Here is a 135999-nt window from a genome sequence, read left to right as displayed (position 1 = left end):
CTCAGCAGAGTGGGGCACTCAGCCGCCTTCCACCTGGGAAAAGTGCTTGCTTCCGGGAGGAAGCCTCAGCAGGTTCGAGTCCTTTAACTCCCCTCAGCCTCCCGGGTTTTACTCCCCCCTTTCTGTGCATTTTCAGGGGATGTGCTGGCCACGCCTCTGATCCAAGCTCTGTGGAACATAAGCACCCCAGAGTTGTACCTGCACCCTGAATCCTCAGCATGCGCCTGTTTGATCTCACCTATTACATGAACAGGGTACCAGAAACGGGGGACTGCGGGGTCCCCATCCTGATCAGGACATTCATATTGCTCTGGGACATGAGATGGGGATCCCGTTACAGAAGCCAGGGCCTTTGGGGGGGAGGGCGGACGTGACGGCTCCTGGGGAACAGCGGGGCAGCGCCGGCGTCCGGTGGGTGGGGCAGGGAAGGGGGCTCCGGGGGGCTGTGTTGGTTCTGGGGAGCACGCCCTGCGTTCTGGCCGTGTCGCGGGAACCCGCAGCACTGCTGCTGCGGCCTTATCCACAGGCGCTGGTGCGGGAAGTGTCTTAGAGGGTCGCCAGCATAGCAGGAAGCTGTGAATTACTTTTACTTAATAATGCTTACTGTTCAGTGCACCCCGAATTAGGCTGGCGTTGGGGTGCTTGAGCACCCGAACCTCTTCGCTGTTGGGTTTTATTGCTGTGTGATTCGGACTTCAGAATTCTTCTGTTGTCGGGGCCTTTGCCTCTCAGTGCTTCCCCGCAGTTCTGCGGGCAGCCTTGCGACCAGTCCCATCGGGTCACCCCTCTGGCGGCGTAGAGCCGTTCTTTGTAGATGACTCTAACTTTCAGGTGCCTGAGCTTCGCACTGGTCACTCATGGCCTTTTCCCTCCACCCCTGCTTGGCGGCCTCCAGCTTTCCCCGGGTCCCCCTCTCTCCCCTCGAAGGAAGGCTGCCCGCCTCTCCTCCTCGTCATCCGCTCCCAGTCAGTGGGGGGTCCGGGACGTGTCAGCACCGTGGGCAGCTGGTCGCTCACGGTGCTTTACCAAAGGTCAGTGGGGTGTTGTCCAGCCTGTCGGTACCAGCTGCACTGGTGGTCATTATGTGACATCGTCGATGCTGCACAGGTGGACCAGCGTGGGGAGCGAGAGTTGGTCTGTGAACGCCAGGGTAAGTGCTTTGGAGAAGCAAGTTCCTTTAAAAAGGAAATGCGCTTGAGCTAGGTTTGGGCAGAATGACTCCCAAAGACTAGGCTGGAGGAATCCTAGAAACCCAGGCACCCGCCCTTCCTGCTTCAGAGCGGTGCAGGTTCTCTCTCTTCCTCAGAGAGACTGGACATTGTCGGTGCACCATGGTGAATTATTTTAATGGTATTTTTTTAAGATTGATTTTTATTGATGCACACAAGAGCTGGGGTGCAGGACAGAGGTGTGGGGGGTGAGAGGATTCACCAGAGACAGAGCAGGGGACAGAACAGGCAATGGACCAAAACACACTGCTGAGGGGAGCAGCGGGCGAGTCAGGAGAGGTCTGCAGCGCCATGTGAGTAGCTCCCTGGCCTGGGATCAAACTTGTGCGTGCCACAGTGGCTGGCGATAGCGTGATAGTGCTGAGAATTTAACCCCTGGGCCACCGGGGAGGCCCCACATTGTGGTGAATTTTAAGCAAGAAGCACTAACCCGGGCCTCCCTGGTGGCGCAGCGGTTGAGCGCTGGGTTGCGAAGCTGCCCGCGGCCTCAGCAGCTCCGGTTCGATCCCCGGCTGCTCCCCGGCCACCGGAGGAGGGTCCCATATGGCGCGCAGACCTCTCCTGCCGCCCGCTGCTCCCCTCAGCAGTGTCCTTGGTCCTTCTGCCTGCTCTGCTCCCCCGCTCTGACTCTGGTGAATTCTCTCACCCTCCCACGTGCTTCTGACTGTACCCAGTGCTTGTGTAAATAGATAGATAGATAGATAGATAGATAGATAGATAGATAGATAGATAGATAAAATGAGCAAAGTCTATTTAAAAAAAAAAAAAAAGCACTAACCCGTTGGGAAGACCTTATTGGCCTTACATCCAACGTTTGGGGGCTTGCAACTGTTATTTAACAAATGATACTGGGGGGGAGTCACCGTGCTCGCCTGGTACGTGAATTGTCGGTTTTATTTTTTTTTTTTTATAGAGGCATGCTTTTTTTTATTTATTTATTTGTTTGTTTGTTTGTTTTGTTTATACAAGCACTGGGTACAGTCAGAAGCGCGGGAGGGTGAGAGAATTCACCAGAGCCAGAGCGGGGAGCAGAGCAGGCAGAAGGACCGAAGGACACTGCTGAGGGGAGCAGCGGGCGGCAGGAGAGGTCTGCGCGCCATGGGGGACCCTCGCCCGGCGGCCGGGGAGCAGCCGGGGATCGAACCGGCGCCGCAGAGGCCGCGGGCAGCTTCGCCACCCAGCGCTCAACTGCTGCGCCACCGGGGAGGCCCGAATTGTCGGTTTTAAGTGGTTTCCACGGACTCTGTTAGTGATGGAGAGGAAACCAGTGTTCTCCTCTGCACCACTCCCTTCCCCACCGCGTTCTCGTCCTGCCGCCTGTGGGGCCTGCAGCCTGGACTGCGCTTGTCGCTCTGACCCACTTCCGCCCACAGCCTGCGCTCGCCGCCTCGGTGCTCGTGGCCGGCCATCGTGGTCGTTCCCGCCGCCCTGGGTTGGCGTAAGAGTGTCCTTCGGGAGCTCCCTCCGGAAGACCCGCGGGCCCAGGCTCCTGTCCTGGTGTCCTTGAGTGACAGTCGACTGGGCACAGAATTCCGGGGCCGCTCTTTCTCTCCTTGGTCTGCTAGCACTGAATTTTACTGAGAACATTTTCAAGATTTTGTCTCTTTTGAGCAGTTTGATCTTTTCGCCTAGTTGCAGAAATCTAGAAACCTTCCTAGAAGGTCCGTCTTGGCGCCAGTGGCTGGCCCTGGCCACCACATGCCGTCAGCCTGGTGGACGCAGTGTGGACTGTACCTGCCTGTGGCCTTGTGGGCCGGTCTGTGTGTCCACGTTCGTTCCCTGCCACTTCATCTGCTCCACGCAGCGTCGCCTGGTCTTTGCCTTCGGTTTTCTTCTTTCTTTCCAAATCTTTCATATTTTGTTTATCTGTTTTCCCGGGGCAGCTTTCCTTTTACAACATGTCTTTATTGGTAAATTTGGGCCTCCCCCGGTGGCGCAGCGGTTGAGCGCTGGGTTGCGAAGCTGCCCGCAGCCTCTGCAGCGCCGGTTCGATCCCTGGCCGCCGGGCGAGGGTCCCACACGGCGCGCAGACCTCTCCTGCCGCCCGCTGTTCCCCTCAGCAGTGTGCTTCCCTCTGCCTGCTCTGCTCCCCGCTCTGGCTCCGGTGAATCCTCTCACCCTCCTGTGCTTCTGACTGTACCCAGTGCTTGTATAAGTAAATAAGTCTTTAAAAAAAAAAATAGGTAAGTTTTCCATGGCCCAGCTGTTTGCAGGATGCCGGCTTGGGGAGGTGCCAGGCCGCTGTTCCGGGTTGGCTGCACGCTTCCGTGCTTGGGGTCCAGGCTGTCCCTCCGCAGCCCAGGCATGGGGCTCTGTGAGGGCAGGGCAGTGCTCTCCCGGCCGCAGGCGCGCTCTGGGAGGTGAAGAGCTTGTTTGCGCGTTGATTGGCCCTAACTCTTGGCCCACACAAGTTCCTGCTTTGCCAGGCAAAGAATGTCTGGTCCCAGAGGGTGTGTCCTTTGCCTGTAGGAAGTATGTTTTTACAGGTCCCTGATTTTGGCAGCTGTTGCACCTACTTTGGGGGCCAGAGTTTTGGTATCTTCTAGTTTTATAGAAAACAGACCGTGCAGGGCCTCCCCGGTGGCGCAGCGGGTGAGCGCTGGGCTGCGAAGCTGCCCGCAGCCTCTGCAGCGCCAGTTCGATCCCCGGCTGCTCCCCGGCCACCAGAGGAGGATCCCGCACGGCACGCAGACCTCTCCTGCCGCCCGCTGCTCCCCTCAGCGTCTGCCTGTTCTGTTCCCCGCTCTGGTGAATTCTCTCACCCTCCCGCGCTTCTGACTATACCCAGTGCTTGTATAAATACATAAATAAATAAATCTTTAAAAAAAAAAAAAAGAAAACAGTGTACATTTTTAATTTACTTTTTTTTTTGCACTTGGAACACATTTTGAACAGCATGAAGAGTTCTCACTTTGCGCTGTGGTGCTCAGATCCAGCCTTAACGCACGTTTTCCCCTAATGATCGACTGCTGGTCCCCAGGGCCTGTGTCGGGCATTTTCCTGCACCTTCTCCCTCAAGCCTCCCCTCATACTGCCACCCGCCTCCCGAGTACCCAGAACCCGGGGCGTGTGTGCCTTTCATTCCTCCGTCGTGCCTGCTCCCCGCGAGGGGTGTTCCAGGCCTCGGGGATAAAGCCTGAGGAATGTGCTTGACACACCGGGGCCCAGATCTTAACACGCTGCCCTCTGAGCCAGGGGCGAGCGGTGATCTGGGGGAAGATAGTTTGGGGCTTGGAGGAAGTGTGGCGGAGAGGGCGGCGTGGGAACCTGGCGTCCGCCAGCGCTGCGGGCTGCTGTGGGGCTGCTGGACACCGCGCCAGGCGCCACGGCATCAGCGGTGAAGCTGCCGCGACTGTCTCAGAACCCAGCGTGGACCGCACGCCAGCTCAGCGCTTCACACGCGGTGTCGCGTTTAGTTCTCGGCACCCAGCTCGCAAAGAGCAGAGCCGAAACTCAGCCAAGGTGGGGCTCAAGGGCCTGTGCACTCGCCACCTCCCCTGGCCGGGAGCAGCCGAGCGGTTGGGGTATGATGCCCCGTGGGCAGGCCCAGTGGTCTCGCCTGGCAGCGGAGAAGCTGGGACCTCGGGAGTCTCGTCTGACCGGGGCCCCGCCGCGCGGGAGGGCCCCCGAGGCTGCCGCCTGGCCCGCCCCGGCGGCCGCACTGCCCTGACCCTTCTTCTTGCTTCCTCCTCAGGTGCACTACATCCTCCAGGAGGTGGTGATGGGCGGGATGGTGCTGGAAACAAACATGAATGAAATCGTGGCTCAGATGGAAGCTCAGAACAGGCTGGAGAAATCCGAGGTGAGTTGTAGCGGCTCTTCCGCCCCGGGCGAGGGTAGAGCGGGCGCTTGTGGGGGTTCGTGTCGTGGTGCAACTGCCGGAGCGCCCCGAGCCTGTCTCCTTTCCTCCTTGGGCCACCCAAACACACTGACCGGAAGGCCGGCCTTGAGAAGTCAGCAGGTCAGAACGATGCTTGAAATCTCAGCCTCGGGCCGGCGGCGTGGCTGGGAAAGCCGGTGGCTGCGGGAAGCAGCTCCCGGTGGGGGCTGTGGTGGGGGCTGTGGTCGGTGGCCGCGGTTGTGATTTCTCCTCCAAGCTGCACGTCCCTGGAGGGAGCCAGAGGCCCCTCGGCTCCCAGTGTGGCTTCCTCACTTGTGTGTGGGGTGGGAGTCTGCGCTCCCAGCCGCCCTTTCTCTCGGTGTCTTTCAGACCGCAGGGTTCCCAGTTCCCGTATTTCCAGTTAACCTTATAGAAAGCTGCAGTAGAGTTTGGGTTGGTCTGGAAATGACATGCCCCAGCGCAGGCCCGGTGGTCTCTGGGTTTGACCAAGATGCTCCTGGTACCTGTGCCGAGGCCTCCGTCCCCTTCATCGGCCTGCCCGGGGAGCCAGAGGTCACGGCACGCACCTCCACCCGTGCCAGCAGGCAGAACAGGCCGCTCTGTAGTTACTGAGCATCTTCAAGGGCTTCATCGCTCGTTGTAACTGAAGTAGATCTTCCAAAAGAAGAAACTGGAATTCTTTCCCGTGAGGACTGCCAGTCCCGCTGAAGCAGCTTTTCCAGGCCACATGTTTTGTGGCAACTACGGTTGTTTCAGAAATGCAGGCTGGGAAGCTTCCAGGAACAGTGAGTGAGTCAGAGGCAAGGGGACTGGAGACCAGAAGAAACAGAGGCCTGGGTGAGGCTGGAATTGCATCGTGGAGAGGCAGCTGGGAGAGAGCCCTCGTCTCCTCCCCTTCTCCTTACCGGGGGGCCGGGGACAGCGAGGGCTGGCACAGGCGCCTCCCTCCTGGGGCCACGTGACGTCCCACGGCCAGCTCACATGGCCCGGGGCTGGGACTGCCTTTTCCTTTTAAGAACTTCCCTGTGACCACTTGCCTCTCTTGAGAGAGGGTTTTACTTTGCTTCATAACCAGAGAAGTGCCCCAGGGGCTGAGTACAACTTGGGTAAACCATACTGAGCGCCTCCTGTATGCCAGGTGCCGCTGTGTGCTGGGGCTACAAAACTGCATTCGACACAGCCCCTAAAGGCCCACAGAATTCGGGCCCCCGGACCCTAACCCCCCTGTAACCTAAACATCACACCTTGCATTGTGTGTGTGCTCAGTCTCAACGTTGTAGGCCTCGTCCGCATTTTTTTTTTTTTTTTTTTAAAGCACGAAGCAGACACAGGTTGGCCTCACACCCACCTCTTTTCTCCTCAGGGTGGTCTCTCGGCAGCCCCCGCCAGGGCTGTGTCTGCTGTGAAGAACATCAATCTCCCGGAGATCCCTCGGAACATCAACATCGGCGATCTCAACATCAAAGTCCCCAACCTGTCCCAGTTTGTCTGAGGGCCAGGACCTGAACAGACTGGGGTGCGGGGGCCGGGCCGAGCCAGTCCCGCAGCAGCGCCTGCGCCCGGAGAGTCATACCAGCAGGGCGGGGCTCCCTTCTCACATTTGCGGTCCTGCGGCCTCCTCTGCACGTGGCCACTGCCCACGTGGGGGCCTGCCTTCCTCGGAGGGGCAGCACGGACAAGCCTCGCCCCGTCCCCCCGATCCCCAGCGGCGGGGCCTGTATCGAGAGGCCATCTGCTTCTCAACCCCCACCCCCAGTGCTGTCCCTTCTCTGACAAGAGTCTCCTCAGCCCTCGAGGCTCTGAGGGCTGTCTCCTCTGCAGGCGAGGTAGCCGGAAATTGGCTGATGCTCAAGTTTGGGGGATGAGGAGCGTAACAGGCAGGATTTTACCAGAACCAGAGTTGCCTACCGGCTGCATCAGGGTTGTCCGAGTTGGAGCCCCTTTGTGTGGTCGGCTCTCAGTGGCCCCCTCTGCAGAGCACGTCACCCCCTTGGTCCAGCCCTCGCGCTGCTCTGGAAGGGTTTATGTGCCGGACGCAGTCCACACTCAAACCTGGTGTTTGTCCCCACACCGCACGGGGCGAGTGTGTCTCTAGAAGGTAAAACTGACTGTAAAACGGAATAGTCCGGAGTCCGCTCTTGCAGGCTGGAAATACATTCTGCTCACGAGGAAGAGGCGCTCGGTCGCTGTGTTGTGAATGCAGGAAGCCAGGGCCACTGTCCAGCTCTGGGGCCCGGGGGGGGGGGGGGGCGGGGATGTGTCTTTCCCCGGGGTGTGCGCGGCCCCGCCTGGGTGCCGTTCAGGGCTCGGCCTGTTCTCAGGTGACACCCTCCCGAGCTTTGGGAACCCGTGAGGTGGTGTGCAGTGGAGTCTACCTGCCTGTGCTCCGTGAGGGGAGGTGCGGCGTCTCACCTGTGACTGCTGCCCGGCCCCGGGCTGTTCTCAGGCCTCCTGAGGGGCCTGCGGGGGGTGCCTGGCAGGACCGCACCCCTTCCTCAGTGAGCGCTTCCCGAGCTGGGCCCCATCCTTCCTCTCTGAGCCTCTGAGAGCTTCAGAGCTGGGCGGCGCTGAGGAGGAGATGGGTCGGCCTCTTCCTCCAGAAGAGGGAAATGGATGCACGTCTGTCCGTTGTCCAAGCCCCTGCCTCCTGGTGAAGGCCTCGCTTCTCTAGCAGACACTCGAGCACATCACATGTTTCTCTCGCGTGTGCTGCACGCGGGAGAGGAGTAAAGAGGGACCCGTGTTCGTTTCGCACTGCTGTCGGCAGCGTGGCTGGCTTCCCCCGGCGTCCCTGCAGCATTGGCCACTCCGCTTTGTGGATGAAGGGAGACTCGGCGCTCGGTCCTGCGGCCTCATGTCACTGCTCGAGATGGTGCCCAGTTGTGTTTTCATTACATAGAAGGAAACGGAGGCTGAAGCGTTGGAGAAGCTTCTCAGGAGCTGTGGTGGGGGCTGGCGTGGTTTCCCCGTCACAGGGCAGCGGCGAGTGTGAGGGAGCCCCCTCCACGCCCCTCTTAAACGAGCCTGTGTTGAGCGCTGCGGGGGCCACGAGGCCGCGCCAGCTGGTCTTCCTGGAGGTTGTCTGTGCACGTCCCCACGCGACCCTCAGGTGGCCACGTGTCCTGCGTTTCTCTAGCCTGCCGGGAACCAGTGGTTCCCCTAAACCAAACCATGGATCGCCCCACAGACCCCAGCATGGGCACCCCGACAGCATCCTCCCGGCCTTTTAAATGGCTTAAAGCTTTAGCCTGGGTTTTGTTTGAAAAAGTGTTACCCAGACAAGCCTGGGTCAGCGCTCACCACCTGCCCGGGGCTGCTGCAGGCCTGGCGTCTGCTGGGGGGTCTGCACAGACGTGGGGCTGGGCTAGCTTGCTAGCCCAGTGGTTGGTGCTGGCGTTTCCTGGGGGTGCGGACCCCAGGTGGAAGCCTCAGATCCCCCAACTCAGTGCTGAACGCCAGGCTCCGGTGGGGGAGACGCCGAGGCTCTGTGTATTTAGAGGACATTAACCCTCCCCACCGCCAGCTGGCCCCCGGGAGCCCTGCCGGCCGTGCTCGCCACCGCTTGTCCTGGTTCTGGCGGCTGTAACAGGTCGTGTAGGCTGGAGCGGAAGCAGCAGCTGCCGAGCCTCCCAGTGCCAGAGGCAGCAGCGCCCGTCTCCTGGGCCACGTCCCCTGCCATCGGCTCTGGGCTCTCCGTCCACCCCCTGACCTCACGAAGGCCCCACTGCCAGGTGCTCCATCGAGGACCAGGCCCTTGACACCCGCACATGCTCCGAGCTGCCCGCTTCTCCTCTGCCCGTGGGCCAGGGTCAGGTGGGCTCGAGGCCCCGCAGTCTCCTCCCTCCTGGGAGCCCCTCGCAAGGCCCTGCCTGGCCCAGCCGGCTTTCCTGACAGCGCGTGGCAGAGCCGTGCCTGGAGGGCAGCCCAGGAGGAGGAGGAGGCCCCCCCTCTTCAGCCTCCTGGAGCCTCCCCCCCACTGTCTCATTGTTACCCTCCACCCACCGGGGTCAGGCCGTGCAGGCCGTGCCCTGCCCGGGCCAGCGGACTCTTGATCTCCAAAGGCCCCTGTAGCTTTTTCCCGTCGGGTGAATTTGTGTTTTAAAAAGGAAACACGCTGAAGCCATTCCAAACGCGTCAGACTCCCCGGCCTGCTGCCCGCAGCCTGGGCCTGAAGGAAACAGCCGTTTGAATGTGACCTAGTAAAAGAGACCCTGGATTTTCACCGAAACGGAGTGTCTTCCTCGGGTGTGGGCTCCACTTGGCCTTGGTGCTTGACCTCTGCCCTCCCTCAGCCTCGCCTGTCTCCATGGTGCTGAGCTGTGGATGGGAGCCCCCCCAGGGCAGGGGCACCCCTCCTCCAGGCCTGTCTCCAGGCGCTCGATGAACACCAGTGGGTGGCGGGAGCGAGGTGGCCAGGGAGTGTCCTCAGCCCATTCCCTGCCGCCCGCGGCCCTGTCAGGTGAGGGCTGTGAGGCAGAGGGACAGGAGAAGGGCCCAGCTGGTGGCCCCTGGGCCGGCAAGGAGTGGGGGCAAGGCGTTGGGGGCAGGAAGCCCGGTGCGGGAGGAGGCAGAGGCGCGGCCCGCACCGGGAGGGGGGTGGCAGGGGGTGGCGGGCGATGGGAGCAGGCAGCAGAGGAAGTGAGTGTCCTTTCAGGAGGCGATGGTCAAAGCTCGGGGAGTGAGGTGGCGGGGCTGCGAGCAGGGTGAGGACGCAGGCCTGGGCGGGGCAGGGGGAGAGTGGTCAGTGGGGGGTCTTCTAGAAAGGGCAGGCTTTCTGTGGGGAGGCCCTGCTGAGGCGCCGGGACTGGAAGAGGTGACCCGGGCTTGCCGGGCCTCGCCCCTCCTCCCCGTAGGGAGGCAGAGAAGTGAGACCTGAGGAGGCTCTTCCTGAGGGCAGGGTGTGTCCAGGCACAGCAGGGTCGGGGGCACTGCCAGAGTCTCGGTGGGGTTGGGCCTGAAGGGGTGACTCCTGCCGGGGGTGGGGGTGGTCCTGCGGGCGAGAGCACGGATGGGCACCAGAAGGGCTCCACACGGCTGCTGTCGCCACTCTGGGGAAGGATGCAGAAAGGGGGGTTGGTGGACGGTGAGCGCCGGCCCCGCCCCGGCTGTGCCCCGTGCTGGCTAGAGACAGCTCCTCCCCCGCCCAGGTCCTGCTGGAGAAGCTGGTGGGGTCTCTGGAAAGTGACGCTCCCCCCCCCCAGGAGCTTGGTGACAGGAGCACACCAGTGACTGCAAGGACCCCAAGAGTGGGACACACAGCCTGGAGCCAGCCCTGGAGGGAGGGGATGGAGGGGCGCTGGGCAGGCCAGGGCTCAGCTTCAGCTGGACTGGGGCAGGGCCTTGTGGGGATGCCACGCTTCCCCGGGCAAACCTCAGGTTTTGTCAGCTGTGACATCAGCTGGCCCCTCCGAGCGCGTGAGCGCAGGGCTGCCCCTGCTGACGGTGGCCTGTACCCCGGCGGGAGTCCCCTTGGCGACCCAAGAGCATAGCACGGGGTGCCAGTCAGTGACTCAAAGATGGGTCCATCGGTGCCCAGCTGTGGTGATATTCAAAATCTTGAGCCGCCAGGACCCCTCAGGCATGGATGCACCAGAACGGAGGTGCCAGCTGGCGAGGGGTGTCCCTAGGGGTCCGTGATGGTTCTGCCACCTGGGCCTTCTCTCCTGTGGCCCCAGCATCCAGGAGGTGCCCTGTTTGGGGTGCAAATGACCCCTCAAGGCGTGCGTGTGTGGCCTGGGGAGTCAACGGACCCCTGCCCCGGCACTGCAGTGGGAGGGTCTGGGCCATGCCCTCAGGAATCCCTGCGGAGCACCACCTGGGCAGCCTGGAGGATGCTCTCCTCTGGCCTCAGTTCTGTGCACTTGGCCCTGGACACCCTTCCCTTGACCCTCCCCAGGCCTCCCAGATGCTCCCTAGCTGGCCCCAGGCCACCCCATCTCACTGGCCGGCGTGAGACAGCTCAGGCCAAGGTGGCACACAGGGCCTGGCGAGCCCTCCTGTCCCTTATCTGGGAAGGCCAGCGGGATTTGAAGCACCAACTGCTATAAAGCAGCTTGTAGGCTGGAGGGTCCCCCCTGCTGGACTACCTGGGGCTGGCCCCTCCCTGCCTGCACCCTCCAGTGTGCCAGCCACCTGGCCAGCTGTTTAAAGTGCAGGCGGCAGGGACAAGATTAGAAGGAAATGCCCGGGTCAGACAGACAAGCAGGCGCCACGGTGGCCCTGCTTGGCACCGTGCTGTGCCGGGTACAGGTGGCAGTCTGAGTGCCCTCCCTCCCCACCCCCAGGTCAGCCTCCGAGCACAGCCTTGGAGTCAGATCAGGTCACGGCACTCCCTGCAGGCCCAGCCCTGCTCCGCTGCCCTGGCTGCTCTGGCTCCCACAGTCGTCTGCTCTGGGCCAACCTTCCGGCTTTGTGATTGGGGTACAGGGTCCCCCGTCCCTGCTTCCTCTTTCCTAATGGCCCCAAGCTTCAGTCTCTCCTTGGGGGCCCACTAGCCTCCAGTCCCAGCCTGACAGCCAACATCTCCCCCGGTGCCCCCACCCCAACCCCTGCCGGACACCAGCACCCCCTAAACGGTCTCACGGCCTCTCCCGCCGCCCCTTCTCCTTAAGGCCCATGCCGTTGCTCAGCTGCCAGAATGAACCTTCGAAAGCTCTAAGCAGACCACACTGCGACTGGCAGTGCTTAGAACTTTCCAGAGACTTCTCACCAGCCTCAGAAAACACAGCGGCCCTGCGGAGCCAGCGGTAGCTGCCTCTGACCTCGGGGCCACCCGCCCTGCCTGCCCCTTCCTGTATCTTGAGGGCGCAGGTCCCTGGCCTGAGCGCCTGCCCTGCCACCCCTCTGCCTCTGCCCTCCCTGCTGGGATGTCACCTCAGGGAGGCCCCTGTCCCGCCCGCCTGAGAGAGCCAGCCCTCACCCCAGCCGTCTCCCCATCAGGCGTGGGAGGGGGCTCGCATGCTTTCTTGCCGCTATTGACTGAGCCCAGCGCGCACTGGTCCACGTTTAGCTTCAGGAGATAAATGATGATCAGGTGGGAATGACTAAGCACCCCTGTTGCGTCGGGCAACACCACACTGACAGAGACACGGGCATCGTGGAGCAGGCTGCACGGAGCAGGCTGTTCAAGGCAGGAGGCTGCCGAGACAAGCTCCTGGCCGTGTTTACGGATAGAATAATCACAGAGCACCAGCTACGTGGGGCAGGAGGACAAGGAGAAAAGGGTGGGGGACGCGCAGGAACGCCATCGAGGGCTCGGGGGCCACGAGTCTGCTGACCGTGTTACCAGCTTGATGACCAAGGGCTGTCATCGAAACCAGCCCCCAGCCCTGGCCATGGTCCTAATCTTGTCAACACAGCGTCCACGGATGAGCTTCTGGGGTCCCTTGTCATGCACCGGTCCTCGGCCCGGGCGCTCCCGGTCACACCTCGTGCTGTCTGAGTGGGGAGTAAGTGTACCCTCCGGCCTCGGCCCGGGCGCTCCCGGTCACACCTCGCGATGCTCGCCCGCCCCAGCGTGACCCATCGAGGGTTTCTTGAGATATTTGCCTTTTAAACTGGTCCAACTGGATTGACAATCATTCCTGCAGATCATCCACAGAGGAAGCCCATGGAGAGCTGAAAGCTCATAACAAATCCTTTTCATGAAAATCCCAGGAATGTGAAGTTAAATGTTCAGCAGTGTAATTAGTGACACACAGCCGGCTACGTCCGGGATCACATCTCAGAAGAGAACGAGCCCGGAAGGCTGCCGACTCGAGCATCTAAGCGAGTTCAAATCTGCTGCTCCATGTGCGCCTGTTCCAGCAAGTCCTCAGCGGTGTTGGTCATATATTGATGCCCCTCATTGGCAGTTTGTAATGATTTGGCCAATGTAGTAGATGCCATTGCTGCAGTAGCAGCCAAGGAAGACTAAGAACATGATCCCAGCAATTAATGTGCCTAAAAAGCGGCGCACAGGCAGACTCGGTCTAAAGCCTGAACTAATTGATTTATTTTTTTTTTTAATAGAGGCATGTTTTTATTTATTTGTTTGTTTGTTTTTGTTTTTGTTTATACATGCACTGGGTACAGTCAGAAGCGCGGGAGGGTGAGAGGATTCCCCAGAGCCAGAGCGGGGAGCAGAGCAGGCAGAGGGACCGAAGCACACTGCTGAGGGGAGCAGCGGGCGGCAGGAGAGGTCTGCGCGCCATGCGGGACCCTCCTCCGGTGGCCGGGGAGCAGCCGGGGATTGAACCGGCGCTGCAGAGGCCGCGGGCAGCTTCGCAACCCAGCGCTCAACCGCTGCGCCACCGGGGAGGCCCCTGAACTAATTGATTTAAAGGGGAGCCGCCGTCCCATGGACGAGTCAGATTGACTGGGATCCCTGCATACATATGTCGTTTAATAACGAAAATTGAGTGTTTAGATAAAACTGAAGAATCAATACAAGACGTGACTGTGGTACCTTTTGGAAAAGTAATATTATCCCGTGGATGTAAGAGGAGAGTAGGAGATAAGAGAAGCAAATAGGGGTGGGAGCTGCAAACTTTAGAAAAGTTGCGTTTGACATCTCCCCATGTAAGGGCCGGAGAATCAGGATTTTTGTGCTTCCTTTTCGAAGATTGGTTCTCCATCGATGGAAAGGTGAGTCTCAGGCTCTGCATCATTGGGATCAGATTGTTCATGGGGCTGTGTTGACTCATGGTGGGGTTTAACACACCGGGCGGGAATCCACTGAACACCCTGTGGAGACATACCCTCTTCCCCAGGAGAGAAGAGGAGCTGGGCCTAACCACTTAGGATTAGGCAATTGTTTGTATAACACTAAAGGTTTATGATCATTTTCCTTAGGTGGAGAAATGGAGCGTAACTGGAGTGACTAGGTTCCGATCTGTGCCTCTATATTGCAGATGATTTTATGTGACTGGAGCTTTAAAAAGTTGAGCACGCGGGGAGGAGCAGTCCCCCTTTTGTTTTGTAAGGATAAGTTTAAGAAGTCCATTAGCACGTTCCACACTATCTTGACCTGTGGGGTTATAAGGAATCCCGGGAGTGTGCTGAATGCCCCACTGAGATCAAAAGGTAGTAAGAGATTTAGAAGTATAAGCTGGGCCATTATCAGTTTGAATACCGGGAGGCCAGCCCGTATTCTGCAAATGCGGAGTAGAGATGACAAATAACATGAGAAGAACGTTCGCGGGCTGAGCCGTGGCCCATAGAAATCCTGAAAAGGTATCTACTGTGGCGTGGAGACAAGGTAAACGACCAAAAGAAGGGAAGGGGGTGACATCCACCTGCCATAAGTCATTGGCTTGAGTGCCCCGCGGGTTAACACCTGAGGGAAAAGTAGGGCCAGAGCGTTGACAAACAGCACAAGCTCGAACAATGTCCCGTGCCTGTGTGAGGGGAATGTTCAATGTTTTTGCTAGACTGCGAGCTCCTTGGAGAAAGAAGGAATGACAAGTTCCAGGATCTGCAAACATGTTAAACACCCTGAGGGCTGTATCAGCGTCTCATTCCCTTCGGATAGTGCACCTGGGAGGCCGGAATGACTGCAAACGTGAGCAATAAAAATGGGATGAACACGTAGACGAAGCCAAGTTTGTAAAAAGATAAAAGCCGATGATAGGGCGTCATCAATATTTGTATTAAGAAGAGCAGGGGAGATGTCTTGTACTAGGGCGGTAGACTATGATGAGTCAGGATGATATTAAGTGACCATGAAGGAAATGAGGAAATGAGGAAAGAGCCAAAATAACAGCTGTTCGTTCAGCGCGTTGGGCCGAAGGAAAAGGTGCAGTGCAGGCAGTTTGCCATGTAGCACCCAAGTTTGGGCGCCAGACCATGACTCCGCGGCCTGTAGCCGAGGAACCATCTACGAAGATGTAAGAGCCTGGGGATGGGAGAACTGACCACAACATTGAAGGAATGACGAGGGAGAAGCTGTAGGGATTGAATGCGTTTATGGGGGTATGGGGGGGGGTAGAATAAAAGAAAGATCCAACAAAATCCTGGAAAACAATTGGAAATTGCTCTGATTGAGCGAGGAGCCATTCTGTGTCCTGCTTGCAGAGGCCTGTGGTAATAGAGCCAGGATCATGACTGTGTTAATCGAGCTGGATAAGGACTGACAACGAAAACGGCCTTTTTGTAATAAGGAACATCTTTGAGAAAAATAAGTAGATAGACGATTTTTTGGCTGGGAGGGAAGGAAAAGCCATTCAGTAATGCGAAAAGGTGAGGTTCATTGTCCAATAATTTCTGCAGGAGAATGGGGTGTGTTTAAAATAAGCAAAGAGAGAGAGAGATTTTAGGATCACATCTATCTAGACAAGAGGAGCGAAGACATTCGTTAAGGAATGTTAATTGTTGTTTTGCCTCATGAGTAAGTAGGCAAAGAGAGGCAGGGGCCGGATCACCTTTTAAGGACGCAAATAGTTCAGATAGTGCATGGGTTGGAATTCCAAGAGCTGGACGAAGCCAACTGATGTGTCCTAAAAATTGTTGTAAAGTCGTTAATGTGACAGAATCAGATAAATGTAAAGTGGGAATTTTAGGAATTACTTGGGAATAAAGCATCTTGAAACCTAAATAAGAATAAGGATTAGTAGACCGAATCTTGTCAGGTGCTACCACTAATCCTGCAAGTTTTAAATGGGTCATTAAAACTTCTGAACAAACCTGTAGGAGGTTAGAAGATGGTGCTGCTAGCAAAATGCCATCCATGCAACGGTAATAAGACAAGAGGGAAATGGAGCATGAACTGGATGTGAAGCATTGTCCACAAATAGCTGACACATGATGGGACTATTCTTCATCCCTTGAGGTAAAAAACACCATTGAAAATGTTGTAAGGGGGCCTCCCCGGGGGCGCAGCGGTTGAGCGCTGGGTTGCGAAGCTGCCCGCGGCCTCTGCAGCGCTGGCTCGATCCCCGGCTGCTCCCCGGCCACCGGAGGAGGGTCCCGCAGGGCGTGCAGACCTCTCCTGCCGCCCGCTGCTCCCCTCAGCAGTGTGCTTCGGTCCTTCTGCCTGCTCTGCTCCCCGCTCTGGCTCTGGGGGATCCTCGCGCCCTCCCGCGCTTCTGACTGTACCCAGTGCTTGTATAAATAAATAAATAAATATTAAAAAAAAAAATGTTGTAAGGGTCGACCCTTATTAATTTCAGGAACTGAGAAAGCAAATTTTTCTTTATCATCTGGGTGTAAAGGGATTCTGAGAAAAAATCTTTTAAGTCCACAACCAGGAGATGAAAAGTTGAGGGGCTCATGGCTGGGTGAGGGAGGCCTGGTGGAAGTGCCCCCATCGGTTGCATTTGAGCATTAACTGCCCTTAAATCCTGAATAAGTCGTCATGTTCCCGATTTTTTGGGAACACAGAATATAGGGGTGTTCCATGGACCGGTTGAGGTTTCAATATGACCTAAATGTAATTGTTCATTGACTAATAAACGGACTTGAGCCAATTTGTCCCCCTTTAGGGGCCACTGTTCCACCCAAACTGGGGGACCTGATTTCCATTTCATTTTGAGTGGAGAAGCGACAGTGGCCATAGCTAAAGATGGGACGTAACAGAGACGAGCCATTGAGATAATAAATGTCGTCCCCGGCGAGTAGTAGGAATGGGAAGACTAAATGGGCGAAAGTTAGCCTCTCTTCCATCTGGATCAAAGCACTGTAATGAGTGGGAGCTCTGGACCGGAGAGGTGGAGACACCTACTCCTGGTAGGGAGTCAGCTGATGAACAGGTTTGCCAAGTAGGAGGGGGCCAGTCTTTTTTTGCTATTATTGAGACATCGGCTGCGTGTCAATGAGACCGGGAAAAGATTTGCCTGAGATAGAAACAGTTAAAGAAGGTCACTTGTAATAGCAGTTGCCCAGAAGGCTTGATTTCCAGAGCTGCCGAACCCTTGAGGGCCTCTTTGTTGAGATTGTGAGGTTGGGTCCCAGTATGGTAAAAGTAACAGCTGTGCAATGCGAGTATGAGGTGCGATAACAACAAATTTATGGGCCATAAGCTTAATCTTAATCTTAATCTCAATCTTAATCTCGAGTAATCTTAATTTCTCCACCACACCTGGGAGGACAAATCTTCCATCTAAAGTAATGCTTGAACGCCCTAGGATCAATATAACCTTGAGGGAATGGCCTGAAAATCCCCGTGTTACCAAGGCGTACTTCTCCTGAGACATTAAGAATTAATTCATGAGGGCCTCCCGGGGGCACAGTGGGTTGAGCACAGCGCTGTGAAGCTGTCTACAGCCTCTGCAGTGCGGGTTCAATTCCCGGCCGGCCAGGGAGAACCCCACATGGTGCAGCAGACCCCTCCTGCCGCCCGCTGCTCCCCTCAGCAGTGTCTTCCCTCCGTCTGCCTGCTCTGCTCCCCGCTCTGTCTCTGGTGAATCCTCTCACCCTCCCACGCCTCTGGTCTGTACCCCAGCTCTTATATAAATAAATAAATAAATAAAAAATAATTAAAAAAAAGAATTAATTTGTGAGTAAGAGATAAATCCAATCCTGCACTACTTTTAAAAGCTGCCTTTAGGGCCTCCCCGGTGGCGCAGCAGTTGAGCGCTGGGTTGCGAAGCTGCCCGCGGCCTCTGCGGCGCCGGTTCGATCCCCGGCTGCTCCCCGGCCACCGGAGGAGGGTCCCACAGGGCGCGCAGACCTCTCCTGCCGCCCGCTGCTCCCCTCAGCAGTGTACCTTGGTCCTTCTGCCTGCTCTGCTCCCCGCTCTGGCTCTGGTGAATTCTCTCACCCTCCCGGGCTTCTGACTGTACCCAGTGCATGTATAAACAAATAAATAAATCTTTAAAAAAAAAAAAAAAGCTTCTCTATCACTGTCAGGTAGGGGAGGGCCACTCGCATCCTCTGAGCTATAGCTTGGCTCTTTAGGATTCATCAAGGCTTCTTTATCTAGCAACTGAAGAGCCGATTTACATAAATTCCATATTTTAAAATGAGAGACAGGGGTTGTTTCTAAGTCTCTCTGTAAGTGGTTTCCTAGACTTTCACAAATGTTTAAGTTTAAGGTTCCTTCTTGAGGAGTTTTATGATGATAGTGTTTAATTGCCTTTAGAAATTGAGGGCTCTCCTTATCGGACACGTCACATCCTTGAGTTAGCAGAGGAGCCCGAAGTTGTTCTTTGTGTTGCTCTGAGGGGGAGTGGGGTTCTCACCCATGTTTCTAAGAGAGAAAGGAAAGCTTCAACTGAAAAGCGTCGCAGATTCTGGGTCGGGGGCCTATTGCCAAGCTGACTATCGTCACAGATGCTGTCTGTGGACCTATCACCAGGCTGATTTTGAAGAAAAAGAAGATAGGAAACACACGAATGAAAACACCTTCTTACCGCTTTGTCGCAGACTCTGGGGCTGTGAAGCCTTTTGGCCAGGCTTGGGAGGACGTCCAGTTCCCTTCTCCCGGCTTGAGAAGCGGGGTGCGGGGTCCCTGTCGGGTGCCACTTGTTGCGTCGGGCAACACCACACTGACGAAGACACGGGCATCGTGGAGCGGGCTGCACAGGCAGGAGGCTGCCGAGACAAGCTCCTGGCCGTGTTTACGGATAGAATAATCACAGAGCACCAGCTACGTGGGGCAGGAGGACAAGGAGAAAAGGGTGGGGGACGCGCAGGAACGCCATCGAGGGCTCGGGGGCCACGAGTCTGCTGACCGTGTTACCAGCTTGATGACCAAGGGCTGTCATCGAAACCAGCCCCCAGCCCTGGCCATGGTCCTAATCTTGTCAACACAGCGTCCACGGATGAGCTTCTGGGGTCCCTTGTCATGCACCGGTCCTCGGCCCGGGCGCTCCCGGTCACACCTCGTGCTGTCTGAGTGGGGAGTAAGTGTACCCTCCGGCTCGGCCCGGGCGCTCCCGGTCACACCTCGCGATGCTCGCCCGCCCCAGCGTGACCCGGCCTTCTGCTCTGGATTGATGTGAAGGCGCCTTGCAAGGTTTGGCTCCTGTGACCGTGGCTGGGCGCTTCTGACCTCCGGCAGGAACGCAGACGGCAGGTGACCGCCCTGGTGGCTGAGCAGGCCGCTCAAGTCTAGCAGACCCACACACCCCCTTCTCCGCTCCATGAGCCAAGGCCCACTCGCTTAGCCTGGGGGGCAGCAGCGCTCGGTGGGCTCGCCCCCGCCCGCCTCCCGCGCTGGGATGTTCAGGAAAGCTCCTCCACGGATCTTGGTCGAGCCTGGTCCCCACCCTCTGCCTGTGTGACCCTGGGCGACCCGCCCAGCCTCTCTGTGCTTGTTTCCTCGTCAGTGATGTGGGGCCCAAACCGCTCCCCGGATCAGTCCGGATCCTCAGTGGCAAACAGAACCGCCAGGACCCTTTCCACAGGGCCCTGGGGGAGCCCTGGCCACACTGGGGGGCCACGAGGAAAGCCAGCACGGAACACAGGACCGGGGCCTCCCCCAGAGACACAGACCAGGCAGGGCCCGCGCAGAGGAGGGCGGAGTCGCTGGACCTGGCCTGCAGTCTCGGCCCAGAGCCCTCCTCGCAGTGGCAGGATCCCTGAGGCTGGTGTCAGCGGATGTCCATCCTGACCTGGCTGGGGGCGGGGCTCGTGCCCTCCTCGTTGGGTGGGTACTGCTCAGACCCTTTAATAAAGCCACCTGGAGGGGCCTCCCTGGTGGCACAAGGGGTTAAGCAAAGCACATGAAGCTACCGGCAGCCACTGCTGCACGAGTTCGATACCCGGTGAGGGAGCTACCCCCACGGAGCAGCAGACCTCTCCTGTCTCCCCGCTGCTCCCCTCTGCAGTGGGTTTCAGTCAGTCTGCCTGTTCTGCTCCCCACTCTCTCTGGGGAATCCTCTCACCCTCCCGCGAATCTGGTCTGTACCCCGGTTCTTGAATAAATAAATAAAATGTTTTTAAAAAAATTTAAAAAAGGAAAAGGAAGAGGGGGAAAAAAAGAAAATTCTGGAAACTGAACTAATTCACAGTGACAGAAAGCAGGCCTGCGGCTGCCAGGGACCAGTGAGGAAGAGAGGGCAGGTGGGAGCAATGACAGGGGCCCCAGCAGACTTTTGGGGAGACCGGTATGTTTGTTGCCAGCGTTGGAGAAATGCCTGAAGCCAAAAGCCGCCTGTGCACAGACCTGGCACTGCCCAGGGGCAGCAGGCGACTCGACAGGCTGTCTTTGAAGGACGCCGGACTCTGCTGGCAGGGACTCTAGCAGGGCCCCTACCCTGTCCCCGGGCTCAGCAGGAGGCCTTGGGCTCACAAGCTGCTGACGGCCATGGCTGTTAACAGTAGTGCAGGACCTGAGCCCAAACCTGTGCTTCTTAACCTTGAAGGTGCCTGGACAGTGGCCGAGGGTCCAGGTGAGCGTTCCCCAGGGTGGACATGAATCCCAGGAACCACCCTGCTTGAACGTGGTGCCCCCAAGAGTCACCTCGGGTGCAGGGCGGGCAGGTGCCAGGCCTGCAGTGTCCAGAGCAGCCCCTCGTCTGGAAGGGGCTCAGCAGCCATGGGGGGCTGGGCAGCCAGGGGGGCTGAAGCCAGCACATAGAGGCCCAGAACGGACAATTTTGGGACTACAGCAATCTCTCCAGTCAGTTCAACATAACCATTGTTAAAATGTAAATGATACGAGCTTGCAAGTAAAGAAAGTACACTAGAAAGAAGGTGATGCTAGAACCTGCTGGCCTGTCCCCACGTCCGCTGGGGTTGTGCCCCTGAGGCCTGCGCTTGGCCTTGTCGGTCAGCGTCGCGCGATCAAAAACGCCCGTGCCCTCGGCTGCCAAACTGTCTAGGGTGGCACCCCTCAGCCCTGGGGTGCTGGACCAGAGGCTCAGCGGGGGATGGAGGGGGCAGCTGTGGCCAGAGGCTGGTGAGAAATGCCCCCCCCCCCCCCGCAGGCCTCCTGCCCCGTCCCTTTCCTGTGTCATCCCCCCTAGTGCTCACCACCACCCCAGAGGCAAAGCGCCCTTACCAGCTGCTGATGTGATGCGGGAACTGAGGCGGAGGGAAGTTCCTTTTTCAGTCCCTCAGCTCATAGATGTCTCAGCCGGGAACAGAGCCCGGGCCTTGGCCGCCGCTCTCTACCCCGGTATTGGCCGGGCGTCGGGACTAACCCTTCCTGAGACCTCTGGCCCGTCTCCCTGGAGTGGCTTCAGGGACCACCAGGCCCCTGGCCCCACTTCTGCTGGGTCAGCCAGGCTGTGCTGGTCTGAGTGTCTCCCTGGCCAAGGCCAGGCTGGCCAGGTGGGCCTCCTCCACACGCAGTCCCTGGAGCACCAGCGCCTGTCTGCAGCCCTGGAAGGACGGCCTGTGGGCGCAGGGCTCCGGGGCGTGGGGTGAAAGGAGCAGCTCCCCAAGAGTCAGGGTTTGGGGTGGGGTGTGGGTGTGCTTTGCAGCCCTGTGGGGGAGGGTGTGGGCTGCTCTGGACCAGGTTGGGGGCCGAGGAGGGCCCCACGGCCGTGCCGGCACTACTGGGTTGAATAATGGGCCCCCAAACCATGTCCCATGCTAATCCCGACGCATGGAGGAGCGCCTGATGTCATGAAGTTAGAGATGAGGCCTCCTTGGGATGAGTCCAAACCCCAGAGCAAGTATCCAGGTAAGAGGCTCGGGGAGAAGCCACGAGGCCACAGAGGCGGAGCTGGAGGGACCTGCCACCAGCCAGGAGCCCCCAGCCCCGAAGCGGGCAGAGGTACTTTGGCGAGCGAGCGAGCGAGCGAGGCCTGCCACATTTTGATTTAGATTTCTGGCCTCTGGAACCGTGAGAGAAAACATTCCTGTTGTTTTAATTCGTTTTCTTTGTGGAACTTGCTTACTGGAGTGCTAGGAAGCCAGATGCTGGGGTGACGGCGGGCTTGTTCCAGAGTCTCCCCTGTGCAGGGCGGCTCCTGGCGGGGACCAGGGTCCCACGTGGGCCAGCTGACCACGGAGGGACGGGACGGCCAAGCCCTGCTGGGCGTCAGCGATCCGGTAGGGACTGTCCACAGGGCCTGGGAGGGGTGTGGGAGGAGCCTGCAGAGGAGCCAGCCAGACAGCACCCTGGGGCGTCATTCCTGGCGCCTGGACCGGGAGGGACCGCGCCCACTTCACAGATGAGAAGCTGAAGGTTCTGGAGTGAGTACCCCACCCGAGGGTCAGTTACCCCCCTTGTGTCAGACCCTGACGGGAAGCTCAGGTGCCTGAGCGCAGGTGGGGGAGCCGAGGGGGCCCGAGCCCGGCGCCCAGGGGCTGCTCTCCTCCCTCCCGCGGCCCTGCCCCTCCCACGTGGTCCTCCGGGCCCAGCCGCACCCCAGCGCTTCCTTGCGCACTGCCGCGCCGGTCTGCTCTAAAAGCTGCTTTGTCCTTTTTTTTCCAAAAATGTGTTTTTAATCAATTTTGTAATAAAACCCAAACTGAATTCTGAAAACAACAGCAACGAGAAATTAAAAAGAAAAAAGCAACCTCAGCTCCAGGAAGGACTGGCTCCAGGCCGCCCTGTCCCGTCTTGGCGGGGGCCCCGGCCCCCTGAGCTCTCCCCCCTCCCCCCTCTCCACCCCGTCCCGGCCAGCACCAAGCTCCCCAATCTCCCTGGCCACCGGCCTCACCCACCCCTCGGCAGAATCTGGGTCCCTTTGGTCTGGGGAGCTCTGCCCCTCCTTCCTGCTTGCCCCCCATCCGATCCCGTCTAAGCTGGCCCCCAAACTGTCCCCAGGGGCTCGCTCTGAAGGGCAAACCTGACCCCGCTGGTGTGCTTTCCTCGCGGTTCCCTTGGGACACAGGATCCCTAAGGGTCAAGCCGAAATTCCCCCAGTGCCCGGAGCTGCCCTCCCAGCTCAAGCCCACGCGCCCGGATCACCTGCCTTTGCTCATGCTGGTCCCTCGGCTCGGACGCCCTTCCTGCTGCCCGTCAGGCTAATGCCAGTCCATCTCCAAGACGTGGCCCAAAGAGCTGCTCCGCGCTGCCCTCGCGCCCCCAGCGCAGAGCGCCCTCCGCCCATCTCAGGGGGACTTGGCCCTCGAGCCGCGGGCCAGACGCCCACATAGGGCGCAGGGAAGATGGTAGTTCAAGGCGGGGTGCTCCTTCGGTGTTTGTGGCCGCCCCAGGGAGGGAGGGAGTGGCCATAACCCTTCCTTCTGCCGGCCCCACTCCAGCGCTGGCCCGAGGCAGGTGGCCAGTTCCCAGCAGGCGCTCAGCTCCTGGACTCCCTGCTTCTCGGGAGAGGGGAGGCACATGGGGGTGCAGACTGCGTGTGCACCCTGGGTCTGCAGGCCTCAAGGCCGGGCGAGCCCCTGGAGTCTGCCCTACTCCTGCCGCGCCGAGGAGTGGGAAGTGTCTCCTGGTCCCAACCAGGGGCTCCAGCCGGGAGGAGGGGACTGCGGGGCAGGTCCGAGCTGGCTGACCGCGCCTGCTCCCCATCTGTCCCCCCTCCCTCTGCTCAACTTCCCCAACTTGCTCTTCTCCCCTTTTCTTTATGAAGTAGTCGTTAATGTTTTGATGGTGGTGGGCGCAGCATCGTTCTAACTCGTCCAGGATGCGCAGGAGAACAAAGGGAACATCGGGGATCTCCACCCCCCTTCCTGAGCCAGCGGGTCCCTGTTTCTTGCAGCCCTGGTTCCCGGGAGCGGGCACGCCCGCAGGGAGAGCAACCTCTGCCCCTGGGAGGACGGTCAGGCCAGCACTTTGACTTGCTTTTTGAACTTGCTTGTCCCGCCGTGGCGCCGCCGGTGCTGGCCTGTTGCTTCGTTGGCACTCCACAGGCCCTCGGGCGGTTCCCTCCGCCCCCGCCACACCCCCAGCTTCTGCTGGGCCCCCAGGCCTGCTGCCCGGGTCTCGGCCGCTGGGTCTCGGCCGCATCGCGGCCGGGCCTGACCCTGGCTGTTGTGAACGCGTTTCCTGAGCGCGCGAGTGGAGCAGCTTCTGCGGGACGGCTGCCACCTCCTTCCCGCCTCGGGGAATGTTGGGTGTGCCCTTGGCCCAGTTTTCCAGGGTGGCAGCTCTGAAACATCACCTCCTAATGATGCAGTTTTTGAAGCTTATGGGCTCGGGGAGCAGGGTCCTTGGGTTCCCCTGGGAGAGGTTGCCCCGGAGCTCCCCCTCCAGCGGCACCTGCGAGGTTCCCAGGCGAGATTGTCCACGAGACGGAGACGTTCGTTGTATTTAAAGAGCCGGTTTATTAGGAAAGGGGGCGGAAGAATGAAGGACACTTGCCCGGGCCCAGCGGGCAGCAAGGGCTGCTCTTTGTGGGGGCAGCGTTAAGTGGCTGCATCTTCCTTGGGTCGGGAGGGGCCCGTCTCTGGGAGCTGTCTGTTCGCTGCTGACTTTGGAGAACGAAGCAGAATCCGAAAGGGACCGGAGATCCCACAACAGGCCCAGTCTCGGGGTCACGTGAACCCTGTCTCCCCCCACCTCCGGCGGGAGTCAGGGTTTAGTCCTGTGATGATGATGCGTCCTGGGGGTTTTCTGCTCTGTCCTCCATCACTAAGACGTTCGAGCATGGTTGATAGGACTCATATGTCCCCTTGTTATAGGACAGGGAGAGGGTCAGCCCAAGCCCCGCAAACCTGCCTATTCTACATGGGTTCTGCCATCCGCCGCATCAACACAAAACATAGGAGACTTTAACGGGAAGGAACTTTAATAAAACTAGGAAACAACACAGGAAAGGCAGAGAATCTAGTTTCTAAGTCAAGCACCCAGAGTGACCCGTCCCCTCGTGGGTAAAAGTCCATCCAAATGGGATCGGCTCAGAGCAAGGCCCCAAAGCCTGCCACAAGTCTAAAGCACCTTCCAGTGGGGACCCACAGAAAAGGGCCAGAAACAACCGGACAAGCCCAGAAGGAAAAGAGCAAAATCAACATCAAGATAAAAGCCACCATGGTCACCTCCCCACGGGTCTCCCCCACATCTGTGTCCCCCCGTCCACGACCAAAAGACAAGCGCAGTTTCTTCACGTGTCTCTAGGCTCCACGCGCCTCCTCCAGGTCTCCTGGCTCCATCCTGCTTCCTTCCTTCCTTAGTCTCCTCTGCAGCTTCTTCTCTTCTCTTCCTGCTCAGCTCCACCCTCCCTTGGGTGGGGCAGGGAACCTCCCCCTTTCCTGGGGACCACCCTGTTACACCCTGAGCGCATCGCCAGTGCTTTCGTCCAGGGTCATGCAGAGCTTTGCCTACTTTTTAATGATTACGTTTCACTTTTTATCCCCAAAAGTTGGAGACATTGCAGGGCAGTGAGAACAGGACAGGGCTCCCCAGGACCCCGCCTCCCGGCAGTGGTGGAGGGCGGCTGACTCCCGCCCCAGCCACGGTGTCCTTTGGCTCAGCCCGGGAGCTCTCTGCCCCTCAGCCACGTGTTCCCGCTCCGCGAGACGCCGAGAAAGCCGTGATTATGAACAAGGCAGAACAGAGTCCCCTCCCACGGCAGGACGCGAGTGCTTTGTCCCCGCAGGACACACAGCCTTCACGCTCTGCCCGGCCGCCCGCTCTTGGCGGGTTTTCCGCTGTGTCCACCCTCCGCCCGACCCCCAGTCCCGCCGTCCACCACCAACCATGCGTAAAATCTAGGAACCCTCTGGCCTTTTTGTTATAGGACAGGGAGAGGGGCAGCCCAAGCCCCGCAAACCTGCCTATTCTACATGGGTTCTGCCATCCGCCGCATCAACACAAAACATAGGAGACTTTAATGGGAAGGAACTTTAATAAAACTAGGAAACAATACAGGTAAGGCAAAGAGTCTAGTTTCTAAATGAAGCACCCAAAGTTACCCGTCCCCTCGTGGGTAAAAGTCCATCCATATGGGATTGGCCCAGAACAAGGCCCCAAGGCCTGCCACAAGTCTAAAGCATCTTCCAGTGGGGACCCACAGAAAAGGGTCACAAACAACCAGACAAGCCCGGAAGGAAAAGAGCAAAATCAACATCAAGATAAAAGCTGCCATGGTCCCCTCCCCACGGGTCTCCCCCACATCTGTGTCACCCCGTCCACGACCAAAAGACAAGCGCAGTTTCTTCACGTGTCTCTAGGCTCCATGCGCCTCCTCCAGGTCTCCTGGCTCCATCCTGCTTCCTTCCTTCCTCAGTCTCTTCTGCAGCTTCTTCTCTCCCTGCTCAGCTCCACCCTTCCTTGGGTGGGGCAGGGAAGCTGGAACCTCCCCCTTTCCTGGGGACCACCCTGTTACATTTTGGTCTTGAAATTTTCTTTTGATGAGAGTTAAAAGCAGCAGGGCCTCCCCGGTGGCGCAGAGCTTGAGCGCAGCGCCGTGAAGCTGTCCGCAGCCTCTGCAGCGCGAGTTCGATTCCCAGCTGGCCAGGGAGATCCCCACATGGCGCGCAGACCTCCCCGGTCTCCCTGCTGCTTCCTCAGCAGTGTACTTAGGGTCCTTCTGCCTGTTCTGTTCCCCACTCTTGTCTCTGGTGAATCCTCTCACCCTCCTGCGCTTCTGTACCCCAGCTCTTGTATAAAAATAAATAAATCTTTTTTAAAAATTTGTAAAAAAAAAAAGCAGTTAAGTTCTGTGACTGCACGTCTGATGTGGGGGCGCCTCGTGGAACGGAGGGACTCTGCGAATTGGCCAAGTCACTTTCTTAAACTTCAGTTCGAGACAAAACTTGCTGGGGGAGGCGTGGTCAGGCCCGGGAGGCACCGGCAGCTTCCTCAAACAAGTGGGGTGCTTTGTGCAGACTCAAGTCGCTCACCCAGCACCACCTGCCCAGGGCCACCCTACTCAAATGGAGATTTTCCTTCAGGAATGTAAATGTTTCTCACCAAAGGGCAACCCCCACCAGTCTTCAGAGCACCCCGGGTGACACCCAGAGACGGATGGGGGCAGGTTATGCTTCCGGGGCTTTTAAGACTTCCTGAGACGCTTCGCTGAGTGCCTGGCTTGGTTCCTGAAACAACTCAGTCCTGAGAGCAGAGATGCCAGCTCAACAGAGATGCCCCTGCAAGTGAGCCCCAGGTGAGCCCCCCAAGGAACCCCTCTCCTGGCAGGCATTCATGAGGGGGTGTCGATGGAGACCAAAGACAGACAAAGGCAAGGGCTGGTGCCAGGCACAGACCCAGCCAGCAGTCCTGAGGGCAGCCAGTGGGGCGAGGCGCTGGGTACTCGGGTAAACCTGCTGGACGCCTCGCTTCACTTTCTCTGTCCATAAGGCTGTGTCCTCGGGAGTTCTGGTTCAGAGGAAACAGATCCTCGTGGTGCTGTGTGTGCAGGGGCGGACCGCGCTGGGGGCCCGGGGCCCTTGCTCCTGCCTGCCCCGTCAGTTCTACTTGAATAGAAGCCAGGGAGGCCTTGGGAGCCGTGCCCAGCGCTCCAGGTGGCCGGGGCCTGGAGACACCCAGGGTGAGAGGGTCATGTGTCTTTGGCATCGTCACAGGTAACTGAGAAAGGGAACTGGCCTCTCTGCTCTCCCTTTCACAAGACAGCTGATAAGCTGCTTGAACACTGGCCAGCTTCCCGCTCGCCGTAGCTGACAGCCAGTTTGGAGATTGTTCTCGGAGCACCGCCTTGCTTCTACTTTTCAGTGACGTGCACCCTGCCGGTGGGCAGACTGGGTCTTTCCTGCCGTGACGTGGCAGTGAGAAGCCTCAGGCCGCTCAGTGTGTGTGAGGGTATCTGTGGAAGTGCTGAGTCAAAGGGACATGAGTCTGCAGGTTTGATAATGCATCCAAATTGCCTCTGTGGAGGTTGACTCCGTGTGTACCCCAACAGCAAAGCAGGAGCGTGCCCGCTCCCCTCTGTAGTGGGAGAAACATCAGGGCGAGGCCGGAGGTGTGGGGGTGAGAGAGTTCACCAGAGACAGGGAGAGCAGAACAGGTGGACTTGCTGCAACACTCTGCTGGGAGAAGCCGCGGGCCAGATCGGAGAGGCCTGACCCGCTAAAGGGGATTGAGGCGCTGGCTTACCCTCGTTTTCACAGGCTTTCTAAGTTGGGGCGCCAGTTTGCACTAGTTATCTGCTGGGATGTTGAGTCCCTGGGGCTGGCCTTGGCCATTGGCTGGCGCTGGGCTGGTTTTTCTGGTCAAGGTGATTGCTCTGTGGCCTGTAAGCCCTGAAGCCCTGGCCGCCAGGCAGCCTTGTCCAAACATGGCGCTTTATCAAACATTTTTATCTTTGATGATGGCTAAGTGTCAAGGCACAAAGAAAAATCAGCCCTACCCTATCTGGATTTGATTATGACTGATTTCAGAAATCGAGACAAGTATTAAATCATTGAGGAAAAAAAGCAAAGCTTGAGTGAAAAGGTCTGGGATGGAAAGTTCCCGTATCACCACGGTGATCTCAAAACTCCCCCCCCTCCCCGCAGCGGGCCTGAAGGGCAGCTAAAGGGAATGGGTTAAATGGAAGCCCCCAAGATGCGGTCTGCCAGAGCCCTGGTATATTCCATGCACAGAAATCGTTCCTTTCAGAACCGTGAAAGGGGGCACCTAAGGATTCGGGTCACTAGGGTCACGGCAAAATGCGGGTCAGCCAAAGCAACTGTAAGGACCCCGTCCACTCCTCTGACAGAGTCCAAGAAACTGGGTCAATTATCTCAGTGAGTGCAAAGCAGAGCTTGAGGATGGCAGCCATCCCACCACCTGCTCAGAGATTAGTCTGCTGGCACCCCAGGGTGCGCGCCCACTCCCATAAGCGGGCATCCTGGGGCGCAGGTGGCACAGAGCCCGGCTTCCAGCGGCAAAGCCGGTGGCTGCACAGTGGAGGCTTTGAGGCACTGCCCTTTTTCCTTCTGTCAGTCCTTTTCTTTTTAAGATTTATTTATCTATGCATACAAGAACTGGGTACAGGCCAGAGGTGTGGGGGGTGAGAGGATTCACCAGAGACAGAGTGGGGAGCAGAGCAGGCAGACTGGCTGAAACCCACTGCTGAGGGGAGAAGCGGGGAGCCAGGAGAGGTCTGCTGTGCCCTGGGGGTCACCTCCCTGGTCGGGGATTCTTTTCACTTGCAGAGAAGGAGCCCAAACAGCTCACAACTTCCTGATCAAAGCCTTCCTCTGGGAGTGGCAAATTCCAGGGTGCTTGTCTTCCACATATCCCAGGGGAAGATTTCGAGATACAATGAAGTTGATGTCTCCACCTAAGGAAAGCCAGAAATTCCAGGGACAAGGGCTCCCGAGAACCCAAAATGTCTGTTCATTTTAAAATGATTTGTGGGGCTCTGTCTATAGTAGAGGAATAAGGTTTTGAGGGACCTCTAGAAAGGATGTACCCATTGTGGGATTTTTTTTCATTCTCTATGGTTTCATTCAGGAAATGTAAAAATAATTTGTGGTGTAGTATTTCATCTACGGGAGGGCCATAATTTATTTAACTAGTCACCTGTGACTGGGCATCCAGGCTATTTCTGATTTTCCTGGATTATAAATAATGCCAAAATGACAAGCCTTGTACGCTCTGGTTCACGAGGTTACATTCCTGAACGTGACCTTCATTGCTGTCCTCAAGCTGCTCACCAGAAAGTGGCCACAACAGCGTGTTTACTCTTCCAAAAATGCCCTCGGAGTGGGAGCAGCGGAGGCAGGCGCATCCCGTGCCCCGGGTGGCAGAGCCCCTTCCTGCCTGCCTGTGGCCACTGAGGATGGACCAGCCATGCTGGAGGAGGGGCCGGGCAGGCCAGGACAGGGGGAGGGAGGGAGGGAAACCCAAAATAGCTTCCAGGGGGCCCACGCAGAGCCTGCCTACTCCTGCTTTGCACACAATTCTATACTCCAGTAACTGTGTCACCTGGTTTTTAAGATCAACAAGGGTAACCAAGCCCAACAGCCCCAGGCAAACAGGCTGGACTGTGCAGGGCGGGGCGCAGGGCAGGGCACAGCTGACCTGCCTGGCAGGTGCCAGTAAGGTGGGAGGATGAACCAAGGAGAGCGGCCATCTCTACTGGAGCCCCTAAACCAGAGGTTCTGAAAGTCACTTCAAATATCTTGTAGGCAGAACTATGCCCCCCTCAGCAGACACCCCAGCCCCCGAATCTGTGACTGTGTTATGCTACCCTAACCCACCCGCCGAGGTGGGCTGGTTGTCCTATTGGGTGCCTGGGTGAGCAAAGACCTCCAAGACGCAGGCGCCAAGGACAAGTACTTTCTTGTGACAAGAAAAGGGGACAGCGAAACTAGCATTTCCAGAGAAACCAGCTGCTGGAGGGGACGGTGAGATGAGCTTTGTGCTTTGTGGCGGTGTCAGTGTGGGAGGGGACTTCAGGAATCTTCTGTCCTCCTGGGCAGCCTGGGAGGCAAACCCTCAGGAAGTGTGACGTTTGTCCACCATAGAGTCCTTATCACATTCCGGTTTTATTTATGGTGAGGAAGCTTGTGTAAAGGTGACCTATGCCCGGTGACCGGGGCCAGCAGGGAGACTTTCCTAACTGTTCATGCTCTGTGCTCACAGTTTGGGGGAACAGGGGGATAAAAGTTGCAGACAAATTAAAGTTGCTAATCAGATTGTTAGAGGGCAGGGAGAGGGGCAGCCCAAACCCCGCAAACCTGCCTGCTCTAAGTGGGTTCTGCCATCCGCCGCAGCCACACAAAACACAGGAGACTTTAATGAAAAGGAACTTTAATACAATTAGGAAACAACACAGGAAAGGCAGAGAATCTAGTTTCTAAATCCAGCACCCAGAGTGACCCGTCCCCTCGTGGGTAAAACTCCATCCATATGGGATCGGCCCAGAGCAAGGCCCCAAAGCCTGCCACAAGCCTAAAGCATCTTCCAGCGGGGACCCACAGAAAAGGGTCAGAAACCACCAGGCAGGTCCGGAAGGAAAAGAGCAAAATCAAAATCAAGATACAAGCTGCCACGGTCCCCTCCCCATGGGTCTCACCTGAATCTGTGTCACCCCATCCACGACCAAAAGACATGTCTCTCCCCATGTCTCTCGGCTCCATGTGCCTCCTCCAGGTCTCCTTCTGGCTCCATCCTGCTTCCTTCCATCCTCAGTCTCCTTTGCAGCAGCTTCTCTCTCTGCTCAGCTCCACCCTCCTTTTGCGTGGGGCAGGGAGCCTGGAACCTTCCCCTTTCCTGGGGACCCCCTGTCACAATCCCCCCTTTTAATTTTTATTCCGCCATGTCCAGGGTGGCACAGATCTCGGTGCGGGCTTGGGAGACAGGCCTTTTTCAGGGTTCCCCTGTGTGTAAGAGAAGCCACAGCTGTCAGCAGCAGGGGACCTGGAGCGGGGAGCCGGCCTCTGCGGGCGCAGGGGCAGGGGCTGCGGCCGGGCTCCGCAGGTGGCCGCGCCGGCGCCCGCTGGGAGTGCCAGGAAGGCCGCGTGGGCGCTGCTGGCTGGCGCGGGTGGCAGGACGGGCGCCGAGGCGCGGGGCTGCTCCGCGAGCTGGAAGGGGAGCGAGACCCGGGCGGCGGCCGACGCCCTGGACCCACCTGGGTTTGGCCTGCGGAGCTCCGGGCCGACCCGAGCTTGTTCGGAGTTACTGGGGAGCGGGTTGTGCCGGGGGGTGCGGTCTCCGCAGCTTCCACCCGGCCTGGAGGCCCCACTTTTCCTCGGGGCAGTGGGGCGCCCTCCCCCGCCCCAGCCGGCCCGCTGCGCCCCTGCCCCGCCAGCTGCCGCCCAGATGCGCGCGGGCCGGGCCGGGCCGGGCCGGGCCGGGCCGGGCCCCCGGGGCGCGGGGCCGAGAGGGTTAACCGCGGGGAGCGGGGTCGGGTCGGGTTACTCCCCTCGCGGGAGGGAGGGAGGAGCCGGGTCCTGGCGGGCCCGGGGCGGCGGCCCGGCTGGGCTGTCGTCGCGGCGGAGCGGGAGCGCGGGGGGCGCCGGCGGCCGCAGGCAAGTGGGGCGCGGCGGGGGGCCTGGGGGCGGCGGGCGGTTGGGGGCGCCGCCCGGGTGACCAGAGAGCCCGACGGGGCGCGCGCGGAGAGCCCGACGTCTGCGCCCCGCGCCTCCGCGGACCGGTACCCCGATGTCCCGAGGCCCGAGGGGCGCCTTGGCCGAGATCCGGCTTCCGAGCGTGGTCGAGGCCGGGCCCGGGGCTCCCCGGGGCCCCAGCGGCGGCCGCCAGGCGGGGCGCGGGCTGGGCGGGAGGGGACCCGGCCTCGGCCCCCGGCGGGGGAGCCCGGGGGGCGCGGGCGCGGGGCGCGTCTCTGCGGGTGGGGTGCGTCCAAGCGCAGAGGAAATCCCGGGCAGCCCTGGGGTGCATCAGCCGCCACCCGGGGTCCTGCTCAAGGCCCCAGCAGGAGGCCAACTGGCCCACCTGAGCCGCCTCCCGCCCCCTCGGTGAGGAGAAAGGGAACCCCCGCGGCGAGCGTTCCCTTGAAATTAGGGGCTCTCTTGTTAGAATGCGCCCCAGGCCCCAGCAGTGGCCACGTCTCCCCACTTAGATCCCAGGCCCCGGGACTGTGACGCTTTCCGCACCCCAAGGGAGCCACTGGGGTCCTCACCCTGCCTCTCCAGACCCCGTGGCCCCGTGCAGCAGACGGGAGGGCCCAGCCTGGGGTTTTGCGTGAACCCCCCTCACCTACATGGGGCGCAGGGGCCTCCCCGAGGGAGGCAGTGTGGTGGGGGTGCTCAGAGCGCTGGGGTCGCTTGTGGCTGAGGCCCAGGCTCTGAACGCCCGGACCCCTCCGGCCTCAGCTTACGCACCTGTGAAAGGGGCAGCTTGGACGGGAGGCTCATTTGGTTTCGGCTCATTTGGTTTCGAGGGGGGTGGTCGCCACGTGGGGGGTGTGGGAGGAGCCGGGCATGGTGAAGGGAAGGGGGTGGCTGACTGTCCCTTCTCCGCCCAGTGGGCAGGCATCTGGGCCCCTCATCCACGGAGCCCGCCCACTCCACGCTTGGAAGCAGGTTGGGGGTTCTCCCTGATGACAGATGCTCCCAGCCCTGGCCCAGGGGCAGGGAGTTAGTGGTCCATTTGCGGAGCCCCAAAGTTGGCTCCACCTTGGAGGGCCACCCCCCTCCATGCCCCTACGGTGCATATCAAATGCAGGCAGGACATCCACGGTCCCTTTGAGCCCAGTCTGCCTCTGTAACCACTGCGTCTGCTGTTCTGCTAAAAGACGTGGGTCTCCTCCTGCGGTCTCTTAAGGGGACGCTGCAAAGTTGAAAATGTGGGGGGCTGCCTGGGAGGATGCTTCGGCAGACATGTGTAGTTCAGCCTCTAGACCCTGCCGCTCACTGCTGTGTGGCCTTGGGATGTCACCTGACCTCTCTGTGCCTTGGCTTCTGCATCACTCAAATGGTGGTGATTTTCCGGGTGGGGTCCGCAGAGAGTGCTCGGGCTCAGCACAGCCCAGCACGCGTTCTCCATGACTGGTGAGCCTCAGCCCTCCCCACAGGCTCCCTTTGGCTTCCCTTCTGAGCATCCTGCCCTGGGCTGGAGAGGCTGAGAGGCAGCTGCCTTCCCATCTGGCCTCCTGAGGTTCTCACAGAACAGACACTGTCCGATCTCCCAGAGGAAGCACCCTGGGGCCTGGCCCAGGCCCAGCCTCCTGCAGCTGTGGGCCGAGGCCCCAGAAACCTGGGGGAAGGCAGCGGTCAGGGCCCAGCGTGTGTCTGGTGCTGGGGCCTCAGCCTTATCCTTACCCCACCCTCTGCTCTTTCAGAGAAGACCGGTGGGTGGCAACCTGCACCCATACTCCGAGCAAAGCCCCCCTTTTCCAGTCAGCGGAGCCGCCTTTGTGTGTGGCTGTGCCTCGACTACTCTCCAGCGGGCTCACCGCCAGCCTTAGCTTTTCTTGCGAGAACTGTTCACTGGACAGAACGGGGGAGGACAGACATAGGCGAGCCATGGAAGCAGCTTGGTGGGTGCGGTTTGGAGGCCCAGGGATCTCACAGTAGGAGGAACTCACACATTTGCTCTCCTGTCGAAAAGCCCACAGGTACACGCCCCGCGGACCACACAGGGTGGACCAGTGAACCCCAAAGTGGGGGGCAGTGACACAGGTGATTTCGGGGCTTCCCAAAGGAATAGCTTTGAAATCAACAGTCCCAAGTTGAGAGTTGAGCTGTGGATTGGAAGAAAAGTAACTCGTCCAGGGCCTCCCTGGTGGCCTAGGGGCTGAGTCTCAGGCTGTCACCACTACGGCCTGAGTTCGAGTTCGATCCCTGCCAGGGAGCTACCCACAGGGCACAGCCGGCCTCTCTTGCCTCCCCGCTGCTCCCTCGGCAGTGGATTTCAGTGGATCCGCCTGTTCTGCTCCCCGCTCTGTCTCTGGGGAGTCCTCTCTGTCCTGCACCCCAGTTCTATGCAAAAATAAATAAATAGATGATTGAAAAGTAACTCATCCAATCGTGACCTCCTGGTCGGGATTGCTTGGTGGAAGCCAAATTGTGAATTGAGGTAAAGAAAAATATGGAGAAAGCACGTTCTCCATATGGAGAAATATGGAGAAAGCTTCACGGGGTGAAGCTCCGGAGGTGGGGTGTGCAGGACCCGGAGACAGGGAGCATGCGTGTGGAGGGCAGCCCGTGCTGGGGAGCTGGCCCTGTCTCCACCTGTCTCGCTGCTGTGCAAGCACCTGGCCCACCTATGCGACCGGCCTGCTGTGTCCAAGGTGCCTGCCTGGTGTGAGGGCCTCAGTCCCTGGGGGTTCAGTCCTGGGGTTCTGGGAGCCTGTCCTGGGACGGGACCCTGAAGCGAGCCCCCAGGCCCAGTGAGTGAGCGGGGAAGGAAAGACGCAAGCTGTCCAGGCCCAAAGAGCAGACAGGGGCCGGAGGCTGGAGAGGGAAGACCAAGGAGAGTTTGAGGAGCTCCAGGAGGCCGAGCCCCGCGGGGTACAGGAGGGCCTGAGGTGAGAGCGGAGCATCTCGGGGCTGGATTGCGCGGTACCTGCACACCACGGCAAGGATTGTGGGTGCTGCCGTGTATCTAGCCAGCCAGCGCCGTCGTGCTCCTGCCCTGCTAGGCCTGGAGGGGTCACGGAATCTCCCCCGCAGCCTTTTGAACACACATCGGAGCTGGGAGAGAGGCATAAGCTGGGGGTCAGGGAAGCACAGAAGGGAGAGGGGCTGCTACGCATGAGGCAGTGACCCTGGAGCTGGGTTGTGGGGGATGCAGAGGACTTTGACAGGAGGGAGAGAAAAGACAGCAGAGCGAGAGGAGCAGAGAAAAAGCCCAGAGGATCTGGGGAAATGCTGTCAGCTGGAGGCCAGAGGGTCAAGTTCACAGGTCTTGAGACTCAGTCCTGAGCTGAGGTTTCGTCATCCCACAGGCGGTGAGGAGCTGGAGTCCAAGACTGAGAGGAGGGAGGGTCCTTAGCCGGGATGTGGGGGGCAGGGTTGGGGTCCGAAGGCGGGAGGGTCTCACTGCTCCCTGCCCCTCCCCCGTGCCCACCCATGGTGGGTATAGGGATGGCCGGGCCGGGGCTGGGGCTGGAAGAGGGGGCCCTTTGGGGGGCTGTGGAGCTTGCCCCCCTGGGTGCCCCCAGTCTGTTGTTGTGGTGCCTGGCACAGGGCCCCTCTTGTTACAGGGCAGTGGGCTGCCTGCTGTGCCACCTCTGAGGACCAGAGCTTCTTTCCGAAGAGTGCAGATCCCAGCCAGCTGGGCGCACTGTCCGTGTCCAAAGCAAACAGGAAGAGACCGAGGAGGGACAGGCAGGGCCTCTTTCTTTGTTTGAAGAAGGGATTAAGCCAGGCTCACTCGTGGGTCTTTCTGCTGCAGGGGCCAGAGGGGGCCGTGGGCCCTGTAGGGGGCAGAGGCAGACTCAGTTTGGGGCTACGTGGTCCCTGGGTGCCAGCCTTCGGGGCACGAGCAAGACGGTCTTCCCTGGCCAGGTCCTGCTGATGGAGGGAGGGTGGCCGCACACGCTGCGTCCCTCTGAGGGCTGCTGTCTCCTCCTTCTCCATGTCCCAGCCGCCCAGCCCTGCCTGCTTGGTTCCTTGGCCGCCACTGGGGTGGTGCTGGCCAGTGCGGTGGGTGACCCACTGGCCTGGACAGGACCCCGGCGGGTCTCTAGTAGGAGGGGCGTGCCCACGGCCCCCGGGTTCCCCTGAAGGCCCCGCGCTCAGGTCTGGGCCTGCACCGCCCAGGTGACAGGGTCACTCCTGCCCACGGGCATCTGTCCGTTCTCTTCCCTCGGGCCGGCGGGGCTGACAGGCTCAGCTGGGCTGGGGCAGACGGAGGAGGCCTCCTGGAGCGGATGGCGGATGGCGTGGACGTCCGTTTGTCTGCGCATGGTTGCCATGGGTGGGGGGTCCCGAGGGGGTAGGCCGTCCTCCCCCGGCCAGGTGGACGGGGACCGCAGAGGATGTGGGCCCGAAAGACCGAGGGAAGAGCAGCCCTGCCCCGAGCCGCCCTCCAGCAGCCGTCCCCGCATGCCCCCTGCTCGCCCGGCCGGCCAGCGGCGGTGGCGGGCGCAGCCCAGGCCCCGCTCTCCGGGGCCTGCGGTGTGGGGGAGGCGGGCGCCACCCTCGTCACCCACACGGTCACCCGGGAAGCCGCGTGGAGGGCGAGGGCCTCTTGAGGAGAGGCGAGGCGCTAGCGGAGCTCCGGGAGCCGGCGGCAGCTCAGAGCGGCTCCCGAGGAAGGCGGAGGGTGGCGGGGCTCACGGGGCTGGCGGGGAGATGGGCCTGGCGGCGGGCAGCACGGGCCCCGCCGGGGCACCCCTAGGTGACCCGAGGACCTGCGGGGCGCGGCATGGCCTGGGTTGTGTGGGCAGCAGGGATGGGGTTGGGAGGCTGAGGCACCGGCCGCCGAGCAGCGCCTTCGCCCAAGGGCGGGGAGGTTGGGAGCAGAAAAAAAAAGCAAAACAGCTTATTTCATTCTAATCAGTGAGCTAATAATCGAAGACGTTTTTGGCACGAGAGGAAGGGAGGGGGCCCTGCGGGTCTCCCTGCTCGGGAGGAAATCAAGGGAGGCCGGGGTCGTCCTGAGGAGCCCGGGCAGCCTGCCAGGGACCCGGCCACTGTGTCCTTGACCCCAGCCAGGAAGAGGCCCTCCCTTCGCCGCACCGCCCCCTCCTGCTCCTGGGAGGCCTAAGGTGGTCCCTCCTGTCCTGGTGGCAGTGGGGACGTCCACGCCATCCGCCATCCGCTCCAGGAGGCCTCCTCCGTCTGCCCCAGCCCAGCTGAGCCTGTCAGCCCCGCCGGCCCGAGGGAAGAGAGCGGACAGATGCCCGTGGGCAGGAGTGACCCTGTCACCTGGGCGGTGCAGGCCCAGACCTGAGCGCGGGGCCTTCAGGGGAACCCGGGGCCCAGCCCCCCCAGCTGCTCCTGTTCCCCGGGGGCCTGCAGCCTGTGACCAGATGCTCCTTGCTCCCAGCAGGCGCCACTGAGCTGCACTCTGCCCTCTGCACGCCTTCCTGGATCCTCCGAGGCCTGGGTGGAGAAAGCCCCTTCCTCTGCCCAGCCCCACGACCTTCGCCTGTCTGAGCTCTGGTTAATTTTTGCCCAGCGTGCGGACTTCGCGCCCCTCCCTCTCTGGGATATAAGTCTGGCCCTGGGCTGCCTGGCTCCCGGCCTGGCCTGATCCTTTCCGAGCTGCCCCCCACCCTCACCATGGCCAATGGCTTCTTCATTTCCAAGACCGTGGGCATCTTGGGCATCCTCCTAGCCGTGGCGGCTATGAGCACCATCATCGCCCTGTCCGTGGTGTACGCCCAGGAGAAGAACAGGAATGACCAGGCTTCCTCAGGAAACTCCCCGTCAGTGATCCCCCCGACATCGACCCCCCCGAAAGTGACCTCCCCGACAGGCTCCACGAGCTCCTCGGCCACCACTTTGGACCAAAGCAAGCCATGGAACCGATACCGCCTGCCCACAGCGCTGATACCCGACTCCTACAGCGTGACGCTGAAGCCCCACCTCACCCCCAACAGCAACGGCCTGTACATCTTTGAGGGCAACAGCACCGTCCGCTTCACCTGCAAGGACGCCACCGACGTCATCATCATCCACAGCAAGAAGCTCAACTACACCTCAGAAGGGAAGGAAAGGGTGGTCCTGCGGGCCGTGGACGGCTCCCAGCCCCCTAACATCAGAGACACTTTTCTGGTGGAGGTCACCGAGTACCTGGTGGTGCAACTCGAGGGCTCCCTGGAGGTCAACAAGATGTACGAGATGGACAGCAGTTTTGTGGGGGAGCTGGCTGATGACCTGGCGGGCTTCTACCGCAGCGAGTACGTGGAAGATGGCATCAAAAAGTAAGTTGGGGGCCTCCCTGGTGGTGCGGGGGTTAAGTCTCAGCACTATCAAGCTATTGTGGCCTGAGTTAGGTCCCCGATACTGGCCAGGGAGCTGCCCACAGGGCGCAGCAGACCTCTCCTGTCTCCCTGCGGCTCCCCTCGGCAGTGGATTTCAGTGGGTCCACCTGTTCTGCTCCCCGCTCTGTCTCTGGTGAATCCTCTCACCCTCCACACCCCTGGCCTGCGCCCAGCTCTTATATGACTAAATACATAAAATAAATCTTAAAAAAAATAGTAAGTCGGGTCTGTGGTGGGGGCAGTCTAGATGCCAGGCAGAGCTGCATCCTGGGGCCCGGGAGGGGCATAGGTTCGAGGACTTAGAAACTTCCGGAGCCTCCATACACCTGCAGCTGCTGATGGGGCAGCCATGGAGGGCTCCCCTACCCCCACCAAGCAGGCTGCAGTGGTGAAAGTCCCCTTGGACAGCTGGGGAAACGGAGCGAGATTAGCCAGACCAGCTTCCAGGCACCTTTTCCGCTGCACGCCCAGCAGTGCACGCCCTAAAGCCCTTGCCTGCCCACCACCATGGGGCCCTGGCATTCTGTTGGCACCGCCTCTGACACCCCGGTTTGGGTAGGGTGGTGGCCACGACTCAGATGCAGGCAGCGGATGCCCGGAAATCCTTCCCGTGCTTTGATGAGCCGGCTATGAAGGCCCACTTCAACATCACCCTCATCCATCCCAAGAGCCTCACGGCCCTGTCCAACATGCTGCCCATAGGTGAGTGGGCTGTCCTGGGGCCGGGGGGCCAGGCCCCGGGCCGGGCCCGAGCACGGCCTCACAGGCCCGAGTGCTCCCTGCCTAGAGAGCCGCCCCGACGAGGCCGACCCTGAATGCAATATCACCTCCTTCGCGACCACGCCCAAGATGTCCACGTACCTGTTGGCCTACATCGTCAGCGAGTTCAAGAGTGTGGCAGGCGTGTCTCCCCATAATGTCATGGTATGCGCTGGCCGTCCTTCCCTGGTTGGCCCGGCCCGCGGGAGATCCCTGCTGATCCTCACCCTGTCCCAGCCCCGAGGGCTTGGAGTGACCATGGGAAGGGGCTTCAGTTCGCTGACCCTCGTCTGAAATGTGGGTCCCTGTTCATGGAGGGAGTGCTTCGCCCTTGGGTGCCGGGCAAGTGGCAGCTGTGACCATTACTGTCCTCCAAGGCTCCTCCCTGGGACTCAACCCCTGGGGGCTCCCAGCGCTCTCCTGCTGGCCAGGCCTTGAGTTAACCTGGGCAGTGTCCCCCGACCCTCGCCAGCCCCCTCAGGTCCTGTGGACCCCTGACCCGTCTGCATCCTCTTTGCAGATCCGGATCTGGGCTCGGCCCAAGGCCATCGACGCAGGTCATGGCGCCTATGCCCTGAACGTCACAGGCCCCATCCTCAGCTTCTTTCACAAGCATTACAATACCTCCTACCCACTCAGCAAATCTGGTAAGTGAGGGCCTTGCTGTAGTGCTGGGGGGCAACCACGTGGGGCTCCCTGCCTGGAGGTCCCTCCTGCTGACGGCCTGGCCTCCCCAGACCAGATCGGCCTGCCCGACTTCAACGCCGGCGCCATGGAGAACTGGGGGCTGGTCACCTACCGGGAGAACTCGCTGCTCTACGACCCGGACTCCTCCTCCATCGGCAACAAGGAGCGGGTGGTCACCGTGATCGGCCACGAGCTGGCCCACCAGGTACCCCGCCACTGGGAGGCCTGCAGCGAAGGGACGGGGAGAGGAGGGCCCTGGCCGGGCGGCAGGACGGTGTGGTCAGCAGGCGGCGGCACTAAGTGAAGGGCAGCTGGGGTTTGGGGGCCATGAGGCCAGGGCGGGGCTGGCTGACTCCCTGCCCCACAGTGGTTCGGGAACCTGGTGACGGTGGCCTGGTGGAACGACCTGTGGCTGAACGAGGGCTTCGCCTCCTACGTGGAGTACCTGGGAGCCGATTCCGCGGAGCCAGACTGGAACCTGGTGAGCCCGCTGCCCGGAGCGCCTGGCGTCCGGGGTGGGGGCAGGGGGACCTGGTCACCCTCCCCTGGGCCAGTTTCCTGATGGCCATCGGGGGTTTGCAGAAAGACCTCATGGTGCTGAACGAAGTGTACCGCGTGATGGCCGTGGACGCGCTGGCCTCCTCGCACCCGCTGTCCACCCCCGCCAACGAGGTCAACACGCCCGCCCAGATCAGCGAGCTGTTCGACTCCATCTCCTACAGCAAGGTGCGGCCCCCGCCTCCGCGGCGGGGGTCCTCAGATGGCGGGGACACAGGGCGGGGGTGGGGCCTCCTCACCTTGGGGCGCCTCCCCTGACCCTGACGGGCACAGGGTCCCGCTGGCCGCACAGCCTCTGAGCGCCCTCTTCCCCCAGGGAGCCTCGGTGCTCAGGATGCTCTCCAACTTTCTGTCGGAGCCCGTGTTCCAGAAAGGCCTGTCGGTGAGTACCCTTGGCCCGCCTTGGGGCCTCCTCCACCCCCTGCCTCCTGTCCCCAAGCCCCGACCTGCTACCCCGGGTGAGTGGCAGAGCCTGGGGGCCCTCACCGTGCCCATCTTTCCACAGTCCTATCTCCACACCTTTAAATACGGGAACACCAACTACTCGGACCTGTGGACGCACCTGCAGCAGGTTGGTAACTCCCAGCCCCCCTGAAAATGCTCTGTTGGGGCCCCAAGCAGGTGCTGAAAGCCCTGCGGGCAGCACCTGTGTAAGGAACGCTCCCAGCTCTCGGCTGGCCCGGGCAGGTGACCTGGGCCTTAGTCACTCTCTGGAAAACGGGGCGAGGGCTCCATGAAGGGGGTGTCAGGAGATACTGCTCCATGAGCTCAGTGGTAGGAGGGGGTGCTGTGGCTCCCAGGAGCTTTGGAGCCGTTCAGCCCCTCACACGCGCCTCCCCGGCTCCTCCCTGTGCTGGCCCAGAGCGCGGACATGACCCTCGGCCTCCGCCAGCGCAGCTCCTGTCCCTCAGACCCCGGCAGCCCCACCGTGGGGCAGGGCTTCTGATGCCCCCGCTCCCCTTCCCGCGGCCTCGCCCGGGCTGGCAGCGCACTCCCCGCCCTCCAGAGCCTGCGCCTCCCCCACTGCCCCGCCCCAGTGCCCGGGCTCCGGGGCCTCCATGCAGGGAGGAAGAGCCCGGCCTGTGACCGACGCAGCCGGCTCCCCTGGCAGCTGGTGCCTTGCGGCCTTCACGTCTGCCCGGCCTGCCTCAGTTTCCGCTCCTTCCTCCACTCCCAGGCCAGGCTCCGGCTCCACCCCCGCACCCCTCCCCGAGCTCTGACAGCCACTTCTGTCCTCCCTGCCCTGTTCCGAGGAGGGCCGTTGTCTCTCAGCAAGGGCAGGTGGCTCTTTGTTGTTACAAAGCGATGCCCAGGCACGAGAAAGGGGACAAGGACCTCAGAAGACAGTGACCGCCCCTTAAGCCCGGCCCAGCCCCCGTGTGGACGTGGCCCTCCACCCGCTCCGCTCCGGCTGTGGGTTTTCCCTCCTCAGAGCCCAGTGCTGTCCGGGCTGGGCCAGGGCGTCTGGGCGCCCCTTCCCCCACCCCCCACCTCAGGTGGGGGCGCTGGATCGATTTGCTTCATTGCTATCGCAGCCAGGCGGTTCTTGGCTGGCCCAGCTGGACAGCAAGGGTTGGCAGAGCCAGTCCAGCTGCCCCCCGCAGAGAGGGAGGGGCTGCCCGACGGGTGGGGAGGGGCTGGTGGTCGCTGAGACTCTCCGTTCCGCCCTAGGCTGTTGTCGAGAGTAACGTCCAGCTGCCTAACACGGTGAGCGACATCATGGACCGCTGGATCCTGCAGATGGGCTTCCCGGTCATCACGGTGGACACCAGGACAGGGGACATCAGCCAGAAGCACTTCCTCCTTGACCCCGAGTCCAACGTCACCCGACCCTCGCAGTTCAAGTAGGCGGATGGCAGGGTCCCGGCCGGGGAGGGGCTGCTGGCAGGGCCCCCTCTCGGGGGTGCTGGGAGCCCTGGCAGGGCCGCTCTGGTCACCAGGGGCCTGTCTCACCCTGGCCTCCCTGTCTGATTTGCAGCTACCTGTGGATCGCGTACATCACATCTATGAAAAATGGCCAGGAGCAGAAGCCCTACTGGATGCCGGGCCAAAGCTCAGGTAATCCAGCCCCTAGAGAGCCGCCGCCTGCTCCTGGCGCACGCCTGTGCTCCCGGGGTCTCCCAGGGCTTCCGCATCCGTTCATTCAGCCAGTGGAGCAGACTCCACGCTGCTGCCTCCAGCTGTGTGGCCCTGGGCGAGTCACCATCCTTCTCTGGTCCTCCAATTCCTCGTCTGTAAAATCTGTAAAGCAGGGCTAGAGCCCGCCTCTGCTCCCTCGGGCTGTGCGAGGGCGGAGAGAGAATGCAGTGGCTGTTTGAAGCAGCGCTGGGCACTCAGTGTGGGTGGCCCTGCTCTGCCAGACGCTGCGGGAGCCGAGGACGAGGCGCAGGTGAAGGGAAGGAGAAGGCAGGTACCCAGAGGTGTGCCGGCTGCTGAACAGGCGTGTGTGGCTGGGCTGCCGGGACCTGGGAGTAGGGAGCTGAGAAGAAGGAAGACTGACTTTACGTCAGGGAAGGCTTCCTGGAGGAGGTGACGGAGTTCTAGAAGAGTAAGAGTTAGCCAGGTAAAGGCAGCAGAGAAAAGCATTTCAAGTAGAGGGAACAGAAAGAGCAAGTGCAGAGACAGGAAAGCTGGGGGACAGGGTGCGGATCCCTCCCCGAGGCTGCAGGAGACAAAGGCTGCTCCTCAGGACAGGGGGAGCCAGGCCAGGTGGGAAGGGGTGGCCTGCAGGTGGGAAGGGGTCCTGGAGCTGCCAGGATGGAAGGAGAGCTGTGAGGTGGGGGACTCAGAGCCCCAGGAAGAATGAGCCCCATGGGGTGTGCCTGGGCTGCGTGGGAGGCAGCTCTTGCTGGCTCCCGAACGGAGGAGGGCCGGGGGTCCGCCTGTGGCCTTCCGAGAGCCCCGCCCCAGCCCCATCTCCCCCTCAGCCCAGAACAATGAGTTCAAAACCGTGGGTAACGACTGGCTCCTGCTGAATATCAATGCGACGGGCTATTTCGTGGTGAACTACGACGCAGACAACTGGAAAAAGATTCAGCAGCAGCTGCAGGATGATCATTCGGTGGGTGTCCACCCCGCTTGCCTCGTGCTCACCTGCCTGCTCAGGCCCAGCCGGTGCCCCCGCCTGCAGGCCCGAGGTCACACGCTCTGTTGCCCCTTCTAGGTCATCCCTGTCATCAATCGGGCCCAGGTCATCCACGATTCCTTCAACCTGGCCAGGTAAGCGCCCCCATCCCTCTCTGGCTCAGGTAGATTGGAGGTTGGGCAGGTGGGTTCCATAGTGAGAGTCAGTACCCCCTAGTGCGTGCCCAGCACAGACCGTGGCTCCGGGGCCCCGGCATCGTGAGCCTCACTGCCCACTTTTCCGGAAAAGGTGTCTGAGACTCGGACTCTGAGTACCTGGCCCGAGGTCACCCAGGCCGTGACAGCCAACACGGGCCTGTCGAGCTCCACGAGCTGGCTGCACAGACCCCGCCCTCTGGGAACATGGCATGATTTTTTTTTTAAGATTTATTTATTTATGCATGAAAGAGCTGGGGTACAGGCCAGAGGTGCGGGGAATGAGAGGATTCACCAGAGACAGAGTGGGGAACAGAACAGGCAGACGGACCGAAATCCACTGCTGAGGGGAGCAGCGGGCGAGTCAGGAGAGGTCGGCAGCGCCATGTGGGTAGCTCCCTGGCCAGGGATCGAACTCGGCTGTGGATAGCGTCACAGTGCTGTGCTTAACCCTTTGCGCCACCAGGGAGGCCCAACATCGCATAACTTACGTGGAAAAAATTTGAGCATTCCCGGACCTATAAAATAGCCGATCAAAGCAGAGCAAATGGGAATATTTGTCTTTGGGGTAGCAGAGGAGCCCGTGCCTCTGACAGGCACCTTTCCTGAGGGCTGACTGTGTGCCAGGCGCTGTGCCAGGCGATTAGAGACCCTGGGGAGGACAGGGCAGGGGAGGGGCGGCCTGGATGAGCAGGTGTTTATAAAGCACGGCCGAGCTCCCGGCAGGTGCTAAGCGGGGGTGACACCCTCAGACCCGGTGTCTCTAGACCAAGTGGGTGTGTCTGACCCACGGCCTGAGCAGCAGGGCAGGGAGGCCCAGAGGGCCAGCAAGGCAGAGGCAGAGCAAAGAGCTCCGATTTTTGTCGGTTGAATCTCAGCTATCTCCTTTGGGCCGTGTGGCCTCCGGCAAGTCACTTCACCTCTTTGAGCCTCAGTTTCCCCATCCGCACAGTGGGGACCATAAGCAGGAGTAGGTGGCTAGCCAGGCAAGGGCAGTGCCTGGCCGCCTGGCCCCATTCAGCACCCACGTCCCCGGCCTGGTGAAGGCTGGCGCTGGCTCTGTTGGGGCCCTGCAGCCCCAGGGCTCCAGGAGGGACACTGGCTGGACTGAGTGGGTGCTTATTTGGGCTCCTCTGTTTGTCCCCAGTGCCGAAATTGTCCCTGTCACCCTGGCACTGGACACCACCAACTTCCTGAATGCTGAGACCGAGTACATGCCCTGGCAGGCGGCCCTGGACAGCCTGAGCTACTTCAAGCTCATGTTCGAAACCTCCGAGGTCTATGGCCCCATGAAGGTATGGACGGCGCGGTCAAGCTGCGGGGGCTCAGCTGGAGGCCCATCTTTCTCCAGCTGTGTGGCTTTGGGCAACCCTCAGGCCCCGGGGGGCCCCTCTGCCATGAGGCTCCCCCTAGGGAAACCCAGACTTGATCTGGATGGAGCTGGCGCCCTCAGCAGGCTGTTTATAAAAGAGCAAAGAAAGCCCACCGCACGCGCGTGGCCTCAGGCTCGGATAATAAACTGGACCCCCCACCTGATGGATTCCTGGGTAGCCACTAGGTCACACCTGGAGAGGCCCTCCCCACAGTTTCCTGCATCCGTGACCTCAGGGAGACGGGGTCACAGTAGGTGGACTGGGTGTCACCCATCACCTCCCGGGCTGTGTTCAGCACCTGCTGCCTCAGAGCCGAGTCAGTGCTCAGCGTCCCCGCAGCGCGCTGAGGGGTCTCTGGCCCGTCGAGGGCCTGTGCCAGCGTCCTTTCTCCCGTGCCACAAAACATCAGGGGGCGCTCGCTGTGCTTCCTCTGGGGCTGCCGCTCAGCCCCGCTTTCCCGAAGCTGTGGCCCCTGCCGAGGTCTCCCTCTTGTCGGGGAGCTTAACTCCCAGGAGTTCTGGAAAGGGTTTGTGGGAGGTGAGCTTGTGAGGGTGCAGGCCAGATGTGCGGGGGGTGAGAGGACTCACCAGAGACAGAGTGGGGAGCAGAACAGGCAGACTGACTGGAACACACTGCTGAGGGGAGCAGCAGGCGAGACAGGAGGGGTCTGCCGTGCCATGTGGGTAGCTCCCTGGCCGGGGATCGAACTTGTGATGCAGAGGCTGCAGACGCTTCATAGGTTGCGTCTTAACCCCTTGCGCCACCAGGGAGGCCCCAGGTGGATTTTTTGGGACAGATTTTCTGAAGTCTTCGGTGCATCTTCACGTTGGTGTCGAAGACTCTAGGTTGGAACTTATTCCTTGCAAGTGTTGGGTCTGGCTTCACCCAGGCGGGTCTGTGGTGTCGCTCTCGAGACCTCGGGGCCATCCTCGACGCGGGTTCCCTGACGGTGGCCACTCCCCACTCCGGGAGCTGTGCCCCTCCGCCCCAGGGGCCTCCGTGTGGGGTCCAGGTTCTCTCTGTGAAGCTGCTCATGGTCTCTTCTTCCTAGCACTACCTGGCGAAGCAGGTCAAGCCCCTCTACGATCATTTCCAAAATATCACCAATAACTGGACCAACCGTCCAGCAACGCTGATGGACCAGTGAGTATGACCCCTCAAGGATCAAGCCACAACCCCTCCCCCTCTGGAGCTCCCAACTCCTGGCCAGGCTGGAGGCTCGGGCAGGGGGGGTCCCCACCCCACCCATGCGTAGGAGGCCCTGCTCGAGCTTGTGGGACCTGTGGGCCCCTTTGGCTTCCTTGTCCAAAGGACCGAGCTCAGACTCCCAGGTCGTCTCACCAACGTGCGGTCACTTCCACGCCTGGGCTGGAGCCTGTGCTGGCCCCTCGGGGTCCCCAGGAGCCTGAGGGTCAAGGAGTGTCAGGCTCCAGGCCCAAAGCGCTGGAGACACCCCAGAGGGCTGGGGGGTGCTGGCTTGGAGTCAGGCCTGGCCCCTTGCCTGTCTACAGGGGACTCCTCAGGGTCCTGGGCTCAGGGTCCAGGCGTGCTGACCGCGTGTCCCCCGGGCAGGTACAACGAGGTGAACGCCATCAGCACCGCCTGCTCCAATGGGCTGACTGAGTGTCACATGCTGGTCAAGAAGCTTTTTGAAGATTGGATGAATAAGCCTGATGCTAAAAACCCGTGAGTGTATCCCCTCCCCCGACCCCCGCCCTCACCCGTCCCCAGCCCCAGCCCCAGCCCCCCGCGTTTCTGCCCCTGACGCCCGGCTCTGCGCCAGGATCCACCCCAACCTGCGGTCGGCCGTCTACTGCAACGCCATTGCCCTGGGGGGCGAGAGGGAGTGGGACTTCGCCTGGGCGCAGTTCCGGAACGCCACCCTGGTCAATGAGGCCGACAAGCTCCGCTCGGCCCTGGCCTGCAGCAGAGAGCCCTGGATTCTGAGCAGGTGGGGAGCCCCGGGACTCCGAGGCTCGGCGCCGGGGAGCAGCTCGCCCCGCGGAGGCTCCCGCACGCCAGGGAGCCACTTGCCAATGCCCGACAGCCCTGCCTCCCTGCCTTGAGGGTACCTCGGTTTCCCGCTCTGTCAAGGGCTCTGGCACAGCCAGACCTCAGCCCTTCCAGCGTCCAGCAGAGCACCCCCAGCCCTGCGTGCCTCGGGTGCCCTCCCCTGGACCCCAGGAAAGAGTGGCCCCCGCATCTGGAGCCGGGCACCACCCCGGGGCCCCTCCTTCCTCTGCTCATCGTCACGTGGCTTGTAGCCGCGACCCTGCTCGAGGCTCAGCGTCCCGTCTGCAAGGGGGCGGGAGGGTCCAGGGGTGTCCCGCCCTCATGCACCGGGAGGGAGGTGCAGGGGGGGTCCGGCGTCTGCGCCCTCTCATGGAACCCCGCCCTTGCAGGTACCTGCGCTACGCCCTGGACCCCAGCCTCATCCGGAGGCAGGACGCCACCTCCACCATCAGCAGCATCGCTGGCAACGTCATCGGGCAGGAGCTGGCCTGGGAGTTCGTGCAGAACAACTGGAAGAAGCTGTTTGAGGAGTGAGTCTGGGGGGGCTGCGCGGGGAAGGGCGCGCCGAGGCAGGGTGTGGGGGCTGCGGCGCCCCGAGCCCAGGGGCGATCTTGGTGCCCCGGATGCTGCAGCGGGGTGGGCAAAATGAACCAGGCTTAGGGGTGGCAGGAATTGGGACCGGGCGGGTGTGGGGTGCCCACGCGCGCTCTCAAGAAGGAGGCGGACGCAGCAGCCACCCCTGCCTCCAGCCCCTCGCACCGTCTCCTGAGCAGTCGTCTCACTGGGGACCCCTCTGGGGGCCACCCAAAGGGTGGGGGGCAGCGGCACCTGCCGCCCGAGCGCTGCTTTCTGGCACCCTCACGGCCCTTTCTCCTGCTGCAGTTTCGGCGGCGGCTCCTTCTCCTTTGCCAACCTCATCCAGGCGGTGACCCGGCGATTCTCCACTGAGAACAAGCTGGAGCAGGTAGGGAGCCGGGCCCCGGCCCTGGGCCACAGGGCGGCCACCCCCGGGCCAGCCAGCACCCCGCGCGCTGGGCAGACCCCGGCCCAGCGACGGGGAAGCCTGGTGCCCGGACTAAGATGGTGACCGTTCAGGAGCACGGGTCTCCTCGGGATGTTTGCAGACACGAGCGTGAAGAAAATAAAATGAAAATAATGAAGAAATGAAACAATAATAAAACATACCCAGCACCCCGATTGAACACTTACCAACATTTCCCCCACGATTTTTGGGGGTGAACATTTTTCAAGAAAACACTGATAGATAATTTCATCTATAAATACGTGAATCACTCTCTCGCCTGGCTGCCCGGCCTCGGCCTCCGCCCTGACCGCCCCGGAGCACCTCTTACTGGGCAACGCTCGTTTGAAAGCAATGTCTTCCCAATGGAAAGCAATGTCTTCCCAGTGCCTTCCGGCCACTGCGGCCGAGCGTTAGTCCTGTAGAAACGCCCCCTCTGGGCTCGGCTGGCTGCTGCTTGCGGCGTCTCCCTCCCTTGGGCTAGACTGAGACTAGTTTGATTAAAAACGGAGGCTGCGCTCCGGGCCACGCCGTGAGGATCCGAACCCTTCAGGAGCGGGTGAAGCCGGGCTGCCGGGCTCCGCAGAGGTGCCCACCGGCCCTAGAGAAGGACGTGGCCCCAGGGGTGGGGCTGGCTGTCCTGGGGAGCAGGCCGTGGTGCCCAGCCCCTCGAGGGAGGCCTGAGGGCTGGTAGAGCCGGCCTGGGGCTCAGGCTCTTTGCTTTCCCGGCAGCTGGAGTGGTTCAAGGAGAAAAACAAGGACACGGGCTTCGGCTCGGCCACCCGGGCTCTGGAGCAAGCCCTGGAGCGGACGAAAGCCAACATCAAGTGGGTGCAGAAGAACAAGGCGGCCGTGCTGGAATGGTTCACCACCCACAGCAATTAGTCCCCGGCGCTCCACCCGCCTGGCCCCGTGTGCACCTGCGCCGTGGCCCAGGCCAGGCCCCTCCTGCAGCTCGAGGCCCCAGCGTCTCCCCTCAAGGACGAAGTCTTGGGTCCAGGTTCTCTCCGCACTTCCCCCGGGGTCAGCCCTGTTCCCGATGTCCAGGCTCCTGGCCCCTCCCAGCCCCTGCCCCTCGAGCTGCCCCACCCCAGGCCTGGCATGTGCCCGGCACCCAGAGCCCGGGGCCTGATCTCAGGGAAACACAGCTCTAGGCCCAGGTGACCAGGTGGACAATGAATGGCCCTGGGGTCTGCCCCGTGCCCGCTCTCGCGTCCCATGAAACCCTGAACCGGAGGAAGCAACAGAGCACCAGATCTGTATATTTTTATCTAAGAGAAAATGTAAATAAAGGTAACTAGCTGAGCTTCTGTCTCTTCAAGCGAGAGTGAGGGTGAGTTGCAAGCAGCGAGGAGACTGGGATGGAGGACCCTGGATGGATGGGATGTACTTGGGGGCCCAGGACCCTCGGGGAGCACCAAGGGAGCACTCACTTTTCGTCAGTCCTACATAATGCCCGTTGACCAAGTTCATTCCATCCCAATTGCCGTGCAGGCTGAAGAAGCTGAGTGTTGGGGAGTCCTGGGGAAGCTGGGGCACCCGGGATGGCAACCGGATACTGGTTTCCTGGGTGGAGGGGGCCAGCTGGGCCTGGTACCCGGCAGAGGGCTGGTCTGTTCACTGTTCCCTAGTTCCAGAAGCTAGCTAGGGTGTGCACCCACCCGGAGGTGAGGCCAGGCAGCAGGGTGGGGTGCTGGTGGATGCCTCCGCACTCCACCCAGCCCACCTGGGGCCCTGGAGGAGGGGTCTGTAGTGAGGGCTGCCTGCCTGGGGCCCTGGCCTGGGGCCACGCCTCCTGGGCCTCTCTGACCGTGTGGATCAGTTTGTACCCTAGCTGTTTCAAGAGGAGCTCACAAAAAGCCGCTGAGTGTTAGGGGAGGCCACCGTGGGCCAGCCAGCACCCCACGCACTGGGCAGACTCCACCAACCTTTTATGAGCCCATAAAAGGGGGTTGTGCAACCCGGGTCACCTGAGGGGGTCGGTGGAGCAGGCCTGGCTCATGGGCGTGTGGCTCACCTTGTCCTTGGCGGAGTTTCCTGGCAAAGAGCCAGGTTGGAGGAGCAGCTGGGCCTTGGCCTTGGCCTTGGCCTTGGCGTGCGACACCCCGCTGAGCTTTCAAGGCTGGTGGAGGCGCCGCTGGAAGGCAAGCCCTGGTGATGACCAAAATGAGGCCTCAAACCCGGAAGCCGGCAGGTTGACTCTGCGGCGTTTCAGCCATGACCAGTTTGCCTTCAGCGGCCACTCGCTGCAGAGCAGCCTGCGTGAGGGCGGCAGGACCCGCTGTTTCTTGTGATTATCCTGCCCGGGACTCCCGGTTTCCTTTATAGGGTCAGGCCTTCCCGCGGCCCTGACCTAAAGAGATGTTGCCCGCAGAGAAGGACACAGATGGGGCCGGGAAGGCTGGGCCCCGGTGCGGGAATCTAGCCGGTTGCCTGGTCCTCACGGAGGCTGGAGTCTGTCCCACGGGTGCAGGCGCTTCCCTTTCCCACGTCAGGCCTCGCAGAGGGCTATGCTCTCCCGCCTGCTGGACCAGGGGCCCAGGATGTCAGGGTGTTGACAGAGGGCGGAGGGAGGTCACAGACAGCCCCGGGTGCCCTGGGGTCACCTCCATGGGATGCTATAGCAGGGAGCTGAGGGCTGGATTCCCGGGGTCCTTGGGGCTGGTTTAGAACTCAGCTCTGCCCCTGGCTGGGCTCCCATCATGGTGGGAGCTGTGTGGCTATCGGGTAGGTGGGTGGGGTCTCTTGGCTCTGCAGCCCTCTTCCTTCACAGCCTCTGCTCCTGAGAGAAGCTGGGGTGCCTGGGGCCTGTTGAGAGGTTCCCCCTCTCCAGTGTCATCTGCACGTCAAAGGGTGGGTGGGCCAAAGGATGGGGACTATCCCTGGTCATGATGGTTCCAGGAAGAGTCAGCAGGGACCCCAGTTCTGGAGCCCACTCTGGCTCTGTGCTTATGCACATGATGTAGCTTCGTTCTGAGGTCCTGCTGGTTCTCAGGGTCCTGCTGATGTCAATTCATCTTGGCTTTGCAGACAAGGGGTCATTAGCAGGGATCGAGAAGGCAAGCCCAGCACAGGCCTGCGCTGGGTGGATGGCGTTCCTCCAGGGCAGCTGCAGCCAGGTAGCAATGCCCCCAGCTCACGTGTTCCTGGGGTCACCCGACAGCTACAACCAGGCATTCCTAAAGCCCCATGGCTGGGGACCATCCATGCCAGGCCTGCCAAAGGACAGGCAGAGCCAGAAGCCCGCCAGGTGGCAGTGGTAGGGTTCATGCTCAGGCCTGGGGGGGCAGGATCAGCAGAGGGTGGGGGAGGACTTGCCTGGCTGTGCCAACCTCCAGCCAGCCTGGCCTGATCCCGCTCTTCTCCAGGACTCAGTGCCCACAGCGGGAACTGGCATGTCGGCCACGCTGCCGGGCACCGAGAGGGCTGAGTGAGGTCATCAGGAAGTGTCTAGTCTCTTAGAGACAGTGACTGGGGCCCCTGGTCACCCCACCGACCTTCCCTCCTTGGTCAGGCATTTAGGAGAGGGGTGAGTCCAGAGAGCAGCCTGGGAGGGACCCGTGGCCCCAGGGAGGAGACAGGCTGAGGCTTCTCTCCCAGAGGGTAGGGACTGAAGGTGGGGTTCTGCAAGCCCCTGGGCCTGGCCCCCATCACTCCGAGCTCATGCAGGATCTCTGAGCTGGGGGACAAGGCCATCAGTGCCGATTGGAGCAGGGACACCTCCACTGTCTCTGTAGGGACTCACCCCAGATCCAGGGGATCCCGAGGAGCTGGGGCAGCTGTTGGGTTTCACCTTTGGTGCAGTCAAGAAGTCAAGGCCTTGGGTCTTCTTGGGAAGGGGGAAGCACTGGGCCAGGAGTGAGGGGGCAGCTGCCACATGGGTGCATGCCAGGCTAAGCAGAGGCCTGGGGTTCTCCTGGGCCTGTCCCTCAACTGTAAAGTGAAGGGTGAAGAGGCCGGGCTTCAACACCCCCAGGGAGGCCACCACACTGACATTTGTGCTTGGGGCCAGGCCCTGACCCGATGGCTCCGCACGCAGCCAGAGAGGGGGCCGGCCTGGGTCGTCTCAGGTCACGAGAGCAAGGAGATGGCTCGCTGCCCACAGCCACACAAGCAAGAGCTGGATGGGGTGACCCTGGAGCTGTTGCTTCGCCCCCCCATCTGTGTGTTTTGCTATGGCGGCCCCGGGCAAAGGAGTCACGGAATGGGGGAGCCACCCACAGCATCCCTTGAAAACTCTTTTGCGCCGTCGTGATCCCAGATGGCAGGCTCCGGGCTCCCCCCCACCCCCCCGCAAGGCCCTGACAGCTGTCCGTAGCTGTGCGCTCCCTACGGGGCAGCCGGGAATGGAAAAGGGCTGTGGGCTGGGCTGGGGCAAGGGACAGGCCTGAGCTCACCCAGCGGTGCCCCCACCCCAGGGCAGAAGTCCTGTCACCCCTGGGAGGCCTGGATCCCACGTGGGATGGGAGCATTTTCCCTCTCCTAGGGGCAGTAAAGACCCAGGCTGGCACGGAAAACAGACCAAACCAAACACCGTCTCGCCTATTTTTCTTTTTTTATAAAGGTACAAAAATCTAAGCACACAGGCTTCCGGTCAAGTGTCACCAAGAGCGGCGTGTGGGGCCTGCACCCCTGCTCCCGGGGCCACTCCCTCACCAATCCCTGCCCAGCTTCCTTTGTGGGGAGGCATCCTGATGTTACTGAAGCTCAGACCAAGCAGCAGCTGCTTAGGGGTGCCCCAGCCCCCACTTCGGCCAGGGGCCCACCCTATTTGCATCAAACACTCCCAAACAACATTTGGAAAGGCAGGGCCGGGAAGGGGCCCAGCCCCCAGGCCTGGGTCCTGCGGAGAGGGGCGCTAGTAGAAGAGGTGCAGGTGGGGCCCCTCCACATCTTCTGGCCAAAGTTCAGGGTCACCACTGAGCCGCAGGCCTGCGCTCTGGGGAGGGCTGTCATCACCCAGCTGCAAGGCAGGGCCAGGGGGCTGGTCCCCTGGGCTCCAGAGCACCAGGGCGCTGGGGTCCCAGCAGCCCCACTGCGGCTGCGGCTGCGGCTGCGGCTGGAGCCTCCCGCATGCTGGGCGGGACAGGAGGGCCGGCGTTTCTGGCAGGAGGCAGGACTCCGGAGACACAGCCATCCCCTGCAAGGCAAACAAGGGCGCAGGTGAGTGGCCGCGGCCGATGCCCAGGTCTGGCGCCTGGACCTCCGGGAGTGTGGCGGCCGCCGCCTGCCCCAGCAGCGGCGGGAAGCCTCGGGAGGGCGCCCGGCCCAGCTCTGCCCTCCCCAGCTGCCCCCGCGCACGTCGCCTTCGGGCTGTTCTGGCAGCATCCCTAACGGGGTGACCCGCCGACTCCCCGCTGCTGGCGGCCGAGGGGCGGTGGCCCAGGCGCCGGGGTGGGTGGGCACCGAGGGCGGCCCCCGCGTGCAGTTGCGAATGCGCGTTCCGCGGCCGTGATTCGCGCCTCTGAGGGCGGCCGGGGGACCCCGAGGTCACGCGTCCAGCCATCTCCTCAGGAGACCCCTGCCCCCGGGTCCCGGGGACCTCCCAGGGCCCCGACGCTCACGAGAGCCCCGCGACCCGGCCCGTGCGCAAGGCGGTGCGCTGCGCAGACGGGGCTGCCAGGGGAGGCCTCAGCCCGCCGCCCCGGCTCTCCGCGCCCCCAGCCAGGGACTGACGCGGGGACCCCGGCGCCAAGAGGGCAGGGCTCGGCGCGGGCCTACCTGGCGCGGGGCGGCCGGCTCCGGGGGCGCTGGGGGCGGCGTCCAGGGCGCGGCCTGACCCCCGAGCTCCGGGGCGGTCCGCGCCGCGGGGCAGGCTTGGGGCGGCCAGAGCCGCGCGCCGGGGGCTCCCGCTCGGGCCGGCGGGGCGCCGTCGGGGGGAGCCCCCCAGGGGCCGGGCGCGGGGGCGCCGCGGGCGGGGCAGAGCGGGCAGGCGCGGGGGGCGCCGCGGCCCAGCAGCGCGGACAGGTGGCCGATGTAGCGCACGGCCAGGCGCAGCGTCTCCACCTTGGTGAGGCTCTGGCCGGCGGGCGCCAGCGACGGCGGCAGGAAGCGGCGCAGCTCGAGCAGCGCGCGCGCCAGGGTGCGCATCCGCAGCTTCTCGCGCTCGCTCGCGCTCTGGCGGGGCCCGGCGCGGGGCGCGGGGCGCGGGGCGCGGGGGGCGCGGGGCGCGGGCGCGGCGCGGGCCGGGCGGGCGGCGGGCGAGGGGCCGCGGGCCGCGTCGCAGGGGCAGGAGCCCGAGGAGTCGGAGGAGGAGGCCGGGGACGCGGAGTCCGCGTGGCCGCCCCAGCCCCAGCCCGGGGGCAGCGTCCAGGGCTCGGCGGGGCCCGGCGCGCCGGGCGGCGGGGGCGACGGGGGCGACGGGGCCATGCCGGGGCGGGCTGCGCGCCGGCCGCCGCGCCGGCCTTTATGCGGCCGAGGTGCGAGGGGCGCCCCGCGGGCTCCCGGGAGGTGTGGAAACCCCCAGGGCCGCGGCCGGGCGGGGCCTGGGAAAGCGCGCCCGTTGGCGGAGGTGTGCATTCTGGCTCCTCGCGGCCCTCATGGGGGCCCCGCAGCCCGGCAAGTGTGGGGGGACCATTCGCACCTGGACGGAGCCGCCAAGCTTCTCACCCCGCGCCCCCCCGCGCCCGCGGGTGCGCGCCCGGGAGCCCGCGCTGTGGCAGCGCCCTGGTCTGCGGGGCCTCCGGCGGCTTGTGGGCCCCCGCGAAGCGCGGCCGCCCCCCTCATCGCCAGCGGGGGGCTGTGTCCGGTTACCTCCGCGAGGGGCCCGCAAGCGTGTGGACGGGGCTGCCCGACGGGCCCAGGGACGGGCCCACAGCGGTTTGAGCGGGGGGAGTGGACCCTCCCCAGTTTTCCAAGGAAGCCACACTCACTGAGCGATGCCCCAACAGCCACCTCACCGCCCACGCAGGAGTTTCAGCCCTGAAGCAAGCAGAGCTGCGTCTGGAGAGGAGAAACAGGGTCCCGCGGGTGTTGAAATGGGGAGAGCTGGGCCCCCTCACCAGGCCCGGGTCAGGCCCTCTTTATTATTGCCCACCTGAACTTGGGGGCGGGTTCCTTCACGCCTCTGAAGCTCAAGTTTGTGCATCCTCATAGTAACAGTACAAACACCACCAGGTGGGGGCTGCGGAGCCCCCCGGGACCTGAGCTGGGCCTGGGCGCGGGCCGAAGGCGTGCCACTGTCCTTGCGTGGAGAGGCACTTACGCTTGCAGACGCTCACGGCCTTATCCATTTAACTTGCTTTTATTTATCGACTGGCAGAGGCCAGGCACACCAGCGTGAACCAGCAGGTGGTGGTCTCTGCGCTCGTGAGATTTCAGTCTTGTGGGAGAGACGGGTGGACGGGCCTCCTGTCCTCGTAGCTCCCCACTACCAGCTGCGCCCTTGGGCAGTGCCCTGGGCAGCTGAACCCGCACTTCCCGCCGTGGAGTACCCACTTACAGCGCTGCCGCTGGCACCAAGAGCAACGCGGAGATGGTCAAGCTTGTGAAGCCAAACCCTCTCTCCTCAGCAGCAATTATAGCTTAAAAGCAGGTCCTGTCCTTCATGAGCTCCAGGCTGTGCCAGGCTCAGGGCCACGCTAGGGCCTGTTGCCCCGGCCACAATGGCGGACGGTCCTTGCTGGGCCTTGAACCGTGAGTCACCAGGACTTGATGGGGATGGAGGTAGGATGTGGGGATCCCCAAGGAGCTTGAGGACAGGGTACAGGGTGGAGTGGAAGGTGTGGGGCTAGGCCAAGGAGTTGGCTTTTATTCCCAAGGGCGGCAGATGGACTTTGGAGCCGAAATGTGACATAATTTGAAAATAATCAGCAATAAATAACTAAGGGTCAATGTGATTGACCCCACCAGCCCAAAGCAGTAAATGACCTTTTAGTGTTATTGTGGCTGTTTTTAAAAATTAACTCTTAGTTATGTAAACTATATAACTAATATGTTCTCTGTCAGAAATGGGGGCCTCACAGATAAACCGAGTCCTGGTGACCCTGCCCAAAGGTGACAGCGTTGTTGACTTGCCGTGTGTCCCTCCACGCCCGTCCGTGCACACGCGGAGACACACGTGGCCTTAGAGACACGTTGACAAGGGAGTCTGGCCTGTCCCCACACCCGCCTGCCACTTGCCTTTTTTCCAAGTCAGGACGTAGCTGGTGGGCTCTGTGGGTTGGGGCTGATTGAAATGTCCCTCCATGGAAACCACAGCAGACAATTTTAATTGGAAAAAGCCAAGATGGCAGGATGTGCAGATAAACCTTGAATGATGAAATGTCCTCAACTCCCCTCGGAACTTTAAAACACATTAGTGGGGCCTCCCTGGTGGCGCGAGGGCTTAAGCGTCAGCACTGTGAAGCTATCCAGGCCTCTGCAGCACGAGTTCAATTCCCAGCCAGGGAGCTACCCACATGGCGCAGCAGACCTCTCCTGACTCCGCGCTGCTCCCCTCAGCCGTGGATTTCAGTGGATCCACCTGTTCTGCTCCCCACTCTGTCTCTGGTGAATCCTATCACCCACCCCCCACATCTGTCCTGTAACCCAGTTCTTGTATGCATAAATCAATAAATCTTAAATAAAAACACATTAGGGACACGTGCCAGGTCTCATTCCACCCTCATGATGAAGGAAAATGGACACTGAGTCAAGCTGGTTTAATTGTGGTGACATCAGAGAATCAATCCTATACTTTTTAGGTTGAAATAATGGCAGCTCTTGTGTGTCATCCATCATTTACTTGTCCAAGGCTGTACAACCTGGAAAGCGCCTGACCCGGCTCCCTGTCGAGGGATGTACATTGTGTAGCTGTCGGTGGTGAACAGGGTTCACTAGGCCTTGCATCTGTTTCCGACCTGAATACAGAGGTTTCAGATCAACGTGTTGCTTGATTTTGTGCTTTCTCACTCTTCTTCAACTGCTGTATAATATTCCAGACAGACCTGGGGGTAGAGTCCCAGTTCTACCCCTCATGCGCTGGAAGAACAGCAGCAGCATCCTCAACCTCAAGTTTTCTTGCCTATAAAGTGGGGGTTCTGATCTCCAGGAGACTTTCTGCCCCGGGATTTCTTTCGTGTGGACAAAATTAAATCACCGTCCCTTTGGATACGTGAGCCGCCCAACGCAAGCCCTCTCTGTGCAATAAGGACGGATCTAGTGTCTTTGTCAACAAATGAGGCCATAGTAGCTGGCTGACGGCTGGGCGAAATGAACTCACAGTAACATCAGTGTCCCCGGGTGAATGACTGCTCCCCTGGAAAGATCTCTAGTGATGTAACCCTGACTCTAGCCCCAGGCCCGTCACGGGCGGTGTTGTGAAGATATGGACTCACCCAACTTGGGATAAGTTGCAAAGGCAGGACGTGAGCCGGCCGACAGCCCGATCTAAAGTGGTCCTGCCCTGTGACTTCCCCGAGTTGGGGTCAGGGGGATGCCTGTCCCCTGCAGCCCAGGGGGAAAGGCCAGGAGCCTCATTGCCTTTCAGGCATGAAAAACAAAGCAAGTCCATTTGCAAGAAACTGGTCCAAGGAGAGCCGAGCTGGTCTCTTATTCCCCAAGCGGGGTGAGCCGGACCCCAGTAGGCAACCAACTCTGGGGTCATGACTTACGAGGATGGGATGAGCCCCAGTTCCAGGCAGGGAGGCCCACAAGCAGCTGGAAGCCAGTCTCCTGGGAAATAACTGAAGGACTTGGGGTTGTTTTGTCCCCAAAGAAAAAACTTAGGGAAGTTGGGGGTTGTCTCCAGATGCCTGAGGGGTGGGGGTGGGGGACCCTGCAGGGATTGTTCTAAGAGCTTTGTAAGATCGGGATCAGAGGTCTCAGGGGGGAATGAGCGGGCTGTTCCCGGAAGGGACTAGGAAGAGGTCAACCAAGTGTGGCACGGACCTCTGGCCAGGTCTCTGACTCACCTGCCAGCCGGACCTGGTGATCTGGTGATCCCTGAGGCACTTCCAGGGCTGAGACTAAGACCCTGCGCCATGTGGGTTGCTCCCTGGCCGGCCGGGGGATTGAACTCGTGCTGCAGAGGTGCGCATTGCTTCACAGTGCAGTGCTTAACCCCTTGCGCCACCAGGGAGGCCCCCATTTTTAGCTTTTTAAGGTAAATTGTGATCCATTCCATAGTGGCGCCCCGGTTGACATTCCCACCCGCACTGTGATCGGCTCCCTTTTCCCGGTGTCCTCTCCAACAGTTGTTGTTTCACCCTCTTCTTTCACCCATTTGTTGTTTCACCCACTGTCTCTCGGGACTCTGGCAGTGCAGGGTGAGGGACACTCCGGGGTGTCCTGGGCTGGGGGGAGGGCGGAATGGGGTTGCACCGGCACTTCAGGCTGCCGACTCCACCGCCTGCTCTCCTTGATGCCGTGGCCCTGCATGCTCTGGGCTGGACCGCGGCGCCGAGACTGGCTCAGCTGGCTGTGTGGCACCAGCTAGCTTGGGGCCAGGAGACAGGCAGTGTCCCTGTCAATGTTCCTTCTATACAGTGAGGAAACTGAGGCTCCACCCCTGTCAGGACACCTGTCAGGAGGGGCAGGGGCCCGGCCTGGGCCCCGAGCAGCTTTTTCAGCTCTGTCCCCACCAGGCCCAGAGAGGCAGCGGCTGTGGTCGGGCCCACTCGTGGGTGGGTGAGCTCCCCGCTCTGCTCCCCCGGCCCAGCTCCCACTCTCTTCCAGGGCAGGCAGTGCCACCCGGAGCAGGAAGGCCTTGGAGCCAGGGTCCCTTCGGGCCCCGGGCGGCCAGGCTGTGGGACCTCAGGGGCAGGTGGAAGCAGGCTGGGCTGCCGGGTGGTATTCTCATTACCAGCGGGAGTGCGGCTAGCCCAGCAACCCCTTGGCCACTGCGGAGCCTTCACACCTCCTGTCTGCCTGTTGACACGAGTCAGCCTCCCAGGCGGAAGGTGTCGGAAGGTGTCAACTTGGGAACCAGGGTGCGGAGGGGACTCCAGCCCCTCAGAAACCCCAGAAAGCACTTGGGGGGAGGGCGGGAGGAGGCCCAGGGGAAGGCAGTGCCTGCGAGGAGGGGAGGGAGGGAGCCAAGGACAGGGCCTGGACGGCCCTCCGTGGGCAGGAGCCCTGGGTGAGTCGCGCAGACACTCCCCTGATCCAGGGGACCCGGCCCTGCCATGCCGGGCGCCCTCGGCGTCGCAAGGAGGCCCAGAGACTGGCAGCTGCCGGAGCCGGGCCTCAGAGCAGCCGCAGGAACGGAAGCTCGCCCACCCAGCCCCGTCCTCCCATCCCGGTGCCCGCTGGGCCCTCTGGCCTCCGCGACCGTCCTCCTGTTATAGGGCAGCCCCAATATTGAACGGGTTGCCTGGCTGTGGGTCCTTGGAGTCCCCAGTGTCTTTGGCTTTGGCCTGGGGTGGGGGTGGAGTCCACAAAGGCTGTATGGGATCAGCTTTAGGACAGCCCTTTCCCCCTAACGATTCCGCTGCGTCCTTGCTCAGGGGAAAACTGGCCAGAGAGGCCGCTTTATTTGCAGTCTCTGGAGGCAGGATCTGAACCCACAAAGGCCACGGAGGCCACCGGGGCACCCCGTCCTGGGCCGGCAAGGGTGGGGCGGGCTGCTGCTGCCTCTGGGGCCCACTGAGCTGGAGAGAGAAAGAACAAGTGGGCTGGAGCCCACAGAGCCAGGTGGTCCTGGCTGGGCTGCCAGGGTGTCCGGGAGGAAGGGAGGAGCCTGAGCAGGGGTGGGGGGCCCTGTGCACGCAGAGCACGGCTCCAGGCAGGGGCCGGCGTGAGCCCACGTCTGGATGGGACGTCCTGGGCTAGTTTGGGCGGTGGCCGGTGGACTGGGGGTGAGGGGACGTGAGAACTGGGTGGGCTGGGCGGTCCTGCTGAGGGGAGGTTGGGCTCTTAAGGGGGACGTGAGATGCACTGAAGTCTCAGGAAGGAGAGGGGCTGGAAGGGAAGGGCCGGAGGCCAGGACCTGGAGCAGGGCAGGGGCTCTGCAGAGAGGGTGGGAGGTGTGGCCCGTTGGCTGGGGGTGGGGTGGTGGTGGTGTTGGCCTCAGGCTCTGGGAAGCTGTGCAGCAGGCCTGGGGAGGGAGGAGGACCCACGGACCTGGAAGAGTCTGCAGAGGCCCCGGGGATGTCCAGCTTCCAGCCTGGCTCAATCTCCTCATCTGAGACAGGGGTGTGCTTTCTGGGAGGACTAGGTTGAGCCATACGCCTGGCTGCCTCGCGCAGCTGGGGGAGGCCACCAGCCACCGTCCTGCTGCTCCTGGGAAGGCGGGACTCCTGCGCCCTGACCCCCTGGGAGGGGGCACCAGGCTGGTGCCCACCTGCTGGGATGCAAATGAGCTCTGTGGGGTGGGGGTGGGGTCTGCAAAGTCTTTCCTTCCTCCCTCCCTTTCTCTAAAATTACCAAAGCAAGTTATAGAATATCACGACTACACAATCAAAACGAAGGGAATTTTCAAAAAGCCCCCAGGGCCGTGCCCCCGGAGGACCCGGCTGGCATGTCAGCTGGCACCTCCGTGCCCGTACCATCTCTCGGTGCCCCAGGCCACGTGCAGAGACAGAGCTCTCCAGAGAAGCAAGTCAAGTTCCCAGTGTTCTGAAGCTTCTGGCATATGTGCATCTTCCCTTCAGAAGCAGGCTTCATTGAGATATAAATCACGTACATGCATTTTCCTGTTATTTTTTTCTTTTTAAAGGTTTATTTATTTTTGCATAGACAAACTGGGGTGCAGGCCAGAGGTGTGGGGAGTGAGAGGATTCACCAGAGACAGAGTGGGGAACAGAACAGGTGGATCTGCTGAAATCCACTGCTGAGGGGAGACAGGAGAGGTCTGCGGCGCCGTGTGGGTAGCTCCCTGACCGGCCGGGGGATTGAACTCGTGCTGCAGAGGTGCGCATTGCTTCACAGTGCAGTGCTTAACCCCTTGCGCCACCAGGGAGGCCCCCATTTTTAGTTTTTTAAGGTAAATTGTGATCCATTCCATAGTGGCGCCCCGGTTGACATTCCCACCCGCAGTGTGGTCGGGCTCCCTTTTCCCTGTGTCCTCTCCAACAGTTGTTGTTTCACCCTCTTCTTAAGCCAGATCTGCCCACCGTCTGCCCACCGCCCCCACCCACGCTGGCCTCCCCCGGAAAAGGCTCTGCCTGGTGCAATGTCTCAGCCGGGTCAGATCCCAAGATCGGGGTGTTGGGACAGCACCCTCTGCTGGCCACGGCCTGAAATGCACGCACGCCGGACCCGCGCGGGGCCTGCGTCCACCCGAGGAGCTGGTCTCCTGGGACGTCTGCAAGCGGTGAAGGTCCTCGCTTCATCTCACATGTGGAGAAACAGAAGTTCCTTGCCACGAGATCCCCGCTTTCATGTCTGCGTCTTTGGGCTGACTCAGCCCCTTAGCCCCTTTATGCCTCAGTTTCCCCCACTGCACTATATACTCAGTCCCTCTTCCACTTGCTCAAATGGAGTGAAGGAGCGTGAAGTGACCATCCCTAGGAGAGAGGCCCTCGGTCCTCACCCTGTGTCCCCAGCCTGGCTCCAGACCCACAGGGTGTCTGGCCCTTCCTCCCATCCTTCCCCCCTGGCTCTGACAAATCTGTCTCCTTCCTCTAGCCCCTCCCTCCTCGGCACCCCTCTGCCTCCTGAGACTGCCACTGGCTGTGCATCCAGCTGATCTGTGGCCAAGATAATCAGATTATCGTGGGTCCAGAATAATCTATTCCATATGGTTTGCCATCTCGGTGGCTCCAGAGCTAAAGGTGTGAGGAGAGGGGTGATCCGGTTGCTGGGGGGGGGGGGCTCCCTGGGAGCCTCCCTGGTGTGGGGCTCTCTTCTCTCCAGCCCAGGCAGCCTCAGTCTGGTCCAACTGAGACCCCGGGGGGCTTTGGCTCCATGGTGGGGGGCTAGGCACGCCCCCGTGCCCTGTCTACTCTTTGGATTGGGGGCTCACTCTTGAGCATCTCAGAGGTGGCCCGTAGCTGCTGGAGGACTCAGGGAGAAGGGGGTGGGGACACAGGCGCTTGCTCTGCCCCACTGGCCCTGTGCAGGGACAGGCTCTCTGCGCCCCACTGCCTCATGTACAAAAAGTGGGGCCTGGCGCCATGGTGGTCGGCCTGACAGGCCAGCAGCTGCCCTGCCCGTGGAGCTACAGGGAGAGGAGCTGTCAGGCAGGGACCTCTGGCGCTCGGGGGCCTTCGCTGGCCAGGTCAAGCAGGCAGCCCCGGCAGGACAGGGGTCCTCACCCACCTCGGCTACCGCAGAGAGGTGCTCCAGGGATCATAAACACCAAACGATCCCTGCAAGGGCTTGCCTCTTGGGCTGGTGGGTGCTGCCCAGTGGGGGACGTCCAAATGAAAGCCCCCTGCCCCAGACGGCTGCTGCCTGCGCAGGCTGGCGGGAGAAGGCCTCTTCCTTCTCCTGGGGTCTCTGGCTCCAGTAGGGAGGGGATTAGGGCTGCTGGGGAGTGTTGACATAGCACCTTTGATTAGCACCCCATGTCAGAGGGGCTGGCAGGGAAATGAGGGGTGGCGGCTGGGGGCTGCGAGGGTGCTATGCCCAGGACTGGCTTGGCCTGAGGCTGCGGCCGTGGCTGGTTCTGGGAGGGTGCAGGGGGTCCTGCCTGCCCCCCCCCCCCCCCCCCCCCCCCGCTGGAGGACCCCCACTGAACTCTCACCTTGGCCCAGTGGGGCTGCCCCTAGGCTCTGTTTCCCAGCCTTACACGTTGGCAGGGAAGGCAGGCTGGGCCAGGGGAGCAGGAGCCACTGGCTCGGCACTTGTCAAAACACAGGCCTGGAGGTGTGAAGTCCTCACCCCCAGGGAGGCGTGTGGGCTGCTGCCCGGAGAACTCATTAACTTGGCCAGCTCCCAAACCACCCTGGACAGGCTGTGATAAGGAGATCAAAGGGAGGAGGAGGCCTGGGGAGGGGGAGGAGGGGGGCTGTGGGAGGGGGTGGGTGGGGGGGAGGCAGAGGGACCTCAAGCTGCAAGCTGGGGTTCCTCCTCTGCCTGCCCCCCCTTCTGGGCTCCCTCAGGCCCACCTCCAGCAGTCCTTGTCCAAACTGGGCCCGGCGGCCCCATGGCAACAGGAGAGGACCAGCTCTCGCTTGGCACCTCCAGTCTGTCAGCCTTTAGGTCTGGAGTCTCCACCTCTCGCGTGCCATTTTGAGGGGTTCTTTGCCCCACCCTTCTGCTGGGCGTGTGTACCCCTCCTTGGCCTGACATGGCCACCCCCTCCACTCCAGACCTCTTGGGCTCTTGTGCCAACGTCCACGTGTGTTAACCATTAGGTCCTGTAGCCGAGCATCCTCGGGGGCCAGAAGTACATTTCCAGAATCCACAGTGAGCCCCCCAACACGCGGCCACTTGTCCAAATACCTCGAGTTGATTTTCTACTTAATAAAATAGAAATTCATTCCAGCAGCCTGTTGCCCAAGGGGCCGGGGCCTGGGGGCCTGGCGGGTGGGCTGGAGGGGTCTGTCGAGCCCTCTGAGCGTGGGGCCTTTCGACCGTTTAACCACGGGCATGTGCTGTAGTTTCAAAGAGATAAAGATGTCATAATAAAGCAAAAGGGTGACTGGCTCTCTAGGACTGTCTGGTCAGTCAGAGTCTTCTTGATTATTAGCAACAGAGGAAAGCCCAGTGCTATGGGAACCGGAGGGAGTTGCTGACATTTAGAAGGTTGCAGCAGTGTCCAGGCCTCCGGGATCCCAGTTATCCTGCCTGTGCAGCCTTTACACATCCTGCCTGTGCAGTCTTTACACTGCACCCCTCCTGCCCTGCCTGCACTGGCCAATTGACGGCTGCTGTCCCCTCCTGGGTCCTACAGCCAGTAGGACCAAAAGGGCTCGGGCGCCGGGCTCCAGGGCCAGGTTCTTGGCTGGGAGCTGGAGGGAGCCTGAGGAAGGCAGCATCAGCCATGGTCCAGAAGGGCTGCTGGCAGCGCCAGGAGGAGGAGGGCCTGCCCTGGCCAGGCTGTCCTTGGGAGTAGCCGGGTCTCAGGCCTTGCCAGGGAGCAGGCTTCTCCCCTCCCCCCCCCCAGCAATGGGTTGGCACTACCTCCCCTGGATGTGACCATGGGGAGAAGCTGGGCCAGACTGGGAAGAAGGGTACAGAGGGAGGCCAGGGCAGGAGACCATGAGATAGAGGTGGGCTCGTGGTGGACAGAAATGGCCAGGGAGAAGGGGTCAAACCACTTGGCTTTCTTTGCTACAAACCTGCTCAGCCCTCAGTCTCGTGGTGGGCTGCCCCCAGGGATGCAGACCTGCCCGCCCCTGGCTCCTGGACCCTGGACCCACTCCCCCTGGAGAAGAAACAGTAATGACTCTGTGCTTCCGGCAGCTGGGGTTGGCAGCCATGCAGCCTCCATGACAAGGCCAAACTCCCCCACCCCCCCCACCAGGTGGGTCAGGGATTCCCTTGGGGACAGTCATTTCTGGGGGTAGAGTCAGCTCTACTCTCCCTTCCCGTCCCTCTGCCTCCTGCCCGGTACCAGGTTGCCTCAGGGTGGGAGCAGATGGCTTCCCCTTTCAATTTCACTGGGAAGCTCGCAGTCTCGTCATCCCGCACACATCGGCTGGTCCTCCTTTGCCGTGTCTCTTACCAGGCTGAGAAAACGGCTCTATTCCTGACTAGCTGACAAGTTTTATCCCCAAGGTGTTTTGATTTTGTCAAACGCCTTTTCTGTGTCATTTCCACTCCTATTTCACTAACAAAGCCCTTTGAGCCACAGAAAACCGGCCAGAGGCAGGGCTGCTGGCTGTGGCACCCCACCAAGCCTGGTCCTGCACGCCCAGCATCCTGCGGGTCGGCAGGCTCACCCTCCGCTCAGTTGGTCCAGCAACATGACCAGATTCTGCCAGCTTGTGGGGTTTGCCCAGGAAAGCTTCCCCTCGCTGGCCCCAGCCCCAGCCCGCCTGAGGATTACGTGTTCCTTTCACCTCCAATGGGAATGGGACTCCTAAGTCCTACCTGGTTCTACAGACCCCAGGATCCTATTAAATAAATCAGATACAAAGGGGCAAGGAAATTTAAGAAGGTGCGTAAGGTCCCCAACATGTGAGGGCAGCCCTAAACCCAAGTCCTGGACTTGGAGTTCTCTGACATCCCCCCCTTAAGCTTCCCAGTCTCCTCGACATCCCCAGGCCACCCGGGCCTCTGGCGCAATCAAGCCACCAGCCCCTGGGGCTGGGACCTTGGAGGACCCAGGTGGGGCCAACCTGGAGCACAACTGCTGGGCCCCCAGGCCCCCCAGGCCCCCAGCCGGCTGAAAGGGTCAGCCCTGCCCTCCACCCCACCCCCCTTTGATGTGCTGATGCTGACTGCCTTAGCACCCCACCAGGGATAAAGGGCCTCCGTTCCCAGCCCTCCCCCATGGCCATGGCCCAGCTCCTGCACCCACAGCTCTCCCAGTCCTGGGCTGGGACCTCCCTCGGCCTCGGCCTCGGCCCGCTGCCCCAGCTCCCGGGAAGGCTCGTGGCTCCCAGCTCCCGGGGTGGTGCGTGGCTCCGGGAAGGCGTGGGGTGGCCCACGGGGTTGGGGCGGCAGCCTGTGCGAGAAGCTGCGCACCCTGGCGCACCCTGGTGCGCGCTGCTCGAGCTGCGCCGCTTCCTACCGCCGTCCGTGGCGCCCGCCGGCCAGAGCCTGGCCAGGGTGGAGACGCTGCGCCTGGCCGTCCGCTACATCGGCCACTGACGGCCGTGCTGGGCCTGGGCGGGGACGGCCGGCGCTCGGGGCTGCCCCCTGTACCTGGACGGCGGCCGGGCGCTGGGCCCCCACTGCGCCCGCCTAGGGTCCCCCCACACCTGGGTGTCGGCAGCGGCCGGGAAGGGCAGGCTGTGGCGCTGAGCTCCTTGTCCCGGGTTACTGCCTCCTGCCCAGCTGCTCGCTGCTCGCTGTCCTGCGCCTGACACTCAGCCCCGGAGGGCAGGGACCACCCCAGCACCCTGCCAGCCAGCCCTCCAGGGCGACAGAAAAAGGGGCCCAGGCCACGTTGCCGAGGGAGGGAGAGAAGATTTGGGGCACAGGGGTCTTCCCCTGCCACCGTCCCCTGGGAGTAGTGCCCCCTCAGGCCAGGACACACCCCTACCCCCAACACCCAGCAGCCAGCACTGAGTGCTGCATTCCCCCCTGTCTCCCCACAGCGCTGTCAGGGCTGCCTGCTGGTCCTGCTGGCCCCTTGGATGCCCCTGTTGCTGGAGTCGCTGTCGGCTTGAGGACTCTGAGCCACAAGGGGCACCTGGCACCCCGTTTGTGGGCACTGAGGCCTGAGCACCTTGGCAATGGCCCCTCTGCAGATCCCCTCCCTGGAAGAGGCATGGAGCCTGTCGTGGAGCTTGCTGAGGGCCAGGGCCAGACTCTGCCGGCCCACCTGGCCCTGCCTGGCCCTGCCCAGCCCAGCCCTGCCCCGCCCTGCCCTGCCGTGGGGCGGCACCCGGGGTAACGTGTTGGGCCAGGCTCTGCCTGGTGTCTGCTTATTTATTCGTGAATAAACCGTGCTGGTGTCAGTTGAGCAATGTCTTCTTCCTGCATGTGGACACAGCTCCCTGTTTGCCTCCAAAACACACAGGCAGGGGAGCGGTTCTTGCCAAACTAGCGTTTCTTGTTCAGCCCCCAAAGTGCCAGGCAGGCTCAGGACCTTCCCACCGCGCCCAGCCCCGGCTTCCGGCTCCTATTTTAGGTGCTCCCCCCTGGAAATTGGTGTGTGGGGGCCGCTTCCTATCCCGAAGCAGGGCCAGCAAGGAGCTCCGTCCATCTTTTCTTTGAAAGACAGAAGGCTGGATCAAAGTGACGTTATCTCTGCAATCTCCGCTGCCAGGGTTATGCGCAGCTCCCCCACCTCCCGTACCAGATAACCCCTGTGCAGAAGCCAAGGTGAAGGCTGAAGGGTCCTCAGGTCACGTGGCACTTCAGAGCTGGGTTGGCTCATGGGCCAGAGGGGCCGCTCCCAGGGGCCATGACTACCCCGCACTTATTCCCTTTGCTCCGGAGCCGCCTGGCCTGGACTCTGGGATTTCCCCATCTCCCTTTGCCCAGCTCCCCCCACGTGCTTCAAGAATGGAAAAGTCAGTGGGGGAAGGGGGTGTGGGCGGGTGGGGGAACCTCCCAGAGGCCATCGAGGGAGGTGGCAGGAGGAGAGGCCTGGTACTGGTCCAGTTCTTCAGGCCGCAGGAACCGGTAGGTCGGCCTCAGCCTGGATGGGCATCCGGCTCTCCCCTCCACCCCCTCATGTGTCTTTGGGGCATTTGCTTTTCTTAAGAGCCCTGTTGAGCTTTTAGCTCCTACCCTATGCCATTGAAAGAGCACAGCTCAATGGGCTTAGTGTGTTCACAGGGTTGTGCAACTGTCCCCACTGTCCTTAGGACAAACATGTTCGTCACCCCCTAGAGAAACCCGTACCCCTTAGCAGGACTCTCCGTCATCGGCACACGCCCCACGCCCTCCCCAGCTCCCTCTTCCGTGTCCTGCCTCCGTGTTAGCCGGGTCTGGGCACTTCACGTGGTGGAGTCGCACTTTCGTGTTTTCGTGTACTGGGGTTCCTTGGCTTCCCCACAGCACCCCACTGTGCAGCAGCTGCGGCTGATCTGGCTTCCCCTGGTGTTGATGGGTTTGTTTTGAGATCACCTCAGAGCTCATTTCCAGTGCTCAGCCAGGCCAGACAGGGAATAATTCGTGTTGGGGGGCCTCTGCTTTGCATTTGAGGAGTTGGGGAACCCTGGTCAGCATTTGGTTGCAGAGAGTGGGGCTCCCTGCAGGGGGCGGGACCTCACATCTTCACTGATCACCCTCTTTCCTGCACCTCCACCCCCAGTCCCCCTCAGGGCCCTAAGTGGGGTCGCGCTGTCTCCAGGAGTCTGCTCCATTTAGACAATCTATTTGCATGGCAAAGACCCCGCGGCCCAGGACAGGGAATTAAAGTTATTAGCAAGTCTTTTCACAGATAAGTGGGCGCAGAGCCAGCCCCTCTCCTGCGGAGCCTCCCTCCTCTTCAGCCCCAGCGCCTGCTGTTTATTAGCACCTGGGTGTGAATTTTCATTAACATGTCCCCGCTAATAAGGCAAGGTCGGAGACGGGAAGGGGTCCCGAGCCCCTCCCGGGCCAGCCCACTGCACCGCACCGGAGGAAACCCACCACGGGCAGGGATGGGGCCTGTGTTCAGCTGGGTGGGCCACGCGCTCTTAGTTCTCAGTGCACCTGAGAGGCCCCCAAAGATGGCCATAAGGATGAGGCTCATGTGCCTGCAAGGCTGTCCAATGGCAGTGTTGGAACTGGGGTGCAGATGCACCCCAGAGCCCATGTGCTCACTCCCAGGGCACTGCCTTCACCCTCCAGCCTGTCTCCCCTCCATGGCAGGGTGCCCTGGTCTGGTGTGCCCTGGGCACACACCTGCGAGGAGGAGGCAGTGAGGATGGCGCCTGCCCGCTGCCCAGGGTCCGCTCCCGGTGCTGCCGGCAACGCCCTGCGCTACAGGAGCAGGGGCCCATGGAGGCCGGCCGGGCGGGCTCCGGCGCGGGCGGATTCCTGCATTTTACCTGTGGGCTGCAGGCCAGCTGGGCAGCTGTGCGTGCACCTGCCCTGCTGACCAGGACACAGAAGCCCGGGAAAAGGCCAAGGCGTCGTGGGGGCAGGGACAGTCCTGGCAGGTTAGCATGTGTGTGCAGGTGAGTCCTGGGCACGCCGGCCCCCAGGGCCCCCGCTGCTGGCCACACGTGTTTCTCCTTGGGAGATGCCGTGCTGTGGTGCTGCCGCTGGACAGGCCTTCAGCTGGTGCTGATTCCAGGAGTGGTGGCTAAGCTGATGGCTCAGGAGGCGCCAAGGGCACACAGTGTGAACCCAGGGGCTGGAGGTGGTGTAACAGGGTGGTCCCCAGGAAAGGGGGAGGTTCCCTGCCCCACCCAAGGGAGGGTGGAGCTGAGCAGGAAGAAGAGAAGCTGCAGAAGAGACTGAGGAAGGAAGGAAGCAGGATGGAACCAGGAGACCTGGAGGAGGCGCATGGAGCCGAGAGACACGTGAAGAAACTGCGCTTGTCTTTTGGTCGTGGACGGGGGGACACAGATGTGGGGGAGACCCGTGGGGAGGTGACCATGGCAGCTTTTATCTTGATGTTGATTTTGCTCTTTTCCTTCCGGGCTTGTCTGGTTGTTTCTGACCCTTTTCTGTGGGTCCCCACTGGAAGGTGCTTTAGACTTGTGGCAGGCCTTGGGGCCTTGCTCTGGGCCAATCCCATTTGGATGGACTTTTACCCACGAGGGGACGGGTCACTTTGGGTGCTTGACTTAGAAACTAGATTCTCTGCCTTTCCTGTATTGTTTCCTAGTTTTATTAAAGTTCCTTCCCCTTAAAGTCTCCTATGTTTTCTGTGGATACGGCGGATGGCGGAACCCATGTAGAATAGGCAGGTTTGCGGGGTTTGGGCTGCCCCTCTCCCTGTCCTATAACAGATTTGTCGTCCAACGTGATTTAGGATAGAGCCATCCGTGGTTTGGGCTGCCCCTCTCCCTGTCCTATAACAGTGGCAGTTGGCCATGGCAGACTGTTCTGGAAGGAGGGGGGATGACATGGCTCGGCCTTGGGAGCACCTGGGGGAGGACTGCGTCCAGAAGTTGCTGGGGTCACGTTGCTAATGAGCAGGTCCATCTGAGGGGTGCACGGGGACCCAGGGCTCTGAAACCTCCCTGCTGGGACTTGGGTAGCCCCGGGCTGGTGGGGTGGGGGCATGTTCATCACCTGCAGCTCTCACGGGAACCACACGGTGTCCCCAGAGGGCAGGCAGGGCCTTCCAGGCCTGGACGCGCCACCCATTGTCCCTCACCCGGGGTCCCCGACCTGCACCTAGTGTTCCCGGCACCCGCGGTCTCCAGAGGACAGATGGGTGCCTCTCTGACCCGCTCCTGTGCCCCTAGTTCCCTCAGCCTGGCCGAGGGTCCCAGGCTAGCCAGCAAGGGGCAGCAGTGGCCCGGCTCCAGCCACCTTACCTGGCCCCACGTGTCTTCTCTCACTGTGTGGCCTCAGGGGTCACCCAACCACCTGAGCCTGCCCCTCCAAAGCCAGTCTGTGAACGTCATGACCAGAACAGAGGACAAAAATGTGGGGGAGGGAGGGGGGCCCCACAGCCGCTAGGGTGGGCCTGGCGTCATGTGAATCGAGGGGCTCTCCTGGTCTAGAAGGTTTCACACGAGGTCTGGGCTCCTGGTGCAAATCACTGCAGGGCACTGCTGGGTGGAGAGCCGGCAGGAGCACAGGGTTACACACCACAGCCACGTGGAGTCCGCAAACAGGGCCGTTTAATGCGGGGGACAGGCAGGTTAGAGGTCGAAAGCTCCCCGATGATACCTGTGCCCTTGGCCCTGTGGCAGACCCGGAGGGCAAGCCCAGGCCCAGGGCCTCTGGAGCTGCAGCCGTTGTCACTGGGTGTCTCGCGACAGGGCGTCTAGGGCTGAGCCTGCCGTGCCTGAGCCTTTTCCCAAGAGTCCAGGGCAGTGGCTTGGTCACTTCTTGAAGTTTTCTCTTTGGAGGAAGATGGAGAACTTCCGAAGCCGTGACCAGTGCACCTGCTCTTCCGCCTTGTTCTTCTCCAGCTGCTCAAACCTGTAGGCCACACAACTAGAGGTGAGCGGAAACTGCTCTGTGCCCCGGCCTCCACACCCCAGCATCCCGGCCTCCACACCCCAGGACCCCGGGCTCCTGGGCCAATGTGAGAAGCCCCCAGAGGACGCGTTGGCTTTCTCTCTCAGTCCCAGGACCCAGCCCTGTGCACAGCAGGTGATGGAAGCACCAAGGAGCCACAGGCCTTGCTTTCACCTAGGGTGCGTGGAGAGGGGCAGGGAGATACTGGGGCTCATCTCTTTGCAAACCCAGCCTTACTGCAGCCAAGGAACAACCCCACTTAAAACACATCCGAGCACCCACTAGTGACAGGCACCGGTGCACGCTGGGGGCCCTTCCCCATCCCCAGTTTGGTAAGGGCGGCAGGAGCAAAGTGCCCGTGTTATAGGCTGCATTTAAGGCGGAGGGGCTGGTGCAGGGGGAGGAAGAGCAGAGCCTGCCTGGTGCTCGCAGAGAGAGTCGAAATGGCTTTTTAAAAATAAGAAGTTTTAAAAATATATAACAAAAACCCCACACGTTCAGTACAGGGAAACCAGCACACGCAGGTCCTGGGGGGCCAGCCGGCCGCGGCTCTGCCTGGGGGGCAATACGGCTCGCTTAGGACAAGCAGGAGGGAGGCTTTGGGGGAGAAGGACAGCGGTTGCAGTGTTGGGTCTGTTTGGGGCTCTGCCGAGGGACAGAGTGGGGCGCATCCTGCCTGTCGTAAACGTCATCTGACTTCCAAAGGGTCCTGAGGTTGCTTAAAACAGCCCACCGGCCGGAGAGGGGTGCGGCCCAGCAAGCCTCCCTCTCGCTCAGCTTCTTATCTTCACCCCAAAGCCTCGCAGCTGGAGGAGCCGGCTGGCTCGTGCAGAGCCCTGCGGTCTCTTCGGAAGATGGAGGGGGCAGCACCCCGCGGTGCCCCCGCTTTTCACTGAACCATTTCCCCAGAGTCACGTCTGGGGGGCTCCAGCAGCAAGCCTGGGAGCTTGGCGGTGGGTGGAGCCGAGGCCCCTCACGGCCGAGGCCCCCTGCCCAGCCCTGGCCATTGCAAGGAGCTTGGGCCTGAGCCCCAGGCCTCAGCGGGGCCTGAGGGAAGACGGGAGGTTCTTTCTCGCCAACACCTGAGGCTTCCTGCTGAACAACCAAAATGGCGCCTTCCCAAGACAGGCCAGGAAAACGCTGCTGAGCAGAGTAAGAGGACTCTTGAAATCAAAAGAAAGGGAATCCCCCCAGCGCGAGAGACTGCAGGCCTCTCTCCAGGGAAGGAGGGAGACTGTGGGGGGCACCGACAGCGGCTCCCCCTCCTTCATCCCCGATGAAAATGGCGTCAGCTACCAAGTGTCGACCCTCACTTCTTGGCCAGTGAGGGAGGTGAGGACAGGGTGACCCCAGCGCTGGGGGAGCAGGGGTGTGGGCTTGAGGGGCACAGAGTGGCCGTGGTGAGTCTGGGGGGCACGTGGAGGACGGTGAGGGCTGGGGTCGCGAGCAGGTGTGGACACGGCCCTGGGGCGGCCCCTGCAGACCCTGAAGGGTCTGGTTGCTGCCTCCCAGGGGAGCACGGGAATGGGACCAGGGGGGCGGGGGCGGGGGTGGCAGATGCCGCCACCGCGGCCGGCCGGGAGCCCAGTGGGGACCCGCCTGTGGCTGAGCTGGTGGGGCCGCGGCCGCCCCTGGACCCCTGGGCCGGCTGCCCGCACACTGGCGCACGGAAGTCCCCGCGGGTTTCGTCAAAACAACTTGGACGATTGCAAGCTCGAAACTCTGAATCTATTGCCACATGAATCCTCTGCCTCCAGGTTTCACCCAGCTTCTGGGCCAATGAAACCGCTCCAGACACAAGGAGTCAACCTTTTTTAAAAAAGGGGGAAGTAAATCTCTGGGGTGGAGATGGGCGCGAGCGACAAACTGACGACCGCGAAGCGCCAGATCAGACCTCACTGTGGTCTCGGGGTGCGCCCGGCTGCTTCAAGTCTGCCGCATGTCTGAACATTTTCATGAATATTGGGGGAGTCTCGGGAAAGCCCCAGCTACGGGCCTCCGGCCTGGGTAACGCCCCACAGCGTGACCGTGTCCAAGTGGCTGCTCCTTCCTGCGAGGCCCTGGAGAGGGCAGGGGCCACTTCTCCCAGCTCTCCCATCCCCCAGCTCCCGTGGCTCCTTCAGCCCCCGTGTACCCGGCCCCCAGAACCCCCAAGCTCAGTACCTCTCCACCCCACCAGAGTGGAGCCCCCCGAGTGCTGGGCTGTGGGGCTTGGAGCTGCTGGGGTGACCGGAGGAAAAGCAGCCGGGAAGGGGCAGGCGGAAGAGTCTCCCATTCTGTGGGGTCCTGGGGTTCCAGAGATGGGAGGAGACCCGGGCGGGGGGCGTCTAAAGGCTCATCAGAGCAGGGGAGAAGTGGCCGTGAGATGCGAGCTCTGCTCAGCAAAAACGCCAGGAAAGACCAGGAGGGAGACAGACTTTCCACGGCGCTGGGGTCTCTGGTGATGGGTCACTGGTAGTTGAAAAAGTTTTTGGTATCATCCCGTTTCTCGAACTCCTGCCCACGCAGCTGTAACGTGCCAGAAATGGCACGTCTCGGAGTCTGCGGCGGGCAGCGTGCTGCGCTGCAGGCCGCCCAGAGCCACCGGCAGTCCCCAGGGGAGGGTGGCTCCTGGGGGGGCAGGCTCACCCCCACCCGGCAGCAGGAGGAGGTGGACAGAAGGACAAGGTCTTCCACACAGGAGGGCTCTGGCCCCCAGCAGGAGTCCAGAAGGTTCCACGCTGTGACCCCACCCCGAGAGAATGGACTGGAGCCAGTCACGGCCTGACCTCCTACTTGCGACTTTTTTTTTTTTTGCCAGTTTTTGAAGTTTACCAAAATGATGTTTCTCTTCTGTTGAAAGTCACAAAAAAGGAAAACAGAAAAAAACACACCTCGAATCCCCCAGTACAACTGCTGCTGCGCCCACATCTGGCCCGCTCCCCGCCAGGATACACTACGAGCAACTATCTTATCACCACGCGGTAGATTTTTATTTAAAAAAGTTTCAAACCTCCAGAAAATTCAAAGCTGTGCAGTGACCCTGCGCCGTGGTGAGCGCCAGCCCCCTCTGTCCCCTGCCCCTCTCCACCTTCCCCTGGACCCCCGAGTCAGCTGTAGCATGACGCATCATGGTACTGCACCCCTAAATTCTCCAGCTGCGCCTCCTAAGAACAAGTAGCCAACGAGGGTCCAGACCAACCTGCACGCGAGAAATGACCCAGCGTCTGGGGGATCTTTAATCACTGGATTAAACGGCGCCCCCTTCATGTCTTCCTCCCCGAGACCTCAAGTCTGCTCTGGTGAACCGCTCGCTCCCTGTAGGACACCTGGGGGCCTCCCCGGCCCCACGGCAGCCTGGAGCCTAGGGGGGGCCCTCTCCCAGCCCAGCGGGGGCCGAGTGGCGCCCAGGTCTCAGTATGGGAGACCTTGGCCTAAAGGAGATGGTTAAGGCCGCCGGGGTCTCCCCGAAACGCGCTGCCCCCACCTGTGGCTGCGCTACCTCTGCTGGAGGAAACTCTCACACCTCTTCTCCAAGGACAGGACCGGGGGGAAGGCCGCGTCGGTCTCAGCCTGAGACATGGTGCAATATCTTGTGTTTTCCAGGAGTGGGTAGGCCTCGAAATTAAAATAGAAAAGAGAATTTTGGAAGTTGCTGGCCTCGACGGTCTTGATTTCATCCGGATGGTGGCCTGAGATGGAACAAGAACAGCATGTCCTGGGTGGCCACTTTCTGGCACATGGAGTCGGGGTGGCGGGGCGGGGCGGGGGCTGCTGTCTTCTAAGGGCCGGCACTCAGGGGCTCAGGGGTGCTCCTGGTCTGAGCAGCAGGGCTCCCGAGAGAAGGCCCCAGCACAGGGCGCCAAGAGTGGGCGCGGAGAGCGGGTGGGTCACGCTGTGCTTTGTGAGTGGCCGAGAAGGGCGGGGCACCGTCAGCAGGCCACAGGACAGCGCGGGCAGGCCCCGCCGGCCCCGCCGGCCCCGCCCGTACCTCGGAGCAGGAAGCATGGGTGGTGTGAAGACACGACGAACACCGGCTTCCAGGGGGTCGCCAGCGGGCAGGGCCTGGGGAGACCAAAGGCACAGACCACCTGGGACCTGGCCACGTCCAGGAGCTGCAGGGAGCCGTTCTTGGAAAAGGTCAGCACCTGGAGCACAGAGGTGGGGAGAGGGGACCGTCCCTAGACTTCTCTGCCACTCACCCCCCCACCCCCAAAGAAAAGGAGCAGCAGAGCACCAGGCACCCGGCCCCGCCCAGGGCTGCTGGGGATGCAGCCGCTGTGTGAGCTCGCTGCCCCCTCGGCCGCCCCACAGGACAGAGCTCAGCTCTGCATCAGGGCTCCCGACACCCTTTCCCCACTCCGCGGGGACCCGGCTGGGTCCAGCCACCCCTCCTGAGATGCGAGAGGCCGGTTCCTGCTGGGGCTTCCTCTTTCTGGATGATCAGAACAAACTCGCCCCCACCCCCGCCCCCCAGACCCTGCTGGCCCAGCCCACCGCCCCTGCAGCCTCCACACGCATGCTGGCCTTCATAGCCCCCAAGCTTCCTGGACACCCTCGCGGCTTTCCTGGGCCCCCTCAGTCACTTGGCAGCTCATTTCCCTGTCCTGGGGTGCTGCTGGCTCCTGCGTTCTCTGACCTGTGGCTTCACCCCCTCACTCCGTTCCCGCCGAGGTCGGCCTCACAGCCTCCCTTGGGCGCAGTCTCGACAAGGCTGAAGGGGAGTCGTTGCCTCTCTAGGCCCTCGCCAGGCTCACCCCGTGAGCAACTTCCCCTAGGTGCCCTCCAGGCTACAAAGCGCGGACCTCCCCAGTGCCCCAGTGCCGTGGGCCTCTAGCTCTCTGCCTGTCCCTGGTGCCCTCCCTCCCCGCCCTCTGGGAATCCAGCCCTTGCTTGAAGTCTTGAACTTCCCCCGGGTCTGGGGCACACCTGTCCCCACCCCCCCAGGCGCTGCCCTCTTAGCCTCCCTGGCTCAGCTCCTTCCTTCCTTCTTCCAGAGCCGCCCCTCGCCCCTTCCTATCTGCAGGCTGAGCCAGGCGCCCGCCCTCGGCTCCACAGCAGCCACGGCCTAAGGCCCTGCGGCCTTGTCCTCAGTCTAGGCAGCTGCAGGGCAACCTGTCTTCTCAGTCGACTGGGCACTCCTTGAGGGCAGGGACCTCCCCTCTCATGTCTGGGTTCTCCAAAGCTAGTCCGGTGCCCAGCACATAGTAGGCCTTCAACAAACATTTCCTGGAGGAAAAGGGGCACAATCCTGAGGAGGCCCAAGGGCGGGAACCTACCATGCCGGGCAGGGCTGGGACTGGGGCGACGGCGCAGATGGCATCATCGGGGTGCCTCTCGGGCCTGCAGGGAGAGAGACCAGACATTCGCGCCTGCAGAGGCTGAGGCTGCCCTCCCCAGGCAGGCCCGGAGCGGCTCTTGTACAGAATCATTGGATGTGCACAGACTGTTCATGGCAGCAAAGACCCGGTGCCGCCAGATCTCCACGGAGGGACACGCAGCCACGAGGCTGGGGCCACGCTCTGCGCATCACTCGAGCAGCAGCAGACAGTGAGTAAAGCGGCCACTTTTGGGGAGTGGAGAGATGGGGAGAGGAGCTGACGGTCTAACTGAGCGGGAGGTGATCGGAAGCTGGGGGGCATGCATGGGGTGGGGTACACCTCGTTGTGCTTCACAACGCAGCTAACAGAGCTTTTGGTGTGTGTGAAATATTTCACAACTAAGAGAGACACCCTCCAGGAAACTGAGGAAAGTCTATTTTGGCAGAAACGACCCTCTTCCTGGTCACATGGGATATGTGCCCTTGACAGTTTTGTCAGAAAAATGACCCCTCTGGACCTCCCCGGTGGCGCAGCGGTTGAGCACTGGGTTGCAAAGCTGCCCGCAGCCTCTGCAATCCGTGGCGCGCAGACCTCTCCTGCCGCCCGCTGCTCCCCTCAGCAGTGTGCTTCGTCAGTCTGCCTGCTCTGCCCCCCGCTCTGGCTCGGTGAATTCTCTCGCCCTCCCACGTGAGTGCTTGTATAAATAAATACAAGTGCTTGTATAAATAAATAAATAAATCTTAAAAAAAAAAAGACCCCTCTGCACGTCATGGGACACGGTGATGGCGACCGGGGGTGCGTGGGGAGCGGGCCTGGCCCGGAGAGCTCGCCAACCTGCACCGTGACCCGAGCCCCCGCCCAGCAGGCCCTCCAGCCTCCAGTCCGAGCCACCCACCTGTGCACCAGCCTGTGGATGGTGGGCCCCTGGGCCCCCTGGGCCGCCACCAGGTGGAGGGAGGCGTCTGTGCCCAGCACCACACACTTCATCCGGGACGTCACTGGCCTGTCGGGGTATGTGTTGCGTCCTTTGTGCACCAAGAAGTATCTCATGAAGTGAATGCTCTGGCAGAAACACCCCTCTGGCAGCGCGACGACCCCGAGAGGTGATCCTGGAGGGGCCACGGGCGGGTCAGGCAGGCGGCGGCCCTAAGGGGAAGCCCAGGCCCAAGGCCGGGCTCTGGAGGCCCCACATCCCCCCACCCCCCTGCTTACCTTTGGCCAGGTCCCACAGCGTGAGCACCCCGTCTTCGCAGGCCAGCACCAGGTAGGTGCAACAGGGGCTGAGCTGGGAGGTGGCGATGGGCGCGGCGCAGGGCCACACGCCCTCCGGTTCTGGGGAGGACAGCAGCGCCGGCTCCCAGGCCGCCCGCGCCCACCCTCGCCCCGCACCCCTGAGACTGGTGGGAGCGCATCTGGACTCCGCACCTCACTCGCCCCCGGGCAACCCTCCTTCCCGGAGAATCGCGCTGCAGGCACCTGTTCTTACCCCCAGACACCTGGGGCCCAGCAGGGACTAGCCATCACCCTCCCCAGGGCCTAGAGGCAGCACCTCGGGGCCCCCACTCCGAGGCAGGAGCCCGCACGGGCCTGCCCATGGCTGAGCTGGGACGTGGGGCCGCGGGTCCAAGGGAAGCTGGACCTTTGTGGGTTTTTAGACATGACCTCGGAGGCTGGTGCTGAGGACCCCGTGGAGTGAGCCTGAGCCCACAGCACCCCGCGGCCAGGGAAACCCGGAAGTGAGTGGCCGCCGCTGAGCAGTGGGCTGGGCTGGGCTGGGCTGGCCTCGGGCCTCAGCTGCCCCGGCGCTGGGCTCTGGGCTTGGGCTCTAGTGAGCTGCGGTCCTTAGGAAACATGACCCTTTGGGGGCGGCCCACGCTGCCCGCTCTGCTCCCGTCCCCAAGCCGAGGGGCACACCCATGGGCGGGAAGTACCGACTTTATCCTTGAGTGTGCGGTTCAGAGGGTAGAGGAAGAAGTTGTGGCTTCTGGTCCAGTGCACGCCCAGGGTGCAGGCTACCCCTGGCAGGGAAGAAAGGAAAGGGTGTCACTAAGCAGCCCGGGGGCCCTCGGGGGTGTGCAAGGGGCCTGCCCACGAGAAACCAGTCTGAAGTCTGAGGGGTTGATGCTCATGGGCAAACTCCCGTTCTGGGAGGGGGGCTGGGCACCAGGGGGCTGTCCCTGGGCCCATGCCTCCCTCCCAGCAAGGGGTCACTCTGGCTTGCACGCCTTCTAGATGACTTGCATCCACCTGCCGTCAGCGTTGGAGTAACACCTTCTCCCGAGCGAACAGACGTGACTCACCCCCCTCCATGGCGGCCGCACCCTGAAGCTGGCGGGGGTCCCCCACCTGGGCCATGGGTCCCCACGGGACCTGTTGCACTGTAGCTGGCACCCGCCTGCCCCTCCCACCCAGGGGTGCTGGGGTACTCTTCTGGGTGGGCGTGCTGCAGTGCGTCCCAGGGACACACGCCCAGGACAGCCCCTGTATCCTGCCCACTTACCTGCGGGGCTCTGGGCGTCCGCCAGCACCGCAGTCAGGCAGCTGGGGAGGAGGAAGTGGACGGTGGCCACGCTGCAAAGGGAGAGGCACAGTCAGGGCCGGGCGGGCGGCGCAGAGACACTGGCTGGTCTGGGCCACGGACAGACACTGGACCTTCCTGGGCGCGGGGCCGCAGGCAAAGCACAGTCGATGTGCAGGTCCTGTGGGCCCAGACCTCGGAGGCCAGTGAGGGCAGAGTGGGCGAGGCTGAGGAGCACAGCCACCGGGGGTCTGTCCTTGGGGATGACCCCTTCAAAACTAGTTGGGTGAGGGGCCACGCCCCCCCTCCCGAGGCCCCCCAACCAGCGGTGTGCAAATGTCATCTCCCGAGTCCCAGGGCCGCGGCCTGCTGCTGTGTGGTCACGCCCGCATGGACAGCCGTCGGTGGCCCAGTACAACCCTCCGGCTTGCTCGCTCGCTCAGCGTCCACACCGCGCCGGGTTCCGATTCCGGCCCCGGGTGGGTCCCCCGGGCTGAGCCCAGGGCTGTGTGCGTTGAAGCAGGACAGCGAGCTGAGAGGCTCCCCTTCCGCAGTGGAGAGCACCCCGAGCCCCAGCCAGGGGCTGGCTCCCAGCGGCGCGGCTCCGTTCCCGCAGTGCGGGGGGAGCGGGCAGACGACGAGGTTCGTGATGCCCGTGCCCGGGACACCGGAGCCCCGGCCGACCCCAGGTGTTAGGACAGCCTCCCTCGCAGGAGCTTCCGTGACCTCCAGGTAATCAGCCGTGCGGAGGCCCGGGGAGCTCAGGCTGGGGCTGGCCCCGCGGCTCACCTGAGCGGCTCCTCCTCCCACTCGCCTTCCAGGTGCTTCTTGTAGGTGGCGTTGAAGACGTTGGCCCGCCGCTCCCACTGGCTGTCCTTGATGAAGTGGTTCTGCCCGGAGCCCAGCCCACAGCAGTCCTCCACCTTCGCGAAGACCTCCAGGGGGCTTTTAAACGTGGTGCCTAGGTCGAGACTTTCCAGCATTGGGGAGACTGTCTGGCTCCCCCCTACCTCCTGCGTACTCCCCTGTTTCCTGCAGAATCCCACCTTCTCAGCCATCCCTCCCTGCCCTGCAGCGGCCTGTCAGCCCAGGGGTTCATGCTTCTTGGGGCCTCTCCCCTGCCCGCTGCCCATGGAGCTCCCATGGGGCAGCTGCTCTCCTTTTCCCAGTTCCACCCCTCCTTCCTGCATCATCGCCCCAATTTCTGGATTACAGGTCTCCAACGGAGGCCAAGGAAATATTCCTGATGTCCCCGGAGACCTTAGATGATGGCCGTTGTCTCCCCAGCTCAACGGGCCCCCAAGTCTGCCTGCCTCTGTGCAGTCCACCTGCTGGGCCTTCACGGTCAGGGAGCTGGTCACCCCGACCCCCATTTAGCTACCCAACTACCAGTTTCCTTTCTCTGCCACTTTTCTTATCACCCCCTTTCCTATAATTTCCTTCTTTTTCATCTGTTCCTAAATCCACAGTAAACCTGGGTGATTTGTTTTCTGGGTTCACACCCCAATTTTGAGAACATCTCTTTTTGGAACGTGCCTGCGGTGCCCCTTCCCCAGAAGCAAAATTGTTATCAGTTTCTTGCACACTTTTATAGAAGGAAGCCGCGTTCTTTTGGATAAACTGAGGGTAGCCTCTTATGCTCTAGTGCTGCTTTGTTCCCAGGTCAGCAGGTCTGCCAGGAACTTGCTAGAATTGCAGACTCTCAGGCCCCACAGAGACACGAAACTCTGGGGTGGGTGGGGCGCAGCAATCTGGGCTCTAACAAGCCTTCCAATGAGTCTGAGCCTCCGAGGTTTGAGTGTTGCTGTCACACACGCGTGTTTTCATTCCACTACCTGGAGAGCCCCCATGTCAATACGACACGGGGTCTCCTCATTGTCCACTGTTTGTTTTTATTGTTAAATCTCTTCTTTATTGGGAAACATAATACACATCATATCTTAGTACGTTGCTGTAGAGCAAACACCTGTCTCTCATTGCCTGCTCTCTAGGAGCTTTTGGGTAGCCACTACAGACCATGCCTGGAATTGAGATGTCGCTTCTATCAAATAGAGTAGATCAGGGGGCTGGGGGTGGTGGAGAAAGGCAGCAAAGGAAGAAACTGAGAAGCAAACAGCCAGAGGAAGAGCTGAGTCCTACTGACCTGTGATTGGTTTGGGGGGTTTGATCTTCATGATGTGAACCGGCAGAGTCAACTTACTGTCACCTCGAAAATAAATGTCTGCTTCCTACAGCAAGGAAAAGGCACAGCTAATAAGCCAACGGTGGAGAAGCAACAGAATCATTAAACACGCTCGCCCCGAAGGAAGGCTGAAGAAGAGGGAAAAGGAAGAAAAACAGATGGACACTAGAAAGGAAAAGGCCGTGTGGCTGTAAGGGGCAGAGATGGGGTGGTGGCGGGCACGACTTGAAAGTGCTGCCACCTGCCTCCCGGGAGCCGGCTCTGCCCGGTTTGCGGGGGCCCTGATAAGCAGCGTTGAAAGAACTACCAGTTCTGAGAGAAAAACTTCTTGAAAAGCAGCTTCAACTCCTCATTCTCTCCCTCCCTCCAAGGCCAGACCCCGCCCTATGAAAGCTTGCCCTCATCCCCCAGGGCGCGACTTCCCAGACCCCCAGCGCAATGAATTTCCTGCCTCTCCAGGGTTTGGACACCAAAAACATGCTTTTAAATAATCCACTGGTCAAAAAAGAAATAAAGTAAATGTGAAAGTATTTTGAAGTATTTTTGGAAATGAAAACATGACTCAAGGAATGAAGGGTGCAGTGGCAGCGACGCCGACAGCCTCCATCAGCCGGCAAACCCGCAGGACGATGACAGAGTTCAGTGAGGAGGCCAGCAGTCCCGGAGGAGGGCAAAAACCAGGGCGGTGCCCACCGGCAGCTGCATGGCCCGAGAGCGTCTTCTTAGAGCCGGCCTCAAGGCCTCCCCTGGCCCTAGCACTGCTCATGCGTGTGGCGGGCTCGCCGTTCGGCTGCCTGGACCCAGGGGCCTTTTCTGCTTTGAGGGGCGCCTGAGTGTGAATCCTAAAGAACTGGCCTCCCTCTGGGGAACCGAAGGGGCAGGGCACGCGACAGAGGCTCGACCACGCGCCCTCCTGGCCCAGGCCTGTGAGAGGGACCCAGTGATGGTGGAGCCACGATTCAGGGGAGCCGCCAGGCTGGGAGGCGCGTGGCAGGGCCATGGCGGGAGCCCCCAGGGGGTGCTAAACACGCCTGCATTTGAGTCCTGGCTTTGGCGTTTTCACTGCCCATCCGCGTGGCTCCTGCCAAAGTTCTGAACTTGATGTGCTTCCAGTTTCTTTGTCGCAACTAAGGATCTGGTGGGCACAGGCAGAGCCGTGGACCAGCAGTCACCAGTCAGAAAATGTGGGTGGTGGAGTGAACAGTGCATTTAACCCCTCTCCCTGCTGGCGCCCCATTAAGGTGACAGGAATTTTAATTTTTCATTTAAGTAATAAATTCAAAAGGATTAAAGAGGAGACCGAAAAACAAGAAAATTTCAGAGCTGGAAGCAGTGGCTCAGTGACTTAGCAGACCCAGGGAAGTTAGATGGGAACCCAGGGAGGGACACCGCCTCGGAGTCACCTGCTTTATGCCTCAGGCCCCGTCCACTCAAGGAAATGGCCGCTCCAGGCAGCTGGTCTCTGGAAGCTGAAGTGGTGGGGCTGGCAATGGGAGGGGTAGCTGGAAATCTCTTTATGAGGCAATGAAAGTGTTGGACTCCCTCTTTAACTCCACGTAGCCAACAGGATAAAGTTGAAGTTGACACACTGGAGGTTGAGGCCTTGGCCCAGCCCAGCCACCTTCCCCAGTTGGCCGGAGAGCAGAAGAACCGCCCCGGCAAATGATCAGCCAGAAAAGAAAGAGTCCGAGACACAGCTTGGGGGACAGAGCCCATGCAAGACAACAGCGAACAGTTATCACAAGTGTTTTCAGAGGAGCCACTGTATGCAAACATTAAATGAGTAAGAGGGAGGAGGGCAACGAAAACCCGGGGCCTCCCTGGTGGCGCAAAGGGTTAAGCACAGTACTATGAAGCAATCAGCAGCTACTGCAGCACGATTTCGATTTCGATCCCTGGCCAGGGAGGTGACCCACAGAGTGCAGCAGACCTCTCCTGTCTCCCCGCTGCTCCCCTCAGTGATGTATTTCAGTCAATCCACCTGTTCTGCTCCCCACTCTGTCTCTGGTGAACCCTCTCACCCCCCACACCTCTGGCCTATGCCCCAGCTCTGGTGTGCATAAATACATAAATCTTTAAAAAAAACCCAACAAAACAAAAACCTCAGTGAGGGGGGTGCAGAGCCGATGAGCTCTCCCCAAAGGTAGAACAGCAACAACAAACATCTGTAAAATAGACCGGAAAATATACAATAAGATCAAAGCTCCAAAGTTCATACAGTCTGGGTGTGGCAGGAAAGTATTTGGATGGTACAGGCTAAAGCATACAGGACACATATCGAGGAATGACAAAGATGACAATTCAGAAGCACTGGGAAAAGATGGAGTACTCAAAAATACTGGTGTGCCAGCTGGCTACTTGAAAAAAATACATAAATAACTTGTTCCCTTCTTAGTACCATTCACCAAAGACGCTCCCTTATGAATTAAAGATTAAAATGTCAAAAAAAGAAAAATCTACGAAAGTATAAGAAGAAAGCACAGGAGCATTTATGATGTTGAGATAGAGAAAGCCTTTTAAGTGCAATGGCGATAAAGATTAAAAATTCTGACTATATCAAAACCTTCTTTCCAACAACAAAAACTACAGAAAGTAAAAAGGGGAACAACTGATTGGAAAAAATGTCACGTGCACAGGCTACAGCCTGGCAATTAGCAAAAGAGAGAGCCTCAGTGACCAGTAAACTATGATGAGATTAATGAAAATTAACTAACGCAAAATGCCATTCTTTCCCGTCAGTTTGGGGAAAAAAACACGACACCAGGAAGGTCAGCAAGGCTGTGGAGAAATATTGATTCAATGTAAACCTTCATGCCGTTTGGGGGCACAATTTAGTGGCATCGACATTAAAACTAAAATTGCACGGCCCTCCGGGAGCGCTGGCTCGCGCGGGAGGGGAACTTAGGGGTCTCCTCACGCTGCGTAAGAGCCGCAAACAGGACAGGCTCAGCATTGTCACAGGCCAGGCCGGGCACGCCGAGGCACGTCCAGAAGGGGCAGGACAGCCACGGAAGACTAAAGAACAACACAGTTCATTTGGCATTAAAAAAACCTCACCAACAAATGGTCTAAAAACAAAAAATGCAGATTTGTAAGGACATATACATCTAGCAGAGGTCACATACGCAGACAAAAATTCCCACGGAAAAGCGATATTTTTCAAAATGAACTGACACCAGAATGTGTCCACCAGAGATCTGGAAGACACAACCAAGCCAGTCACGATGGTTCCCTGCGGAGAGGGTGGCTCGTCTGAAGGACCAGCTTCTCCTAGACGAGTGCGTTCACATACTATTGACATACATCCGAACAGCGCAGCTGGGAAGGCGGTGAAGGGGGGCTCTGGGGCAGACCTCGGTCGGCTGCTGGTGGAGGTCTGAGCCCCCAAGCTGTGTCTCGGGCTCTTTCTTCCCCGGCTGATCCTTTCCTGGGCCTGGTTCTTCCCATCTGGGCCAAGTGGGGAAGGCGGCTGGGCGTGGGGGTGGGCAATGGTCTAAACCGCCAGGACGTAGGAGCTGCAGGAGGCTTCTCCCTCTCTGTGTCCTTGACAAAAAGGGGAGCCCCCAGAGAGTTCAGCCGGTGGCCTGGCTGGTGTTTTGGCAGAGGCGGACTGGGTTTCACGGGGCCTGAAGTAAATACAACTGGGCGTCTTTAAGAAAAAGGACACAGGCTCTCCTTGGTGGCGCAAGGGGTTAAGGCACAACCTATGGGGCCTCCCTGGTGGTGCAGGTGGTTGAGCGCAGCACTGTGAAGCTGTCTGCAGCCTCTGCAGCACCGGTTTGATCCCTGCCAGCCTTGGAGCAACTCACATGGTGAGCAGACCTCTCCTGACTCACCTGCTGCTCCCCTCAGCAGTGTATTTCATCGATCTGCCTGTTCTGCTCCCCGCTCTGTCTCTGGTGAGTCCTCTCACCCTCCTGCGCATCTGGCCTGTACCTCGGTTCTTGTATAAATAAAATAAAATCTTGTGGGACCCTCGCCGGTGGCCGGGGATTGAAATGGTGCTGCAGAGGCTGTGGGCAGCCTCACAACCCAGCACTCAACCGCTGCACCACCAGGGGAGGCCCTAAAATAAAATCTTTAAAAAAAAAAAAAAAAAAAAGACACAACCTATGAAGCTCGCTGCAGCCACTGCAGCACGAGTTCAATTTCTGGCCAGGGAGCAACACACGTGGCGCAACAGACCTCTCCTGTCTTGCCTGCTGCTCCCTCAGCAGCGTCTTCGGTCCTTCTGCCTGTTCTGCTCCCCACTCTGTCTCTGGTGCATCCTCTCACCCCCCCACATCTGGCCAGATTCTTGTATGCATGAATAAATAAATCTTTAAAAAAAAAAAGAAAAAGAAAGAAAAAAGGACACAAATGCCCACGGCCCCCAAGGCCCACACGGGGCACATGGCCGGGGGCTTGGTGGAGGGACAGCGCCCAGGTGACTGTGGGCGAGAGCAGCTCCTTGCCCACGTGCACAGCAACACGCAACCGCGTCCCGGACCCACCCCCGTTGCCTCCCTGAGCTCCAGGGAAACCCGCCACCCCCGTGACCGCCACCCTTGAGGACAGGCCATCTGGGGTGGAAACGAGCCCACAGAGCCCTGGAGACAGTGTCCGGGGGAGCCTTTAACTAGTTGATATTTAAGTGAATTTCAAGCAAAAAAAAAAAAAAAAAAAAGAATCTCAAATGCAAGTTAAATTTCTCTGGAAGTTTTCTTTAAAGTTTCTTACCATTTCTAAATCATCTGGTGTCAGCGGGTCCACTGTGTCCTAAGGGGAAAAAGGAGAAGTTAGTCCAGAGTGGCCTGCTGTGTGTGCCTCTGGGGAACCTTCCAGATGCTCTTCCCTCGCCCAGCTACTCCGGGAGAGGGGAACCCGGTCACTCCAGGGAGGACGGCTGGAGCCTGGCCCTCTGGCCTGTCGCCTCTCGCAGCTGACCCTACTCTCCAGCACCTGGAACCTTATCAGGGTCACAGCTGGACGGCTGAGGACCCTGAGGACAGGGCCAGGGGCCATGCGGAGACCCTCACGGAAATCTAAATTGAAGCGGGAATTTCTGGTGGACAAAAACCCCAGGCGTGTTGAGTTTTCTTCCGCTAACTTGCAGGTGCCTCGGACAACCCTCCAACGGGCAGAGTCAGCTGCTTCTCATGGTGAAACTTAGCACCTACTACTCTGTTTGAGAGGCGTGTCCTATCGGTATTAGCAGCTTGACAACATAGTAAGTGTGCGGCGGGTAATTAGCAAATTAAGTCTTAAAATAATATTTACTGAGGCCTGGATCTTAAAGACAGCATGAGGCCCAGGCATCCCCTATAATTAGCCTGAAATGGCGGCGTCCCTGCCTGCTAAGAACCACGGGAAGATTATTTGTCTTCCTGCAGGTCGAGAACAACCTCTTTACACCAGTCTGGGAAACTTAGTGGGACTCCAAGCACAAAAGGACTCTTCTAACCCAAAAGGGGAAAACAAAATGGCCTCTGAGGTAAGGGTCAGGACGGACCCTTCTCCCAGAGAAATGCCTGGGAGGGGTGTCAATGGGGAGGTGGCTCCCAGGGGGGCCTGGAGGCCAGCTCTACTTGGTGACAGGACACCCTGTCCTAATGGGGTGCCCGCTGCTCCCGCTTGGGCTCCCGGAGGCCTGGCTGCCTTGGGGTCGCTGGGGCCGGGTGGGGTCGGGCGGAGGCCCGGAGGGGCATGTGCAGGACGCGGCATCCCTACCACCAGCAGCTGTCTGACGACTGTCCTGGGATTCGCGGCCTGCTGAGTGTGTTCGGCCTCCTTGAGCCAAGACTCCCGGGGCAGCTTGTACACGTCCAGCCAAGTGTCTCCGGCTCCTGTGCAGGACACCGAGGCGCGCTGAGCAGGGCACACAGTCCGCAGCTTGCTTTTCCCGTAGTGCTGGCGCCCAGAAGATGGCTTTGCCCAGTGCAGGGCTGAGGGGCAGGTCACTGCGCCCCCCACCCCGCACCCCCCCCACCCTGGCGCGGCAGCCCCTCTCTCCACCAGTGCCTGAGAGGAGCTTCTGGGTGCTCCTCACCTGTGTCAAGTGGCCTGAACCAAGCTGCTGTGCCGCCCATGCCCACGCGCTCCAGGCCCCAGGCGGCAAACACCATGGGCATTTGCACTCACCTGTCTGTTACTGGGAGAGAGGTGGCCTGTAAGGGATCAGTATCTGAGAGGGAATGGCTGAGGGTGCCTAGAATGGGGAGTGAGGGCCCAAGGGAGCTCTTGAAACCATGTTTGAGATGACAGCTGTGCGGCGGTTGAGGGGCTTGATCTTGCTTTCCCAGGGTTAAGGATTCTGCTAAATGCGTCCTCAAAAATGCAACCGGAGCCCCTGACCTCAGACTCCTGGGGGACCGAGGGGGAGAAATCTCTGTGGTGTTAAGCCGCTGGGTGGAGGCGCTTTGTCACAGCAGCCCTGGGAAGAGGCTGCAGGCAGCGCAAGCTGTATAGGGGGCGCGACTTCTCAGACGACTGACATGGAGACAACTGACATGGGGGGCTGGGGCAGTCGTGGCGAGAGTATGCGTGCATCTAACTAACCAAGCAGTCAAACATCACACTGATAATCGTTGGATCGAAACGTGTGCTCACCACAGTAACGACCGCAGTAGGCCAGACCCGGTGATGAAGCTAACATTGGGGGCACAACTCTAGGGGTCCCCAGGACAGCTGCATGTCTCAAAGCATCTCCCCTGTGGGGACTTCAACATGTGTTCCAGAACTCTTTGGTCTTCCTGCGCCCAGGGAGCGGCGGGTAAATCCTCGCCAGGTCTGGACACCGGGACTTACCTCCAATGGCACGGTGGCCGGGGCCACCGCCACTCTCAGAGGAGCCCGGAGACCCCGCCATGGCTACATGACCAGGTCAGCACCGCCCGCAGACGCACGGCGGACACCCCCCCATGTGGAGCGGTGACAGGCCTGTCACCCCCGAGGCACAGTGGCGGGGGCCGTCGCCCCGCACAAGCAATGACAGAACCCCGTCACCTCTGGGAGCTCTTCCCCAGACCCTTCTCCGTTGAATCATGAGAAAAAGCATCTGACAAACTGAAACCGAGGGACGCTGCACCAAATAGCTGGCTGGTGTCACTGTAGAGAAAATTACGCGAGACCAAGCAATGGCCGCAGGGAGGCGGGCACCGGGGAGAGTGACAGCTCAGGGCACCCAGGGCTGAGCCTTGGAGCAAAAAAAAAATTAGTAGAAAAACTGGTGAAATTTGGAAAAAAAAAAAAGGCCCTAGTTAGTAGTGCGATACCCGTGCTAGGTGCTTGGTGACAAATGTTTCTCGGTCACTGAAGTGTGAAGTCAGGGGTGCTGGGGGAGGTACAGGGGACTCAGCCTTTGTGACTCTTCTGTAAATTATTCCCACATAGAAGGTCTGGGGAGAGGGTCTGCGGGAGAGGCCCCCGTCGGGACCTGCGGGGCCACGGCTGCCCTTGCCTTGGAGGAGGAAGGCCGCGAAGTTCCCTCCGGAAGAGAACGCCACCTTCACGCAGGCCATCTGCTTGCTGACGTCCTCCTGGAGGGAGAGAGGTGCTGGCAGGCTCAGCCTGACCCCTGGGCTGCGCCCCAAGCAGACCCTTCCCCGCCTCGACGGCCTCACTCCCCCCATTTCTGCACAGGATACGGCCGGACAGTGCGTGAAGAAGCGGGGCTCGACTTGAGGGAATGATTTTTGGATTTACTGCCTGGTTTCCAGGTGATGTGTGGTGATTTCTTACTATCTGATCTGGGGGTCGGGTGTACAGACCCTAGCTCCAGGCCGGCATTACGTTACCCAAAATGAGTGGAAACGGGTTCTACCCGACCCGGGGTGCCCAGTGGGCTGCGGGGGGCTGTCCTTCCTGGTGCTGGGACAGATCACCCCCGACCAGGCAGCTCACAAACAGCCCTGGAGGATGGAGGCCCAGAGCACCCCAAGGGCTCGGGAGACAGGCTTGTTGAGAGCCGGTGGCCACTTCCATGGAGAAGGCCGCCCTCCGCTGGGCCTCGCCTGTGGAGGGGGAGGGGAGACCTGTGCTCCTAGCCCTCTCACAAGGGTGGTGCCCCAGTGACTTCTCCCCTCCCCAAGGGCCCCCAGTATCATCACATGGGTGCTTAGGATTTAGCTTGAATGTTGGGGGCACAGATGTTTTGTTCGCAGCAAGTAGAGACTGAACGTGACCCTAGTGGAAACCTGCGCAGATTTGGGGCCATTGTTCTCGGTCGCCCTGCTTTGGAAGGTGCCTCAGAATAACAAAATAGGGGGCCTCCCTGTGGCGCAAGGGGTTAAGTCTCAGCACTATGAAGCAATCTGTAGCTACTGCAGCGCAAGTTCGACCCCTGGCCAGGGAGGTACCCAGACGGCGCCTGTCTCCCCGCTGCTCCCCTCAGCAGTGTATTTCAGTGGATGCGACTGTTCTGTTCTCCACTCTGTCTCTGGTGAGTTCTCTCACCCCCTGCATGTCTCGCCTACACCCCAGTTCTTGTATGCATAAATAATAAATCTTAAAAAAAGTGCTTTCTCTTATCAGGTATTTAACTACCCTGAAACAGAGTGGAGGTGGGGGCGTGGGGGCGGGTGTCAGGATAAATGCTTGAGTCTCTCCCCAATCAGTGTTCAGAATATTGAGTATGCACCCTAGAAAATTCCAAAGGTAATTAACTAGGCACAACTAACTGGTTGTGATTAACTAGCTGGAACTAACTTGCCACAACTAACCAGTCAATTAACTAGTCTCAGCTAATGAGTTATGCATTTAACTAGTCATATTTCCTAGTCGCAACTTACTAGTCACAAGTAACTAGCTAATTAGTTTTCATTTACGCTATTTTCTTTGAAAGATTTATTTATTTATGCACACAAGAGCTGGGGCACAGGCCAGAGGCGTGGGGGTGAGAGGACTCATCAGAGACAGAGCGGGGAACAGAACAGGCGGACTGAATGAAATACGCTGCTGAGGGGAGCAATAGGCGAGACAGAAGAGGTCTGCTTCGCCGTGTGGGCAGCTCCCTGGCCGGCTGGTAATTGAACTCGTGCTGTAGAGGCTTTGGGTTGCTTCACAGGGCAGTGCTTAAAACCTTGCGCCACCAGGGAGGCCCTTTCTTTTTATTTTTTTAAAGATTTATTTATTTATACAATAACTGGGGTACAGGTCAGAGGCGCTGGAGGGTGAGAGAGTTCACCAGAGACAGAGCGGGGAGCAGAACAGGCAGACAGACCAAAGACACTGCTGAAGGGAGCAGGGGGTGAGACAGAAGTCTGCTGTGCCGTGTGGGTTGCTCCCTGGCCAGCCAGGAATCGAACTCGTGCTGCAGTGGCTGCAGATAGCTTCATAGGCTGCATCTTTACCCCTTGCGCCACCAGGGAGGCCCTGGATCAGTTTCTATTTTCTATAGTTTCAGAGAAATGGGATCGGATGGTATGTGTTCTCTGCCCGGCTTCTTCCACTCAGCGAAGGGATGCTGAGAGGTGTCCATGCTGTTCCTGCACTCCTGGCGCCTTCCCGTAGCATTCCAGGGTCTGGACACTCACCCACCAGCCCAGTTCCGGGCCTCACAGATAAAAGCTGCAGTGAGTGTTCACCGCTCGACACACCCTTTCATTTCCCGATAAGCATCTGGGAGGAAAATAGCTGCATCCTAGGGTAAGCGCGTGCTTCATGTTTCAAAAGCCAGCAGAGCGGGTGCAGCATCATACCCCCCAGCACTGTGTGACAGTTCCGGGGACCCCTCCGCCAGCACTTGGCGAGGCTGGGTCTCAGAGCAGACTCCTGCAGGGCGGGGCTGTGCTCCGGGCTTACTCGGCCTCTCCCCAGACTCCTGCCATGAGCATCTCGTCTGCCTGCCCCAGGTCTTCTTTGGCAAAGTGTCTTTTCTTTTCACATCCTTTGTCCATTAAAGAAATTGTTTATTTCCTTATTTTTCGGTTTTTGAGCTCCAGGAGTTCTTTATATTGATATACTCAGGATACAGTCCTTTACAAGACATCTGATTTGCAATGATTTTCTTCTCTTTGTCTTGTCTATTCTTTTATCAATGACTTTTGCAGAACAGGAGTTTTAAATTACAGTGAAGTCCAATTTACCAATTTTTTTCTGGTATGGATTGTGATTTTGGTGTTTTAGCCAAAAATTTTTGCCTGACCCAAGGTCACAAAGACTTCCTCCTCTGTCTGCTTCCAGAAGTTTCAGTTTCAGAATTTACATATAGGTAGGTGATCCATTTTGAGTTAATTTTTGTATATGGTATGACGAACAAAAAGCCTTTAATTTTGATTGTCTAACATCATTTTTTTTCTTTCATGGTCATAGCTTTTCACACCCTGAAAAGTCTTTGCCCGCCCCAAGGTGGCAAAAACATTTTCCTTTGTTTTCTTCAAGAGCAATAATAGCTTCAGCCTTCACATTGAGGTTCCTAGCCCATCTCAAATTAATTTTTATGTGCAGTGTGAAGGAAGGTTGAGGCTGACTCCCCCCTTGGCTGAGCCAGCACCACCTGCTGGAAGCACCGTCTCCCCCACCCCCGCTCTGAATTACTTGGGTGACCATCAGTAGTATTTTCAATTAAAAAACCCTGAAATTCAAAGTCTATTCTGAGCAATATTGGATCCACTGACTCAGAATACACTTTCTGAGAAGCCCAGTGGAGGAACGCGGCCCCCGCCCTCAGGGAGCTCGTCTGCAGGGAGACAGCAGCCGAGCAGGCAGGCGGGTATGGACGCTGGTCACTTCCCCTCTCCGTGGTGGCCGCACGAGGGAGGGAGGACCAGCTCCCTCGGGCACATCAGGGAAAATACAGCAGGCATCTGAGCGGGTCTTGGAGACCCAGGCGCCGTGGCAGGGAGGCCGAGGCGTGTCCACGCAGAGCGAGCGGATGTGTACGGGGTTATCAGATGTGCTGGCTGGTGCTGTCTGGACCAGCGTCCCCGGGCGGTCAGGTAAATGCATCCAGGGTGCTCACAGGTCCCCGAGCGGGGCCACCCCCTCCGGACACCCTGGGACGCCCCTCTGTGAGGAGGCCCCTGCTGTGTGAGCACAGCTGCCACGGCCGTCCTCTTAAGGGCCACCTGACCTGCGATGACTTTTGGCCCAATGAAAGGTGAAAGGGCAGGAACTCACCACGTCATTGATGGCTTTGATGAAGAAAAGGCCATCCTTTAAAAAGTAAAGCAGTCTAACGACACCTGAAACAGAAGCCAGGGAGAATGGAAGAGAGTTCAGCCTGAGAAGAGCAGGAACTCCACAGCTGGCTTTCTGAGATTATCATCCAGCTGTTCCCCTGGTGGTGCTCCCCTCCCATCCTCGCCCTGGCCCCTGCAGAAGCATCCCCTAAGCACTCTGGCCACGCGGTCCACTCCGACCTGCCGCCTGACCCAGCACACCTTCCCAGCGCTGCGCTTCCCCCACCGGCTGGGGGGCCCTCCCTCCGGGTGTCTCCCCCTCTGTGCCTCATCGCTCAGCCCCGAGCAGGCTCCTCACGTGGCTTCAACTTATTGGACAGCACATGATTCTGTCACCGCAATCCCTGGCTACGCTCAGGGACCAGTGCCACGCACCGACTTCCTCCTTCCTGGAGATGCCCCCAGGCGCCCTCTCCCGCCCTACACCATAAATCACACAGGCCTGGAACAGGGACCGGCCTTTGGGTGGGAGAGGGTCTGACTCTACCCAGTGAACACCGAGGCCTCTCTGCTCCCTGCCCACACTGCGAGGTAGAGCGGGCTGCACCCTGTGCCCAGTGGCCCGACGTGACTGTGGCAGGAGCCATCCCAGGAACACGGGGGTCTGCCCCCCGCCCGCCTCCCTGCTCCCCACCCCACACGTGACAGCCCACGGCCTCCCACTTTCCTCTGCCCTTTCAAAGCTTTCTATTCGGCATGAATTCCAGCCTTTCAGAAAACAGTTCAGCACCTGTCTGTCCCTCACCTCACTTCCTCTCGTGTGCCATTTCACATAACTATAGTACAATTTCCCTTTTCATTTTAACAGCCCCAGCCTGGGTTCATGAACTCTCTTCTCAGTGAAGGCGATTGTTCTCTCAACTCATTCGGACTTTTCCAAACTCCCGCCAGGGTGTCCTTCCTCAAGTCCAGTCTGGCCAGGCCCTTCTCTTGGACATGGTGGGCCCTGCTCCCCAGGGGCCTGGACCACCTGGGGCGGAGAGGGAAGCGAGTCTGGCTGTGTGAGCACCAGGCGTGTGTGAGGGGTGGACGCTGGGGCCACGCAGCCTGACCCAATCCTGACCTGCTGCCCACTTTCCCTGTCGCCTCAGTGAGTTACCAAACCTCAGGGCTGGGCAGCCTCTTCTGAGAAACTGGGCAGCACATCGCACTCCCTCCTGGAGCAGCTGCGGGGAGTGTCTGGCACCTGGCACCCACGCTGTGGTGGTGTTGGTCCTACTACCTGACCCAAGGGGGTGCTGCACCTGGCCCGCCAGCCCTGGGGCAGACCTGGACAGCAGTCGACAGGTTTCTGAAACAAGGCTCAAAAGGAAGATGAAGAACAAGTACCCATTTCATCTACAGGAGCAATAAGCATCTCGTTCCCCAAATCCAAGACGCAGAGGGAAGTGACGGCAACCTTAAGCTTCTCCCAAGCGAATGCGCGCCTGGCAGTGTACAAGTTATAGATGGAGAATCCGCCGGCTCCGCCAACGAACACGTAGTCTCGGGAAATAGCCATACAAGTTGGCATTTTGTTGAGCTGGGAAAAAGCAAACAAAGAAAATGATTTTCAGCTGTCACTGTCTCCAGTAATAGGCGTTCACTTTTCTTTTTTTTTTTTTTTTAAGATTTATTTTTATTTATTTATGCATAAAGAGCTGGGGTGTAGGTGTAAGGTAAGTAAAGTATCAGGCTTTTCTGCCCTCCTGCCATTTGATTAAATGCATGCCTGATGGCAGGCACCTGGAGTAGGGTGTGGGCATGCATAGGTGAGTATACCTGGGCTGAGAGACTGGGCTTATTAGGGCGGCGTCACAGGGATGCCAGCAGGGCAAAAGAAGCAGAGAAGCAAGTCACAAGAGAACGCCAGAAGAATGAGGACTTGCAGGCTTCCCGGCACCCCGCCTGCCATGTGCCTGGTAAACTCAAAACCCTGAAAAAAGGCACCGAGGGCTCCAGGGCTTCTCATTTACCCATCTGCTCGGATCATAGGGATCCTCCACTGTGCCCATTCCTGCCACTACAGTAGGTCAGCGATGTGCAGGGGAGAGGACTCACCAGAGACAGAGTGGGGAGCAGAACAGATGGATCTACTGAAATCCACTGCTGAGGGCAGCAGCGGGGAGACAAGAGAGGTCTGCTGCACCACGTGGGTCAGCTCCCTGGCTGGGGATCGAACTCGTGCTGCAGTGCCTGCAGATTGCTTCATGGTGCTGAGACTTAACCCCTGCACCACCAGGGAGGCCCAGGCACTCACTTTTCAAAGAGGCACGTGGGCGTCCTGACATGTCTTGTCACCCCCCAAATGCTGGGCCTGCCCAAGCACCCTGCCCAGCAGGAGAGAGCCACCGCCTTCCACTGCCGGGTCAGGGCCAGAGGAAACAAAGGAGCGAGAACAAATGTGCACCCACCCGGGAGCACAACCGCTGGGCCTGACCCTCTGAAATACCGTGGGGGTGGGGAGGTGAGAGCTGGGGTCAACGTCAGGAAGCTGTTAGAGTGACTATGGCCAGCAGTGAAAACAGCTTCTGTGTGATCTTCAGTTTCCCCAGGCAATCACCAGATGCATTTTAATCGCCAGGGGGCTAGGATCTTTCAACAGCGCTAGCCAAGCGCATGAGAGTTCCTGGCAGGAATTCCAGCCGTGGGTCAGAGGCTCCCGACTGACTGAGAGCCAACTCCTCTGGCTGGCCCTACCTTGCTCTCCAGGAGGGGTGAGTAGAGGGTGGGCAGGACCTGGCTAGGCTCCACCGCCTTCAATGCGTCCCTCTCCTCAATAATTTTCCACGACCGCTCAAATAGGAGGTTCACCAGCTTGTTGATCATTCGATAAGGCTGAGGCAGAGTGTCCAGCTCCTGATCTGGGTCCTTGAGGACGTGATCCTCTTCCGCGTCCTTGGGCCAGTCCTTCTCTGCCGAGGACAGCACCTCCAGCAGCCCCTTGTGCGTGGAAATGGACAGCTTCGTCTTCTGGGACTGAGTTTCTCTGGGAGAGGACATCACGCAAGGAGGTGCTGGGAATGTCCGAGAAACGCTGCAGCGTTGAGAAAGGAAGTGAGTGAAGGACCTTTGGAGACAAGGACGGTCTGAAGACAGGTCGCCTCCCGCTCTAGCCCCAATGCCCGTGGCTCCCCTTAGTCACAAGGCTGCAGGTCCCTTAACCAGCACACCTTGGGGCTGCTCTTCTGTCCTGAGGGCACCAGTAGGGGCAGGTACCCACAACTCGGCAGCTGGAGGGCAAGTGCTGGGAGGAGTGGGGAGGAGCATTCCCGCTCCTGTCTGTACCTAAGAGACGAAGTGACTGTCTTTCTGTCCCCCAAAGAATTCACCCTTTGTGAAAGCCGAGGCTTCCTCCCGGTTCTCCCATCTCTGTTGTGTGTGCTCGCCCACCCGGGGCATGAGCCACGGCTTTGTCCCCTTCCTACTCCTCACCTCCAATCAGATGCAGCTCAAGAACTCCTGATCCTTATTATTTCTTCCTTCCTATTTGCACAGCTGTCCCCCGGAGTTCTGGAGAGATGGTGCCCAGAGCCTGTGAGCTTTCTGAGGGCCGACAGGAATGCTTGAGACATGGGGGGGGGGGGGGGAAAACAGTTTTGAAAATAATGAAGTATCTACAAAAATGTTTACAACATGTCAGCTCTACTCTGAACTTTATGCATATATAAAGTTTAAGTCTATAAGAAAAGAACAGGTGGGCCTCCATGGTGGCGCAAGGGATTAGGTCTCAGCACTATGAAGTGATAGGAGCCACTGCAGTACGAGTTTAATCCCCGGCCAGGGAGCTGACCCACATGGCGCAGCAGAACAGGTAGTGTATACTTTACAGCACTAAACAAGACAAAAATTATGAAAAGGCTTTCAAATGCCACAGTCAATAAGTGGCGTCACCGTGGAGCGGGGACTCTGAAGATGTATAACATGCAGGGACGTAGGGCTTCTTGTCCTGCCAGGGTGCCTGGGTCCACAAAGTCTCACAGAGGCCCACTCACCTTCTCAGCACCCCGAGACATTTCCATTGCGTGTAGGTGAGGTCTCGCTGACATGGGGGTGAGGGGTGGGGCAGTATATGAAGTGACTGGTGGGAAACATACCCAGAGCTCACACAGGGCCAGGAATAGTCCCTGCTTCACCAGCAGGCAGGGAGCACTCACCGCCTCCCGGGTGGGGCACTCAGAACCAGCTTAGCTCCCCAATCCAAATGAACTACTCTGGCGCAGCTCCCCCATCCTCGGGAGAGAAGTCAGAATATCAAGCCATCACTAACTTAATTGCATCCCAGAACAAAGCTCAGGAACATTTACAGGAATACAAAAAATCCAGCATCTACTTTAGTAAAATTCAAAATTTTACTGGGAGTCAATAAAAAATCATTTGGTATGCAAAGGGAGGCATACCAAGTTTTATCCACATACGAAACCTACCCCCAAAATATACTAGAATAAATGAGGTCAGAAGGCTGCAGGCTGAAAATTCAACATGCAAAGACCTACTGCATTTCTACATGATGGCAAAGACAATCATGGTTCCAGTCTTATCAACAAGGCTTCCGGTTGATCAGTCCCTGGGGCCCAAGGCTGCACTCAGTCAATGGTCCCCCGGGGCGGTCCCTGTCATACCTTGTGATGTAGCCCATTGTCCCAGGGCAATCCAGCCTCTGCTCTTGTTCAATTTGAAAGGAGCCTTGTAGGGTCTGGTACGCTACATTCTTTTAGGTCATATAACTGATTGACCCAGCTGTTCTGACCTTGAATTGGAATTCAGAACTGCACATAACAAAATGGCGGCCGAGCAGACCGCTTAAGTGTAGCAGACCCACAGATGTCCATGGTAGCTCAGTTTGCAGGGGCCCCAGATTAAAAGCAATCCAAATGTTTATCAATAAATGAATAAACACACTGTCATTCACATACTATATTCAATGGGAATAAAAATAGTCCAGCCACTTTGGAAGACAGTTGGGCAGCTTCTCAGAGTGGAATATACACTGGCCACATGAGGGAGTAATCCCACTCTTACATACTTATGTAAGAAAAACAAAAATTAATGCTTCGTGTGAAAATCTGTACTGAATTTATAATAGCTTTATTTATAAATGCTGGACACCACGCAGATGTACGTCAGTGGATGAACAGACTGCACTGCCTGAACTGACCTGGAATTTAGCACCCAAACATTGCCAGGAACCACATGAGCCTCTTCCCCAACACCTGAGGACAGACAGGTGCCAACGTGTACACCCCTAGACTTGAACGGCCCAGCTCTTTGCAGGGGTCCAGGCGGAACCTGGATGTGGCTGGAAGCAAGGCCGCTCTCCACCATGCAGGTGGGAGTCAGAAATAGGGAGAGAAGGCAAATGGGAAAGCTCTGGGGGTCCTTTCTCCTCACAGCACCACACGGCACTGTTTCCAGGTATTCCTGGAAGCCCGGGGATTTTGAAGGTGAAGCTGGACTTCCCGATCGTGATGTAGATCTGTTTGTCAAGAGTGTGTGGGACAATCCATTACCTTGAATTCAATCCTTCAAATAATTAAACATGGGGCGTCTGGGCCTGCCGACGCCAGGGACAGGCCTGGTCCGGGAGTGAAGACGACGAAGCAGTGACCTTGCACTTGTAAGATCACTGCTATGGAACGGGTGGTGCTCCACGTCTTCAAACACCACAGAAGCAACCTCAGGGGTGCAATTTCACTGCCAAGCTGGCTTTGCCCCCCACTTTGCTCCTGTTACCTCTTCTGGGATTTCCTCAGGCAGCAACCGACCACCCCTGGGGAAAGAGCTCTCCCGGACCCCGCACAGGAGAGCCAGGCGCACCCCCCCCCCCCCCCCCCGCCCGGGGCTGGCGAGAACCCCGCGGGCTCCCGGGGGATCTGCCGGGGCCGGCGCCCGCGGACGCCGGGGGTCGGGCAGGCGGACCCCGCCGACCCCGCCGGGCGAGCCCCGGCGCGCGTGGGAGCCCGGACCCCAGCGCAGAGGCGCGGTCTCAGAGCCCACCTGGGCCGCGGCTTGGCGTCGCCTTGGCAACCGCCGCTTCCGGCCCCGACCGGAAGCCGCGCGCGCGGGAGGCGCGTCACGGGCGGGAGGCGCGTCACGGGCGCGGGAGGCGCGTCACGGGCGCGGGAGGCGCGTCACGGGCGCGGGAGGCGCGTCACGGGCGCGGGAGGCGCGTCACGGGCCGGGGCGCGGGGGGGGAGGCGCCGGGCCCGGGCCCGCCATGGACGCCGTCGTGCGCTTCGCCGACCAGACCCGGGGCCGCGACCGGCTCTTCAGGTGAGCGGCGCGCAGCGCGGCCTGCGGCTCGGCCTCCGCGGGGAGCCGCCGGCTCCGGAGCTCCGCGCGCGACCCCCTCGCCCTGGACGCTGCGTCCTGCCCGGGGCCCCGCGCCCCGCCCCGCCGTCCCCCCAGCCCCAGCCCGCAGCCCCCAGACCCCGGCCCCGCGGCCCCGCAGCCCGCAGCCCCCCAGCCCCAGCCCGCAGCCCCCAGACCCCGGCTCCGCGGCCCCCCAGCCCCAGCCCCGCCCCGCCGTCCCCCAGCCCCAGCCCGCAGCCCCCAGACCCCGGCTCCGCGGCCCCCCAGCCCCAGCCCCGCCCCGCCGTCCCCCAGCCTCAGCCCGCAGCCTCCAGACCCCGGCCCCGCGGCCCCACACCCCCAGCTCGCAGACCCTAGCCCCCCCAGCCCCCCAGCCCCGCGCCCCGCAGGCCCCAGCCCGCAGCCCCCTGATGACCCCTCTCCACGGAGGACCTCGGGTTCTGTGGGCCCCACCGTCTCCCCGGGAGGTGTGCTCAAGAGAAACTGGGGCCGGCTTGGCGCTCGTGCTGGGAAGCCAGGCCGTGCAGCGGCTGGAGTGTGGGGCGGCTGCCTGTGGACACAGGCCGGGGTCTGTCTCGGGGCGACTGCCCGTGGACACAGGCCGGGGTCTTTCTCGGGGCGACTGCCCGTGGACACAGGCCGGGGTCTGTCTCGGGGCGACTGCCCGTGGACACAGACCGGTGTCTGTCTCGGGGCGACTGCCCGTGGACACAGGCCGGGGTCTGTCTCGGGGCGACTGCCCGTGGACACAGGCCGGGGTCTGTCTCGGGGCGACTGCCCGTGGACACAGGCCGGGGTCTGTCTTGGGGCGACTGCCCGTGGACACAGGCCGGGGTCTGTCCCGGCCGCTGCCCTTCACTGTTCACCGGGGTGACATCTGCTGGGGGTGGGTCTGGGGGCTGCCAGGCTGGAGCCAGAGCCGCAGGAGCCCGGGGAGCCACCTGCAGCCCGGCCCATGCCGTGGCACCCTGGCGAGCAGAGGTGGTGGCCCTGTCCCCGTGGTTCTTCTAGAAACGTGGTTGATTGCGCGTTGCAGCTCTGTTTCACAGCGCTTCCTCCTCTGGGCGTACGAGTGCAACACGCACATGTCAGAATATCCCCAGCTGGCTTTGCAAGGCCCCTCGATGGCAGATGTCGGTGTCATTTGCACAAGTGTTAAACATTTCACATTCCACACCCCACAGAAGACTGAACCCCAAGGTTAGTCATTTACTTAGTGGTGGGGCTGAGAGTTGAAATCCACATAGCTGACTCCAGCGCCCATCTCTTCAACTCCATCTCTTCAACTTCCAAATTTATTGGGTAGATTTTCAAAATGATGGCATTCTCTGCAAGCTTCATTGGGGCAGAACCCAGCAGTGCCAGGGCACTCAGAAATACCCTACAAGCATGTTCAAGGAGGTAGGTTAATGCAAAACTTGATTAGGATCTACGCATCCAGCAAGATCTGAGATCACTGGTCTTCCTTTGCAGTCCCCTCTATGCCTCTGCAGGGTACTCGTGAGCTCACCCCATTCCTACGTAGACCAGATCTGAGAACACGGGAGTCAGTTACTTCACCAGGCCAGCCTGAGCCCGGGGGCTCAGTAGTGCTCAAAGACGTGATTTATCATCTCTCCTTTCTTTTCACTTCACCCCTAGTAACAAGCTCACCAGCTTGGAAAATGCACCACCTATTCACTGAGAGAAAATGTAGCATAAAAGGGGCAGCGGGAGCTGGGGGCTCCCTTGGTGACTAGCCTGCAGGTGCAGGTGGGAGTTAGACTCCATGGCAGGCGCTCAGGGTGTCTCTGTTAGTGGGGTGCTGTGACGTGGCCCCCAGCCATTGGTGTGTTGGTTATTGTTAAACGAGTCCTTTAGTATTTTGTATGAAATACCAATTAGTTTTGAAAGACAAATAGAAAAACATATCTGTACAGATGTATGTGCTGAGCTGTCCTTTTATAAAAATGTGAGCGCTGCTTGGGCTGGATTGGGGTGGCTTTGTTCTGGTTTGAGCTTGTGTCCTGTCGCGTAAGTAGTTGGTTAACTAAGTGAAGTTCATCTTAGGAATCTGAAAAATTGCTCCACACCAGAGAAAATAGGGGACCTGGGCCTGTGTGGGCTTCACGGGAGGGTTTGTGCCGCTTGACTGTGTCCACTTCTCTGTGCCAGCAGAGGCTGGGGGGCCGCACTGTGCCCTGGCTTGCGTCACTCTCACAAGCACTACCCTTTGGCCCCGTGGAGCGGCGGTTGCAGAATCGGGCCCTGACACTTGGCCTTTAGCAGGACAGGTTTCTCCTCCCCTTCCTTCTTGCATCAGGTTTTATTTGATTTTATTTTAAATCATTCTCCTCATTTTTTTTCCATTTCAGAGCCATTCAGTACACATGCATGTTGCTTAGGTATTTGTTAGAGCCTAAGGCTGGCAAAGAGAAGGTGGTCACGAAGCTCAAGAACCTGGAGTCCAGTGCAAGCACTGGCCGTAAATGTAAGTACCCTGTCTCTCGAGGGACAGTGGCTCCTGGCTTAGAACCTGCAGACCTGTAGATCACAAACCCTTTCTCGGGCCTTCCTTTCTGGTCAACAACGTGTACCGAGTAAGTCAGCCAGTAAGGCTGCCCCATGGCACTGCCAAAGTAGTCGAGTGTCTCGCTGCAGCCCATGGACACAGGTGGTGCCACGGCCATCCCCGCTTGGTCAGAACAGTGGAGCCTACATGCCTCAGCTCACCTTTAGCTCTTAGGCCCACCCGCGCTGGGGCACTCCCTGGCAGGAGCTGCTGGCACCCAGGCACCCTCTGTGTGCGCTGGGAGAACAGATCCACTGGGTCCCGACTACCCCCTTGTCCTTCTCCGCAGGGGCTGCCGGGGGGAGAAGGGACAGGCAGGCCCCTTGGGCTGTTTGCAGTGCCGTGTCATGTTGGGGGCGGAAGGTGAAGCAGGTTCGTGCCCGCTTGCCTGACTGTGGTAGCAGATGCTCTGGTGATGCCCTCCGGAGGGCAGCTGTGTTGTTTGATGAGACCCAGAGGGGTTAGAGCGAAGCCAGCGGGTACCAACCAGTTATTATGAACATCTTCATAGGGGTCCAGTCCTGAGCTTTTGGGGAAAGCTGAGATCACGTGGTGTAAACGGTGAGAGGAGATTTTGGTGTCAAACGTGTTGGCCAGGAGCCAAGAGGGGAGGGGCCTGGGTGCTTCCGTGTGTCTAGAGAGGTCCTGTGGGCGGCTTCCTGCAGCGAGGGCTCGGGTTGCGAGGCTGTCGTGTTGGAGGATCACTGAGGAGGCCAGTGTGACAGAAGAGGGCGGGGAGGGTGAGCTGGGCAAGAGCAGAAGCGCTCAGGCTATTACAGCACAAGGGTTCTGCCGAGGTCAGTAGTGTCTGCGGTCCAGAAAGATCACGGGGCTAGTTTTGCAAGGACCTGGGATTGCTCATTGCATTGCATGTTCTGGTTTGTGTGATTTTTGATAAAATCCTACCACACATCTCCCGACACCGTCGGCCTCCTGAGGGTAGCTCCTCTGAGCATTCAGTGACCCTAAGGTGAAGTCCTTTAAGAAAATACTTCTGTGCTCTCCCGAATGTTTTGACTACAGCTCCCCAGATGGCGCACAATGTGTGTTCCTTAGTGCAGCGTCCTGAGTCGTGGAATTGCTCGCTAGGACGTGCCCTGCAGCAGCTGATTTAGTCCAGCGAAGCGTCACGCATGATGGTGGCATTGTTTGCCATGTCCCCTAGCTCCTGGCATCGCCTGCCATCTTCCTGTCAGTGGGGAGCCAAGGGACAAATGGTAACAGTGCCCAGACAGTGACAATGTAGGCCTTAGGCCGCCGAAGGACTCTGGCAGCGGCGCACATGTGTGGCCCTCTAAAGCCGCCACACCCAAAGCTGGCCTGCACCCGGGACTGACTGGCCTGGGGTGCGCTGTACGTCAGGGTCAGGGTGCTCCTGGATGGAGGTGAGGCGGCCCGGGGTCACTGTCTTGTGCCTTCCAGTGTCATTTTGGGGTTCGCAGTATACTGAATGTGCTTCTTTCCTGAACAAAGGCTGCGCCTGCAGGGGTGCTGGGCTGCCGTGCTGATCCGGATGCTGCCTCCCTGCGCAGTGCCGCCCTGCCAGCTCTCACTCAGTCACCGCCACGGGTTCTCCTTGCAGGGTTCAGACTAGGCAACGTGGTGCACGCCGTGCAGGCCACCCAGCAGGGTCTCCAAGCCGCAGAGCTGGTGCCCCGCCTCTGCCTTACCCTCGCCAGCCTGAACCGCGTTGTCTACTTTGTCTGCGACACTGTCCTCTGGGCCACGAGCGTGGGGCTGGCCTCCGGCGTCGAGAAGGACAAGTGGCGCATGCGTGCCGCCCGCCACTACTGCCTCTCCCTGCTGCTGAGCCTGGCCAGGGACCTGTACGAGATCTTGCTGCAGATGGAGCAGGTCACCCGGGACAGGGCGAGGAAGGGGACGCAGGCGTCGCAGGAGCCCCCTGCGTGCAGCGTGGCTGAGGAGGAGACCGAGTGGCTGCAGTCCCTCCTCCTGCTCCTGTTCCGTGCTCTGAGGAGGCACCCGCCCCTGTTCCTGGACACGGTGAAGAATGTCTGCGACCTCCTGATCCCTCTGGACCAGCTGGGCATCTACAGGTCCAACCCCGGCGTCATTGGCCTGGGCGGGCTCGTGTCCTCTGTGGCCGGCATGGTGGTCGTGGCCTATCCGCACCTGAAGCTGAAGACCCGCTGAGTGGCCAGGCCGAGGACACCTGGCTGCTCTCAGAGGCCTCTGGGCTGGGGGACGTGGCGTCAGCACAGACCACTGATGGCCGGACTTGTTCGTGAGAGTGTTCTGTGTGCAGAGGTGGGGCCGGGCCGGAGAAGGGGTGAAGGACTTGAGGGAGAGCGCTGGCATGCTGCAGTGACTCCCCATTTCAGTGTCCCGTTGATCTGCCTTCTGCGGAGCACCTCGCATGTGCGTCACTTAAAGCTTGAAAGAAGAAATCGAAAAAGACCCAGTCACACCAACAGTGCACACTCATCGACCTCCCCACGTCCCAGGCCCAGCCCCTCAGGTCCGGGAGGTCCCCGACTGTCACTCCCCAGCCCCCTCACCGACTAGGCAGCAGGAGGGAGGGGAGCAGACTTAGGCCTCACGGCCCGCCCCTTCGGCACATCCACCTGGAGCGGTTGGCACAGGCGCGTGGTGCGAGGGTCTCTTCCTGAAGCGTGGCGAGCGCTGGGCAGAAGCAGGGGCTGGGGGGGACACTCTCGGGGAGGTAACGGCAGTACCTGGAGGGGCTGTGACCAGAGGACACCACCAGCGCTGGTCCTGCCCGCTGGCCTCTGCCTCTCCAGGTCAGCGCCCGCCCCGCCTGCCCAGCCCGGGGCCTTCATTGCCAGCGGCTTCTGTCCTGCTCTCCACGCGTGCAACCACGCTGAGATGTGCCAAGCAGATTGTTGATTTGATGTCATGTAACAGGCCTGCGCTTCAACATTAATTTTCATCAAGATTTATGTAGCTGAGAAACTTCACGAATACTCTGAATGCAGGAGGGACGCGTTTTCTGAGAAAACAGACTTCATATTTGTGGGGCTCCTGGGGGAGGTGGGAAAAAGGGGGGCTGTGAAGGAGACAGAATCCCGCGTGGAGGGCATTTGCTCAGGTCCCTGTGTCCTGTCTTGGGTGCTGGTTCTTATTTCTGATGACAGATCCCCTCGTGTGGGGGAGGGGAGGTGGAGGAATGGGAAGCCACCGCGTGGAGGCCGTCAACCCTTCTGGGGGGTCATTTCTTGGGAGATGGGGAGAGGACTGTGCACTAAATCAAGTTCCCATAAATGTAACTGAAATTCTTAAACAGCCTGAGGTCCTTGGCTCTCAATTTTTAAAGTGATCCATCAAATTAGGGGATCGGAGAAAACATTTTAGAAATTTTAGCAGAAATGGAAGCTGCTAGATCAGGGCAAGTGAAAACTACTACTTTTCCATTGTCCAGATCCTCTGCAGACAGAGATGATCTTGTCTAATAAATTTCTAGACAGAATTGACTGTGTGTCGTGCAGTGTGTTTGGGAATGGGGGGTGGGTCAAAGGCGGCAGTCCAGGTCATCCCAGGCCGCCCCCAAAATGCGCCCTGGCCCAGGCGACCAGCGAGGAGGGCGAGGTTGAGAGGCCCGAGGTGATGGCAGGACTACCCGGGAGAGGCCTGCTGTACAGCCCTGCCCTGCCGTGGTCTGCGCTTACAGCGGCACGTCAGGGAGATAGCCATCTCGGCGTCCCGTGCTCCAGGCCCGGCGGGTGGGGGCAGCTGGGGAAATGCCACCTCTTCTAGAATTATGAAGACACCTGCATCTCCTTCCTGCCCAGACCCCCAGGCCGAGCCCCGCATTCATCGGGGATGCTGAAGATGAGGGTGTCCTGAGGGGTCCAGCGCCCGCTCACACGGGGTGAGGCTGCCTGAGGGCCAGTGGGAGGCCCCTGTGCCCAGGTGGGTGGGCGCGGGGCAGGTAGGCCTGGGGAAAGAAGAGAGAAAACTCAGCCCATGGAGCTGCTGCCGGGAAGGCCTCGTCCGGGACCCTGCTCGGCCCTCACCAGGCTCACCTCTCACCCAGCTCTGGACTCCCAGCTGGAAGCAGCTGTGTCAGCAGCGCACTCGGGCTCGGAGCCCTGTCCTCCCCCTGGCCCGGAGCCACCAGCCTCTGCACACGCCCTTTGGCCCAAGTGGCACTCAGCCTCCCCTGGGTTGTCTGTCATGAACCTTGAAGTGAGGGCAGAGGCCGCTTCTTTGAATGCACGCGCTGCTGTCCACTGCTGCCTTGCAGCGGGAACGGCCAGCCCGGTCAGGGGCTATCAGACGCCTGTGCGTTTACTCCTCCTGGGAGACGCCCGCTTTACGCCTGGCTTTGTTATACCACAGGTGCGGGACTGAGGCGGCCCCGCCCCTCTCCTGTTGCCACAGGTTCCACTTAGCGGAGCGCCAACGGCAGGCGTCGTTCTGCCAACAGCAAGGAAAATAAGGGCGTCCACCTGTCTGCTGTAGTGAAGAGGCAGAGGCAGTCTGGAAACTGTGGCCGGCCCTGCAGTCCCCATCATCACTGCAGCCGGGGATGAGAACATGGGTCCCGCCTGAGGAGGTGGAGGCCACAGCCCTCAGTTGAGGCGGCTGTGGATCAGGGACGGCTGCCGGTCAACACCGGCACTTCCTCAGACTCAGAGACTCGAGAACAAAACCTGGAGCACCCCCCAACACCCTCCCCCTCCACATCCCGCTGGCGTCTTAGACCAGATAAAGCGCAATCCCTGTCTTGGACTCTGGGAGTTGCCCAGGGCTGGGGTGGGCCCTCGGGCCAGCGTGTTGGGGGGCTGGCAGCCTCCCTCCCCAGGTACCTAAGTGCCCCATTCAGGCGGGATTGCTCCTGTGTGGGGGCGAATCTTCCTGCTTGAAATTCACTCAATTCCAAGTAATAAGGCTTGAGGGAAACTGGAAAAGAGTACCTCAGAATCTTCTAGAAAAGTGTCCAAGGTTACAGAATTATATGGGACGTATCAACACCTCCTTTCTGGAAAACAGGTTTGTTGTTGTTTTTTTTTTTTAAAGATTGATTTATTTATGCATACGAGAACTGGGGTACAGGCCAGAGGTGTGGGGGGTGAGAGGATTCACTGGAGACCGAGGGGAACAGGACAGGCAGACTGACTGAAATCCACTGCTGAGGGGAGCAGTGGGGAGACAGGAGAGGTCTGCTGCGTCCTGTGGGTTGCTCCCTGGCCGGCCAGGGATTGAACTCGTGCTGCAGAGGCTGCGGATCGCTTCATAGGTGTGTCTTCACCCCTTGCACTACCAGGGAGGCCCCTGGAAAACAGTTTTTGAGAGATGGGGGCCAGAGGCACGTCACAGCGGCATTCACGGCTCCGGGACAGTAGCTCCTCCAGGCCTGTGTCTCCTTAGGGCTGTGATCCACCTCCTACTTGGCTTCATCTCCTCACAGAAGCCAGGATATGCCCAGGGGACCCTGGGTCAAGCAGCCAGGGCAACGGGACCCGGCTCTCCCTTCCTCTCTGCCCGCCTCAGCTGGGAGGCCTTAGGGGCATTGCCCAAGACTACCCCCAGCAGCCAGCACTGTCTCGGCCGGAGGAGACGCTCTGCGGTTGGGCTCCGAGCAACTGAGGCGGCATCAGCCAGGGTGAGTGCAGGGGCCTGGGCACCCGGCTTTCCCGGTTTGTTTCTGAGACTTGAGGGGAGAAGTTGAGGGCGGGGATATCTGGGTACCTTACTGAGGACGGAGAGGCTGCAGGGAAAGCCCTGAGCAAGGCGAATGACAGGAGGGCAGAGTGGACACTCCGGTCACTAGCTCTTCCCGAGGCAGCGCAGATGCCGCTCCCGGAGGGGCGAGGGGGAAGGACTGGCAGAAACGCTCATTCACAGGACTCGGCCCGCACCTTTTCCATCAACAAAAACTAACCCTGAAATGTTCTTTCAGTCTCTTTCAAACCCTCACCTGGGGCCTCCTGACTTCATCTAAGAGCCTTCCCGCTTCTAGCTGCCTTCAGTTTTCCTGTCTTCCCCTGAGCCCCACGGGAAACATCAGTCTCGACGATAGGCCGCGGGGCAGCCGATCCCTACGGAACGCTGCGGGGAGGCTGCTCCCCGGAGACACTCACCCTCCGCCCCAGGCCCCTGTTTGGGCCCGTAGGCTCCCAGGCTGCCCAGGGTGTGTGGCCAGGGTCGGTGGGGACTAGCCCTCTGCTGCTGGGCTTGCTGACAGACCCACCCTCTGCTTGCAGCGGGAAGAGCAGGATGGCACTGAACAAGGGCCCGGCCTTGCTGGATGGAGAGTTCCCGGTAAGTACCTGGTGTCTCGGTGCCTGCTGGCAGTGAGGGAGGCCGGAACAGGGACAGGCCCTGCCCCCGCTGTACCCAAAGCTCACGACCCGTGTCTCGGTCACGCTCCTGTCACTGCCTCTGCGCACGGGGTCGTCAGAGGTTCTGGGGAGGAGACGCGGCGCCTTTTAAAAACAGGCACCTCAGGCAAAGGACAGAGACTGGCCGGCAGGGAGACGAGAGAGAGGCACTGGCTTCTGAACTGCGGTTGCTCAAGCCCACAGCCACGTGCCTGGGGGGACCGTTGCAGCCCCGGCCTCGGCGTGGGGCTCGGGCCCTGGGGGCTCGGGCTATGCGAGCAGGCCTCTGGGAGTGGCGTGCACCTGCCCGCGTGGCCTCCGTGGAGCGGGTCAGAGGGCCTGCGTGCCCAGGGCTGTGTGTCTGGCTGGGCCCACTGTGCCCTGCGGCAGGTCTGACAACTTAGGTGTGTTTGGCACCTCCTGGCACCTTCAGGGTCAGCTCGGACTCAGGTGCATCCAGAGTCACAGCTCAGAGAGTGAACCCGAAGGGGCAGACCCCCGCGGCCTCTGCCCTGGAAGGCCGGTGACTACGGCTTGTGCGGACAGAGGCAGGAAAGGGCGATCCCAGCAGGGGGGGCTCCATCCAGGGCCCCCTCCCGCTCTGACACGGCCTCAACCAGCCCCATAATCCTCTTCTAGTTCAGGTTTCACACTCGCCTGCAGGACAAGGAGAGGAAAGATGGCAGCTACCCCGGCCAGTGTCCACAGCCCCCCAAGGGGTCGTGGCGTGCCCTGGAGACTGGAGTGGGCCCGAGGAGTTTTCTCTCTACCTCTCACTAGCCATAAAGCACGTCCAGGTGGGCTGCAAGCTCACCCCCTCCTCCCTGTCTGGTGCCATTTCAAAGCAAATCCCTGAAAGACCATTTCAGGCCCGGGATCTCCTGGCTCAGGCGCTAACCAGGGGTGTCACTGGGTAGGTCACTGTCACCTCTGAGTCCCGCTGTCCCTTTCAGCCAGGGCCTGTCCTCAGCGCACCCAGACAGGGGCCTGGAGGTGGGACCCCTGTCTGTGCTGCCCTCAGTGTGCCTGGAGTCCACCTCCTCTCACTGCACGCCTGAGTGTCCTCACGGGGACGCAGCCAGAGTTGAAAGGCAGCCACAGGCTACGGGGCCCAGGAGCAAGCAGGGACAGTCCTCGACCCCAGCATGCTCAGCCCACACACGGAGTCAGTTCACCCAGGCCACGTCCAGCTGGGTGGGGGACGTGGGCAGGGCGGGGTGGGACCCCTTTGTAAACTAAGGTGGGGACAGGCTATTTTGCAGGGAGAAGTGGCCTTTAAAGGGATTCAGGCCGACTCTGAGCTGTGCAAAGCCCCCCCATGCTGACAGACTCCTCCATGTAGACTGGGGGGGCGGGGGTTCTGCTTAGCAGTGCAGTCCTACAAGGGCACGGGCCACACCGAGGAGCGAGCTCCTTCCAGGAGGCAACCGAGCATGAGCCACAGGTGGGGCAGGTGGGGGCCGCGGGACTCTCCTGCTGCTGCAGCCCCGCGCCCTCATGACTGCGAGCTGGACTAAAGGGACACCGCCCACTGGGGCAGCCCTGACCGTGACCTGGTCATTCAGCTGACCTTTCTGTGTGGGGCTCTAGGCCCTGCCGGGACACTGAGAGGGTAGTCCTGGGAGAGAGACTGGGGCACAGGGGACCAGCTCCCGCTGCTCCCGGGGACGGGACGGAGGCGCGGACGACCCCGCGTGGGGCCGGCAGCTCCCCAGGCGAGGAGGAGAGTTGGGGGCAGAAAAGCAGCGCAAGGTTGTCTGAAGAGACAAGCTCCCCAGACAGAAAGGGCTGCAGGAGGGGAGGGGGCGCTAGGTGGGGGCCCCTGGGCGCAGTCAGGGGCACAGTGCCCCAGAAAGACGGGGAAAGGCATAGCTGAAGCCGCCCAGCCAAGGAGGACTGGCATCTGGGCCAGTCCCGACACGCGAGCCTCCTTCCGGGAACCCCGGGGAGGGGGCGGAAGGGGTGCTGTCTGGCTTGGCCCCTGAGGACAGGCACTGCCTTAGACGTGCTGCAGAGCCTGGGTGTGACCAGGGGATGTGACGGGCTGGCCTGTGTCTATGGGGCGTCCAGAGGCCTCTGGCCCGGGTTCCTCCCAGGTTACTTGGGCCCAGGTTGGTCTCGCTACGGGCCGTGAGACCCCTGAGCCGCCTCCCCGGGAGGCGGGAGAGGGCGGTGGGAGCGAACGCCCGTCTGCCTTCTTTGCCAGGAGCAGGAGAACGTACTGCAGCGGGTGCTGCAGCTGCCGGCGGTGAGCGGAACCTGCGAGTGCCTGCAGAAAACCTACACCAGCACCAAGGACGCCCACCCCCTGGTGGCCTCGGTGTGCCATGCCTACGAGAAGGGCGTGCAGGGTGCCAGCAGCCTGGCCGCCTGGGGCATGGAGCCCGTAGTCCGCAGGCTGTCCACCCAGTGTGAGTCCCGCGGCCCTCGGAGGCGGCCCCTGTGCCCTCGGCTCACAGCTGCATGGTCTGCCCGTCTTGTCAGTCGGTCCGGGAGCTCGCTGCCTGTCAGCCTGTCTGTCTGTCTGCTGTCTGCCTGCTGCCTTCCTCACTCCCATCGCCCCTCTCTGGAGCAATAGCCAGATGTAGGCGTGGAGACCGACCTAGGCCTAGAGCTCGCCTCTCCATGGAGGCCGCACTCACAGCCTGCTGGAGTTCCCGGGCACGGTAGTGGTGGGCCACAGCGCTGGCAGGGAGATGCTGGGCAGTGGTGGGCAGGAGGCCCATGGCACACCCACTTCTCCAAACCCCAGCAGGAACTGGCAGAGCAGGCACAGAGGCAGGGGGCTGCAGGGCTGGTCTGGCAGGACCAGGAGGGGTGTAGGGGGCAGGCCAGCCCTCCGGGCGCAGCAACTAGCGGTACTGGCCATGACCCGCAGGGGCAGCAGGGAGCCAGGAGGCGAGGATGGCGGTGGAGCCCTTACCACACCTGCAGGGGTAGAGCTTTTCTGCCCATCTGATACCAGCCTCAGAGGCACAGCCCTCAACAGGGCTGATGGTCATTCCAGCAGCAACAAGAAGGCCAGGGCCTGCCACGAGGCTGCCCAGACAATCACGGCTGGCCGTCTCCCGGCCCTCAGGCTCCTGAGGCCCCTGGGCCCCCTCACAAGATGCCAAATCATCTGGGCTTTCTGCCGCTCGAGGATTTTGTGAAAATAATAATAATAATAATAAGCAGCAGCTATCTGGAGAGAGTCTGGAAGAGGAGACATGACTGTCCTTGGGAGCAGGGTTCTCCGGCAGGACCGGCCCTGGCATCTCCTCTGACCCTCGCCCCACCTGCCCCGGTCAGCTGCTAAGTCCTGGAGGTCAAAGGGAAGGCCCTAGACTCGGCCAGCCGGGGGTGGCTTGGGGATGATTAGATTCAGCAGCGCAGGGCCTGTAGCTGGCTCCCCAGACCTCTGCACCCCTCCTCACTTGAGTCAGAAGGCTCCCCGAGAGGGGCGGCAAGAGGGAGACCAGTGTCTGCTGTTGGACGCCCTCACTTCTCTTGACAACACCACAAGGTCGCACACTCGATCCACGTGTTGCAACGAGGGGTTTGCTGCTCAGGGGCTGGCGACTCTCCAACCCAGAGCCGCACCCCAGGGGCGTGCTGGGCCTGCGTGCGATGTCCCCACAGAGGGCCCTGGCCTGGTCTCTGGCAGTCACCGGGGATGGGCGCTGGTGAGGGCTCACTGTGGGGTGGGGTGGGGTGCACCTCACTGGCCCCTTCTTTCCAGTCACGGCTGCCAACGACCTGGCCTGCCGTGGCCTGGACCACCTGGAGGAAAAGATCCCGGCCCTGCAGTACCCTCCTGAGAAGGTGAGCCCCTTCCTCTCCAGAACGCTCCCCACACTGCTGTCGCTGCCTCTCAGGAGGCTGGAGTGGGGCGTTTGGGCGTCAAGGCGGGGGTCTTTGGTGCTCCCTGCCAGCTCTCCAAGCTGCCTCCTCTCCCCGTGGAGCCAAATGAAGCCAGGCTTCCTGGGACCAGCGGGCACAGGCCCAGAGCAGACTCAAGCAGGAGCTGGGGTGGACCCCACGGCTCCTGATGCCAGGCCCGGGGCACTCTCGGGCCATGCTGCACCCCTTGGTGACCCCGGTCCCCTAAGGTCATCCGACCCAGGACTGCAGTCCCAGGTATGCAAGATCAACCCTTTCTGGGCCACGAGACTGAGCAGGCCCCTCACCTGGCCACAGCCACGACAGCTGCTATGGCGGGGGCCAGCCAGGCCTCGGAGAAGCGCCCTCTCAGCTCACTGGCCACATCTACCCACACCCACCCCCTTCATGGGGCCGCCCCCGCACCAGGGCCATAACGGGGGCCCCAGAGCCTCTCGCTCCCCACTTGCTGAGCCTCTGGAGTAGACTTTACAGAGGAGAAGACCAGCAACTTGCTCTGGCTCCAGGCCTGTGCTCCCCGCCCCCCACTTTCCTGGAAGTGCAATGGCGTGGTCACAAATGAGCTCCAGGGCTAATCGGAAAAGACAGATGGCTCCATGCAGAGCTCGTGCAGGGCCCTCGCCGCATCCCTGGGTCCTGTACGGGCGGACAGGCATGCGGGCAGTCCCCGAGGAAGGGCAAAGGGGCCGGCCGAGGAACCAGGGTGTCGGGACAGGCGTCACCAGGGCTGCCTCTGGGGAGTCCTCCCGGCTGGCTGGGTCCCTACCAGGCAGACACAGGGCGTGAAGGAGCCAGGCGTCCTGTGTTTGGCACAGGGAGGGCTGGGGCCCTTTCGCTTCAGAGCCCAGTTAACCCAGGTGCCCACATATTGGCCCCGTCCCCTGGATCTTTAAACGAGGACTTCCTAGAGGCTGGGCTCAGGGCCTGGGGCCCTCCGAGGGTAGCCCCATGCCCTGACCCCTTGCCACCCCCCCCAGATCGCCTCTGAGCTGAAGGACACCATCTCCTCCCGGCTCCGCAGCGCCAGGAACAGCATCAGCGCGCCCATTGCCAGCACTTCCGACAAGGTCCTGGGGGCAGCCCTGGCCGGTTGCGAGCTCGCCTGGGGTGTGGCCAGAGACACTGCCGAATATGCCGCCAGCACGCGCGCCGGCCGCCTGGCCTCTGGCGGGGCTGACCTGGCCCTGGGCGGTGTGGAGAAGGTGGTGGGGTTCCTCCTCCCCCCAGCCAAGGGAGAATCAGGTACCTGCCCTCAGGGGCTGACAGGCCCTCTCTGGGGGGTGCGCTGGCTTCCCTCGCTAGCTGGGCGATAGCCAGAGGCAGTCGAGGTGCTCTCAACCACTGCTCTGGCACAGGGAAGGCCTGTGGGGCTTTTGGGGGGGGGTCTGCCCCACCTTGCCCACTCTCCCCACTGTATGTGGGAAAATGAGGTGCCCAAATCACCAGGCAGCTTGCGGGGGAACTGGGTCACTGCTTTCCACCTCTCATCCGCTCTTCTCTCTTGTCCCCCAATCCCTGCCCAGTCCCTGCTCCAGGACACCAGCGTGGCCAGCAGCCGCCCAAGGCCAAGCCGAGCCTCGTGAGCAGGGTGGGCACCCTGGCCAACACCCTCTCTCAGCACACTTTCCAGACCACAGCCCGGGTGCTGAAGCAGGGCCATGCCCTAGCCATGTGGATCCCGGGGGTGGCACCCCTGGTGCGTATCTGACCCCACCTTGTAGCCTTCGGGCTGCTGGCTTTACCCTCTGCCCCCACCCCCCACCCCCGCCCCTGTCCTGGGAACATCCTTTCTTCCAGCCTGGATGGACGGGGTGCCCTCCCAGTTGCAGGTGAGGAGAAAGGACAGGCCGCCACCCCAGGGCAGGCATCTGTCTCTCCCCGCCCCTGAGCCCACCCCAGTGGGCCCTCCCACTGATGAGGGAGCAGGGACCCCATCTGCCTTAAAAAGCAAGACACAGACCCTCTTCTGTTGGGTAGACCACCCCAGCTGGGCCTGTCACTGACTGTCCCCAGGTTTCCTTTTAGAGCCTTCTAACGTGCATCCCACTGCACCCCAACAAATCTGCCTTTTCTAGGCCCCGGTGAGACCAACTCTCTGCGCTGCATGCCCACACTCTGGGGATTTCAGCAGAGATAGGCTGGCCATACCCCATACAAAACTGTAGTGAGAAACTGAGGCCAAAAAGGAGATTAAAGTATTAAAGCATGCAGGTCAGCAAACAAGAGACCCGCTCTCCAGGCATCATTCAAATAATGCTTTCAAAAGATCATTAGGTCTGGCTCCTCCAATCCCGCAAATTTTGCTGAACACCTCCTCTGTGATTCCAGTGGGAATAGGAGAGGGGAGTATCTGGTCAGTTGCCCAGGGGGGCTGAGTGACCAGGCACCCAGCCTGGCCTGCAGGGGCCCAACCTCAGGCTTCACCTTCACATAGAATAGAATGGTGACAGGTGTTCCTGTCAGCTTGACCCTTAGCCAAGAACAGGAAGTAACACAAACGTCCACCACAAGTAGAATGGGTATACAGTAGCATGCTTCTGCAGTGGAACATTACACAGCAATGAAAAAGCAGGGCCAAGTTCAACATGCGGTAACAATGAATCTCAGAAGATGGTGCAGAACAAAAGAAGCTCTTCACAAAAGAAACTGTTCATTGTCTCAGTCCATTTACACCAAGTTCCAGTGTAGGCAAGGCCAATGCATGGTGACAGAGAGCCGTCATCTTCGGGAGTATGACTGGGAGGGAGGGGACAAAGGGTGTTGGCAAAGTCCTGTACCGTGACCCGCAGCGGCTCCACGGGTATGTGCCTACACAGCTCAGGACGCTGCCCCCAGACCCGTGTACCTGTGTGTTTCTCACTCAATAACGAGCTCTCATTACAGTCTGCTAGGCCAGGCCCTGCTCACCTTGCCCCACGCCAGGCCCTACCCTGGGCCTTCCCAGGGCTGTGAAGCCAGCGTCCCCCTTCTGTCCTGCAGAGCAGCCTGGCCCAGTGGGGTGCATCAGCTGCCATGCAGGTGGTGCAGCGGCGGCGGGAGAGTGAGGTACGGGTGCCCTGGCTGCACAATCTGGCGGCTGCCCTGGAGGAAGACCACGATGACCACACGGACACGGAGGGGGAGGAGACGGAGGAGGAGTCAGAGCCCGAGCTGGAGGAAGACAAGCTCAGTGAGGTGAGGGAGCCGGAGCCACGGGTTCCTCAAGGACAGGCGGGGGTGCACAAGCTTACCCCGCCCCCAAGCACCCAGCTAGCAGCGGCTCCCTTCCATGCTGCTCTCAGCTGACCCTCATGACTGCCCCTCAGCTAGGAGGGCACAGGCTGTTCTCATTTGCAGATGAAGATGCTGGGGTTCAGTGAGGGGAGCGGCCCGCTCAGCATCACACAGCCAGTGTGGAGCCAGGCCTGTGGTGTTTTGAGCTGATCCCCACATTCTCCCCTCACTCTCTCCCTCCAAGCTCCCCCGATCAGCTTGGAGGTCGGGGCGGGCAGGGGTCGCTGCAGGGGCTCTGACCTTGTGTTTGCTCCCAGGTGGCGGCCGGCCCTGGCCCACGAGGCCTGCTGGGCAGTGTGGCACACACCCTGCAGAAGGCCTTGCAGAGCACCATCTCTGTTGTGACTTGGGCGCCCGCTGCCGTGCTGGGCACTGCCGGGAGGGTGCTACATCTCACGCCTGCCCGTGCCGTGGCCTCCATCCCTAAGGGCAGGGCCATGTCCCTGTCAGATGCACTGAAGGGCGTGACTGACAACGTGGTGGACACCGTGGTGCATTATGTGCCGGTGAGTACTCTGGGGCCAGCCGACCAGCTGCTGTGGCTGCGACCTCGTCTCCGGCTGGCCTCTCTGATCCCCGGAGGCCTGGAAACATCTGACTCTGGGCTGGGCCACAGGCCTCTCTCATGCCCAATGGCTGGAGGAGAGGCCCCTGTCATCCATTTGGGGGCCCCAGGGCCCAGCCCTCACCCTTGGTGCCCATCTGAGGGGCCGAGGCTGGGCAGGGGTGTGAGGGAGGCCCGCAAGCTGCCAGGTGGCCACACAGTCATTCCCCACCTGTCCCCCACGGGAAGAGCCCAAGGGACACCAAATACTACCCTTGGGTGGGGAGAGGCGGTGTCCCTGGACTTTTCTTCCCAGAGGAAGGGACAGGTTGTGCGGACTCTAGGGCGCTGGTCAGGACAGGAGCCCCCCCAGAGGTGGAGGTGGGGGCGCTGGTTACTCAGCCGCTCACTCCCAAGTGCCAGCCAGCGGGCCGGACAGGCAGGCTGGACCCCTGGGCCGGGGCAGAGCCGGGCAGGGGACCGAACCCTCCCTGGGGCAACATGGGGCCACGGGAGGGTCATTTCTGACCGCGCACCCCGGGAGGGTCCCCGGATCAGAATCTTCAGGCGTCTGGAAGGCGGGACCTCCGGGGCGGCGGAGCCTCTGGGGTCGCGGCTGCACCTCCCTCCCGGCCGGGCTGCCCTCCCGGGGGCGGCGGGGGCGCGGGGCTCGGGGGCCGCCCCTGACCGCGCCCCGCAGCTCCCCAGGCTGTCGCTGATGGAGCCCGAGAGCGAGTTCCTGGACATCGAGAACCGGCCCCGCGAGCCCGAGCGCCGGGGGTCCTGGGCGCGGCCGGCCAGCCCCGAGCCCCCGCCGCGCCCGCCCCAGCCCCGCGGCGGCCTGCGCGCCCGCAGCCTCGGCCCGGAGGAGCGCGGGGACCCCCCGCGCCCCGGCCTGCCCGGCGCGCCCCGCGAGAAGCCGCGGCGCAGGGTCAGCGACAGCTTCTTCCGGCCGAGCGCCCTGGAGCCCGTGCTGGCCCGCGCGCTGCCCCGCAAGAAGAGCTGAGCCCGCCGGCCGCGCCCCGCAATAAAGCGCTTACGCCGCCGAGCAGCCTGGCCTCGCCTGCGCCCCGCCCCGCCCCGCCCCGCCCCGCCCCCGCCCCGCCCCCGCCCAGCCCCGAGCCCCTACCCCAGCCCCCGCCCCGCCCCCGAGCCCCTGCCCGCCCCGCCCCCGCCCCGCCCGCCCCCGCCCCCGCCCAGCCCCGAGCCCCTACCCCAGCCCCCGCCCCGCCCCGCCCCGCCCCCCCCCCCGCCCCGCCCCGAGCCCCTGCCCTGCCCCCCGCCCCGCCCCGCCCCGCCCCGAGCCCCTGCCCCCCCCCAGCCCCGAGCCCCTAGCCCAGCCCCCGCCCCGCCCCGCCCCCGAGCCCTGCCCTCCCCTCCCCGCCCCGCCCCAAGTCCTGCCCCGCCCCCGCCCCGCCCCCAAGCCCTACCCCGCCCCCGCCCTGCCCCCAAGCCCCTGTCCCCGCCCCGCCCAAGCCCCGCCAGCCCCGCCCAAGCCCCGCCCCTGAGCTACCCCGCCCCCGCCCCGCCCCGCCCCGCCCCCGAGCCCCTGCCCCGCCCCCGCCCCGCCCCCAAGCCCCTGTCCCCGCCCCGCCCAAGCCCCGCCAGCCCCGCCCAAGCCCCGCCCCTGAGCCACCCCGGCCCCGCCCCGCCCCCGCGCCAGCCCCGCCCCCCCACGCCCAGCGCCGGGGTCAGCTTCGCCGCAGCCCGGGGCCAGGCCGAGGCCCCGACCCCGACCACAGCCCGCTCGGCGCCGGCCGGGTTTGTCACCAAAGGTGGTAGCGCCCCCGTTCCAGGGTCCCCTGCGCGAGTCCCCGCGGAAGACGGGCCTGCCTCGTGGCGCCCCTCCTAGAACCCCTCCCGGGGCCGCTGTCCCCCCACCCTGCGTGTGGCTGACGCCCGCTGCGAGGGGCGCGGGGGTCGGGAGAGGCCGGCGGCGCCATGGGGGGGGGTAGCTCCCCCGCCGGGGATCGAACTCGCGCTGCAGAGGCTGCGGACAGCTTCCTAGGTTGCGTCTCAACCCCTTGCGCCCCCAGGGAGGCCCCCAATTCTCTTAGAAGCTGCAGAGCCCAAGACGGGAAGCTGCTCAAAGACACGCACAGAAAACTCGCACGGCGAAGGCCCGGCTCCTGCCCGTCCCCGGAAGGATGGGGGCAGCAGGGAGAGAGAGTAAGATCCCACTTTGCAGTTTGGTCTCACTTTCAAAAAGATCTTACTTTTCGTTTACAGAAAACGACTGTAGTTTCTGATCACTGCATTGACTATTTTAAATAAGAAACTTAGATTTTTGATGAAACCTATCACTTCCAATGGCCAATAAGAAGTTCAGAAATTTTGCAACCGCCTGGCAAGCTTCCTTTATAGCTGACTGGAAAGTCCAAAGGAATCTTGACAAAGCCAAGCGAGCCTGATCCCAGAGGTCCCAAGTGCGATCCGAAGAGGCCAGCGAGGTCAGAGGAAGAAGAGCCTCCTTCAAGCGGCGCGCGCTCTCTTCAGCTGACTCTGCACCCCATTTTCACAGGGACTGGTAGATACTGCATCAGCTGTCTGACTAAACACATAAAAATAAGAAAAATGCCAAACTTTTAAATACCCAAGACCCGATTCCAGATACTTGTTTGAATTCCTTACACAGGCCCAATGTTCAGATTCACAAAGCTATTTGCACAAAGTGAGGACCAGGTAAGGGAAGTAGAAGCCCCGGTCCAGGCCCACTGCTCTCCCTGGGACAATCCAACCCTCCCAGCCACCTGCCAGTGTCCACAGAGCCAGGGTTGTCCTAGGCTGCCCACAGCCAAAGCACCTGAGCTTGCCCTGGATGTCAGGTGAGACTGTAGAAGAGGATCGTCCCAAGGAACTCATGCCCGAGGCAGCCAGTGTGGAAAAGGAGCGCTGCCTGGCCTTAGGGTTGGGAAAGCACCTGTCTGTCCCCACTGTCAGCTGCTCCTGGGCTCCTGCAGGGAAACGGGGAGAGGAGCTGCTTCCTAGACATGGGTTGGCAGCTACAGGTCTCAACGCAGTCAATACTGTCCCCAAGGGGCTTTCAGATGAGACAAATACGGCACCTCTCACCATCTTAACCACATCCCGGGCTTCCAGAAATGAACAGGAGACTCCAAATACCAGACACCCAACGGAAATACCCAGTGCTTCCCACTTCCCACTTCCCCAGGCCCGACACACCACGGGAGCCCCAAATTGAGGGAGACTCACAGACTCCCTCCCAAAAGGAGGGGAACTAGACTCCCTCCCAGACGGGGACTCTGATTCCTCCCAAATGTGCGCAGGCAAGGGGCGTGGCGTGCACCCGGGGAACTGACACCAAATGCCAGGGGACCGTGGTTCTCTACCCGGGTTCCATCTCCTCCAAGGTGAATCCAGGGGGCAGAGAAGAGCTGTGCCTCTCCCGGGGAGGACTTGGCATGTTCCCCAGAGGAAACACCCCACAGCTGCTGGGACTCTCCCTCCTCGAGAGAGGGCACTCCCTCTGAGCAAGGGGGTCAGGCATCCCCCCAGGATGCCCAGGCGATGGGGGTAGCCTGGCACGGCACTGCGGGCAACTGCTCCATCTCTGGGAAGTCAGAGTTGGGGCTGGCAGAGCCAAGTGGCATCCAACTCCTGTCTCTGGCCTGCCCCCATTGGCCCTGACGGCGGCCTCAGTTTCCCTCCACCGATAAAAGGAAACCGAGTTTGGGGGAAAGGAAAGTGGTTGAATTTGTGGACAAAGGAGGAGGGCAGCAGCCTCATGTCTGACAGGCCCCGTCCTGCTCTGGGCAGAGGGCAGGGTCTTTATGCAAAGGGGAAACGGGAGGCTGAGGGAGGGTCTGCAAAGGGGAGTGGGAAGGGGTGGGCCCGGATGGGCGAGCTCCAGGCTGCTTTCCTCAATTCCTGGGAAGGGGAGAAGACACGGCTGTCACACCAGGGGGGAACTGCCAGAGATGGGGAGACCAACTTGCGCCTCCTCCCTGAGGGACCTGTCACTTGCAGCTGCATCAGATGCGCCCCAGCAGCTCACACAAAACCTCACATTCGTAATAAACGCTTCTTTAGCTACACGCTTCCCCTTTTATTTTTTTAGATTTTTTTCTTTATGCACACAAGAGCTGGGGCGCAGGCCAGAGGTGCGGGGGTGAGAGGATTCACCAGAGACAGAGTGGGGAGCAGAACAGGCAGATGGACTGAAATCAACGGCTGAGGGGAGCAGCAGGGAGGTCTGCTGCGCCCTGTGGGCTGCTCCTGACCCGCGGGGGTGGACTCGTCCTGCAGGGGATCTCCAGAGCTGGGGATCTCCATCTGCACCCCCTGCCCCCCGGGAGGCCCATGTCATGGTCCCCAGTTCTCACGGGGAAGCTGAGCACGACCTGTGCTTTAGGAGAGACGGTGCCACCATGGGGATCACGATGGAGAGACTGAGCTCAGGACGGCGTCCTCCTGCCCCCAGGACGGTGTGGGGGCTCCTGACCCCCAGCTCCTCCCTGCGCGGGCAGCTGCTGCCCGGCAGGCTGTCCTGGTGCCTCCCCAGGCCAGGGCCCCTCTGCCCGACCACTCTCAGCAGAGGCCGCGCACCTCAAGGCCCCAACTGGCCTGCGACCCTGAGACGCCAGGGTGGCTCCAAGCAGAGCAGGGGCTCACACACCCCGCCCGCCCTCCCTGGATCTCCAGCTGCTGCATCCCCAGGACTCCCCAAATGCTCTCAGCACCCCTGGCCCTGGTCACACTCGCCAGGGGGTAGAGGGTCACCTGCACCCTCTGCTCACACCCAAACCCCCAGAAGCAGCCTGTGCCCCAAACACGCCCTAGGCAGAGTGGTGAGGTCACTTCTCTGGGAGGACATCCCCCCTCTAGCCACAGGCAGATGGTGAACACGCCCACGGCCAGGAAATGCAAATCAGATCCCCAGACACCCCAACAGGCACGCAAGCCCTGGGCACCCCGCATCCCTCATGGAGAAAAGTCCGCACCTGCCCCAGCTGAGCTGAGAAGCCTCAGGTGCAGCCTCAGGAGAGCCAGACCCCGCCCCCTGACTGCGCAGGCACCAAAGCGACACCTTCAGAACCGCGGGTAGGTCGCGCCAGAAACCCCCTGGACCCTCGAACACCTGGACACTCTGCCCCCTACACCCATTCCCCATTCCTGGTACCTTATTTCCAGCGGTTGTTTCTCTTCCCTCCTTGCTCTATGCCACAGGCTTTATTATCTCAGCCCCCCAATTCAGCTGGGGGATGAGGATTTCCACCTGCATTCAATTATTTTATAATTATTATTTAATAATTATTTAAGAATCATTCAACTATATACTAATCATTTAATGATTTAACCATAATTATTATTTAATAATTACTACTAATAATTATTCAACAATCATTTAATTATTTAATTATTATTTAGTAATCATTTAACAATCATTAAATTCTTTAATAAATATTATTTAATAATCATTTAATAATTGAATATTCAATTATTATTTAATAATTATTATTTAATAAACATTTAATAATCATTTAGTTATTTCCTAATCGTTTAATTATTTTATAATTGTTATTTAATAATCACTTAATTATATAATAATGATTGAATCATATAATAATATTTGAATAATATTCAAGTAATAATATTTGAATAGGTCGACCTGCTCTCCGGTCCCAGCCGAGCCCGGGGGCTGAGGAGGTCGACCTGCTGGCCGGCTCCAGCCCAGCATGGGGGCTGAGCAGGTGGACCCGCATTGCGGCAGGCCACCTGCATTGTGACACCAGCCAGGTCTGGAGGCTGGGAGTTTGAGCTGCATTGCGGCCCCAGTCTGTCTGGCAGACGGCCGACCCCCTCGGCCTCCGGACTGTGCTGGGGCCGGGCTGCTGGCCGACCCCCTAGGCTTCCGGGCCTGGCTTGGTCCGGGCTGCCGGGCGACCCCTCGGACTCCAGGTGGGTATGCTTATGCGGCACAACTGATTCGGGGGGCTGAGAAAATAAAGGCCATGGCAGAGAGCAAGGAGCGAAGAGGGGGTTATTAAACAATTAAATGCTTATTAAATAACCATTAAATAATAATTATTAAATAATTAAATGGTAATTATGTAGTCATTATGTTATAGGGCAGCCCCGATACAAAACGGGGTGCCTGACTGTGGGTCCTCACCCGCGTGCTTAAAAGGACTTACCAATGCTCTACTGCAGGCGCACGCACAAGGTTAATAAAAGGTTTATTGACAAGGGAAGGGGAAACGAGGAAATGTACAGCTCAGGGAGAAAAGTGGGAGACAAAGTTTTAAATGCGTCCTACCCGATCCGCGGATCAGGAATCCCAAATGGCACCTGAGAGCTGGCCGCAGCCAGGAGCCTTGAAGCCAGGAGGCGAGGGAGAGAGTGAGCACCCCAAGGCCCACGTGTCTGGTTTTTATAGCCAACCTGGCTGCCCAACTCCACCCTCAGGTCCCAGCCACCCTCCCTTGGTGGTGATGGGATTTGTCTTTCCCAGAGTCTTGATGGCTTTGGTCTGGAGTGGGGTGGAGTCCACAAAGCCTGCATGGAATTAGCTCAGGACATCCTCTCCCCCTAACAAAATCATTTCCTTAGGTCATTTCCCAGTTACTATTGGGAATTACTATTGAATTGCTATTTCTTTTTTTTTTTTTAAAGATTTATTTATGTATTTATACAAGCACTGGGTACAGTCAGAAGCGCGGGAGGGTGAGAGAATTCACCAGAGCCAGAGCGGGGAGCAGAGCAGGCAGAAGGACCGAAGGACACTGCTGAGGGGAGCAGCGGGCGGCAGGAGAGGTCTGCGCGCCCTGTGGGACCCTCCTCCGGTGGCCGGGGAGCAGCCGGGGATCGAACCGGCACTGCAGAGGCTGCGGGCAGCCTCACAGCCCAGCGCTCAACCGCTGCGCCACCAGGGGAGGCCCGAATTTGTCTTTTTGATTGCAGAGTAATATTCCGTGGTGTAACTATACCACAACATTTTGATCCATTTATCTGTTTTGTGGCATTTGAGTTGTTTCCATACCATGGCTACTGTAAATAGTGCTGCAATAAACACAGGAGTTTAGGTTTCCTGTTTTTTCTGTCCTTGGGTAGATTCCTAGGAGTGGAACGCTGGATCATATGTAGACCTGTTTTCAGTGTTCTGAGGACCCTCCACACATCTGCCCATAGTGGCTGGACCAGTTTGTGCTCCACCAGCACTGTCAGAGGCTCCTTTGTCTCCTCTGCTTCTCCAGCATTTCTTGTTTCCAGTTTTTCTTTTTTAACGTGGAGCCTTCTCACTGGAGTGAGGTGGTAGATCATTGTGGTTTTGATTTGCATTTCCATTTTTGCACTGGGTTGTTTGTTTTTGTTGAGTCATGTAAGCTCTTCGTATATCTTTGGTATCAGTCCCTTATCTGTCATAGGTGTGCCGCTATTTTCCCCCATTCGGCGGGTGTCTCTGTGTTGATGACCGTCTCTAGCTGTATCCCTAGTTGTGTACATTCTCCCCGGTCACCTTGCTTCTGGAGAAGAAACCTCAAAGACGTTTCTGAGCATCATGTCATGGAGTGTTTGCCTATGTTGTCTTCTGTGTGTTCTACGGTGCCAGGTTTCACATGCAAGCCTTTCATCCACTGGAGTTGGTTTGTGCATGGTGTGAGGTAGTGGTCTAGTTGCATTCTTTTGCATGTTGCAATCCAGTTTCCCCAGCACCGTTTATGGAAGAGGCTATTCTTGTCCCAATGTATAGTCTTAGCTCCTGTGTCATAGGTTAGTTCACCATTGGTCTCTGTGTCTGTTTTTGTTCCAATAATGTTTTCATTATAACAGCTTTGTAGTATTCTTTGATGTCTGGGAGTGTAATACCTTGTGGGTCTGCTACCCCTAAATATCAGATTGGTGCGAGCCAGGCTACCTCGAAGACGTTTCTGAGCATCATGTCATGGAGTGTTTGCCCATGTTCTCTATGGTGCCAGGTTTCACATGCAAGCCTTTCATCGGGGGCTCGCGTCAGTCCTGGGGGCTGGAGTGTGGGGTCCCCGCGCCGGGCCCACAACCGGCTGGACCCCGCGGGGCCGCTGCGGCACCCCACGCTCCAAGACCCGCCCCTCCCACAGCGCCTGGCCCCGCCCACCACGGCGAGCCCCGCCCACCAGCCCCACCCACCGCTCGAGCCCCGCCCACCAGCCCGCCCACCGCTCGAGCCCCGCCCACCAGCCCGGCTGTGGACGCCGCGGGCCTCGGGGCGCGGGTCCTCTCCTCGCGGGCAGCGCCGCGCCCTCCTTCCGACCCGCGCAGGAAGCAGGTGACCGCGGCGTGGGGCGTGGACGCCGGCGAGGCGGGAGGGCGGCCCGAGGGAGGGGTGCGGCCGCGAGGGCGGCGCCGGGACCCCGGGAGCGGGCGGGACCCCCGGGGCCTCCCGCAGCCTCCGGGGCGCGCGCGGCTCCGCCGGGTGGACGCGGTTGGTCTCCGCCCGCGTTGGGGGGTGTGAGGTCGCCCTCGCGCCCCCGTGGAAGGGCAGTGGCCTGGGAGGAGGCGCATCCCTGACCTCACGCCTCCTCCCCAGGGGAGTCGAGTCAGAGTGTGGGGTGTCGGCCCCCCAAAGCATTTGGCCCCCAGGCCCCACCCCTCCCTTGACCGCGATGACCGCCCGCAAGTGGGCACTGAGCGCTTTGCAGGGGGAGAACAAGGCGGGGTGGCCTGCACTCCCAGGCACGCCCTGTGGCCGTGCTGCTCGGGGGACTGGCCTTCACCCCCTCGAATAGCTACAAACGGGACAGCAGAGCTGGAGTGTCCTGTCCTCCTCCTCAGGGCAGGGCTCAGCTTGGGTCCGGAGTCCATGTGCGGAGCCCCACAATGCAGACCCCGAGGGGCAGGAGGGAGGCACAGCACACCACACACCAGGGCTTCACCCCAGGCTGCAGAGGCAGGAGCTGGAGAGGCCCCAGAGGGAGGGAGCAGGGTGTCCGCAGAGGCAAGGGCTCTTTCAAGAGAAGAGGCCCCACTTCCCTCTGGACAGGGACTTCCCTCCCCGGGAGCCTCAGTCCTGGATTGCTCTCCCTGGGCCCAGCAGCCGATTCTCCAGTTACCTGCTTAGTCTGATTCCAGATGGACACCTTGCCAGGGGTTGCGCTTGTGTGGAGCCTGGGTGAGAGTGAGTTCTGCGTGGCCCTCCGGATCCCCTCTGCCTTCAAGGACCACTGAGGTACGTGACCTGGGTCAGCTTTGTATGGAGACAAAATTTACTCGAGCAAAGGCAACAAGACAAAACAGACACAACCATGGAGGGCACTGACCGCCAGGCCACTCAGGTACCTGTTTGTCCTCAGCTCTTGTCTGGAGAGTGGAGGGTGGTTCAGATGGTTTCTGACCCCACTAGGCTCTTGGGGAATGGACCGGTCAGTAGATTTCCTCAGAAGCCCCCACCCCCAGCCCCAGGGGAAGTGCAGAATGAGTGGCGGCTACTTTTGTCCTCTGTGGCTGCTGAGATGTGATTCACAGGAAATGACCGACTCACCCTGGTAGACGCAGGGCCTCTCCCCTGTGTGTCTGGTGTGTGATTAGGTGTGACTTATGGCCGAAACCTCGCCACACTCCCTGCAGACACAGGGCTTCTCCCCTGTGTGTGTCCCCTGGTGTGTGCTGAGGTGTGACTGCTCATGGATGCCCACCCCCTCCATACTCGCCTGTTGTAGTTACTGACAATCCTACCCCAGTGAATAATTTGCCTGTGTCCTTTGGATTCTCTCTCTGGCCTGGGCTTGGCTCTCCCTCCGTCACTCTCTCATGCTCCCTAGAGCTCCACTTTTGGCCTGTTGGCAAGTTGGAAAAGGCCTTTGAAATGTTCTTCTGCCTTATCCTTGCAAGCAAAGGTTTGGGCCTTTCTCTGACCTTTTGACTTTCGAGTTTGTCATTCCCGCTGTGGGGGAATGTGCCCGGGCACATCCAAAGTCCACTCCACACAGCTAGTTCATTCTTAACCTTCCTACAGGACTCAGAGGATGAAACCCCAATTCTTTTCTCTTACCCCGTTTTTGTCTAGAGTGCTGTCCAGAAGTACTTGCTTCTTTAGGAAGGTTCTCTGGTCTCCGGGCCTGCTCGGAGCCACTGGTGTTCAGCAAAGCGGCTGTTCCTGACATTTCCTTCAAACTAGATTCACTACTTACTGCAGCTCTGGACATTCCCTGCAATGCGAGAGTCACATGAAAAGACAAGGTTCGTTTCTTTAGTCAGTCAGGGCTTGTGACGTGTTCTCACGTGGAGAACTTCAGTCAACACCTCAACAACCCTTGTAAATAATGAAGGCGTCTGATTCTAAACGTAAAAGAAAGGGCTTATGTGGGTAATGAATGCAGGGCGGAACCCCATGTCTTAAGGCTCTTTGCCTTCCACTTTCTCTCAGATTTCTCCATGAAAGTGGAGGAAAGGAGAGTACACGGGCAGACTACCTGGACAATCAACAAGGTCTGTGAAGGAGGGTAAAGCCTTAAAGAGCACATGGGGCCTCCTCTGGTGGCACAGGCAGTTGAGGGCTGTGCTGTGAAGCTGTTCACAGCCTCTGCAGCGCTGGTTCAATCCCGGCCGGTAAGCGAGGGTCCCACGTGGCGCGGCAGACCTCTCCTGTCGTGCCCGCTGCTCCCCTCAGCCCTAGTGTATTTTGTCAGTCTGCCTGTTCTGTTCTCCGCTCTGTCTCTGGTGAATCCTCTCACCCTCCCTTGCATCTGGCCTGTTCCCCAGTTCTTGTATAAATCAATCAATCAAGCAATCAATCAATCTTTAAAAAAAAGAGAGCACACAGAACACTCCCCAGGTGTGAGGAGAGAGGAGTGTCCTTTATGGTAAAATGGAAGGAGCTTGAGAGAATTAGGTGAAATAGAGCAAGTCAGAACTATAAAGACAAATACTGGGCAATGTTACTTATATGTGTAAAACAGGGAATCAAAGTGGATATACTGATGAAGTGAAATAATTAAAAAGCTGTGAACATTGATAACCCAAAGCAGGTTTTTGAGGTTAAGAGGGAGCAGGGAGGGACGAAGGCCCAAAGGGATAGGTTATGGTAAAAAAAAAAAGGCTTACAGAGAAAAAGAGGGGGGTTGTCTATTACCTGGTGAAAGAGAAAGACAAAGTATAGATAAGAGGGAACAGACATGTCTGGAAAATGAGGTAACAGAGCAGTGGCAGAAATAAAACCCCTTTCTCTTAGGAAGAGAGCAAAGAGATGATGGGCAGGAAATGTATCCAGGCAATAAAGGACATGATGCTAGAGCTGCAGGTTGCCATATCTGGGCAAGAATATTCGAGCCTAGAGGAGCTGTTTCCTGTCGGTCCTGTTTGAGTGAGTCCGTACTACTGTTTAGTTCCCTGTCATTTCCTGATCCACAAATTGGCATATGAGGTAATTCTTTTATTTTTTAAAAGATTTATTTATTTACTTATGCATACAAGTACTGGGGTACAGGCCAGAGGTGTGGGGGGTGAGGATTCACTGGAGACAGAGTGGGGAACAGAGCAGGCAGAGTGAAATACACTGCTCAGGGGAGCGGCGGGGAGACAGGAGAGGTCTGCTGTGCCATGTGGTTAGCTCCCTGGCCAGGGATGGAACTTGTGCTGAAGTGGCTGTGGACAGCTTCATAGGTTGCATCTTAATCTCTTGCACCACTAGGAAGGCCCATATGGGGTAAATCTTATTTTTTTTTTTAAAGATTTATTTATACAAGAACTGGGGTACAGTCAGATGTATGGGAGGGTGAGAGAATTCACCAGAGACAAAGCAGGGAGCAGAACAAGCAGACTGGTAAAAGCACTGCTGAGGGGAGCAGTGGGCATCGCAGGAGAGGTCTGCACGCCATCTGGGTTTCTCCCTGGCTAGACGGGAAACGAACCAATAAATGACACGTTGGAACGCAGATTCTGAAGAGAAGACAGGCCTCTGAGGAGAAAATCTGAGGAGAACTGCTGCAGTAAGGAGTGTTGAGGAGAAATATCTGAGGAGAAATGACCCCCTGGGAAGCAGATTCTGATAGAAGACGGGCCTCTGAGGAGAAAAATTTGAGGAGAACTACTGTAGTAATTCTTGTTGAGGAGAAATGTCTGAGGAGAAATGACCCCCTGGGAAGCAGATTTTGAGAAGAAGACAGGCCTCTGAGGAGAAAAATCCGAGGAGAAATACTGCAGTAAGGAGTGTTGACGAGAATATCTGAGGAGAAATGACCCCCTGGGAAGCAGATTCTGAAGAGAAGACAGGCCTCTGAGGAGAGAAATCTGAGAACTACTGCAGTAAGGAGTGTTGAGGAGAAATATCTGAGGAGAAATGACCCCCTGGGAAGCAGAAACTGGGGAGAAGACAGGCCTCTGAGGAGAAAAATTTGAGGAGAACTACTGTAGTAATTCTTGTTGAGGAGAAAGTTCTGAGGAGAAATGACCCCCTGGGAAGCAGATTCTGAGGAGAAGACAGGCCCCTGAGGAGAAAAATCTGAGCAGAACTACAGCACTAAGGAGTGTTGAGGAGAAATATCTGAGGAGAAATGACCCCCTGGGCAGCAGATTCTGAGGAGAAGACAGGCCTCTGAGGAGAAAAATTTGAGGAGAACTACTGTAGTAATTCTTGTTGAGTACAAAAGTCTGAGGATCAATGACCCCCTGGGAAGCAGATTCTGAGGAGAAGACAGGCCTCTGAGGAGAAAAATCTGAGGAGAAATACTGCTGTAAGGAGAGTTGAGGAGAAATATCTGAGGAGAAATATCTGAGGAGAAATGACCCCCTGGGAAGCAGATTCTGAGAAGACAGGCCTCTGAGGAGAAAAATTTGAGGAGAACTACTGTAGTAATTCTTGTTGAGGTGAAATGTCTGAGGAGAAATGACCCCCTGGGAAGCCGATTCTGAGGAGAAGACAGGTCTCTGAGGAGAAAAATTTGAGGGGAAATACTGCAGTACGGAGTGTTGAGGAGAAATATCTGAGGAGAAATGACCCCCTGAGAAGCAGATTCTGAGGAGAAGACAGGCCTCTGAGGAGAAAAATTTGAGGAGAACTACTGTAGTAATTCTTGTTGAGTACAAAGGTCTGAGGATCAATGACCCCCTGGGAAGCAGATTCTGAGGAGAAGACAGGCCTCTGAGGAGAAAAATCTGAGGAGAAATACTGCTGTAAGGAGAGCTGAGGAGAAATATCTGAGGAGAAATGACCCCCTGGGAAGCAGATTCTGGGGAGAAGACAGGCCTCTGAGGAGAAAAATTTGAGGAGAACTACTGTAGTAATACTTGTTGAGGTGAAATATCTGAGGAGAAATGACCCACTGGGAAGCAGATTCTGAGCAGAAGACAGGCCTCCGTGGAGAAAAATTTGAGGAGAACTACTATAGTAATTCTTGTTGTGGAGAAAGTTCTGAGGAATAATGACACCGTGGGAAGCAGATTCTGAGGAGAAGACAGGCCTCTGACGAGAAAAATTTGAGAACTAAATAGTAATTCTTGTTGAGGAGAAATATCTGAGGAGAAATGAACCCCTGGGAGGCAGATTCTGAGGAGAAGACAGGCCTCTGAGCAGAAATCTGAGGGGAATTACTGCAGTAAGGAGTGCTGAGGAGAAATATCTGAGGAGAAATGACCCCCTGGGAAGCAGATTCTGAGGAGAGGACAGGCCTCTGAGGAGAAAATCTGAGCAGAAATACTGCATTAAGGAATGTTGAGAAGAAATATCTCAGGAGAAATGACACCCTTGGAATCATATTCTGATGAGAAGACAGGCCTAATGGTGAACAATCTGAGGAGAAATACTGCAGTGATTATTGAGAAGTGTCTGAGGAGTAATAACACGTTGTGAAGCAAATACTGCGAAGACAGATCTCTGAGGAGAAAAAACTGGAGCAATACTGTACTTAGGAGTGCAGAGGAGATATCTGACAATAAATGACACGTTGGGAAGCAGATTCTGAGAAGACAGGCCTCTGAGGAGAAAATCTGAGAAGTAATACTGCAGTAGCGAGTGTTGAGGAGAAATATCTGAGAAGTGACACACTTGGAAGCAGATTCTGGAGAGAAGACTGGCCTCTGTGGAGAAAAATCTGAGGAGAAATACTGCAGTAAGGAGTGTTGAGAAGTATCTGAGGAGTAATGACACGTTGTGAAGCACATACTGAGAAGCAGGGAGTAGAGGGTCTAGGGGGTTTCTGGCGGCCCCTACCCACGGTTCTGACATTGTCACTTTTGTGCCTTCACAGTGGGTGGGTGGGGCCTGGCTCACCTGGGGGCTGAGCCTGGGGTTTCTCAGGTCAGCTGGGGCAGGTGCCGGCTTTTCCCCATCAGGGATGCGGGTTGTCGGGGCTTGGGTGCTTTGAGGTGACTGCGGGGGGCCTATTTACATTTCCTGCTGTGGGCGCGGTCACTGCTGGTGGCTAGATTGGGGTAGCCTCCCTGACAAGTGACCTCGCCCTCGCCGCTTCTGGGGGTGTTAGTGGGAGCGGAGGGTGCAGGTGACCCTCTAGCCCCCGGCGAGTGTGGCCAGGGCCAGGGCGTGCTCAGAGGGTTTGGGTAGTCCTGGGGATGCAGCAACTGGATATCCAGGGTTCCAGGAGGGGCGGGGCCTTGATTGGCGCTGCCTCTTCTGAGGGCCGGCGGGTAGAGAGGCCCTGGCTGGGGGTGGGGGGCGCCAGGGGGCACCAGGACGGGGCCGGCAGCTGCTGCCGGTGCAGGGGGAGCTGGGGTCAGGAGCCCCCGCACCGTCCTGGGGCAGGTTGTCGCTGCCCTGCGCGAGGTCTCTCCATCGTGATCGCCATGGCGGAGCCCTCTCTCCTACAGCTCAGATCGTGCTCAGCTTCCCCGTGAGAACTGGGGACCATTTCAGGTCATATTCATGGGTTCTTGGGGGCAGGGGAGCACAGATGGAGATCCCCAGCTCTGGCCAGCCCCTGAAGGACGAGTCCACCCCGCGGGTCAGGAGCAGCCCTCAGGTTGCAGCAGACCTCCCCGTCTCCCCGCTGCCCCCCTCAGCCCTGGATTTCAATCCATCCGCCAGTTCTGCTCCCCAATCTGTCTCTGGTGACTCCTCTCACCCCCGCACCTCTGGCCTGTACCCTGGTTCTTGTATAAATAAATAAATCTTTAAAAATAAAAATAGCATTTTTCTAATTTTCACACACAACAGGCTTACTTGCTGCACAGGCCAGAGACAATTCCTTGAGATCTAGAACAACTGATGAGGGGAGGCCTCGGCAGTGCCTCCAGCAGTGCTCAAGTGAGACCCCCTTTAGAGCATTTATTTATTTATATTATCTTCGGGTCTTCCCTGTCCTTAAAGACCATCTCTCTCTTTTTTTCTTTTCTTGCATGGTTGTTCATTTTTTTAGTGATTGGTGTCTCCCCTCAGGGGAGGTCCCCATAGTGCTCCCACTGAAATAGCCCCCGTGCCCCATCACCATAATCCCTTGTGGTCTTCCCTCCCCTCTGTTCACCCCCTCCGTCCCCCTCCCCGCTGGGTGCCTCAGGTCTTGGTCAGCCTGCTAGGGTTGTCTTTTTCTCTACCTTTTGTTCAGTTTCTCTATTTTTCGCATGTAAGTGAAACCACCTGATGTTGATCTTTCTCCTGCCTTATTGTGGCTAGCATCATCCCTTGCAGCCCCATCTATATCGCCACCAGTGGCATGAATGGGTCTTTTTTGATTGCTGAGCAATATTCCATGGTGTAACTGTACCACAGCGTTTTGATCCATTCATCTGTTTTCTGGCATTTGAGTTGTTTCCATGTCACGGCTATTATAAATAGGGCTGCAATGAACACAGCAGTTCAGGTTTCCTGGTTTTTTTTTTTGTCCCTTTGGTGGATTCCTAGGAGTGGAACACCGGATCATGTGTATGTCCGGGCCAGCTGGGCAGATCTACACGATACCCGGGGGAGGAAGCAGGGGCTTGGTATAGGACAGGGGTAGCGAGGAGTGGAGACAAAGCCAGGATCATCGCCAGTCTCATTTATTCAGGAATGTGTACAATGTTATATAGGGTTCAGAGGAGGAGGTCTCTCCTTATCTCTAACAAGGAGAGACCACCAATGCAAACAAGCCACAAGCAGCAAGCAGGGGGAAAGGTTCCGTCGTCACAATAGGAAACTTGAAAGCTTCACTCGAGCTAACATTCAGAACCTGCTTCAGGCAAGAACCCGGATGTTCAGGTCTGGGCCCCGACATGTGTAGACCCATTTTCAGTGTTCTGAGGACCCTCCACACAGCTGCCCATAGTGGCTGGACCAGTTTGCGCGCCCACCGGCAGTGTCAGAGGCTCCTTTTTCTCCACTGCTTCTTCAGCATTTGTTGTTTCCAGTTTTTTTTTTTTTTAACGTAGAGCATTCTTGCTGGAGTGAGATGGCATCTATGTGGTTTTGATAGGCATTTCCTTGATATTAGTGATGCTGAACCTTTTTTCTGTGCCTGTTGGTCATTTGCATTTCTTCTTTGGAGAAGTGTCTTTTGACGTGTGCCCCTTTTTGGACTGGGTTGTTTGTTTGTTTGTTTTGAGTTGTGTAAGCTCTTTGTAACTCTTTGATATCAGTCCCTTATATGTCATATGGTTTGCAAATATTTTCTCCCATTCAGGGGGGCGTCTCTTTGTTTTGATCACTGTCTCTTGCTGTTCTGAAGATTTTTAGGTTTATGTGTCCCTAACTGTTTACATTCTCCTTTGTTTTCCTTGCTTCTGGAGAAGAATCCTCAAAGATGTTTCTGAGGATTGTATCATTGAGTGTTTGCCCATGTTCCCTTCTATATAGTCTATGATGCCAGGTTTCACATTCAAGTCTTTCATCGACTTGAGTTGGTTTGTGCATGGTGTGAGATAGTGGTCTAGTTTCATTATTTTGCATGTTGCAATCCAGTTTTCCGGCACCATTTATTGAAGAGGCTATTCTTGTTGCAATGTATATTCCTTGCTCCTGTGTCATGGAAGTGTGGTTTTATTTCTGGGCTTTAAATTAGATTCCATTGGTCTCTGTGTCTGTTTTTGTTCCAATAATGTTTTTATTATAATAGCTTTGTAATCTTGTTACTGGCAACCCCAACATGAAATGGGTTGCCTGTGGTTCCTCACCTGCGTGCTTAAAATGGACTTATTAATACTCAACTGCAGGCACACACACAAGGTTAATAAAAGGTTTATTTACAAAAAGAGGGAGAAAATTCGTGAATGTATCCTACCAGTTCCATTGACCTGGAATCCCAATGGCACGCTGAGAGCTGGTGAAAAGCCAAGAGCTATGAGGCTAAGAGAGAGAGAGCCAAGGCCCACGTGTCTGGTTTTAGACCAAACATGGCTGCTTAACTCCACCCTCAGGTCCCAGCAATCCTCCCTCTGGTGATGATGGGATTTGTCATTCCCAGCATCTTGATGGCTTTGGTCTGGAGTGGGGGTGGAGTCCACAAAACCTGTAGGGAGTTTGCTCAGGACATCCTTTCCCCCTAACAGTATTGTTTGATGTCTGTGAGTGTAATACCTCCATCCTTCCTCCCTTTTAGTCAGAAGAACGTTCACTATTAGAGGTTTTGTGATCCCATATGAATTTGAACAGTATTGGCTCCATTTCATTGAAGAACACCATTGAAATTTTTACTGGAATTGCATTGAATCTGCCAATTGCATACAAATAGGAAGTCCCACCTAGGTATGCTACTCTTTTCCAATTATGGAACATTCATAAAACAGAGTATTAATAAAAAACATAGGTGTCATTGTCTATAATTTCTTTTTTTTATTTTTTAAAAATGATTTTTTATTTATTTATACAAGCACTGGGTATAGTCAGAAGCGCGGAGCGCGGAAGGATGAGAGAATTCACCAGAGCCAGAGTGGGGAACAGAACAGGCAGACTGATGAAAATACACTGCTGAGGGGAGCAGTGGGCGAGACAGGAGAGGTCTGTCGTGCCATGTGGGACCCTTGCCAGCGGCTGGAATTGAACCAGTGCTGCAGAGGCTGTGGGTAGCTTTGCAGCCCCGCTCAACTACTGCGCCACCAGGGGAGGCCCTATTTTCTATAATTTCTAAAAAGACAAAGTAGGTCTGTTCTCTAGAGATGAAGAAGGAATATTCCAGATTGAAAGGCAAAGGTGTTTTATCATATAATAGATGACAAGTTATTGATAATATAATATTAGGCTATTCTTCCACCTTTCTGCTTCATGATGCCACCTGAGAAAACGTTGCGCTCAAGTGACTTAATTGCAGGATAGTGCCAGTGTGCTTTATAAAGGAATCAAGGATGGGAATTAAGTCCTGAAATTCAAAACGTGAAACTGGAAAACATGAAGTTGATAATAAAGATAGAACCACGTCTCTGGTCACATGTGTCCGTAAAATCCACAATCCTTGATTGTGGGCTGATCACCTGCTGCTGGACAAGGCAGGGCCAGACCCATTCATCCGTGGATGGTCCTTTCTGAAGCTGGGCCTGGGGTCTGAATTTACCTGGAGAGCAAGGGCACGTCGCTGCTGTCCTGGGCGGGCTGGTTCACGTCCTCCTATCTTTACCTGGCTGGGGAGAGGAAAGGGAGGAACAGAATGTTTCCCGAGGGCTGTCTCAGTCCTTCCCTCGGTCCTCACTGCCCTCACAAGACAACCTGTTGGGTCACGTGATTTATTGACAGCCTCAAAGAGCTCTTCAGTGGCTCCCACTGTCCGTGTTCAGGCTAAAGTCCCAGCCTCCAGACAAGCTGACGAGAGTCTTGCCCTCTGCTCCTGCTGTCTCAGGCCCGTGGCCCCTCTCTGACAGCCTCCTTCTCTCTCCCCCACCCCATTCACCTGACCAAGTCCACTTCAAGGGTCATTCCGCTGGAGCCCCCTTGGGCTGCATGATGCCCCTTGGCCAGGAGCGTGTCAGGTGCCCCTTCCAGGGAAGATTGTGGCATCTCAAACTTCCCGTCACAATTCTTGTGTATCTGTTGAAGCTCCCTGTGTCCCCGATTGCTCGTGAGGGTGTCCTGAGCTGTGGGCTCGGCTCAGCTCGTGTCCTAGGCATCTAGCAGACAGTGGGTGCTCAGCAACAACAGGTGAAGGGGTCGTGTCCACCTCTAGAGTTGAGGAGATACTTTCCTTTGTACAGATGAGGAAACTGTGGCTCAGGTATTGGAGCCACACAAAGAAAAACCTACACCCCTGGGCCTGCCTGAGCCTAGAACCTTCCATTTCAGCAGAGGGGGTAATCTTGGTGCCCCTGCCAGTCAGCTCCTCTCTCTCCTTATTCAGTGTAGGTGGAAGCACAGACCTGGCATCTTCTTGGGTGGGGGGAAGTGCTGGAGCAGCCCTACCCACCTCTCTTTCAACTGTCAGGGGCCTCGATGCCTGGAATGACACTGCCAGGCAGGCGCTGATCCCTCATGGCCAGTGAGGAGATGGTGTGGTTGTTGCACCCCCAGGGCAGAGCTTCTGGCTATGGGGAGGATGAAGGTGCTCAGAGAGTCTGTGCAGCTTCCATCACAGGCAGCGACCAGCTCCAGCGGGACCCATAGTGTGATGGACACAGCTGCAGGGCGAGCTCCTGGGTGGACCATGGTGCATTTTTACCTTGTTCCATTGAGTCCTCTGCTCAGAGCACTCAAAGCACAACAGTGATCAGACCTTCACGTACCCGTGGCCCAGGTCAGAACTTCAATCCAATTCTTAGGAGAGTCCTGACAAAGGAGGGCAGGACTCACGGTGGCGACACCCACCTGATGATCTTGCTGCATCATAATGGTGTGGAAATTCAAAGTGAGATACAGGTAAATAGCCCATTTTTCCTCCGAAGATGGTGACAATCTAAAAATTCTAAGATAAATGGGGAAGATGCGAGTGTCTTTACGTCTTGGGTGGAAATGTTGATGAGGATGTCCATTTTGTGGGTCAGTACACAATTCCATTTCCACATTGCTCAAATGGGTTGAGACTACAACATTTGTTGCTATCATTGCTACTTTGAAAGTCACCCCGTCAAAAACAATAAAAGTCATGGATAGACATTGCAATAGTCGTCTGCTATGTATTAGTGACTTACTGTCATTGACAGTTGACAAAATTCATTGATAGGGTAGCTTTTTAGCAAATAATAAAATTCCCTTTTTAAAAAATGGGATTTAAATATTGTTGGCATTCTTTGCTTCCTCATATGACTCTTGCTATTCCCAGTGTTGTTTTTTTTTTAAGATTTATTTATTTATTTATGCAAGCACTGAGTATGGTCAGAAGTGCGGGAGGGTGAGAGGATTCACCAGAGCCAGAGCGGGGGAACAGAACAGGCAGACTGACTGAAATACACTGCTGAGTGGAACAGCAGGTGATACAGGAGAGGTCTGCTGTGCCATGTGGGACCCTCGCTGGTGGCCGGGGATTGAACTGGTGCAGCAGAGGCTGCAGGCAGGTTCGCAGCCCAGCACTCAACCGCTGAGCCACTGGGGAGGCCCCCCAGTGTTTTTTCTTTCTTTTCCTTGAGCCTTAGCACCCTCTTCATTTATGATGCTTCTGACCTTGTATGGTTTGCAGGCTTACCCAGAAATAGGCTCACTGTTGTATTGCCACAGATGAATCAATATAAATTTTGATATCACCGTATTTCTTGTCTATTATGGAACCTCCACTGAAATAATCAGGTTTTCAGTTCTAGGATGAGACAGAAAATGAAAGTGTTCTGTTTGGTAGTGTTACCTTCCAGGGAGAGGGGCACCCCAGACCCTGCAAACCTGCTTGCTCTAAATATGTTCTGCCATCCGCCACATCAACACAAAACATATGAGACTTTAATGAAAAGGAACTTTAATACAATTAGTAAACAATACAGGAGAGCCAAAGATTATAGTTTCTAATTCAAGCACCCAAAGTTACCCATTCCCTCGTGGGTAAAAGTCAACCCAAGCAGGATTGGCCTAGAGCAAGTCTAAAGCATCTTCCAGTGGGGACCCACAGAAAAGTATCAGAAACAACCAGACACGTCTGGGAGGAAAAGAGCAAAATCAAAATTAAGACAAAAACTGCCATTGTCACCACCCCATGGGTCTCACCCACATGTGTGTCAATCAGTCCACGACCAAAAGGCAAACACAGTTTCTTCATATGTCTCTCAGCTCCCTGTGCCTCCTCCAGGTCTTCTGGCTCCATCCTGCTTCCTTCTTTCCTCAGTCTCCTGTGCAGCTTCTTTACTCCCTGCTCAGCTCCACCCTCCTTTGGGTGGGACAGGAAACCTGGAAACTCCCCCTTTCCTGGGGACCACCCTGTTACAGTAGGACACTAGATTTATATTGATCTATGACAAGTTGACTTGGAACACAGGAATTTCATTCTATTATGTTCTATATTTCTTTTTCTAAAAGCAATGAACTAGTCACAGGAAGGTTTTATTAGTTATTTCAAATGATGTTTTATGAAATGTCATTGCTCCATTCAAAATTTTGTCTTTTTCTTCCCATAATTTTGTGCAAGTTTCAGGTCTCTTGTACTTGTTTTTTTTTGTAAAATTTTTATTTATTTATGCATACAAGATGGGGTTGTAGGCCATAGATGCAGAGATACTCTGCTGAGGTTAGCAGTGGGCAAGACTGGAGAGGTCTACTGCACAATGTGGGCCAGCTCCCAGGCTGGGCATGGAACTCATGCCACAGTGGCTGCCAGTAGCTTGATAGTGCTGAGACTTACCCCCTTGCGCCAT

The 135999-nt window shown here is 59.4% G+C and overlaps 5 protein-coding genes and 2 long non-coding RNA genes across 11 annotated transcripts in view; 4 read left to right on the top strand and 3 right to left on the bottom strand.

Annotated features, from left to right (window-relative positions):
• Window positions 1–7301, top strand: part of AP3S2 (adaptor related protein complex 3 subunit sigma 2) — a 32382-nt gene extending 25081 nt beyond the window's left edge. The window contains exons 5-6 of the mRNA XM_037509890.2: window positions 4924–5031; window positions 6434–7301. Of these exons, the coding sequence (XP_037365787.1) occupies window positions 4924–5031; window positions 6434–6562 (237 nt within the window). The 3' untranslated portion in view covers window positions 6563–7301. The remainder of the gene's footprint in view (window positions 1–4923; window positions 5032–6433) is intronic.
• A 29894-nt stretch (window positions 7302–37195) lies between these two features.
• Window positions 37196–49272, top strand: ANPEP (alanyl aminopeptidase, membrane). Its single transcript, XM_037509888.2, has 20 exons — window positions 37196–38072; window positions 38692–38834; window positions 38920–39056; window positions 39412–39538; window positions 39629–39783; window positions 39946–40059; window positions 40161–40304; window positions 40453–40518; window positions 40642–40707; window positions 41808–41980; window positions 42115–42194; window positions 43064–43197; window positions 43300–43355; window positions 44563–44710; window positions 45840–45931; window positions 46361–46474; window positions 46572–46739; window positions 47191–47331; window positions 47684–47765; window positions 48555–49272. The coding sequence occupies exons 1-20, from the start codon at window positions 37429–37431 to the stop codon at window positions 48705–48707; spliced, it is 2937 nt and encodes a 978-aa protein (XP_037365785.1). The 5' UTR covers window positions 37196–37428; the 3' UTR covers window positions 48708–49272.
• Window positions 49273–70024: 20752 nt separating this feature from the next.
• WDR93 (WD repeat domain 93) lies at window positions 70025–97547 on the bottom strand. Of its 4 annotated transcripts, none has more exons than XM_054694697.1 (18): window positions 97515–97547; window positions 94953–95082; window positions 94218–94554; window positions 92868–93060; window positions 91477–91541; window positions 87818–87896; window positions 86089–86204; window positions 85099–85137; window positions 80341–80425; window positions 78987–79158; window positions 78180–78250; window positions 77611–77697; window positions 76892–77011; window positions 76575–76788; window positions 75638–75701; window positions 74350–74506; window positions 73861–74050; window positions 70025–70340 (listed from the first exon to the last, which is right to left on the bottom strand). In XM_054694697.1, exons 3-18 carry the CDS (start codon window positions 94518–94520, stop codon window positions 70241–70243), a joined length of 2055 nt encoding a protein of 684 aa, XP_054550672.1. In that variant the 5' UTR covers window positions 94521–94554; window positions 94953–95082; window positions 97515–97547; the 3' UTR covers window positions 70025–70240. The 4 variants fall into 4 exon arrangements, with proteins under 4 accessions (XP_054550672.1, XP_037365784.1, XP_054550674.1 ...); XM_037509887.1 differs by lacking the exon at window positions 97515–97547 and adding an exon at window positions 97028–97324; XM_054694699.1 differs by lacking the exon at window positions 97515–97547 and adding an exon at window positions 97028–97324 and having other exon boundaries at window positions 94257–94554.
• A 180-nt stretch (window positions 97548–97727) lies between these two features.
• On the top strand, window positions 97728–103997 carry PEX11A (peroxisomal biogenesis factor 11 alpha). 2 transcript variants are annotated; one of them, XM_037509885.2, is made up of 3 exons: window positions 97728–97790; window positions 100184–100299; window positions 101963–103997. In XM_037509885.2, the coding sequence occupies exons 1-3, from the start codon at window positions 97735–97737 to the stop codon at window positions 102532–102534; spliced, it is 744 nt and encodes a 247-aa protein (XP_037365782.1). In that variant the 5' UTR covers window positions 97728–97734; the 3' UTR covers window positions 102535–103997. The 2 variants fall into 2 exon arrangements, with proteins under 2 accessions (XP_037365782.1, XP_037365783.1); XM_037509886.2 differs by lacking the exon at window positions 97728–97790 and having other exon boundaries at window positions 100245–100299; window positions 101854–103853.
• Window positions 103998–105776: 1779 nt separating this feature from the next.
• On the top strand, window positions 105777–115390 carry PLIN1 (perilipin 1). The gene is made up of 9 exons (XM_037511421.2): window positions 105777–105967; window positions 106569–106626; window positions 108892–109096; window positions 110407–110489; window positions 111545–111809; window positions 112091–112263; window positions 113547–113741; window positions 114098–114346; window positions 115085–115390. Exons 2-9 carry the CDS (start codon window positions 106582–106584, stop codon window positions 115388–115390), a joined length of 1521 nt encoding a protein of 506 aa, XP_037367318.1. The 5' UTR covers window positions 105777–105967; window positions 106569–106581.
• LOC119245165 (uncharacterized) lies at window positions 113076–114671 on the bottom strand. Its single transcript, XR_005125183.2, has 3 exons — window positions 114081–114671; window positions 113475–113717; window positions 113076–113303 (listed from the first exon to the last, which is right to left on the bottom strand). It is a non-coding gene; the product is annotated as an uncharacterized LOC119245165 (long non-coding RNA).
• A 1307-nt stretch (window positions 115391–116697) lies between the features above and the next one.
• On the bottom strand, window positions 116698–120068 carry LOC129145696 (uncharacterized). Its single transcript, XR_008551615.1, has 3 exons — window positions 120014–120068; window positions 119525–119620; window positions 116698–116935 (listed from the first exon to the last, which is right to left on the bottom strand). It is a non-coding gene; the product is annotated as an uncharacterized LOC129145696 (long non-coding RNA).
• Between the last annotated feature and the right edge of the window lie 15931 nt (window positions 120069–135999).

The sequence above is a fragment of the Talpa occidentalis genome, unplaced genomic scaffold (genome assembly GCF_014898055.3).
Source record: "Talpa occidentalis isolate TD23 unplaced genomic scaffold, MPIMG_talOcc4v2.1 talOcc4.14, whole genome shotgun sequence".
Lineage (NCBI taxonomy): Eukaryota > Metazoa > Chordata > Mammalia > Eulipotyphla > Talpidae > Talpa > Talpa occidentalis.
The sequence above is the reverse complement of the archived record's forward strand: the minus strand, read 5'-3'. Positions and strand labels throughout refer to the sequence as shown.

Excerpts from the sequence above, each read along its gene's own strand:
- PLIN1 (XM_037511421.2), top strand. The coding sequence starts at position 106,582 with ATGGCACTGAACAAGGGCCCGGCCTTGCTGGATGGAGAGTTCCCG. Across the intron at positions 109,097-110,406 it reads CCGCAGGCTGTCCACCCAGT|TCACGGCTGCCAACGACCTG; the intron begins GTGAGTCCCGCG and ends CCTTCTTTCCAG. Across the intron at positions 110,490-111,544 it reads TGCAGTACCCTCCTGAGAAG|ATCGCCTCTGAGCTGAAGGA; the intron begins GTGAGCCCCTTC and ends CACCCCCCCCAG.
- PEX11A (XM_037509885.2), top strand. The coding sequence starts at position 97,735 with ATGGACGCCGTCGTGCGCTTCGCCGACCAGACCCGGGGCCGCGACCGG. Across the intron at positions 97,791-100,183 it reads GGCCGCGACCGGCTCTTCAG|AGCCATTCAGTACACATGCA; the intron begins GTGAGCGGCGCG and ends TTTCCATTTCAG. Across the intron at positions 100,300-101,962 it reads TGCAAGCACTGGCCGTAAAT|GGTTCAGACTAGGCAACGTG; the intron begins GTAAGTACCCTG and ends TTCTCCTTGCAG.
- ANPEP (XM_037509888.2), top strand. The coding sequence starts at position 37,429 with ATGGCCAATGGCTTCTTCATTTCCAAGACCGTGGGCATCTTGGGCATC. Across the intron at positions 40,305-40,452 it reads ACTCCATCTCCTACAGCAAG|GGAGCCTCGGTGCTCAGGAT; the intron begins GTGCGGCCCCCG and ends CTCTTCCCCCAG. Across the intron at positions 43,198-43,299 it reads AGCTGCAGGATGATCATTCG|GTCATCCCTGTCATCAATCG; the intron begins GTGGGTGTCCAC and ends TGCCCCTTCTAG.
- WDR93 (XM_054694697.1), bottom strand. The coding sequence starts at position 94,520 with ATGTCCTCTCCCAGAGAAACTCAGTCCCAGAAGACGAAGCTGTCCATT. Across the intron at positions 93,061-94,217 it reads CACCCCTCCTGGAGAGCAAG|CTCAACAAAATGCCAACTTG; the intron begins GTAGGGCCAGCC and ends GCTTTTTCCCAG. Across the intron at positions 76,789-76,891 it reads GCTGTGGGACCTGGCCAAAG|GATCACCTCTCGGGGTCGTC; the intron begins GTAAGCAGGGGG and ends TGGCCCCTCCAG.